General features: G+C 39.0%; 1 protein-coding gene across 3 annotated transcripts; it reads right to left on the bottom strand.

Annotated features, from left to right (window-relative positions):
- Positions 1–20,795: 20,795 nt before the first annotated feature.
- Positions 20,796–119,884, bottom strand: SLC25A12 (solute carrier family 25 member 12). Of its 3 annotated transcripts, none has more exons than XM_012133795.4 (18): positions 119,214–119,884; positions 118,844–118,891; positions 100,022–100,164; positions 86,265–86,380; positions 78,130–78,269; positions 64,757–64,903; positions 62,480–62,618; positions 61,715–61,808; positions 60,070–60,154; positions 47,893–47,974; positions 46,422–46,580; positions 43,285–43,337; positions 42,816–42,896; positions 28,180–28,320; positions 26,008–26,146; positions 23,443–23,601; positions 23,228–23,318; positions 20,796–21,896 (listed from the first exon to the last, which is right to left on the bottom strand). In XM_012133795.4, exons 1-18 carry the CDS (start codon positions 119,277–119,279, stop codon positions 21,698–21,700), a joined length of 2,082 nt encoding a protein of 693 aa, XP_011989185.1. In that variant the 5' UTR covers positions 119,280–119,884; the 3' UTR covers positions 20,796–21,697. The 3 variants fall into 3 exon arrangements, with proteins under 3 accessions (XP_011989185.1, XP_004004646.1, XP_042099658.1); XM_004004597.5 differs by having other exon boundaries at positions 119,843–119,884; XM_042243724.2 differs by lacking the exons at positions 100,022–100,164; positions 118,844–118,891; positions 119,214–119,884 and adding an exon at positions 81,605–81,708 and having other exon boundaries at positions 86,265–86,392.
- Between the last annotated feature and the right edge of the window lie 19,019 nt (positions 119,885–138,903).

Genomic DNA, 138,903 nt, shown 5'->3' with positions numbered 1-138,903 from the left:
GCCTTGGTATCGAAGAAAAAGTTTTTAATTCTAAGAAATCACATCACAGTTTGAATCCTCAGGTGTTTAAGAGTATCAGTGAACTGAGGGAGAAATATTTATTGTCCTTAATGGTACTTTTCCTAGGAGTACTTTCTCTTACTGCATTCTGTGGTAAAATTACAAATTATGCCAGTAGGAAAAAAAGACCCATTCAATTTCTAGTTGATATGTAGCTCTTGCTCTTATGTTAGTTTCAGATGTGGATTACAATATCTGGAGCCTTAGAGGTGGAATGCCTTTTTCAAATCAATGAGAAGACAAAGGTGATCCAGCTACCTCCTAGAGTCAGTCACACCCACAAAAGTCTGGGGAACAGTAGTTACTCAACTGTTACAACTCAGGAAGTACCCATCCCTCCCTAGGGTCAGTCCCCTTGGAAATAACATGGGCTTACTGTGGGAAGATGGTCACTAGAAAGAGAAGCTTCAGTCTTAAAGAACCTGTGTGTAGTTGCCAGGCTTAGAGGAAGCCCTAAAATTAGTCTTGAAGGAAGAGCCTTTATCTGATTCATTAGCAGATCTGTGCTGTCGCATTATATCCAAGTTATGATTTCTAGAAATAAGTCAAAACCTGACTTGATAACAAATTCTTGGTAAAATAACTATGCCCTTCTTGACTGTCCCCACTTCCAATAATGTTTGATACAATCAATGAATTTGTCAGTACACTAAGGGTCATTAGATGGGTTTGGAGGATGCTTCATCTTCCAAAGGCAGAAGAAATGGCCTTAGCCCTTCTGAAACTCAGGAGTTTAAGTAGAATTTAAAAGGACTTGTATATTTTGTGCTGAAAAATCAGATAAAGGAGTACAGTGTGATTCTTCATGGAAGACTATCCCTGGGTTTTCCTGCTCTTTATTTTGGGAGTCTTTCATTTCTCTAGACCATCATCCTCTGTTGCAAAACGGTTGCTGCTGTAATATCAGTGTTATATGAGAATAACTAGAATACATCCACATAGATCAGAAGCCCTAAAAAGCTAATTATGAAAGATACTGTTCTTTAGATTGAATCCAACTGAGAGGAAACTAACTAAATCCTAATGTTTGGTTGGTAAACCCCTTCAAAAATGAGGGTCCTGAGATGTGTGTTTCTAGTTCAGTGTCTTAGACTTAGTGTCAACTTGTGTTGAAACTCAGTTAACCGTGCATTCGAGCAAATGCCTTCATCTAAGTTTATTTCCTCATCTCCCACTTCACAGGGCTGTGTAAAAATGAAGCACTGTACAAATAAGAGGCATGTTATAATGGGAGGTGATAACTTCCAACAGTTTTACTACCTGCTCTTCAGTAGCTCCCACAAGTTTGTAGGTTCTATCTCTTGGCTGTGAGAGGTTAAAAACAAGCTTTTGGAAATTCAGAGATCTCTACCAACACCTCTGCTTTACCACAAAGGGCTTTCTGGCTTGACCAGCTAGGTAGGATTACTGTCTAATCTTATCTTAGCTCCCTTCCCCCTGCTTTTTCTACTGAGAAAGACCACAAAACCTGTATGAAATAAATTTCTAAGAAATAGAATTGGGAAGATCAGTAGTATAAAGATCTTGTACTAACACTTTATATTTAGTGGAAGTACGTGTCTCTGTTTCCAAAGTTTGTTTCCTCTGCTTTGTAAACTCTGGCCTTAGTATATTCTGACCATGTATTAACTGGTAGCATTTATTGAGCATTTGCTATGTGATTCTCTCACACACACACACATTCTCATTTATCTAAGCTCCCTATAAATGTGGGAACTACTGTTATTACTAACTTAAAAAACAGAAACTAATTTGAACAATTTGTGGAGTAAATACTTCCACCGTGGCCAATAGCAAACTACCAATGACATCACTGAACATGGAGCTGGGAAAATAACCATGTAATGGGCTCTCCCTGAGCTGGGGCAGGCCACGTCCAGCACGTTGTCGCTGTGCTTGGGGACATTAACTGCTCACAGTCTAGGAACTAAACCCAAGCATTCTTATTATAGAGTTTGGTACTTAACTGCTATACCACGCTGCCTTTATGATCTTAGTCTACCAACAAACCAGTTTTTTATTCAGATAAGCTTGCGTACAGTGGCACAGGCATAAAAGGACCATGAAGTAACTTTGTAACAGGAATTAGGGTTAGTGTTCTGGCTTTGAGGAACCTATAAAGATATTTTATAACTTTCTATTGTCCTTCTGGTTGACTCAAACTTCAGGAAGAAACAGATTAGATATGGGAATGTAAATGTTCACTGGCTGAAGATGATGGTAGCTCTTAAGTAGTCGACTTACCTACAACTGATCAGGACTCCCTTGTGACATCTCTGGTAAGGAGGACTCTGCCTGAAATCTATTTAGCAATCACTGCCTTTCTCTTTCCTAACTCCTCCCCCTAATATCTGCAGGGCCTGAGGAAACAGGTCAAATATTTGGATGCTATAAAATCAAGCTAACAAGCTATTATGTTCACACAACATGCACATGCAGCTTGGATTTTAGAATTTTCCGATTCTCAGAGTTCCAGAGGTGGTAGCCAGGGGGGAGCCAGCCCACAGCCCATTCCTCTCCTCCTCTTCCGCCATCCAGTCTCTTAATAGGCACTAAGGAACATCTGTGGGTTCTTCAGCCACATGCCCAGGTTTTGTCCCCTTGCAAAGAGCCACCTCTTGACCACCGTTAAATATAAGGCTACATTTTTGGGAAAATGAGCCTGGAAGCTGAGCTGTTTAGGCAGGAAGTTTGAGTCCCAGGTACCTTAAACAGGACCTAGATTGAAATGAAATGGGCTGCAGGTGGTCATACCCTATTGGCCCTGCAGATGGGGATACAGCTACAGAAGAGCCTAAGCATAGAATTAAGAGGTCCTCTCAAATGAGGCAGGTGAGGGTAGTGCTAGGCTTTTTCCTAAAGTCAATAGAGTATCATTTTTAAAATTCTCACTGAGTTATGTAGTAAACTATGTAACATTGTGTAAGTTTAAGGTGTACAAAGGCTTCCCTGGTGGCTCAGACAGTGAAGAAGCCACATGCAGTGCAGGAGGCCAGGGTTCAGTGTACTGATTTGATATGTTTATACATTGCTTTATATAAGTAGGTGTAGTGTGATGGCGGTTTAGCATTAGCTACATGTTGTCACAAATGGCAGGAACTCCTCATTTCTTACGGCTAATACTCCATTGTACGTATGTCTGTATAACTGTGCTATCCATTCATCTGTTGATGGACACTTAGGTCGTTTCCATATATTGGCTATTGTGAATAATGCTGCAGTAAACATAGTGTATCTCTCTCTTTAATATCCTATTTTCATTCCTCTGCATACATACCCAGATGTGGAATTGCTGGGTCCTAAGGTAGTTTTGTTTTTTATTTCTGGAGGAATTGTACTGCTTTCCATAGTGGCTGTACCAATTTACATTCCCACCAACAGGGTACAAGGAAGGGTTCCCTTATCCTTCCATGCTCACAGCTTTTGTCTTCTTGATGACACCCGTTCTAACATATGAGGTTTTGATTTACATTTCCCTGATGATTAGTGATGTTAAGCACCTCGTCATATATCTGGGTGTTGTCTTTGGAAAAATGTTTGGTTCTATACCCATCTTTTAATCAGATTGTTTGGTTTCTATATTTTGGCTATTAATTGCTTGATATGTGCTTTGCAAATACGGTCTCCCATTCCATGTTGCCTTTTTTTTTCCGCTGTGCAGAAGGTTTTTACTCTGTAGCCCTACTTGTTGATTTTTCTTTTGTTGCTTGTACTCTTGGTGTCATATCTAAAATATCACTACACTGATCAGTATCAAGGAGCTTCTTTTTGTTTTCTTCTAGGAGCTTTATGGGATCAAGTCTTATGTTTAAGTCTTTAATCCATTTCAAGTTAATTTTTGTGAGTGATGTAAGATAGAGGTGTCATTTTCCTGCATGTGGTTATCCAGTTTTCCCAGCACCATTTATTGACGAGACTGTCCTTTCCCTGTTGAGTGTTGTTGGCTCCCTTATCAACTATTAGTTGATTATGCGGTGGGTTATTTCTGGGCTCTCTGTTCTATTGATCTATGTGTGTCTGTTATGCTAGTAACATACTACTTTAATTACTAAAGCTTTGTAGTATAGTTTGAAACAAAGAAGTGTAATCCCAGTGGCTTTTTTCTTTCTTGGGGTTTTCGATATTTGGGGTCTTTTGTTTTAAATCTCATATGAATGTTAGGATTATTTTTTCTATTCCTGTGAAAAATGCCATGGGAATTTTGATAGGGATTACACTGACTCTATAGATGACTTTAGGTAATATGGACCTAAAGCAATATTAGCAATATTAATTCTTCCAGTTTGAGAACACAGGATATCTTTCCATTTGTTTTTGACTTCTTCAGTTTCTTTCATCAAAGTCTCAGTTTTCACTGTACAGATCTTTCACTTCCTTGGTTAAATTTATTTCTAAATCTTTTACTGTTTTGATGCCATTGTAAGTGGGGTAATTTTTTTTTCTTTTCAGATATTTTGTTATTGGTATTGTATAACTGGGGCTTCCCAGGTGGCTCAGTGGTAAAGAATCTGCCTGGCAGTGCAGGAGATGCAGGTTTGATTCCTGGGTTGAGAAGATCCCCTGGAGAAGGCAATGGCAACCCACTCCAGTATTCTCACCTGAAAATTCTATGGCTGGAGGAGCCTGGCAGGCTACAATCCATGGGGTCAGAGAGTCGGACATGACTGGGCATGCATGCATGCATGCAGCTGATTCTGTATACTGCTTTCATATTCATACCTTTCACCAGAGTGTTGTATGCTTTCCCATTTTCATGTCACTGACTAGCATCTTTTCATTCCAGCTTCAAAGAACTTTCAGTGTTTCTTGCAAAACAAGTCTAGTGGACTCCCTCAGCTTTTGTTTTTCTGGGGAAGTATTTCTCCTTCATATCTCAGGGGTAAGTTTGTCGGATGAAGTATTCCTGGCTGGCAGTTTTTTTTCTTTCAATGAACACTTTGAATATATTATTCCATTCTCTTCTGACCTGTAGGGTTTCTGACCTGCTGAGAAATTTGCTTATAGCCTAATGGTGGTGACTTTGTAAGTTATATAATCTTTTTTTTCCTGACTGCTTTCAGAATTCTCTGATTTTTTGACAGTTTTATTATAATGTGTCTTAAAGGAGGTCTTTTTGCATTGAGATCGTAGGTTGACCTGTTATCTTCATGAATTTGGATATCCAAATCTCTCCTCAGGTTTCTGTACAGCTGTTACTTCTTTGAATAAATTTTCTGCCCCCTTCTCCCTCTCTGCTTTTTCTGGAACACTGATTATTCATACATTTGTTCTTTAGATGGAATCTCTTAGATAACATTGACTTTCTTTACTCTTCACTCATTTTTCTTTTTTCTGCTCTTATTTCAAAATTCCTGTCTTCCAGGTCATGTATCTTGTCTTTCATTTGCTTCACAGTGCTATAGATGCTCTCTATCACATTTTTTCATTTCTTTCACTGAATTTCTTCAGCTCCAGAATTATTTTTTATAATATCTATTCCTTGGGTAAACATCTCATCTTGTTCATGTATGTTTTTCCCTGATAAAATTGAATTAAGTTTTTTATGTAATTTATTGAATTTCTTCAAAATAGCTGTTTTGAAGAATCAGCTAGATCACAGAACACCATACGTATGAGCTCAGTTACTGGGAAATTATTCTTTTGGTGATGACGTATTTACTTGATTTTCCATGTTCTTTGTAGTCTGGCATTGCTGCTCTCACATCTGAAGTACATGAATTAAATCTTTATTGGTTGGCTTCAGATAGGGTATACTGTTCTTTGGGGCTGTTACATATGGAGATTTCTTTGCCTTTGTATAGGAATACCCACTGCACTCTTTTTGCTCCCTCTTGTGGCAGAATTCTTTAAGCTTTTATGTCTTCTCTGGTTCTTACCATTCGGCTGACTGGCTGCAGGAAATCTCTTGTTTTCCAGAAGATGGCGCTATAGCTCCAGTTTGTGGTTGCTCTCATGCCCACCAATCCTGGTGTATTTTTCTGAGAGTGTTCATTTGCCTTATTCTCACAGGTGCACCCCAAAAGTGCATAAGGACCTGGCCACAGAGTAGAGGAGACAGGAGTTTAGCATTCATTGCTAAAAAGGGAGGGACAAAAAGGAATGTCTTACCCTACCATGATGCTGACCAACTGAGTAGTTTTTAAGATCTATTGTCTCTAATCTTTCAGTGCAAATAAAATAGGTTATTCAGTTCAGTTACTCAGTCGTGTCTGACTCTGCGACCCCATGAATCGCAGCACACCAGGCCTCCCTGTCCATCACCATCTCCCGGAGTTCACTCAGACTCACGTCCATCGAGTCAGTGATGCCATCCAGCCATCTCATCCTCTGTCGTCCCCTTCTCCTCCTGCCCCCAATCCCTCCCAGCATCAGAGTCTTTTCCAATGAGTCAACTCTTCACATGAGGTGGCCAAAGTATTACTGAATACTATTTTGTGACCCCCTAAGAGTATTCACTAGTAGGATTTGCTTTTGAGTATCTGTAGGTTCATCACAAAGTTGTGCATACTAGGAAGCAGAGAAAAGAGCTGGTATTTCAATAATTCCTTGTAAATAATACCTTCTGTGAATGGCTAATAGTACAGCACATTTTGTAACTATAGGACCAGCTCAGGAGCCACTGCAGTACTAGGTCTTTTCAAGAAAATTAACTGGAGCAAAAGGAACAGTACAAAAATGAGTTGTTAAGAAATTAACATGGTAGTAGTGAGCCTGGATGAAGGTGGCAGGTGGAACAGAAGCATCTACTCCCTCAACCCTAAGTTCCATAAGGTGCTAGAGTAGAAGAAAAATAAGCAATGTGCTCTAGCACTGAAAATGAGAGGGCTAGCAATGGAACTGAAATTGTGAAGAATGCCAAAAAGATAGAGCGCAGATGGGATTAAGGCTGTAGGCAAGTAAAAAGAGAAAATCACAACCCTAAACATAGAGGAATGGGCTGGAGCCCAGAATCAATAGACACAAAAAGTAGGAGAGTGCCCATGGATACTTGGCAGGGTGGTTCATTAGGGAGCTGACTGAGAATAGCTAGACCAGTCCCATCCCCCAACCATGGGCCAAGTTGGGTATTGATGGGGTGTTTACACCCAGCCTATACCCTAACAGTGGGTGAAGCCATTGGAACTGGAGACGCAGGCAGTGCCTCATAGGTACTTGCTTACCCTCAAGAGGAATAAAAGCCTATATCCAGAATTCAACTACTGATATATCCTTGCCTGGAAGCACAACCTACGTATCCCATCACTGGCTCTGATAAACAGAACAACATCCACAGAAAGAGTCTCTAATCAGCAACTTAATGAGCAACTAAGCAAATTACAACTATGAATCACCAAAATACTTCAAGAAAGGCCTAAAGAAAAACTTGAAAAAAAATCCACAGAAGAAAGAAGATAACTGATTCCATATCCCAAGGGCAGAGAAGATACCATAGGCATTAAATAAAGACTAAACACCAGAGGGGTACAGCTTAAGAGCAAAGCTGTGAGCAGGAGGACCATAAAGCAAGACTCTCATTACTCAACCTAGAAGTACAGATGGAGAAAATATCAAGGCAAGCTAAAAGATACAGGTTCAAATATCCCAACATATAACTAGACAGGAGATAAACGTATGTAGAAAGAGAGTAGAGTAGATTTAGGCATGGGGGGTGGTCTGAAAAGTCTTAGGATAAAAGGGTTCATCCCTACATAGCACAGAACCAGATGAATTTTTAAAAGGCAAAATTTCAAAATAATCATGATTAACAAGTCCTAAAAGCTGCTAGCTGTCAAAAAACAGGTTATGTGCAAGTTAATACTACTGTTATCTGGCTTCTCTGACAATAATGTATGAGAAAGGAACTTACTTTCAACCAAGAATCCTAGACTTCCAGTTTCCAGTCCTGCATGTAAGCAGCTTATACACTGCTGCTAAGTTGCTTCAGTCGTGTCCGATTCTGTGCGAGCCATTTCCCTCTCCAATGCATGAAAGTGAAAAGTGAAAGTGAAGTCGCTCAGTCGTGTCTGACTCTTCGCAACCCCATGGACTGCAACCCACCAGGCTCCTCTGTCCACGGGATTTTCCAGGCAAGAGCACTGGAGTGGGGTGCCATTGCCTGCTATTGCTGCTCATCATAAAAGGAGGTAAAAAGCTAACTGAAAATAACTCCTCCTAGATCTATAAGGGAAGTAAGGTCACAGGGCAAAGCACTGTCTCCAGAATTAGACTGGCAGGCACATACAGAAAATCACAACATATTGTAGCAGTACACTCTTTAGAAACGAATGCCAGAGTAAGGGAACTGGAACCATAATAGACAAATCACTGGAGGTTCAGTGTGGACAACTCTAAGTTAAAACGCCAGGCGAGCCCAATCATGCAGCGGGTAGGATGGGGACACTTGTGTTTTACCTCTTCAGTGTCTACCAGTTTCTCACAGGGAATGTATGAGAATAATTCCAGTGTGTTTCCGGGAAGAGGAAAGGAACTATTCTGAAATACATGAGAGCATTTTGCTTTACTTAGTAAAGTCTACCCTCGGAGAAGGAAATGGCACCCCACTCCAGTATTCTTGCCTGGAGAATCCCATGGATGGAGGAGCCTGGTAGGCTGCAGTCCATGGGGTTGCAAAGAGTCGGACACGACTGAGCAACTTCACTCCACTTCACCCTCAGAGAAACTATTTAAACAAAGCCAAACTGACCTGGGAGGACAGAAGTATCCAACTCCCACTCTAGCCATCCTGTCCCACCTAAGTGTGGTGGACTGGGGGACTGAGAAACATCTAATTCACAGTCCAGAGGCATCAGACTGTTTGCGACCCCATGTACTGCAGCACGCCAGGCTTCCCTGTCCACTACCAGCTCCTGGAGCTTGGCTCAAACTCATGTCCATCGAGTCAGGGATGCCATCCAACCATCTCATCCTTTGTCGTCCCCTTCTCCTGCCTTCAATCTCTCCCAGCATCAGGGTCTTTTCCAATGAGTCAGTTCTTCACATCAGGTGGCCAAAGTATTGGAGCTTCAGCTTCAGCATCAGTACTTCCAATGAATATTCAGGACTGATTTCCTTTAGGATTGACTGGTTTGATCTCCTTGCTGTCCAAGGGACTCTCAAGAGTCTTCAACACTAGGGGATCTTCCCAACCCAGGGATTGGACCCAGGTCTCCTGCACTGTAGGCAGATTCTTTACCATCTGAGTTACCAGGGAAGCCCATTCAGAGGCATAGGCTCACTGAAAGGCTGAGCTCTAATCACAGGCATATACACGTCTCCCCCCCACACATCACCACATCACCACAGGCCTATTTACATTAATTCCTTTTACTTGGTTCGTCATGCTCATTTGTCAGGAAAAAGTTACAGGCATCCTGAAACTTAAGACACACAGTTGGAAGGGACAGCAAATATCAAAATTATGTAACATGGCACATGTGTCATATGGCAGATGTGGAGGGATGTTGGAATTATCAGGCTGAGATAAAGCTATGAAATGTTAAGGACTCTATTGAGGCAGCATGGAAGAACAAGTGGGCAACTTAGCAGAGACAGGAATTCTAAGAATCAAAAGCAATGCTAGAGATAAAAACACTGCAACAAATGAATAATGCCTTTGATGGACTTATGAGTAGGCTGGACATGGCTGAGAAAAGAATCTCTGACCTTGAGGGTATCTCATTAGAAGTCTCTAAAACTGAAAAACAGAGAAAAAGTACTGTAAACAAACAAAACCCCCAGAATATCTAAGAATTGTAGGACAGCTGCAGAAGATGTAACATATGTGTAACAGAAATACTGGAAGGAGAGGAAGGGGACAAAACAAATATTTGAAACAGTGAGAATTTCCCCAAAATTTATGTCAGACACCAAAACCACAAATCTAGTAAGCTTAGAGATAAATGCTAAACAAAACAAACAAACAAAAAAACCCCTACACTTAGGTACACAGTATTGAAACTACAGATCAAAGATAAAAAAATCCTGAAAGAAGCCAGAGGAAATAAAATTCAATTTATCCTCAGAAACCATGAAAGCAAGAGGAGAGATTAATGAAATATTTAAAGTGTTGACGGAAGAAAAAAGAAAAAAGAACGCACCAACCTAGATTTCTATTGACTGTGAAATGATCCTTCAAAAGGGAAGGGAGAAGGAGTTTCAAAAGGTTGAAATAGAAAGACTCTGAGCTCACCTCCTTTCATGGTTCACACCAAAATTACAACTATTTATAGAACAGCTATCAATGAAAAAGGCCAGAACCTACAAGAAAAGATCTACAACTAAAAAGAAGGAGCTACAAGACAGGAAGAGTAGAGTTGTGGTATACTCAAGACACAGACTCCTGGGCGGCTGACCCAGAAACAAGAGAATAATTACAATTACAGAATTCTCCCTCAGCAAGGGTCTGAGCCCCACATGAAATCCCCCAGCCCAGGGGGACAAAAGCCCACAACATTTGGTTTTGAAGGCAAGAGTGGCTTTACTTTCAGGAGAACCATAAGGCAGTGTAAATACAAACTCAATTCTTAAAGGGCACGCCCATAATCTCACACACATCAGAATACAGGGCAGAAGCAGTCATATGAAAGGAGCCTGGTTCAGACCTACCTGTTGATCTTGGAGAGTCTTGAAGAGGAAGGTGGCAACTGGAGCTTACCCTGGGGACACAGATCAAGGGATCAATCCAAGAAGAATACATAAGAACTATAAATATATATGCAACCAAAATAGGATCACCTAAATACATAAAGGAAACATTCCCTGGTGGCTCAGAGGGTAAAGCATCTGCCTGCAATTCAGGAGACCCAGGTGCGATCCCTGGGTCAGGAAGATCTCCTGGAGAAGGAAATGGCAACCCACTCCAGTATTCTATCCTGGAGAATCCCATGGACATGGACGGAGGAGCCTGGTAGGCTACAGTCCTTGGGGTCGCAAAGAGTTGGAGACGACTGAGTGACTTCACTTTACACTTTACCAGACATAAAGGGAGAAACTGATAGTAACAGAATAATAGTAGGGAATTTAACACTCCACTTATATCAACAGACAGGTAATCCAGACAGAAAATCAATAACAGAAACACTGGCCTTAAATGACATATTAGACTAGATGGACTTAATAGATTATATATGCATAGGAAGAGGGAACATTCCATCCCAAAGCAAGAAACTACATGTTAAAGTGCTCATGGAACATTCTCCAGGATAGACTGATTCCATGCTAGGACATAAAACAAGCCTCAGTAAACTTAAAAAAATTGGAATATTAAGCATCTTTTCCAACCACAATGCTATGAGACTAGAAAACTATGAGAACAAAACACAAACATTTGGAAGCTAAACAATATGTAACTAACCAACCAATGGATCACTAAGGAAATCAAACAAAAAATTTTTTTTAAAAAAATACTTGAAGACAAATGAAAAAGAAACACGATGATCCAAAACTTAAGGGACACAACAAATACAGTTCTAAGAGGAAAGTTTATAGCAATATAAGCTCATCTTAAATAAAAAACCTAACCTTACACTTACAGGAACTAAAAAAAGAACAAGACCCAAAATTACTGGCAGGAAATCATAAAGGTCAGGGCAGATATTAAAGAAATGAGATTTTAAAAATAAAGATTAATGAAAGTAGAGCTGGTTTCTTTGCAAAGATAAAACTGATAAACCTTTAGCCAACCCCTCAAGAAAAAAAAGAAACAGGGGCAAAACCAAAAAAATAAGATATAAAAAAGGAGATGTTACAACCAACACCATATAATACAAAAGATAAGAAATTACTATGAACAATTAAAAGCCAATAAAATGGACAACCTAGAAATGTACTATTTCCCAAGACTGAAGCAAGAAGAAAATATGAAGAGACCAATTACTAGTAATGAATTTGAATCAGTAGTTAAACAACAACAAAAAAAAACCCCAACAAATAGAAGTTGAGGACCAGGGGCTTCCCTGGTGGTCTAGCGGCTGAGACTGCGCTCACAGTGCGGGGAACCCTGGTTTGATTTCTGGTCAGGGAACTATATTCCACATGCCACAACTCAAGATCCCTCGTGTCACAACTAAGACTTGGTGCAGCCAAATAACTAATATTTTTAAAAAGTCAAGGACCAGATTTGCTTCACAGGTAAATAATACCAAATATCCATAGGTGAATAATGCCCAACATTTAGAGGAGTTAACACCTATCCTTCTCAAACTATGCTCAAAAAACTGCTGAGGAAGAACACTTATGAACTCATTCTGAGTCCAGCATCCCTCTAATACCAAAGCCAGACAAAAATACCACACACATACACAAAAAGGAAAATTATAGGCCAATATCACTTACGTACATAGATGCAAAAATCTGCAACAAAATAGCAAACTGAATCCAACAATACTTTAAAAGGATCTGACCCCATGATCAAGGGAGATTTATCCCAGAGATGCAGGGACAGTTCAGAATCTGCAGATCAATCAATATGATACATCACAAGAACAATCATCTCAACAGATGCATAAGTAGATATGATCATCTCTAACAGATGCATAGACATGATCATCTCAACAGATGTATATAAAAAGCTTTTGACAAAATTCAGCATGCATGATCACTAAGTTGTGTCCAACACTTTGTGACCCCATGGATGGTAGTGCACCAGGTTCGTCTGTCCATGGAATTTTCCAAGCAAGAATACTGGAGCAGGTTGCCATTTCCCAGTCCAGGAGATCTTCCCAATCCAGGGATCGAACCCATCCATGTCTCCTGCATTAGCAGGCAAATTCTTTACCACTGCGTCAGCAGGGAAGCCCATAGACTCCTCCATCCAACGGCAACAGAATACACATTCGTCTCAAGCTCACACTGAGCATTCACCAAGATAGACCACATTCTGGGCTATGATGTATAAATAAATTTTAACCAATAGAAATCATGTAGTAGTGCTAGAGAAGACTCTTGAGAGTCCCTTGGATAGCAAGGAGATCAAACCAGTCAATCCTAAAGGAAATAAACCCTGAATATTCATTGGAAAGACTAAAACTAAAGCTCCAATATTCTGGCCACCTGATACGAAAGCTGACTCACTGGAAAAGACCCTGATGCTGGGAAAGACTGAAGGCAAAAAGAGAAGGAGGCGGCAGATGGTTAGATAGCAACACTGACTCAACAGACATGAATTTGAGCAAACTCCAGGAGACACTGGAGGGCAGAGGAGCCAGGTGTGCTGCAACCATAGGGTTGCAAAGAGTGGGACCACGACTGGGCGACTGAACAACGCCTCTTCTAAGACCATGATGTAATTAAACTAGAAATAAGTAACAGAAAGGCAACTGGAAAAACCCATATGTGGAAATTAACATAGTTGAAGTAACATAAAGGCCAAAGAGGAAGTATCAAGAGGAATTTTTAAAATATTTTGAATTAACTTATCAAAATTTGTGGGAGGCAACAAAGCAGTGTTAGAGGGCAATTTATAGCACTGAGTGAACATATTAGAAAGGAAAAAGATCTAAACATAATCATTTACGTTTCTATTTTAGAAAACTAGAAAAAGAGCAAATTAAATCTGAAGCAAGCATCGGCCTTTGACTGCGTGGATCACAATAAGCTTGGAAAATTCTGAAAGAGATGGGAATACCAGACCACCTGACCTGCCTCTTGAGAAACCTGTATGCAGGTCAGGAAGCAATAGTTAGAACTGGACATAGAACAACAGACTGGTTCCAAACAGGAAAACGAGTACATCAAGGCTGTATATTGTCACCCTGCTTATTTAACTTATATGCAGAGTACATCATGAGAAACGCTGGGTTGGAGGAAGCACAAGCTGGAATCAAGATTGCAGAGAGAAATATCCATCACCTCAGATATGCAGATGACACGACCCTTAAGGCAGAAAGTGAAGAGGAACTAAAGAGCCTCTTGAAAGTCAAAGAGGAGAGTGAAAAAGTTGGCTTACAAGTTCAACATTCAGAAAACTAAGATCATGGCATCTTGTCTCATCACTTCATGGCAAATAGATGGGGAAACAGTGGAAATAGTGGCTGACTTCATATTTCTGGGCTCCAGAATCACTACGGATGGTGATTGCAGCCATGAAATTAAAAGACGCTTACTCCTTGGAAGGAAAGTGATGACCAACCTAGACAGCATATTGAAAAGCAGACACATTACTTTGCCAACAAAGGTCCATCTAGTCAAGGCTATGTTTTTTCCAGTGGTCATGTATGGATGTGAGAGTTGGACTATAAAGAAAGCTGAGCACCAAACAATTGATGCTTTTGAACTGTGGTGTTGGAGAAGACTCTTGAGAGTCCCTTGGACTGCAAGGAGATCCAACCAGTCCATCCTAAAGGAGATCAGTCCTGGGTGTTCTTTGGAAGGACTGATACTGAAGCTGAAACTCTAATACTTTTGCCACCTGATGTGAAGAGATGACTCATTTGAAAAGACCCTGATGTGGGAAAGGTTGAGGGCAAGAGGAGAAGGGGACGACAAAGGATGAGATGGCTAGATGGCATCACTGACTCGATGGACGTGAGTCTGAGTGAACTCCGGGAGTTGGTGATGGACAGGGAGACCTGGTGTGCTGCAGTTCATGGGGTCACAAAGAGTCAGACACGACTGAGTGACTGAACTGAACTGAAGCATCAGAAAAGAAATTATAAAAGCTAGAGCAGAATTAATTAAATTAAAAGTGGGACATTAATAGAAAAGATTTAAAAAAAACTTTTTTTTAACTTTCTTTAAAAATGTCAATAAAATTGACAAGTTTCTAGCCAGGCTATGAAAGAAAGAGACTAATTATTAATTACTAATAACAGAGAAGAAAGAAGGAATATCAGTACAGATTTCAAGGACATTAAAAGGACAATAAGCAAAACTGAAAAATTCTGCCCATATACTTAATGGTAACACCTAGATGAAACAGACTAATTTCCAAAAGACACAATTTGCCAAAACTCACAAAAGAAGAAACAGATCATCTGAATAGGATTATATAAAAGAAATTGAATCAATAATAATTAACCCTCAAAAAAAGAAAGCAGCACACCCAGAAGGGTTCACTGGCGAATTCCAACAAACATTTAAGGAAGAAATTTTACTAATTCTCTACAATCTCTTTCAGAGGATACAAGAAGAAGGAATATTTTCTAACTCATTCTATGAGGACAGCATAACCTACTACTAGGCCAGACAAAGCACTACAAGAAAACTATAGACCAGTATCTCTCTTAAGTACAGATGCAAAAATCCTCAATAAAATGTTAGGAAATCAAATTTAATGATCTATAAAAAGAATGATATAACACAACAGACTGGGATTTATCCAAGGCAATACTGGTTCAACATTACATTTGAAAATCAATGTAATCCGCATCCATAGGCTAAAATAGAAAAATCACATGATCACATTGATAAAGAAAAAGCATTAAAAAAAAATCAAACATTCATGATTAAAAACTCTCAGTAAACTAGGAAGAGAGGGGGATTTCCTCACCATGATAGAAAAAAAAAATCTACAAAAAACGTACACTAACATCATACTAAATGGTGAGAAACATGAAGCTTCCTCATTAAGATGGAAGAGGAACAGCTTTCCTAGGTGGAAGAAGGCAAAAAGATACCAGAGAATCTAGAAATGAACCCTTATATGCACAGTCAATTCATTTTGACAAAAGCACCCAAAGCAATTCACTGGGGAAAGGACAGTCTCTCCAGCAAATGATGCTGAGAAAATTAGATAGCCAAATGCAAAAAGATAAATTTAGACCCTTCACACCACACATAAAGATTAGCTCAATATATATCACAGGTCTGAATGTAAGAACTAAATACTCATTGGAAGGACTGATGCTGAAGCTGAAGCTCCAATACTTTGGCCACCTGATGCAACCAGCCGACTCGCTGGTAAAGACCCTGATGCTGGGAAGATTGAAGGCATAAGAAGGCGGCAACAAGAGGATGAGATGGTTGGATGGCATCAGTGATTCAGTGGACATGAACGTGGACAAACTCCAGGAGATAGGGAAAGACAGGGAGGCCTAGAATGCTGCAGTCCGTGGGGTTGCAGAGTTGGACATGCCTTGGCAACTGAACAACAACAAAAGATAAAGTCAAAAACAAAAACACCAAGAGAAAATCTTGATCTTGATTTAGGCAGTTTTTAGATGATACCAAAAACATGATCCATAAAATTTTAAAATTAATAAATTGGACCTAAAATGTAAAACTTGTGTGTTTCAAAAGACTATTAAGAAAACAGACTGGGAGAAAATAATTGCAAATCTTATATAAGACTCATATCCTATAAATATGTATAAAGAACTCTTACAAGTCAGTAATAGAAGGGCAAATCCCATCTTAAAAATAGATTAAAGACTTAAACACAAATATCTACAAGCACGTGAAAAGATGCCCAACATCTTCAGTCCTTGGGGAAATGCAAATGAAAACCAAAATGTAGTATCACTTCACACCCAAAGAGTAATTATAAGATAGAGAATGTTGCTGAGAATGTGTAAAGTAGATATGTTATTTTCCCTGGGGGAGGTGATGGAAACACATTAAAATTGGATTGTGGTGATGGTTACACAGCTCTGTAAAGAATACCTTAGTAGAGCTATTAAAAGAAAATTCCACCACTAAACTAACTTCCTGTTTACACACTGGAACAAGTTAGACAACACCGTGAGGAAAGAATCAGGAATAAAATGTGGGACATTCTATAAGAAACAATTTACAATGTTAAGGACAAACAAGCAGGGGATTATTGCAGAATTAAGACTAAAGGTACACAGCAACCTAGAATAATGCATAAATCTTGATCAGATTCTGCACTGGAAGAACAAAAGACATTTTTGGAGCTGTTGGGGAAGTCTGAATTTTGACTGAATATTAGGTGATATTATGAAATTATTGGTCAATTTTCATGCAGGATAATGGTATTGTTCAGTGGCAGTATGTCTTCTTTCATAGTATACAGATGCTGAACTATTTAGGGATGATATTTAGGGATGAAGTACCATGTCTACAACATACTTTAAAATGGTTCAGCAAAAATAAATGTGCATTTGTAAAGATAAAGCAAATAGGGAAGTGAACCTGGTTGAAAGGCATTAAAAAAGTTCATTTTACCTCTTCAAACTTTTCTGTAGGTTTAAAATTTTTTTAAAATAAAAAGTGGGGAAACCTCATTCAAGCATACTTGGAATGACATTAAGAAATATATATATGTGTGTATATGCCTGTATACATGTGTATATATATATAGCATCTAAATATATGACTTACATAGGAATTAATATATATATTTATGCATACAATGTTCAAGATCTCTTTGGTGATTATAAAATTTTATTGAGACATTTAGAGGACTTAGAATAAGACATATAACATGTTCATGGATTAGAAGGCCCAATATAATGACACGAATTCTCTCCAAATGGCCCACAGAATCATGATCAAATCAGGCCCACCCTGTTTTTTTTTTTTTAGTTTTGGGGAGGAAATTGACAAGCTATTTCTAAAATGGACATGGAAGAACAACAAACCAAGAAGAGCCACAAGCTCTTGAAGAACAGCAGCAAGGTGAAAGGACTTGCTATACCATATATTAAAACTTTTTTCAAAAGATAGGTATTGAAGAGAGTATATACAACACAGGAGAAATCAATAAAACAAAATTAAAAGTCCAGACATAAATCTTTGCATATATCAACCCTTAATATATAACTGAAAAGGCACTTTAAAGCAGTAGGAAAAAGGAAAATTTTTTCAACAAATGGTACTAGGACAACAGATCAGCCACATAAAGATACAAAAAAAAAAACCAAAATTACCACATGTCAAAGACAGTTCCAAGGAGGATGAAACCTCAATGAGAGAGACAAAACTATAAACCATGTAAGTAAATATCAGGCATATTCATAACCTGGAGAGTGAAAAAGGTTTTAAGTGAAACAAAACATGCTACCCGTAAGCAAAAATTAATATATATGAACATATGAAAATGTTAATCAAAATAGTATAAAAAGACAAGCTACAGATGACCCAGAAAGATGTTATGGGGAGGGAGGTGGGAGGGGGGTTCATGTTTGGGAATGCATGTAAGAATTAAAGATTTTAAAATTTAAAAAATTAAAAAAAAAAAAAAAGACAAGCTACAATTTGAGAAAAGATTCTGCAATACCACTCATAAGGAGTAGTATCCAGAATATATAAAGAACCCCCTGTAAACGCTTAAGAAAAACGGACAAAAAACTTGAACACATATTTCACTCACCAAAGATGAAATCCAAATAGTCAATAAACTTAGGGGCATTTTCCCATGCTATCATTCAGAAAGTAAATTAGTAAAGTCTTTTCTGAAGAACAATGTGGTAATATATATGAACAGATGAAAGGTGTTTAGCCTCATCTGATGTAAGGAAAATGCTAATTAAAATCACAAGATAACATTATACACTCAACAGATTAGTAAAAATTAAAGTGTCGCTACATTCTTGATGAAATGAAAATCAGTACGAACATCTCTGGGAAATAGTTGGGCATGATCTAGCTAAGTTGACTGTAATAAACCCTGTATCCCTGGGGCTCTGCTCTTAGGTATATTTCCTTTTAAAAACACATGCAGAAGTTGCTTTTTAGTCATTAAGTCATATCTGACTTTGTGCAACCCCATGGACTATATCCCACCAAGCTCCTCTGTCCATGGGATTTCCCAGGCAAGAATACTGTGGCGGGTTGCCATTTCCTTCTCCACGGGATCTTCCCGACCCAGAGATCCAACCCCGGTCTCCCGCCTGGCAGGCTGATTCTTTACCACTGAGCCAGCTGGGAAACCTTTCAAAATGCATACTCCAAATTTGAAAAAAAAAAATAAAAACTCCAAAACACACATGCAAAATATCCAGAGCACCACCATTTGTAATATCCCCAAATTATAAACAACCCAGATGCAGATGTTCAGAGTAAAACAGCAAAATAAATTATTATATTCAAACAATGGAATAAGCGAACTACAGCTTATATAGCAGATTACAGGGATGAATCTTATAATGTTTAAAAAAGGGAACAAGTCTTGAAAGTATACAGTATAATTTGATTCACAAAAATTTCAAAAATAGGAACTAAAAAGTGTGTTTAAGAATGTATATGTGGGTGGTAAAACTATAAAGAAATGCAAAGAAATGAAGAGCCAGGATGGTGCTAAAGAGGACAACAGGAGTTGTGATGGAAGGATCCTCTGAGGGAACTTCTGAGGTGCCAGAAATATTCTTTCTTGACCTGGGTAGTTAATAGGTGTTTATGACCATCTCCTTAAAAAAATATCTATGTGTATATATCTGTGTATACATACACATAAAGATGTTTTTATAGACTTTCTGCATACGCTACAATAATAACAAGATACACAAATGGTCAGTAAATGCAAAAAGACACTTGACCTCACTAGTAATTAGTAAAATGAAAACTAAAACAGCATTGATTACCTATCACGACTTGCCTAAAATGTAAGATTGACAATATCCATTTTTGCTGAAGCTGCAAAGAAATAAGAGTTCTCTTTATGCTGTCAGAAGGAAAGTAAATCCGTAAAGCCTTTTTGAAGCAATGTGACAATATATATAAAAATGTAAAACCCATACATCTCACAAAGTACCAATTTCAATTTTAAATATCCATCCTAAGGAAATACTAGCACCTGTACAAAACATGTATAGAAAGGTGTTCACTGTTCACTACAGCTTTGCTTGCAATAGTTAAACAAATGAGTAAGTGTCAATAAGGGAATATTTATGAAAAGTATCATAACCCATATACTGGAATACTATGCAGCTATTAAAAATTAAGATAAATCTTTATGAACTGACATGCAAAGATCTCAAAAGTGAACAAGTGAACAAAAGCAAGTCACAGAACATATACACAGCATAATTCTATTTTAAAAATATAATGTATATGAATTTATATATATATATATATGTATGAAAACAGACTAAAATTTTATACTCTAAGTTGTGAGCAGTGATTACCTTTGGGGCAGGGAGGGGAAGGGAGAAGTAGGGTAAAGAGGGTACTTTTACATTTTACGCTATATTTCTGAATTTTTGTTTAAGAACACATCCACAGACTACTTGTTCATTTTTAACAGGTGGTAATAGCAAAACAACTGTGTTGCTATTTATTCCATTCCAATGAGAACAACTGAATACATTTGGAAATAACTTGCTTTCAAAGCTAATTCTTTTGTTCTTGGAAGGCCTCAAGAGAGCCTATCGTGTGTAACAGGGCTGTCAGCCATCAACTGATGAACCATGTATAGGATACTAAGTGACTTGGTTCATCTCCAGGCTCACCCTTTGAAAATATCTGCATACATTCTCCTATCCCAGCTCATTGGCAACAATAATAATGTTTTCCCAAAGCACTTTGCTAAAGTAAATAAATTCTGATGCTACACATCAAATCACAAAGAGCAAAGTGTAGATGTGGCTGTCAAGATGTATGTTTAGATCTAAATTAGCAATCACACCCTTGGTGAGTGACTTTTGGAATAAGCAGTTTGTATTTAGATTCATAAGGAAGAAGCTAGAGCCCACTAAATCTTCTTCTCCACTGACTCCACCATAGCTCTTTCCAAGTCAAATGATTTCCTATAAAAGTGGGAAAGAGGGAAGCCTGATCACTAGTCATTGGCAACTGGTAGTGAATCAAAATCAAAAGCACTATCAGTACATTTATGAAGGAAAATCCAACTCCATGCATACATTTTGGTGTGCATTTTATTTTTGATTGGAATCATATCCATACGAATGAAAACTGCCAAAGTATTCTTTAACTCTTTTGAAAGCTAGGCCCTTGCCTTGCTGTGTCAGAGGAAGGCAAAAACTAAGCCAGTCATGCTGGAGACATCCCTGCTATATGCACACTGACAGGAGAGGCGCTGCCTAGGAAATGCCTTTTGGTTGATGAACAGAGGAGAATCTATACACACATGAAATACACATGGAAACACATCAGCACGCGCAATTCGTCGGCCTGGTCCTCCGGCATCCGCTGGCATGCATCTGTTCCAAAGGGCCTCTTATTCAGTGGTGTCAGCACTTGGTCTCGTTACGCCTCTTATCAGCAAATACCTTTCTACTCCAGAATGGAAAACAAGCGCTGAATTAATTACATCCAATATTGATGCATTATTTCCGTAAGTCACCAATAAAAGAATGAATTTAATTTTAACACATTTATTTTCAGGTGATTCTTAATAAAACACTTTCAAAACATTCTGTACATTTCAAGCCACTCAGAACTGCATTACATTCTATAAATGAGATTTGTTGGGATGAGGTGCCAAGATGTCTCTGTACAAAGATGTACAATATGTACAGTCGCTGTAAGTGCAAGCTGTGCAAAGCAGTCTAAAACACTAATTCATGCCAAGGCTTAGAAAACATTTCAACACGTAAAACTAAAGCTTCAAACGGCATTGTAATTTTTTTTTTCCTGGGCAAATGATTAGTTTATAAACAAATATATGTATATGTCATATAGAAAGAATAATTTGATTCTTCAGCTCAGTCAGCACCATGCAGCTGACTGGATACATTACAAGGCTGCTCTCCTAGGCTTCTTTCTAGGGCGCATTTTGCCACACTGAACGGTTGTCTTATCACTGAGCTGCCGCCGCCACCTTTGGCTGAACCACAGCAACACTAGGAGGTTTAAATTTGGGGAGATAAAGGCCAAACTTGTTCTCAATGCCAGCAAAAGTGGCGGTGGCGAGTCTGTATCCACCGATGTGATCAGGATTGGCAGGAGGGAGGTCTGCGATGCGTGACTTAGGTGTGGGTTCTGAGCCAGAGGGTTTGCTGTGGATAGGAAAAGTCAATGGTCAGTGTGTTCAACATTGATGAACAGCAGACACACGGCACTATGGAGCAACTATACTCCAAAAAAACAAACAAAAAAAAATGAAGAAGATGACACACCACTGAACACTTTCAGTCTGACCCATGTGTCACCAAGAAGAGTGTCCAATGTTTTCCTTGTCAATTATGCTGCACTAGTCATGACTTATAGCTGCAATGATTCACGTATCTGGTTTAGAAGAGAAATGGCCTCCATTTCATACACACAAATAGATCCACAGAAAGAGAGACCAGAGGAAAAACACTCATATATTACCACTCTGGGCAGTAGGACTACGAATGATTTTTCTATTTTCCCAATTTTTTACACTAAGCATAAATTAACTGCAGAAAATTTACATTTTCTTTCATTGTGACATAATTTTAAAAGCTAACTTTTAAAGTAATAAGCTCATGAAGGTTATTACTAAAATTATTTAAAGAGAAGTAAATATAATTCTGACTTTTTCCAGAATGCAAAAGTATTGAAAAGCCTGAAACTTTGAGACTGTCCTTTCTTTCTTTGTATAAGTCCCTCAACTTCTTTGTTCAACAGCTAACTCCCTACCTGGCTTCTGAGCAGGAAAAGAATTCATAGGTTTATGGAGTAAAGACTCAGATACAGAATTTGATCTTCTGCTGAAAAGCTGGTAATTGCTTGCTTTGGGCACAACCTTCCCCTCCCAGCAAATTCAAGTGATTCCTCTTGTCCACGGTGAAAGCTTCAAGTACTAACTGTCAAAAGGCCCAATTTGTGGCCTAAATCTCACCAGTGATTATGACCATGGGCATAACCTTTCTTTGAACCTTTTTTTTTTTTTTTGCAGAGAATTAGTTCTAAGAACTTCTAAACCTTTCTAATAATAAATCATGGTGAATAATGAAATCATAAGGGTGTGAAAGGGCTTGACTGAGTTTTCAAAAGTTTACAAAAGTGTAACTAACACAAATTTATATTACTTCTGGTAAAAAGGCCAAATAAGGACCTAAATCCATGAAGCTCAGTATCTGCTTACATTAAAAAGACAACTATTCATATTACATTTTAATTGGCTTCCTCTCTAAACTTTCCCCAAGCAGTTGCTTAATGCTGTGTATGGGGTCACCCTGTCCAAGTCTTACTCCTCTAACAGTGAAGAGTCTTAGGCCCATGGTTTGTTTTAAACGTATTGCTCCTGCAGGGTCCTCTGTCCTGTCAGTTGCTATCCCAAAAATGCCTTTATAGGCTGAACAAACACCTGTCTGGCGTTTTGGTGCTTTCTTTATAAGGGAGTTTGAAAAGTTGCACTTACAGGCCTCCAAAATCAATGTAAAACCACCGCTGGAGAAGTTCATAGGTGACCAGAGTAACACCAAACTGGGGAGAGGATCGAAACACTCGAGCTAAAGAGGGAGAAAGGGGGAGGGGGACAGTTAACAGCAGGATGGCTACAGCAAAGCCCACAGGTGAGTAATGGGAGCCCGACCCCAATGCCAACCAGCCCTTCCTCACGGCTCCAGCCCCTACCTGCAGTTCCTTTCCAAAATGCTGAGGGCCCTTCTTCCCGGAGTATCTTCCTGAAACAGTCGATGACACCACTGTATGTCGTCTGGCCAGCGCGGGCAGCCACCTGCAGTCTTGTCTTGATGACATCAGCAGGGGTCACCAGAGAAGCAGCAGGCACACCTTCCAGGAGAAAGGCACATTTAATTCATCCCGAATACCTTACAAAGGATAGACAGACTGCTAACAACCAACAGTACAATTAGCAACTTTAACTGCTTTAACTCAATGCTTCTTATATAGCTACCTTGGGCACTAATGGAAAAAGGATATATAATCCCACCAGCTGCTTCAGTGGAGTCAGGGCAAAACTCTCTTATTCGTTCTGAATTAGGAAAATCACTCTATGTTGCATGATCCCAAAGAACAGTGAGAGGAATAAATGGAGCAATATTACTAGGACAATTCCCAGTGTTCCCCTTTGGGTTTCAACTATTTTATTACCTCTTTCCTTTTCTTAAATAAGACAGTATTTTCATGTATAATAAAGAATGAGGATAATGTCAATTTAATGAACTGCTAAATATATCTGATAGCAAACTGTAGTGTGTGGGTTTTTTTTTTGCTGATTCCTGTCACCTTACTGCATGAGGTGACTATCAATACTCATATCCACTCACCCTTTGAGGGGCTAACTTGAGAGTTAACTGTGACTCTTTTCAGACATGCTTACATGACAGAAGTCGTTACAACTGAAGCAGAGGAGGCCAGGCAACCAGTTAGGGAACAGGAGGGGAACTGATCATCAAAAGGCCTTGTCAGCCATTCCCGGTGCCCCAGCCCCCTGGGGCCACGCTCAGACTCATCAGCGGCAGGACACTCAAGAAGGATTTCACAACCACACCTTTCACTTATAAAACAAAACAGGGAACAACGGAGCAAGATGATCTTCCTCAGGGGGAAGAAATTCAATTTGGCCTGAACTTCACTGAATCATCTCTAGGCAGATGGAGCTGGCCACTCGGTAGGTAGCTGGGGCGGGCGGCGGGGAGTGCTCTGTTAGAGACGATGCAAATATCCTCCCGCCAAGCCCTACACCTCATTCACGTGAAACTAGGTAAACTGCCGCCTTTGGAATGTTCTGAATCCTGAATGTTCTTAGTGCCTGCCAGCAAAGCTTTACAGATAAAAATTAGAAAAATTCATTTCTAATTCTGAAAACTGACATCAAATGTCTGTGGGCAAGAAGCTGGTGCTGACAGCTCCATGAAGATGTTTACTTGGTTCCATCAGCCACTGGCAAAATGCCTGTCCATGATTAAAGTGTTCTTTGCTGCTGTCTGGATAGCAGAGAGCAAAGATGAGGAAAGATGTGCTGGCCCTCACTTCAACTAGGGAGGCTTTGGTGTATACCTGAAAGGAGCTGGATGAACACTCAGTGCCAAGACTGAGCAGGTAGCTTTACTGGCTTTTGAATTATAACTGCAAATGACTGCCCCAAATAAGGGCTCAAGGCTCCCTCGGAGAGTTTCTTACTCATCACGAGTCATTCCCTGTCATCATGGATGAGAATAACATGTCCAACCAGCGCCCCTGGAACCCAGGGTTCCTGCTACATACCACACCCCCAGGGGTGCCCAGACTGTCCTGCTTTGCTGAGCCCGCAGACCAGAGGAGAAGGCGTGCCGTGCAGGAGCCTGGGTGGTCAGAGCCACCTGAGCAGCGCTGGGCTTGCGTTCATTCACCTCGCCCGTCTCTCTCCCTAAGCAGCGGTGATGGCAAGTAAACACATGCCCTTTCCTCCTTCTGCCACGTCTGAGGATTGCTGCAGGGAAGGACAACCTGGTCCTGCCCTTCTATCTGGAATCAGCTCCCTCTCAACACAAGACAAAGGCTGGAGCATGGGATTGAGAGGAAGCTTCTCAGCACCTTCCTACATTTGAAACCCCTGCCTTCAAGGGGCTCTGGGCACAGGAGAGAGGGCAGAATTTATGTAAACAACCATTAATAAAACACAGAGCATGTTAAGAGCCAAGAAGAGACGCCCCCACGGGGTGGTGCTGCTGAGGAAGTATGGCTCTGTTTGGTCTGATGAGGATGATGGCAGAAGGAAAATGGACAGTTTCAAACTCAGGTTGGAGCCAAATCATGTTGATTGCACTATACAGAATAAGAAAGTGAGGGGATGCTAGACCTGTGCATCAGGATGAGGTGCAACAAAGCAACTGATGTGGCGAAAAACTTTTCTACGTTAATGCTCAGCTTGACTGCACCCAAGGTTTCAGGGGCAGAGGAGGCTAAGAAACACAGTACTGACGAAAGCCCAATTGAGACGGGCAGAGTTAATTTGGCTGCGAGTTCCTAAGCTGCATTAAGCTGTTTACCCACATTATGCAAATGTAATTAACGCTCATCAGAATTATAGCATACCCCACAAAGGAGAAAAAGCGATCGTATTTAAACTAAGTCAGATACAAACAATAACCTTTCCAGAAGTAAAGAAGAGGAGCACAGAGATTCTGTACTTAGAGAATGGGGGTGGGGAGGGTAGGGACTCTTTTGGCTTAAAAAAAAAAAAAAAATAGTTACCTGCCATGGCTCCAGCTGCAAGGAGATTTATACCTCCCACGTGTCCGTTTTCATCAGCCAGAAGTAGTTTGCAGTGAGCATAAACAGGAAAATAAATTGCAGAGAAGGGAATGTCTCGGAGGAAACACGCTTTGGCACCCTGTCACAGAATGAGGAAAGAGTGCAAAACAGTTGTATAAACAAGGTGTGAATGACCACGAGGGATCCAGGGTGACAAGCCTGAGCTGTCCCTCAGACAGCATTGGGACTGACGTGGAAGAGAAACAGGATAACAAGTCAGGCGCAGGGAAATCGAGACGCGGCTCCAAGTTTGAGAAAGTCTGGTGGATCTGGGAGCCCTAGAGTTAGTTAACGGTGGTATTCTGACAACTACCAATTTCCTGGCATTTCTAGTATGGATTCAGATTTTAAGGTTAATAAAAACTCAATGTTCAGACCTCTAGGCTGCTTGTTCTGGTTCGCCTTGGTGAGTGCCAGGGGATGGGGTGTGGCTGGGAACAGACTTAGAAACCCAGTATTGATAGCTTGATTTCAAAGCAACCAACAAAGGCAGCTCCTCAAACTAACAAATTACCAACTCAATCCACCTCAGCTTAGAGCCCCTGAAGTACCAGGTAAGAAGCTATGGGTAGGAGCCTTGGAAAAGGAAGGGAAGCTTCCTCGGTGGCTCAGGTGGTAAAGAATCTGCCCCCAATGCAGGAAACTTGGGTTTGATCCCTGGGCTGGGAAGATGCCCTGGAGAAGGGAATGGCTACCCACTCCAGTATTCTTGCCTGAAGAATCCCACGGACAGAGGAGCCTGGTGGGCTACAGTTCATGGGGTCCCAAGGAGTCACACACAAGTGAACAACTAACAACACATTCTAGGGAAGGGGAAAAAGAAACCACCAAACTTCCCTCCTTACTTCCTATGTCCTAAATGGCAGAGGACAGGGAGACCCAGACAGAATGTTTTAACAGGAAGTTTCCTTGAGAGTAGAAACAGTCAGACAGCTTGTCTTGGTGACTGATACTGCCCCTTCCTCAGCCCACTGCTCAGGCTTTAGCCGGCCAGGGAAACACTCCACCTTTGGTACTTGTTTTCCGGATGGCTCTGTTTTTAAAAGGCAAACTCAAACATTAAAGAAAAAAAAAATTTCCTGGGACTCTCTGAGAGATGCTACAGAGAGAAATAATTTTAATAAAGTCAGTTTTCAAAGGGAATTCTAAAAAGGATGGCAGTTGGGGGTAGAAAGTAGAGTATGTACAAAACTCTCAGGACAGGCATCATTGGTTTACAGGCATCATTGGTCCTAAGAGACCAGTTTGTAGCTTGTAGCTGTGTGATTCTAATCGAGAGAATTTCTAATTTCCAATTTGCAGCTACAGAAGCCAATTTACACATTTCTACAGTGATGGGTCTATAAATAAATCAGATGCTGTGGAAACACAGTTGTCTATAAAAGCTAAATTTTCGTATCCCTCCCCTTACACCAGGCGAAAGAAGAGAAAGAAATACTCTTCCTTGTTTAAGAAAAATAATAGCTTCTGCTCCATTACATCTGATCTGTAATGATGGGAGTAAGCATACCTGCAGGGAAGGAATCTGTTGACTGGCATTTTGCTAAAGTACAGTACACTCTGGTTTGCTTTTGTTTTGCTTTTTTAAAATGCAATTCATTATTGACAAATCCCACCACTTAACTTCTTAAAGACCTGAATCCTACCAAACTCCACTACTGTTTCACTGTGGTCAAATTATTAAGACAAAGACAAGCTCCTACTGTGAAGATAACAATAGAGATAGATCAGACTCAAAATAAACATATGACTATTTTGAAGTCAGTCCTAAAACAGCCCCAAAAGAACACCAAAGAAACTTTTCCCATATCCACCAGTAAATAAAAGGCTGTGAGCCTGAAGCCAGCGGGTCTGTGGTGCTGGCCTCCCTGCTGGCAGCTTCATAAAAGCCTGAAGATGCCAACAGGACAGCGTGGTTGTGCATCCCACTGCCTCTAATAGAAGTGTCCTGATTTTTTCTTTTTGTTTTGATTTTCTACTATAGGAACTACCCTGCTGGACAAGATTGCTTTTCCATTTATGGGGAAGAAGTCTGGTTTTGACATTTTTTTCACATTTCTATGGAGTACACTACACCCTCTCTATTGAGATAACCCAAGGGAATCTACCCACCTTGTACAGACCAAAGAGTCCCAGGTCCCGGAGCACATTCAAGGCACTGACCCTGGGTCCTGTGGTGATCTCTCCAGCTACCTGTAGGCGAATCTTTACTATCTCCAGAGGGTTAGTGAAGATGACCTGAGAGCCGCCAGCCTGCAGGCAAGGAAGGAGAGACAGAGCAGATTTCCATATCAGAGCCCGACTGACCGGAGTAGAGCCAAAAGAAATCTGGGGACCTCCACACTGCACCTCTTTACCCCTCCCCCTTGGCAGGGAGGGGAATGAGAGTCCGATGCTTTGGCTGATGCTGGAAGGGCTCACAGGGATGGCCCCAAACTCTGTCTCAAATCAACTTATGTCTAGTTTTGCTTCTATTTGAAATGTCAGGAGTGTTTCCCAGACCAGTCTTTCCTGGGTCAACCCAGCCATATCCAAAATGGCAAAACTAATAAACTCATTTGGAAAACAAAAGTGAAGCCAGATGTGGCAGCTGGTGCTCCAGTGAAAGGGAAAGAGATGGTAGGAGATTGCCTGGTATCTTCTACCAAGCTGGAGCTAAAATTCAGATCTACACAGCTTCTTTCCTCTTCTTGAAAGCAAGCAGTCTCCTTAGCTCAACTACATGCTGCCACTTTCTTGGACTGTAGAGCAATTAACACAGAGGTGTTTTTGCCCCACGCTAGTCAAAGGTGGCAAGTCTCCTCTGGTTCAAACTCTAAAATGTATTATCCTGAACAAAACTCTGCAACTACATCCACACAAAAGAAGATAATTTGGAAGGACAATTGCAGTATCATTTCAAGACCAAACTAGACACACTGTTCAAGACAGAGATGGGAAATGGAGCATCTAGTTATCACAAGTACAAGAGAGGGCAAACCAAAGCCACACTCCACACTCACCCATGGTGAGCGACCATAGAGATATTTAAATTTAGATAATGAAAGTGTATGTGCACTGGAAATCTGTTGAGGGGAGGAGAGAGAATGTTTAACAAAACTGCTACCAACTCCTTTTCTGGTTTCCCTAAGGAAAAAAAAAAAACAAACGTGTACGTGTACACATAGGGATACATAAAAATAAATAAAAATTTTAAAACATAAATATATATACATTTCCATTCATGAAGTGAAAAAAATCTCATTTGCACATTGTCATCTTAAGTGTAGCTGTTTACACTATATAATCAGAACCACACTCGTATAATCATAATTACATTACATAATCATAACTTCACTGTAATAGCATGTCACATGTGAAACAGGAGCCTCATTGGGCACTGGAATTCCACAGGTACAGAAGGACTGTAAACACCCATAAAACCCACAGGCCACATTCAATGCCACTTCAATACTTCACCTTCACTCATATTCCTGTTCATTTTTCTAAAACCCACAGCCCTCCACACCCCCTTTCCAAGGGGCAGCAAAAAGTCCCAGACCATTCTCTTAACTGACCAGGGGCTATAAACCAACAAAACACTCCTGTTCTCACCCTGATCCCTCATTCCTATCAACATCCACAACTGCCAACACTGACACAAGATTCCTTTCCTCTTGGTGGGAAGCTGATTGCCCTGGATTCCTCAGGGCCCTAATCCTCTTTTTGTCCACCGAGTACTGGGGCGCAGCAATTTGCTATCTCTCTCTGGATTTCCTGCAACTCCCAAATCTATACAACCCAGACCACTGGTACAAAGGTTCCTGAATGACGACTGATCCAATTTTACATGTTGATTTGCCCCTGCTTCTGAGTCTTAATCTGTTGCACTGCAGGCAGGAGAAAGTATTTCAATGTTTCAATCCAAGGAGACAATACTTTGAAAAGGATTGCTGGGTGAAAAATTATGTTAAAATGATAATCCAAGTAATTGCTCCTGTAGCTAGTATTAAGGACCAAACCAATTATAAAAGTTTACTACTTCCTTGAAATCTCTTGTTTAAATAATGGTTGCAAAGACTATCTCTGGGAAAATGCGCTTTATGTTCTAAACTAAAGCAGATTAAAAAAAAAAGCATAAATTTTTATTATAATCCCCCAAATTCACCACCACCAGATGAGGTCAACCCCTGGGTTCTACTCATTAAATATGGACATTATGTTTAAATAAATACAAAGTTCTTTCATGTTTTTAATCATTAGTAAACTGTAAAATCCTGCAGAGTAGGAATATTCCAAATAGCATTGTGCCCCCAACCACACAGACACAGGTCCCCCCTCCTCTTCTGAAATAACTGTCAGTTTAGTGAAGTTTATATTTAACAACTCTCCAAACTTCTTCCTACATGTACATGTAATAGGCTTTCAATTAAAACAGTACAGCTAAAAGAAGGAAAACACAAACACATTAACCATTACACGCCTTTAAGATCTGTTACCCAGCACCTGTACTACATATACAAAAAGGGCTGTATAGTCAAAGCTATGGTTTTTCCAGTAGTCTTGTACAGATAGATGTGAGAGTCGGACCATAAAAGAAACTTTTCTTTCAGCTTGCTTTCATCAGTTAGAAAGAATTGATAATTTCAAACTGTGGTGCTGAGGAAGATTTGAGAGTCCCTTGGACAGCAAGGAGATCAAACCAGTCAATCCTAAAGGAAACCAACCCTGAATATTCATTGGAAGGACTGATGCTGAAGCTGAAGCTCCAATACTTTGGCCGCCTGATGCGAAGACATGACTCATTGGAAAAGACCCTGATGCTGGAAAAAACTGAAGGCAGGAGGAGAAGGGGGTGACAGAGGATGAGATGGTCAGATGGCATCACCGACTCAAAGAACATGAGTTTGAACAAACTCAGGGAGATAGTGAAGGATGGGGAAGCCTGGCATACTGCACTCCGCGGCGTCACAAAGTTAGACACGACTGAGCAACTGAACAACAGTAACAACATATACTAAGTCCCATCAACTCACTGGACACAATCACAAAACTAAACGTATATATATTTATGTTCCCATATATGTAAAATACATGAAATACGACAAGTGAATGTGGAAACAATGCAATGACACTCTAAGCAAGGCGCACACCTATGTGTTTGTTTCACACTTATGCATGTACTCCACTATGACTGAAGGAGAAAATTTCTACCAATTTCATGATCTATCTCTTCTTTAAAAATGATCATGTTTAAGAACTTTATGACAGACCTAGGAATATATAGACAATATCCAGATGAAACGGAACAAGACCCTGTGGGATCCTTTCTGTCTCCTGTTTCTAGTTTGTAGGAAATAGGCTTCCTTCAGCCTCCCTGACCTTCCCTGAGTTCCAAAGGACAGATTCAAAGAGTTGCTTTTCAGGAAAGGGAGGGAGCAGAAGCCCAGAGACAAAGCAGGAGCAGTCAAGTAACAACAATGCAGCAGGAGGCAGGGTTCTGGTTCCTCCCCAAGAAATAGACATAACAAATTACCTCTGACTTCTATAGGACCGAAGGCCCCCCATGCAGGGGGAGGATGGCGACTTCAGGCTTAGTACAAGACTGCAGGAGCCCTGCCCTATTCTCTCACCACTCACTCTGTACACAGTGGAAGATAATGAAGACTGATCCCCCTCCCCAGATGATTCTCCCTTTAAAAACTTTCACGGTTGAGCAGAATCTTTGAAGTTGGTTTTTGGACACGAGTCTGCCTTCTGCCCAGATTGCTGGCCTCCTGAATTAAGCAACCTTTCCTTTTCTAACCAACACTTACTTCTCAAGTACTGGCTTTCAAGATACAAGCAGCCAAGCCTGAGTTCAATAACACAGAAACACTGAATAATAAAGATTGCTATCTGATTTGTCTAAAACTTTGGGTATAACACTTAAAGGAAAACACACAAGGCAAATATGCACTGTCCTTTTTTAAGCTCTGAGGTTAACCACTCTCATACATATTAAACTGGGAACAGGGAGAAGGGGGAATAAAATCTGCAACTAATTCAATTACTCTGATAAGAAAATCTGGTGACAAAGAACAAGATTATGATGCTATCACATCCTTAACTGTTGCCCTCTAAGAAACAAACACATCAGGAAAATATCATTTCTCCTCTATTTTAAGACTCTACTGATTTTGATATCATGAATTTAATAACAGATATTCACAGGGAAAATAAAATACTACTTACAGTAAATATAATCACTACTACTACTAAGTCGCTTCAGTTGTGTCCGACTCTGTGCGACCCCATAGATGGCAGCCCATCAGGCTCGGCCGTCCCTGGGATTTTCCAGGCAAGAATACTGGAGTGGGTTGCCATTTCCTTCTCCAATGCATGAAAGTGAAAAGTCAAAGTGAAGTCGCTCAGTCGTATCCGACTCTTAGCGACCCCACAGACTGTAGCCCACGAGGCTTCTCCATCCATGGGATTTTCCAGGCAAGAGTACTGGAGTGGGGTGCCATGGCCTTCTCCAAAATATAATTACTAAATATACAGAATTTCAGATGTGTTAAAGTGTGAAATAAAAATATAGTAACTTTTCAATTTAAAAAGTATCTGTATTTTTACAAGTAGGCTGACATTTGCTATTTTTAAAAGCAACAAAATTAAACAAAAAAATTAAAATGACCAATAAGTAAATATTTAAGCACAAATAATTCTATGCTCTTATTCAGTCTATATTAGGTAATAAAATCATGCTAAGTGACATAAACAGAACAAAACATTAGGCACCCATTAATATGTCAAAATTTAGTTAAGTTTATCAAAAGCAGAACAGATTAGAGATGAAAACATTGATTGCACCCCTGGGAGGAGAAGTAAATAGGAGAAAGAATTTGCAAAGCATATGCCATTGTATCTTTTAAATTCTGAATCAAATGAATGTACTAACTACTCAAAAACAAAAAACAACCCCCACCCCTGCCACCAGAAGTAAGAAACAGAACTGGTCTTAGAAACAATGGCTCTTTTTGCAGACCAGGTCCTCTCTCATACATGCTTCCCCACGGTAAACTTGGGAATGCATATACTTTAAATGCATTTGAAAAAACTAGTTAGCCCTAGTTATCTGTGGATCCAAAATTTTTAATAGGCTTATCTACCTATGCATATATGGCCTTCAAAAAAAATCAAACTAAGTAAAGCTGCTGCTACTGCTGCTGCTGCTAAGTCACTTCAGTCGTGTCCGACTCTGTGCGACCCCACAGATGGCAGCCCACTAGGCTCTGCCGTCCCTGGGATTCTCCAGGCAAGAACACTGGAGTGGGTTGCCATTTCCTTCTCCAATGCATGAAAGTGAAAAGTCAAAGTGAAGTCGCTCAGTCACATCTGACTCTTAGCGACCCCATGGACTGCAGCCTGCTAGGCTCTAGGCAAGAGTACTGGAGTGGGTTGTCATTGCCTTCTCCAAAGCTAGTGATCTGAAATAATAGACACTGAGATAAATAAAACTTCAGGTTAAAACATGATGATACACAGCTATGTAGTCTTAAATGAACACTGTGTAATTTGATGTCTTCCTACCTTCCTACCTTGCACTTGTGTTAACTAGCACACCATTTCATACAATAATACCTCTGGTGAATTTTTTCACTCATCAAATCACCAAAATTAATTTCTAACCTCTAACTGCTAAACTTCCCTCTCAAACTTGTTGTTTATTGTTTTAAAGAGATGTAAGCATTAATATTAAAACTGACTTAGATGCTTCCATTTTTCAGTATTAAGTTGTCATTTCTTTGTTCCAGAACTGAATTACAAATGACACAACGAGACAGAACAAATCTCATTTTGAATGAGGCTTACCCACATCCAACAGAAAATAGAAAATGGAAAACCTCCATATCATCTTGTGTTGCATAATTTTTTAATGGGAAAATAAACAAACTAAAGCTGACAGCTTTAGTTATTAAAGCTTTAGTGACTTCCCTGGTGACAGTAAAGAATCTGCCTGTAATACAGGAGACCCAGGTCCGATCCCTGGGTAAGGAAGATCCCCTGGAGAAAGGAATGGCAAGCCACTTCAGTATTCTGGCCTGGAGAATTCCATGGACAGAGGAGCCTGGCAGGCTACAGTCCACGGGGTCGCAAAGAGTTGGACACGACTGAGTGAATAACAGACAAAGCTGACAGCAAAAGTCAGGAGAAAAGGATGTAATACTGAGATGTCACCACTCACCTTTGATGTGCCTGAGACCAAGGGGCTGCACACAGGACTGGGCCTGTTCGACCTGCCCGCATAATCCTACCCAGGGGCAAAGACCACAAAGACGCTGGGGATCCTGCCACCGGCTGCGTGACCCCCACCCCCACCCCTCCACCCCCGAGCACCAAGTCCCCTGTTTACTTCCCTCTTTGATCTGTTGTCTCTTATAGTTTGAAACTATTTCCCTCCAACTGCCAAATGTCCAATCTAAACAATTCATTTTATAAAGTCTTCCCTTACAGAGACAAGTGAAAATCTAACTTCAATTTAAGGCCATATCAGCTCCTTGAACAGATGTACAAAATATATGTATTTAAAACAACCAGAAAAACAAATAAGAGTCATAGAATTAGTTGTCATTTTGACTCAAGCAGGATGAAGAGAGACAGTGGCTCTGGCTCACAATGCCATCCACCAAGCATTATTTTATAAAGCAACGGGAAACACTATGGTTCACTCTAAAATGGCCCAAGACAGTCATAGTTTAAAAGGAGTGATGATAAATGCCAGGGTGTTCAGAGATATGAATAGATTAAATTACACATACTGACATAATATATGTGGACTTTTAATATGTGTGCATATGTGTGTATGTTCATGTAAGTATGCAAGGATAAAGTTGAGACCACACTGGTTCCTGGGGATGGGAGCTGAAGAGACCATTTCCAAACAGCTCTTTATAGAGATCTACAAGCTCAGCTTGCTGAGAAAGACATGGCTTAAGGAGCTAGTGAGCTACCACTTCGGGCTCCCAGGATTAGTAAATGCTCCAACTAACAAGTGGGAGCATGCTACACTCTTGCTACACCTGTATGGGCATGGATATGGTGGTGTGTGAGCCCATGTGTACACAGAGGCCAAAGGGAGAAAAAAGAACACAAAGATCCGGGTTTGGAAAGCTGTCGACCTATATGGTTGTTAGCTTTGTAACCGTAGATGGGTCATAACCTTTTCATTCCTTGGTTTCCTAATATGACAGCAGAGATTCCATCGTCTACCTCATCTACCTCACATAGCTCCTGCGCAGTAACCAAGGTGAGAGCACCACACTGACCGAAAGCAAGGTACAAGGGAACGGATGCGTTCTCCAAGACGTATGTTCATACAGGGCTATGAAAATGCCTGCAGCATACTGGGGCCATCAGTCCTCTGTTGAGCAATATATACATTTTGAATCTTATGACTTATCCTTTTAGAAGTAGGTAAATGTGATCAGTTAGGCAAGTGCTCTGTGCTGTGCTTAGTTGCTCAGCTGTGTCTGACTCTTTGCGACTCCACTGACTGTAGGTCGCCAGGCTCCTCTGTCCATGGGGATTCTCCAGGCAAGAATACTGAAGTGGGTTACCATGCCCTCCTCCAGGAGATCTTCCCAAACCAGTGTTCGAACCCAGATCTCTCGCATTGCAGGCAGATTCTTTACTGTCTGAGCCACCAGGGAAACCCAAGAGTACTGGAGGGGGTAGCCTATCCCTTCTCCAGGGGATCTTCCCGATCCAGGAATCCATCCAGGGTCTCCTGCATTGCAGGCAGATTCTTAATCAGCTGAGCTACCAGGGAAGCTCCTAAGTGCTCTGGCTAGAATTTAACAACATAAAAACAGATACTTAACCAGAGAGATCATTAGAAAATACATATAGGTCAGTCCCTTTAGACTTTTCAAGGGACTTCTCTGTTGACTCAAAGAGACACTAAATTTTTTCCCACTTAGGTTTACGGACATGTCTAAGAAATTCACATAATCCTTTTCTTTCATAAAACCACTACAGAGACCATTAAGATAATTAATAGGTAAGTCACAGACTGGAAAGAATATTCATAACACATATATCTGACAACAGACTATATCCATGATGTATACAGAACTCCTACAAATTAACAGTAACAATGAGTAACCTAATAAAAACAGAAGACTAGAACAGATAATTCACCTAAAAAGATAAACAGCCAATAAACACATGAAAGGATGCTCAATATCTTTAGGCATCAGAGAAATGCAAATTACAACCACAACTAGATATCATTTCAGACCAACCAGAACAACTGAAACAGACTAAAAATATCAAACATTTTGAGGATGGGGAGTAACTGGAATATTTGTACACTGCCGATGAGACTGTAAAATGATACATCCACGTCAAAGAACCAACTGGCAGTTTCTTTTATAATAAACTGAATATACATCTACCCTAGTCTACTCTTAGGTACTAAATAATGTTTATAACAACCTTATTTATAATAGATAAAAACTGAAAACAATCCAAAATGTCCTTCAATAGAAGCATGGAAAGCAAATTGTAGTTAATTCATACCATGGAATAATGCTCAGTAAAATTAAAACAAACAAAAAAAACCCAATCCTGATACCCACACAAGGATGACTCTTGTAAACACTTTATTAAGCAAAAGAGGCCAACCATAAAAGAAAGCATTTTGTATGAGTCTGGAGATATGAAATCCAAGAAGAAACAAAACTGTTGACAGAAATCAGAACAGTGGCTGCTTAGGCGAGGGGAAGCATGACTGATTGGAAAGAGGCATGAATTAATTTCCTGGGGTAAAATGTTCTTCATCTCACTCTTGAGTGCTGATTTCATGGGTGTATACAATTGTTAAAACTCATTAAGCTGACATCTAAGATTTTTTTAATACATTTTATATCTAAATAACATATATATTCAGATATATGTTAAAGTATTATAATATACATCCATATAATATTTTCCAAAAAAGAAAAGCCACTACAAAGTTGAATGGATCCATCTAGATTTATTTTGATAAATGGACAAGGCCTTGATTTGATTTCCTAAGATAGTATTACAGAACAAAAAGAGTTGATCTTAAAATCAAAATACTTGGGAATATATGAAAACTGCAACGTATATTAGCTGTATGATCTGAGGTGAGAGGTGGACTTTCTGAGCTTCTGTTCTTCATCTACCCATTTTATAGGAGATGATAATAGTGTATGTGAAAGTACTTTGAAAAATTTTGAGTTGACATAGTATTATTCTGCACACAACAGATATCATAATTAAACAATTATATTTATGTCTGATATGGACATGTAATATGTGTATATACAAATATGTATATACTTATACATATATAAAGAGAGACTTTCTTATAGAAAAATAAAAACATACAGCCTGATAAAGATGGCTTACCTATGAGAACAATGAGAAAAATTATTTGAAGCTTGTTGTTACATATACATTACTCATATGCACCCATAACAGACATTTACTGAGTAACTGTACCCACATGTATATACTCTTACCCCATCTCCACCTAAAAAAGGGTGGAGAAATTATTACATCTAAAATTCAAGTTATAGAAACAATAACAACAAAAACAAGCAATCATACCTAAATCATAAATTCTGAACTAGTAAGTGTTTCTTGAGAAGACTTTAATATAGATATAAAGTAAGTCTGGATAACATTCATGATGAAGATTTAAATTATGAAAATGCACACTCTGTTTATGATTTTTTTCCCAAAGGTCGCATCTATTTCCAAAGTGAGAAGCTCCACTGTGATTTTCTGCTGCCCTTAAAAGCAGCGAGAGCTGCTTGCATTTCCAATCAGGAAGTCAGAGTTAACAAAACTTGGATCTGGTTTAAAAAATATTGTGCATGGACACGATCACGTATATACAAACATTAAGAGGAAATATAACAAGATAAAAAAATAAAACCTTCATTTGGTAATATCTCTGCTCAAAGCAAAATACTGCAAAATAAGGTTAAAAATTTGTGTGAAAGATCAAAGAGCTAAATGTAAGATCTAAAACTATAAAACCCCTAGGAGAAAACAGAGGTATAAATCTTTATGATCTTGGATTAGGCAATGACTTCTTAGCCATGACATGAAAAGCACAAACAACAAAAAATAAAGGTAAGTTGGACTTCATTGAAATCAAAGTTCAATTCTGCAAAAGGACAGTCAAGAAGGTGAAGAATATCTGGAAATCATGTATCTGCTAAGGTACACTAAATATATAAAGAACTCCTAAATTCAATAATAAGACAAACAACCCAACTATAAATGGCCAAATATTCTGAATAGATTGCTTTCCGAAGATATATAAATGCCAGTACATTCATGAAAAAATGCTCAACAGAGCCAGTCATTAGGTCACAGTAAGATACCACTACATACCCACTAGGATGGCTATACAGGACAGATAGTAAGTATTGGCAAGAATGTGGAAAAATAAGAACCCTCATACATTGCTGGGAGGACTGCAAAATGGTGCAGATACTTTGGAAAATGATCTCACAGGTCCTCAAAATACTAATTAGTTACCATATGACCTACCAATTCTACTCCTAAGTATATACACAAAAGAAATGAAAATATATGTCCACACAACTCTTTACATGAATGTTCATAGCAGCACTTAATCATAAAGCTAAAAGGTGGAAAAACCCCAAATGTTTAACAACTGATGAATGAATAAACAAAATATGGTATTACCTATATATTATTTATAGGTATTACTTATATATATTATATATAGGTATTACCTATATACAATTATGTTGAAATATTATCTAGCAATAAAAAGGCTTGAAATACTGATACATACCACAACATGAATGAACCTTGAAAACACTACTCTGAGTCAAAGGAGCCAGAAAAAAAGGCCACATGTTGTTTGATTCCATGTAAAAGAAATGTCCAGAAATGGTGAATCATTAGAGACAGGGTAGTAGGTTTCCTTGGGGGATAAGAATGTTCTAAAATTAACTATAGTGATCACTGCACAGCTCTATGATTATACTAAAAGCTACTGAACTGTTTACTTCATGTGTGGGGAATTACATGATATAGAAATTCTATCTCAATAAAGCTATTATTTCAAAACTTTTCCTTAAATATAGCAATCATTCAACGAATTAGAGAATGAGTGAAAGACTGAATGAATAGAAACATATACCAGATATGAAAGAATACAGATTTAGAGACAGAAGTGGTTTGAATCTCAATTTTTCCATTTACTAAGTGCTTGATTTCAGAGCTTTTAGTTTCTTCAACTGTATTAATAGCTGGGAATAACAAAGAGATAATGCCTATAAAGTGTTCAGTCTAGTACAAGATGCTCAAGAAATGGTAGCTATTATGAATTATAATCATAAGCATGTATTTTTTTTGGTGACATGTAGAAATGAAGTAAATCATGATAAGAAATTCTACTTTCAAATTACCAAAGTGGAATATGATTAGACTTAAGATGAAGTTTATCTGGTGAGAATGGTCAGAACTACCCTTTTTCTATCAGATATAAACATATCTTAAGTCTGGTTCCTTGCACAGGAGGAAACTCTAAATCTTTCTCAGCCTTGACAGGTTGTTGAATGAGAATGAATAAAAGAAAGAAAGAGAATGAAAACATACCAAATATGTACTAACAGAGATTTGGAGACAAAAGTGGTTTGACTGACAATTTTGTCATTCACTAAGTGCTATATCTTCTCTCTCAGGGTTTATTTTCTTCAACTCCAATTAGAAAGAATAATGAGACCATGCCTATAAAATGTTCAACCCAATAAGAAAAGTCCCTACTGCTCATTAACATTCTAGCAGATCAGTACTAGAGTAAAAACAAAACCCAGCAGCAATGATAATAGCAATATTTAGTCGGAGTGGTAGGTTTATGGATGCTCATTTTATTATAACTTTTAATCTATATAATGCATTCTCTTTTGCAGGTATCTAATGTCATATACTTTAAAAAATAGATCACAAAACAAAAAACAAGAAAATACATAATGCTTAAGGACCAGATAGTTTCATTTCTTGGTTACTGCATGATCGTGTCAGTGTACATCATTTTGCCTAAAGGACAGCACGGTCATTTTCAGAGCAGCAAACTTTCCCTTGCACATGTAGGGAACCTGAGGCCCTGGTCCTAGCTACCCCTTCTGCTAAGAAAAAAACCTATAAAGTCAATACTGACTATTTCTTCTGAATTAACTTGTGTTAGGCTAACACATTAAGTACATCTTTAAAACTGAGTGACCTCACTCCCATTGCCTGGTGGCACTCACAGCATTTAGCCAAATACCCACAGGGCACTCCACATCCTATCACTGCCCATACCCAGGATCCTAAGGTTTTTATGATCAGGCTTCCCTGGTGGCTCAGACTGTCAAGAATCTGCCTGCAATGCAGGAGACCGAGGTTCAATCCCTGGGTTGGGAAGATCGCCTGGAGAAGGGAATGGCTACCCACTTCAGTATTCTGGCCTGGAGAATTCCATGGACAGAGGAGGTTGGTGGGCCACCGTCCACAAAGTTGCAAAGAGCTGGACATGACTAAGCAACACACACACAGGGACAGGGAGCTTGGCTCCTGGCTACAGTCCGTGGAGCTGCAAAGAATCAGACATGACTAAGCAACACAGACACACACAGACACACACAGACACACACAGACACACACAGACACACACAGACACACACAGACACACACACACACAGACACACACAGACACACAGACACACACACACAGACACACAGACACACACACACACACACACACACACACACACACAGACACACACACAGACACACACAGACACACACAGACACACACACAGACACACACACACACACACACACACACACACACACACACACACACACACACACACACACACACACACACACACACACACACACACACACACACACACCCCTACTATCCACCTACCTCTCAGGCAGCCACTCTCCCTAGTGTTCACCTGGTGACTGCTTACCAGATTTCATTCAGCAAAAAGACTATTCCTATATTCCACAATGCCTGATAGTCTATCAACAGAGACCTCTTCTTTGTTTAGGGCTTTATTCTCCATTGAAATAAGTAGACTTTCGGGAGAAGTAGCAGATTGTGCTTCACCAATCACTTACACTGTAGTGTGATCGAATTTATCAGTGGAAACTTGATAATTGTGCATTTCCTTTTATCCCTGAATGAAGAGATTTAGAGGGAAGAGGGAAGCAGAAGTGTTTGTGGTGAAGAATTGTAGACAATGAAATCATTCTGCTTAGAGCCCAACCCAACTATTTTTCATGCTGTCAGTTTCCAGCTAGACAATCCATCTAAGCCTCCAGAAGAGAGTCGTGATTAAGGAAGAAATGTAGAGTGTCAGTACAACCCTCGAGGTACCGCAGACTTCAACAGAAATCCCCAAAGTTCAAACCTAGAAACAGTGTCTTTACCTAGGAAGAACAAAGGAACCAAATACCTGATCATAATGTAACTACAAGTCAGTTTCATGGGCAAAAACCTCTGGATATTATAAATGGAAAAAAAAATTATCTATATGGAGCAAGAGAACATGACTTGAGAGATTCCTGACAAATGTATAACATGTGTTGTGACAAAGCTGAGTTAGGAAATTTCTTAACCAAATTAAAACTAAAACCACTGAGAAAAAGAATATGATTTGCAATGGGTCTTTAATTTGAAGAGAAACAGTTGTAGCATCTAATTGGAATAAAGATGAAGAGAAACTATAGTAAGAGCTAGCAAAGGTCTTAGTCTATGCTTATTATTTGTCTTTCATGAAAAAAAGAGAGATAGCCAAAGACATGAGTCTTCTTTCTGAGAATGCACTTGGGCATACGTGAAGGTGCAGAAGCTAACACACATAAACACACAAGGGAGTGCACCAAGCTACCCTTCCCTAAGAGCTTTGGCTGCAGAAAGGTAAGGACCTAGGTATGTGCCAGGCTGACAAATATGAAGGAGGAGAATCCAGAGCGACCTCTCTCTGACCCTCAGGGCATCTTCTCTGAATTAAAAGCTGCAAAGGTTACAGACCTCATCACCTCAGTTCCACAAACAACTGAAGAGGACTGAGCCAAGACTGTCAGCCAAGTCAAATGTTAAGTCATTAAAGGCTTCAGGGACAAAATGGATTAAACAAATTAGGTACCACTAAATGTGAAAGGGACACCACAAATTAGCTGAGCTGCAAACTTAGATTTGAGAATTAGACAAAATCCAATGTCATGCTCACACTTTAAAGATAAAGTCTCTGTGTTGAGAATTGTCAACAGCTTCAACATATTTATGGTTGCTTGCTCTGGTCCCTAAAAGAAGGGAAATTGTAATGATACTACAATGATTTACTCACTCCTACACCTAAAATAAAAGGGCCCAATTAATCAGTCACCTCACACTTATTCCAGTCAATAAAAATAAATGGTAACTCTACCCACTATTCTGTTTTCTGTGATATTTAAACAAGAAACAGAATTAGAACTTCAAAAAGTGTGAAAGGTAATGTTTCAGGAGCTTCTAACAGACTGAGCTAACAAAAATACTCTTTTCTGCCTCAAAACCAGTTAGATTATGCAATAAAATATTTTAAAAAATCATACAATCTGAGAAAACTGCTTAGAATTCCTTGAGCTCGAGGGGATGTCACTCAGGTATTATATCTGGTGTGCAAAAAGGCTAAAGGAACATAGTTGTCATGAGAAATCACAGTATTAATACTTACACAACCTCCAGCGAGGATTTCTGCTAAAAGTGGAATGGAGCCATCTCTCCTGGTAAATTTGTCCCGGACAAAATCATTAACCTAATTAGAAAGACAACATTAATTAACCAGAACTCCCAATCATTGCCTTTAGTGGTACATTATTAGTTTTCCAAGTCAGCAAAACAGTCTCATATAAAATTTAAAATTAGCAGATGTCTACATATAAATTCAAAATTTTACAAATGCCTCGACAGTGTGCTAGTCTTAGCAGCATCAGTTTGGGTTTGTTTGGTTTTTTAAATTGTTTTGCCATGCCGCACAGCATGAGGGATCTTAGTTCCCTAACCAGGGACTGAACCTGTGGGCCCTGCAATGAAAGTGTGGGGCTTAGCCACTGGACAACCAGGGAAGTCCCAGCAGCAGTTTTAATTTTTGGCTTAGTGATAATCTAAACAAATGACATAAATTCAATGAGTTAGCCACTTACAGTCAGTTTAATGGCCTTCTCTGGAGCAACCCCTATAAGTTGCGGTATCAGACCTAGGAAAACAGAGAGAATTGTTAGCAACATAGATGTACTAGACACGAACGTACAAGCCCAATAAGGCATTTTCCCCCAGATTATTTACCCATCAAACATCTTAGGATTTTCATAAAAATGGGAAAAAATGGATTATCCTGAAAACTATGCATATGTATATAATAATTATTTATGTCAAATACAATGTTATACTGTCTGTTGCTATAAATCCTTTTCTTAAGCATGCTTCCTTTAAAGCCTAGTTATATAACACCTCTCAAAAAGTCCAAGGAAGAAATGGAGCCGTGGATCTTCTCTACTTCCATAACACTACCAATAACAACAGAACCACAATTCCCTCTCTTTACAACCGACAACATACTAACGTACACAGACATTTTAGAGCAGCCAATGATGAATGCCTGGGAAAGCTCTGGAAAGCATCCTGTTAAGCAGACCCAGGTTTTGCCACAAATGATGCTACCTGTGTAACAGCACACAGTGGCTTGGCCCTTACAGAAAATCAGCTCCCATAATTTTCTCTTTAGAGAAATGCAGAACTTAGTGCTCATTTAAAAGAAAGCCAAAACTATAAAGAAAAATGCAGCTTAAAGTATCAATTAATGGGTATGCTCTACAAGCAAAACACAGCCCACTGTTAGCCTATGTACTAATATATGTCAAACATAAGTCATTTCAAAAGAAGTCTCCTAAAATAAAGGAAACCATTATTCTTAGAAAGTTAAAATTTCCAGGCTAGCTGAAAAAGAAAAAAATATATAAACAATTCAACATCTGTAGCTATTCACAGGGCTCAACTTTCTAAAGCACATAGATTATCCAAATCGTTAAAATACATTTTTGCATGCAGTTTTTAAAGATGCTAACAATAAACATATTATAGCCTTTAAATTATCCAGGCAAGGGGAAATTATGTATGTGTTTGCATGCTCACTGTTGATCTTAAGCCTACTTTGAGGATATTGCTGAGTGATTTTCTACGAGTTGAGAGCCAGCAAGTAATCGTATATACAGGCTACTGTCAGTCAAACTGAATTATCAATGACAAACACAAATCTGCACACACCTTTAATGGGTAGCAGCTGATTTAAAAGAATAAATCAGCAGATGGCAGTCTTAACTTTCTTTCATGATTATCAGGCCTTATTACTTTTAATCTGAGCCCCAAACAACCATGTCAGCATGAGTATTTGTTTTACAACTTGCCTTAGTAAGGCTCATAGAATTTTAATATAGTACTGATAGTTTATGTCATTTTATCATTGCTTCCTATAAAGAAATTTAGGCTAATCTGTCAACAGTTTTGTCAATCATCTGACAAAATAATGGACCAGCTCTAAGCAATATATGATAATCTCAACACAGGGTTCATATACAGGACTCCTACAATCTTCCCCCCAATATGAGAGTTTCTCATTTAAAGGACTGATTTTATCAGCTCACATCTTAAATAAAGCGAATAATTTCTTCACTCCCTACCCCCAACTTGCTATACTGGACCCAAATAATATGACACCTCTCTCAAATAAAATCTTCTCTAAGCATCCATCTATTGAGAAGGTAAACTGTGCAGTGTGTATGTCTAGATTCCTTCTCTTTTAAGGTATACCCAACAGGGAGAAAGAGTCTTATTCAACAAAGAAAGATTGGAGATGTCAAAGGAAAAAACCACTTAGCACCACTTAACCCTCAGGTTTCATATAAACAGAATTCAGATATGCAGTGATTAATAAAGTCTCAAACAAGACTGACATCCACAGATCTGCATTCTAGATCATGTACACCTCTGCACACGTTGTACAGCTAGAATTTTGTTGTACGGCTAGAATTTAAGACAGGCTAGAGTTCTGAATATCTCAAGAAAATTCATCACATTCCTTCTCAAGGGCAGGGTATTGGAGCCTAATTTGATTCCAGAACCACTCTCTTCTCTTGTCCTAAATAAAATGCCAAAAACGAACATCCTTGTGACCCTCTCCTTCAAGTACATCAGAGCTACATTTTCACTTGAGTATCTGCACCTATTACCAATCAGAGGTGTTTCTCCTCCTGTCCACGAGCATAAAGCTTTGTTCAGGCCCAGTCTTTGTTCAGGCTCAGAATTAGCTCAGGATTAATGAGACTATGTGCAAACAAACAAGTACAGTAAATTACATACATGCCCTGGACCCAAGCATGTAGAGAGTTTTTCAAAGAATTCCAAGTGGCGCCCAAAGGCATTAAAAAATTAATCTCCCTCCCAAAGGAAACTCTAAATTCTAATGTGAAAACACGTACATGAAAGTCTCCCTCTCCCAAGAGAACAAGTTCCTACAAAGCCGACGGTGGTGGGGAGAATCCTGCATGGGCTGCTGCCTCTGACGCCGACAGCACTGTGCTCAGCTTACAGCTGGTGATCACATTCCCTGCAAAAGACAGTCTGCTTCCGCTCAGCGCCTCTAAGCTAAGAGGAGGAAGGGAGCAAGAATGAGACGTGGAGCAAGAATGAGACGTGGAGCAGGAATGAGACGTGGAGCAAAAAGCTTTCCTTTTCTGTTTTTTTTTTAAACTTCAGATGCCTCACTGGCAAAGACTTATGAATGGTCTCCTTGGAAGAGACAAAAAAATTCGCTACTTCTTTCAGCTGAAACAATTGAATAGAGAGTAAACTCACCTCCAAGGGGCAGCTTGGCTTCTCTTTCACAGAGAAGAGGTGTTATTTCTCCTTTATAATTCACTGAGAAAAGCAGGTCTCTATTTCTTACCTGTCATCCTTGTATTCCACCTGCAGACCTGTGCTTCAGTTGGTAGAGTACAGTGACTACAAACCCTGCATTTGTTGAGACAAATGCAGGCTTTGGATGGCAGAAATAAGAAATAAAGACCTTGTTTGCAGACTAATACAGCTAGTTACCAGCAAGAATGTAAAAAGGGGAAACGAACAAGGAGACAATAAAAAGAACAACAGCCCTGGTCTGACTGAACAGGCTACGCACTGATTTTCTTTTTCTTTTTTTTCGCACTGATTTTCATAATGAGTGAGGCCAAGTCTGCTGTGGTGAGACAAACTCACTCACTTCAGCAGCTGAGATTCCCTTACTCACCCCGGTAGAGTCCAAAGAAGCCCTCATAACGCAAGACTTTCTTAAAACAGTCAAAGCTGTTTTTGTACATCAGCTCTCCTACAACAGAGCCGGTGCCACGCTGGTTTTGCATGCGAGTCTTCACCAGGTCTATAGGATATACTGCGGTGGCTCCCACAGCTACAAATGAAACAAACAATTTTTAGGCTTAAAAGAGAGCACAATTAAACGGAGAATAAGGACAACAAATCTCATCTCAGAGGACTAGGAAATAGAACACAGTATCTATTCTCACAAAAGAGACTTTCTGTGGTTTTTCTTTCTTTCATACACAGCTGAAGGATCAGAGGCTAGCAACCACTGGGACCCATAAATACAGCTGCTACAGAGAACAACTGTAGCGAATTTTCAAGTTGTCACCAACATTAGATAGTCAACACACAATTTTCTTTAACGTTAAACTATTATATATAACATATTTCTTTGTATGTTCCAATAAGTGTCCATATATTATACCAGTTACCCCTTAACATAACTATATATGTATACAGAAGTGGCTATAAATTTACAATGTAGTTTACTATAGCACTTTGGTAAATTGACCTTAGTTACAGCTATAATATTGGAACCAAATCTCAACATGACCCTCCCGCTACTTACAGAACCCAGTTTTGTTCTGTTTTTTAAAAAAAGGCCAGGCTTCAGAAAATCTCAGGCACTAAAAAATTTATAACATGAATTAGAGTATTAAAATTTTCAACTGTTGAAAACCAAAACATGCTTTGCAACTTCTAAAACTGAGACTGAAAAGAAAAAATAATAGTTTCATCAGTTCAGGCTTGTTTTGAAAAAGCGTTAAGTATTTTAATCACATCTACTAGGTTCTTCTCAACAAAGCAACTTCAGGTTTTACACATATTCTATGGAGAGATGTAAGCCAGAAAAAAAAAAAAAAAGCCTCTTAAATTTTGCCCAAGAGCGGAGAAGGGAGGTTCATTTTAGCAAATCACTAACAAGTCTAGATATTCTTCAACCAACAAAAGATGAAAGGGGGAAAAAAGGCAAGACACCAAACACAAGCAGAAAAGCAAATGTGAATCACTTTAAGAGGTTCTTTTATTTTGTAAGCATCTGGGATTTGTACCCCAAATCTTGATTTCCCACCTTCCCTCACTCCTAACACCAAAAAACAGTCTGAGTCTCCATTTCTTCATACTGGCTTTAACCATAATAACTAGCGGAATGCAGCACGCATCCAAGACGTTCACGTGATTCCAGAGGTTTTTGTCCTGAAGACAGACTGGAGCCAGAGGGGCCATGGCTGTGCTATGACAAGTCCTCTGATCACAGGTAAAAATAAAGAACACTTCAGAAAGCCCTGAACTCGTGACCCTTGCGAACAATGAACTGCACCTTTGCTGATCTGTCCCAGTCTAGTGAGATAATATTACATGAACACAAGCTTGAAACAGCACACAGACATGTCACTCACCTCCAGCAACTGAGCCCAGAGTGAATCTGTAAGCAGACTCGGCAATCTGGAGCCAGATAGGCCTGCCTAAACCATGAGATTGCTGTGGGGGAGGAGAAAATACTTTTTTAAAAAATGGAAAAGCATACAGCAAATGAAAAAAAGCTATAATTTGGCTATGTTACTTTAAGATTCTGAAATAGATACTTCTACTATCCACATTTAAAAACCGTATCTGGCCAAATAGATACAGTAGCTTTCCCCCCTCATTTTCACAAGCCTGTTAATGCCTCATTTATCCGCTACTATTGGGGAACATACTATCATTCTACAGAAGTGAATCTTTCAGGGAAATAAATATTTTAGGTATAAAATCTTTAGGCCTTCTTTGCTTTAATCAACTTAAAATTGAAAAATCTTTCCAAAACGTATAAAAACTATCTTGTTTCCTCAATCAGAGAATACCGATCATAATCTACCATCTCTGGTAGATTAGATGAAGGTCAACATTAGACAGAAGGTCAACATATTCATACGACTATCATACGACCATTCATACGACCAGGATCCAAGGCAGCTGCTTGCGCTAGCTTCCCATGCTTGACAGCTGCAACTTCCTTCACCAACAGCCTCCTAGTTTGATTTTGATGCTTCCCTCCCATCTATCAAGGCTGGAGAAATCACATAACTAGAACTATCACGATGAGACATAAGCAAGGTCAAAGATGTCTTTTTGGGCTAACGTGAAAAACTTTAATAGCTGCTATATTTCAAGAGTTCAGAGCCTTTGCCCCCTTACTTCTGGCTCTGAAGCTTAACCACTAGATAATTATAGTACTTCTCACCTATGCTACTGAGCATCTGCTCTCCTACACCTATGTATTCCTCAATTCTGCCTATGCAAAGAGAACACCTGAAAGACTTAAAGATACCCTTAAAGATATCCTGAGGCCTGGGGCTTGTAAATTTTTAAAAGGCTTCAAATCATCCTGCTGTATAGTTAGGTTGAGAGCCACTGTCCTAGCCACATTTGTAGTTCTAATACAAAATCTGTTTTGAAAAAAAAAGCAAATGGGAAAATTCTATTATGATTCAGAATGGTATTTCATTGGTATCTCACAGCATTAACGACCTGAAATAATTTGTCTATAGTAATTGTCAGTCTTCTTTAATATTTTGATTGTGAACAATAGCAGCTACAAATGATAACAGTCTGAATGAAATACTGTTTTATCATAAGAAAACTTGAAAAATATCAACTTGAACGAGCTTTTAAAACACTAGCATAATAAAAAGTTTAGATACTCTCACTAGAATAATTTAATGGAAAGGGACTCCATGCCTAAAATCTAAAGGAAAGAAAAAAGCTAATCTACTTTGATTTGCTTTCATTTATACAATCTCTTCAAAGTTCAATGAAGCAAGCTAAAAATGACAAAACCAGATATTTATTAACAATTTGAGAAGCAGCCTATAGAAAGGTTTTGTGTTCTTGTTTTGTAAATTGTGCACCACAGTAAACATTTCTTTTAACAAAAGCATCTGATATCTAAATACTAATATTTACTACCTGAATGTGATCTCTGTAGGCAGAGATCTTTAAAACCTCATTATGCTTGTCACAGTGTTATGGTTCAATAAATTCTATAGTAAGAAGGAAAATCAGTAATGTTTGATGAAAAGTCAATATGAAACCCTTGGAAAATCTGGCAATTAGTCAAATATCATTACTTCAAATAAAATCACTATTGTATAAATGTCAACTGTCCCAGTATACCAAAGTTGTGTGCTTAGTCGCTCAGTCGTGTCTGACTCTTTGTGACCCCATGGGGTGTAGCTCACCAGGCTTCTCTGTCCATGGGGATTCTCCAGACAAGAATACTGGAATGGGTTGCCATGGCCTCCTCCAGAGGCTCTTCCCAATCCAGGAATCGAACCCAGGTCTCCCGCATTGCAAGTCGATTCTTTACCATCTGAGCCTCCAGGGAAACCCATACAATTAGCTGAAAGTATACATCCATTACCCACTCCAGTGTTCTCGCCTGGAGAATCCCAGGGGTGGAACCTGGTAGGCTGCCATCTATGAGGTCGCAGAGTCGGACACGACTGAAGTGACTTAGCAGCAGCAGCAGCATACATCCATTACATCTAAAACGGAATTTAATATATGGAAGAAACCATTATTTAAAAGGTGAGGGCTTTTCTGGTGCTCTAGGGGTTAAGAATCTGCCTGCTAATGCAGGGGACATGGTTCGATACCTGATGGGGAGGATCCCACATGCCACAGGGCAGCTAAGTTCTTGAGCCACAACTACTGAGCCCACACACATGCCTAGATTCTGTGCTCTGCAACTAGAGAAAGCCCAACAAAAAGCTCCCTTCTCTCTACAACTGGAGAAAGCCCCAGCATAGCCAAAAATAAATCAATAAATGAATCTTAAATAGAATAAAAAGACGAAAAATTGCACATAGGACATAATTATGATTTTGTAGGGGATACATTTTTTCCTAGTAAGTTAGCCCAAGCAACTACATAGCCATCCATTATGTTTGATTTATATGCTGCAATAAAAGTGAGCAATTAATCATTTAATACTGATATTTTATTAGAAATTTAAAAAGGGAAAGAGAACATTTTAACAAAACCTTGTGTATAGTCTAATTTTTATTCATTCAGAGAACAGTAAAAAAATATATGCCACCCAAAAGCATAATTACTTTTTGTTCCATTTATTACTATAATAATGCTACTAATTTTATTTAGAGATTTGCTGTCCTCCAAAAGATGAAAGCACTTTACGAAGCACTCAGGATTGGAGACCAAATGTAGCCCTCAAGGGGTCCAATGTTTTTCTTTCTTTCTTGTTTTTGACGGGAATAAAATTGCTTTACAATGTTGTGGTAGTTTCGGGGGGGGCCAATGTTTTTCAATCTTCTGGAAATAAATTCCCCGGTGAGACCATCAGAAGGGTGCTTGCGCTCAGCAATTTCTACCCACAGTTGAGACCACCCTGTGCTAATTTGTCAGTCAGTCCACTGTACACACACAGGTCAGATGGCCACACTGTGGACAGGACAGGTGACCTGCCAAAGGTCTTACTGTAAAATGGGGAGCGAGCAGAGCGGTGGCCTGTGTCACCCCACCGTCTTCTCCATCATTCTTTAAGTCAACAGACTTCAACAGCTGTTTCTGACTGAACACTCCTGCCAGGTACTGTATGATTTCATTTATAAGTTATATGCACATTTCACTGTATTGATTATATGCATAAAAATCTAAACAATACATTATTAAATTAGATACAATATATATTCTAAACATACAAAAATAGAAATTATACAAGAATGAGATGAAATTATACAAGAATGAGAGTGAAAAAGTTGGCTTAAAGTTCAACATTCAGAAAACGAAGATCATGGCATCTGGTCCCATCACTTCATGGCAAATAGATGGGGAAACACTGGAAACAGTGTCAGACTTTATTTTGGGGGGCTCCAAGATCACTGCAGATGGTGACTGCAGCCATGAAATTAAAAGACACTTACTCCTTGGAAGGAAAGTTATGACCAACCTAGACAGCATATTAAAAAGCAGAGACATTACTTTGCCAACAAAGGTCTATCTAGTCAAGGCTATGGTTTTCCCAGTAGTCATGTATGGATGTGAGAGCTGGACTATAAAGAAAGTCGAGCACCAAAGAATTGATGCTTTTGAACTGTGGTGTTGGAGAAGACTCTTTGAGAGTCCCTTGGACTGCAAGGAGATCCAACCAGTTCATCCTAAGGGAGATCATTTCTGGGTGTTCATTGGAAGGACTGATGTTGAAGCTGAAACTCCAATACTTTGGCCACGTGATGCGAAGAGCTGACTCATTTGAAAAGACCCTGATGCTAAGAAAGATTGAGGGCAGGAGGAGAAGAGGACGACAGAGGATGAGATGGTTGGATGGTATCGCCGACTCAATGCACATGGGCTTGTGTAGGCTCCAGGAGTTGGTGATGGACAGGGAGGCTAGCGTGCTGTGGTTCATGGGGTCGCAAAGAGTCAGACATGACTGAGCAACTGAACTGAAACAAAATAATTTAAATTTTATTTTACATTTATTAATGCAAAATCCTTCTTGGTGTCACTTTAAAGTATTATATTAACTGAAAATGCTTCAGTCAGTTTTTCAAATATTGATTGAATACAATGAGGCTAACCAGTTAATTCTGATATGCTGTTTCAAGGACAATTCATTTGAAAACAAACATAATCTGTAACTTTGAGGCAAAAGTGATTTTCAACATCAAATATTTTAAAGAAATTCAAGTTATGGCATTTTGGCTTAGATTTTAAAATCTTTCATAACCACTATAACTGTTATACTACCTCTACAACACATATGCTTTTAATCTCTAATCATGCACACATGAGACTTTTCTGAAACTGGAGTTTCTCAATCACAAAACTGGGTGAAAATAAATCTCATTCTCAGAATATGAATTATTTCCAATCATGACTCCTTCCAAAAGAATCAGTTAGTTCAGTTCAGTCGCTCAGTTGTGTCCGACTCTTTGCAACCCCATGAATCGCAGCACGCCAGGCCTGCCGGTCCATCACCAACTCCCGGAGTTCACTCAGACTCACGTCCATTGAGTCAGTGATGCCATCCAGCCATCTCATCCTCGGTCGTCCCCTTCTCCTCCTGCCCCCAATCCCTCCCAGCATCAGGGTCTTTTCCAATGAGTCAACTCTTTGCATGAGGTGGCCAAAGTACTGGAGTTTCAGCTTTAGCATCATTCCTTCCAAAGAAATCCCAGGGCTAATCTCCTTCAGAATGGACTGGTTGGATCTCCTTGCAGTCCAAGGGACTTTCAGGAGTCTTCTCCAACACCACAATTCAAAAGCATCAATTCTTCGGCGCTCAGCCTTCTTCACAGTCCAACTCTCACATCCATACATGACCACAGGAAAAACCACAGCCTTGACTAGACAGACCTTTGTTGGCAAAGTAATGTCTCTGCTTTTGAATATGCTGTCTAGGTTGGTCATAACTTTTCTTCCAAGGAGTAAGCGTCTTTTAATTTCATGGCTGCAGTCACCATCTGCAGTGATTTATGTTGAATTTAAAACTCACTGACTAAATCAGCTATGACCCCAAATAAGAATTAAGTATTGGGGAGGGACAAGATAGGGGTGTGGGCCAAATGGTATCCTGATAAGCGGAACCTAAAATATGACAAAAAGGAACTATCTATGAAACAGACACACAGATATAGAGAACAGAACTGTGGTTGCCAGGTGGGCAGGGGAGGGAAGGATTGGGAGTTTCGGATTAGCAGATGAAAACCATTACATATAGGATGGATAAACAAGAAAGTCTTACAGTATAGCAGAGGGAATTATATTCAGTATCTTGAAGCATAACAGAAAAGCCTATGAAAAACAGTGAATGTATATGTGTATAACTGAGTCACTTTGCTGTACAGTAGAAATTAAACCCAACATTATAAATCAACTATACAATAAAATTTTTTTAAAAACTAAAACTAAAGGGGGAGTATGTGATTAAGAGACAAACTACTATGTATAAAATAAAGAAGCAAAAAGGATATATCATACAGGGAAATACAGTCATTATTTTGTAATAACTTTAAATGGAGTATAATTTATAAAAATACTGAACCACTGTTACATACCTGAAATTCATGTAATATTGTAAGTCAACGATACCCCAATTAAAGAAAGAATCAAGTAACCACTAATTCCCTTATTCATATAAAAGGTTTCTCCTGTGTTCAATCATATATTTTCTTTATATGCTCGTCCTTTAAAGAACGTTTTTAAGCCCTACAAAATCCTATGAACACTGTAGGATTATACTGTGATTTAATCCTTAACTAAAAACATCTTTAACTCTAAATACCCAAATGCCTTTTGAAAGAAATGTCATCTCCACCCTTATTAAATAGCATTTATTTTTTAAAAGCATACAATATACGGCTACTAAGGGTTTTTTTGTTTCTTTTTTTTAGGCTTAGCTATCACTTATGGTTCACTTATATTCAGGTATGTAAATTAATGTAATTAATACTATGGATTTCACTTCATGAATATTCATAAGTACAATGCTACTGTAGCTGTCATCTCTATTAATGACTGTATACTGAATTTTTTAGCATTTAGGCTGAAAGAAAATCTCAGCACTAAGAAGATCACCCACAGTGAACAAATGGGCCAAAGGAAAGAGGCACTCTTTTCCTTAAGGTTATGATTATGATCATGAAGGTGATATTTAACAAGATTAATTAAGTGTTTTTCAAAGCACAATAAGAGCTGAGAACCTTAAACGATTTTTAACCTGCTCTCTAAGCTATGTGGATGAAAGGAAATGAGGAAATGGTTCAAGATCTCATTTGCAGAAGAGAAAGTTCTTTTACTCTGTTGTTAACCATAACTCATCCTATAAATGAGAATTAGATAAGGCAAGATCATGTCAGTTAACAAGTCAAGCACCCTGCCCAAACCAAGCTACTTCATGTAGTATGCCACCCCAGTAAAAATAAGTGCCTCTTCCACTGTTGATGAACAGAAAAAAAAAAGAAGGAAAGGCTGAGGTTTTTTATACTGAGCATGGGTTGGGGAGGGAGGGGAAGACTAGGCTTTATACCAACTAAAATGCATGACTGTAACAGCAAAATGTGCTGTGCTAAATCACTTCAGTCCTTTCTCTTTGCGATCCCATGGACTATATTATGCCTGCCAGGCTCCTCTGTCCATGGGATTCTCCAGGCAAGGATACTGGCATGGGTTGCCACGCCCTCCTCCAGGGGATCTTTCCAACCCAGGGATCAAACCCACATTTCTTATGTCTCTTGCACTGGCAGGAGGGTTCTTTACCACTAGGGCAACCTGGGAAGCCCTCTAAAAGGTTAGGGAAAATTAAACAAAATTCTTTTGTCTGCAAATCACATCTACAAATTTAACACACCTGAATTTGAGCTCAAAAACAAGATTATAATCCAAAGCTGTGACACTCTATGAGATGGAAGAAAAAAAAATTATATATATACATACATACGCACACACACATATATACATGTGGTGGTATAATCACTAAGTCATGTCTGACTCTTGCAATCCCATGGACTGTAACCTGCCAGACTCCTCTGTCCATGGGATTTCCCAGGCAAGAATACTAGAATGGGTTGCCATTTCCTTCTCTCAGAGATCTTTCCCACTCAGGGATTGAACCACTGTCTCCAACCCACGTCTCTTGCATTGTAGGCAGATTTTTCACTACTGAGCCAGCAGGGAAGCCCATATTTGCATATATATTTCTCTCAAGTGCTAAACAATATATATTTCTTTCTGACTAAGAAGTGAGGTTAAGTTGTGTTAAAAACTGTAAATAAGTCTTTAATTCTAACACTTTAAATGAGGTAAATGGTTAATAAATAGACAAATCTAGTATAGAAATTCAATCTCTTCTGAGAACAGACTTCAATTTATGGTAAAATTATCACAGATGACAGGTATTAAAAATTCAAAAACAAAAAAAAAAGAGGAATCAGTAACTGGATTATAATGCTTCTATCTACTTTACTCAGCAGCTATCCAAAGTTTTAAAGGTCTATTAGAATGAAAAATACATAGGCAAATTCCTATGTCTAAGAAATGCTATACATGAAACAGAGGGAAAAATCATTCTAATAATGTTCTGACAGAACCTAAGCCATCTTATATTTCAAAAGTTTCTTGCACGAGTGGGCTGCAGCTTAAATATAATTTCCCATAGAAACAAAACTTTTAAAAAGTATGTATATTCCCAAGCAGGTCCATCATAGATAAAATTTACCCCATATAGTTGAAAAAGTAATTATGTGATATATAGTAAAGAAAAAATAAAGAAATTTTCTACCTATTCTCATATTGGACTAGAATTGATCTTTAATCTCCAAAGCACTTCATGGTCCAAAAATGTCACATTCTTTTCGCTCTGCAACCCACCTTCTTTAACTCATTTTAATCAAATGAACATTTCCATTTTTCTCATTGGTTATCTCTATTCCTCCACCTCCTAAACAACACTTGCCATTGTCAGATGTAATTCTGGCCAATCTGGATAGTATAAAATGGCATCTAATTGTAGTTTTAATATGTATTTTTTTTTGTTTACTAATTATACAGAATTTTCTTTCCTGCTTTCCTTCTTCCCTCCCTCCTTCCTTCCCTCATTTGGATATCTTCTTTCTCTTCTATGCAGCCTGTCTTCTCACCCTTTCGGTGATATGTTTTAATGAACAAAGGTTCTTAAATTTAATGAAGTTCACTTTTTTTTTTTAATGACAAGTATTTTATGCCCTGTTTGTAAAAATCTCTGTTTATCTTTTGATTATGAATATAATCTCCTATGTTATCCTCTCTAAAGTTTAGAACACCCCAGGTAGAACAGATTTTGGGGTATGGTGTGGGGTGTAAATCTTTTTCATGTATGATATCCATCAATCACAATTAAAAAAAAATACAATATAGAATATCAGCCAGCACAAAAATTTAAAAAGTGAAACATTTCAGGCAATAAAGGAGAAGACACAAGATATAATTCTTCCTCACTTGCCATTCTTCTAAGGAAAGTAGACGAAGGTGAATGAAGGAGTTGTGTCATATCTATATTTAAGTTCAACTTGGAGTTTGCTCAGATAGCCTTCTCATATTTAACAACTACCACCACAATGACAATAACAGTTAACATGTATTGCACACTTAGTAGGTATAAGTGCATGATCTCATGTAATTCTCACAATCCTGTGAGATGGATACTACGCTCTCTACTTAATAAATGATGAAACTGAGACAGGAAAGATGTTACCTAATCAGCTCCCAAGTTCTTAAACACTGCCTCTCTCATAACTTTTATTTCTGAGCTCGGAGATCCTCCATCACGCGCATGCGTTTTCATAACTTTCACAGGTTGAGATAACACAACACGCCATTCTTCCTATTTTTTTGTCTAGGTTTCAAGAAAATTCCTACAGGGGAATACTCTACATACAAAATGTAAATAATTATGTACTCCTAGTTTGATAACATAGGAAAAATTACAAGAGAATCAAAAGTGTCTTCTGGAAGTAACATGGACATAGTTATAGTTAGCACTACTGTGATTCTGTGGTCTAGAGAAGTTTTAAAAACAAGTCACTAAAATTACAGTCTATGTGGCTACCTTAGAATGCCTCATATTAATAAGTTTAAAATAATTTAACTAAGAAAAGCTTTTTCTAGACTGAAAACTGCAGAAAGTTTACTACTTTTTTGCTGCAAGAACTCAGACATATTTTTATATTATTCTACTTAGGTATTAGCCTATATTCCTTATAAAGATTTTAATGTTACAAGGAAAATGGAGATATATTAAATTTTTTGAAAAAGAAAAAAACCCATTGCTTCACATAATTTTTACAGGATTCAGGAACTTGAAGGATTCTTAGAAAGATCTGCAGGTACTCATTTTACTAAAGGAGAAACAGAGGTCCATAGAAACTTATACCAGATCCCAGAGACAGTAAAGGTCAGATTTTACAATGGCTGTAAATCCCTCTTAAAATAATATTCGTTATCTGTTTCCATGAAATTCTAAAAATTATTCATGACTTTTGAGTTTTATTTTTTCCATGTGTTGTTTTTATAATGATTTACAGGAAAAAAAACAGAGTTTAAATCTTCATTTTTATTTCTTTATTCCAAACTCTCAGCAATGTGTGTTTGTGTTCAGTCGTTCAGTCATGTCCAGCTCTGTGCAAGCCCACGGACTGTAGCCTTCTAGCTCCTTTGTCCATGGACTTTTCCAGGCGAGAACACTGGAGTGGGGTACCATTTCTTCCTCCAGGGGATCTTTCCGACCCAAGGACCAAACTCGCATCTCTTAACGTCTCCTGCATTGGCAAGTGGATTCCTCACCTGTGCCACCTGGGAAGCCCAACTCCTCAGCAATAAGACTACCCTATCTAAGTGATATGTGAAAGGAAAAATAAACAATACGGGCTCTGTCTGAGCTTCCTCCTTTGGGACCAATATACGTACACCCAGGATGTCTACCCGTTCTCTGGAGACTGCAGGTCCCCATGCCATTCTACCAGTTAGGGAAAAGGAAGAGAGCAAGAGATAATGGTGGTTTCTAACACTGCCCATTTTCTAAGTAATTGACAAAAGCTTTGAGCATCAGTGCTGCCCCTGAAGGCAGGCAAATCTTCAAATCTGTCTTCAAGAAAATTTCCAACAGTGGCAGAATTACAACACCTTCCTAAGGAATCAGAACTATGAGCGATGCAGACTTAGGGCGCCAAAGATTACAAAAGCCAACCTTCATTGATGGCCTCCAGCAAAATAGCTAGGGGCGAGAAAGGCCAGTAAAATAAGAAGAGCACCAGAAAGGTTGAAAAAGGAGGAAATGAGTTGGGTTTTTTAATTCATTACATTGTTTTTAATAAGCTAAATGAGATATTCCCCAGTTAACAATTATTAAGGACACCCACAAGGAAAGCTTTACTCATAGACATGTAACACTAAAAAAGAAAAACTTCCTTTTGCAATGAAATTTTTCAAACTTCAAGAAGAAAATGCTTGTTTATAAAATATGTACTATAAAATATAAAATTATACTCAGTAAGAGCTCTTTAAATATTTTAACACATCTCCAAATGTTAAATAATTTTATTAAATTTTACTATAAATCAATGAATTGGAATAAATCCACCTATTTTTTTTTAAGGATCTGAGAACTTATAACAAAAATAAACTTTGAAGGCAGCAAATAAGAGCTTTTTACTACTAAAGAGGCTAAATCTCAGTGGGTTACTGATATATTTTAATTTACAGGAAGCTTTACTACACCCCAAGCAAACAAAGTATTAACATAAAATGTAGATATAAAAGCAATTAGTTTCCATTTTCAATTTACTTACCTGACTATAGCACTATTATAAAAACTTTTAACTGAAATCCTATTTTGTAAATTTCTTAGCAACCTTTAAATAAGATCTTATAATACCTATGAAGTTCTTGATTATTACACAGAGTAAAACTGAAAATTCTAATTTGTTTCAGAGGCAGAATCATCATTCCATGGAGCTCAAACAGAAGAAAGTTTTGCTACTGAAACTTCCCACAGTGCACCACACTCAGATAGCACATCTGGCTACTCATCAATGTGGTAGCAGCAGAACAGACAGGGGCCTTTCCATGGTATGCCAATGTAGCTTCCCTCTCTCTCTCTCTCTCTCCTTCCCCACCTCTCTCGTCTCCTGTCTTCTTCCCCCCCACCTGCCCCCGTCTCCCCTCACCTTCCCCACGTCTCCTAGCCTCATAGTGTATCACAGTCTTCTAAAGAATCGTGAGGGACACAGGTCTCATGTCTGTTAGACAAGGACTAGCCCTCCTATAACCTTCATTCCCACCCCCAAAACCATGTGACCACCACTGCAACGGAGGCTTCTTCCAGATACCTCAGAAATAGGGTTTCAGTTTAAAACAAAATTTTTTAAAAATCTGCTCAATTCCACTCTTCAAAGTAATATCATGGAGTTTATTTTCCTACCAAGAGAGTATTTTTGAAACCAGAAATAAGGCTGCATTAACTTTATAGGACTCAGAAGTTACTGTTTTTACCATTCTTAATATAAACAAAAAACAAATATTATAAAAAATGTAATAATCATCAAGGTTTTCTTTCTGGTTCATTATTTACATAGTTTTCCTGTGTTATTGTTGTAATCTGTAAGACACTATAGTGAAAGATTCTCAGTCAAAGATTCGTTTCAGTAGAGGAATGTCTTGTATTTTAAAAACCCTGTAAGTAACAGTTTGATAATACAAAGTGAACTTCACACTAATCTTTAAATGTCACTAGACAAATGAAAGGAAAAGACTGCTACTCTGAGTGAGGGAGGCCAAGCCCATATATGTCTATACTCTTATTTACCTTATCTTAAAAAAGCTAAAAGAAAAACAAACAAACAAACAAACATAAATCCAGCTGCCCCATAAGAATACTCTATAAGGGTGGGGCTAACAGTTTTATAAAGGTAATCTTTGTGCTAAGGGAAGTCTTTCTGTAAATCATGTTTTCATTGCCATAGATTCAGAAGGTTCAGGCTGTCATTTCCATACTACTTGAGCATTTTTGAAGATGATTCTGTTTATGATATGCCTCCTACCTGTCTCTGAAGTTCTGCCAGGTTGTAAGGTAAGGCTCCTTCAGCCAGTGGGGCTATTCTCTCAATATCTGCCAAAGTCAAGCGCCTTCAGGCAAAAATATGGGAAAGAAAGAAAACTGTTAAGACATCGACAGACACCTCATACTAAGATCACCTTTCTTCAGAAAGAAAAGGGTAAAAAAGAACTATGGTTTAAAAGTAGTATTTCCCTATTCACACAGATAATTTTAGTAAGAGGGAAAAAAAAACTTCAGACCTTGCTTGCCACACAAAAAGCAAACGACTCTAAAGAAATAATAGACAGTATATAAATTTAATGACTTTAAAGATCGATTACAAAAACTAAAGAAATAATTCTTCTCAGAAGCAAAGTATAAACACCGACTGTTCAGTTCATACACATTGAATGTATTTCTTTAGTATACATCTTTAATGCTTAAGTGCAAAGTATCTTGAGAAGGATAAACACAAAAGTGACAGATACTGGTTGCCTTTAAAGGTACAAGGGAGAAGGGGTGGATGGGAGACATTTTTACAGCAGGCTCTTTAAAACTCTTTGAGTTTTGAACCGAGTGAATGAACTACTGTTTTAAAATAAGTGTATTCCATGATCCAGGTAGTAGGTCACTTCAGATCCCGTTTTGAGAAGCACTTTTTGCAAGCTTTTATTATCATGAAGGATGTTCAATACCTTTACCTCAAACGTAAATTCTAGATGGATGAGGTATGGCCTGATATTTCATGTCAATCATCAAAGACTGGCTGGTTTATCCAGTATCAACTCCAGCTTGACAATTTATTATGTAACATGAAGGCAATAAATTATCTATGTACACTCAACTTCTACTAGTCTTCAGTTCTAGGGTTAAAACCTATTTTTCAGATATGCCTACACTTACATAACTGTTAAAATCTGATCACTTAGTAGATCATGAGTCCCCTATCCCAAGGTCCTACTGGATGCCCACAGACAAAGCTTTTTCATCTGGATTTATGTAAGACTTCACAAATTAAATACTGTCTATGCGCTCTGGTTTTTTTCAATCTATAAAAGAGACATAAAACATCTAAGCTTAAATTATGATAATAAGCATGATAATAATGTCACAGGCATATTTCAAGAAAATGATACCCTCCAACACAAAATGGTATATACTGTTTAGGAAAATGCCCACTCATAATGAATCAAAAAAAGGTTACAAGATTCCTGAACATGTACTTCAATTTATTTTATAAATTTAGGCAAATATCCACAAATGTCTAAAACTTTCTAACCACGTCTACAGAGTCCAGATTAAATCAATTTTTCTGTCCCTCACTTCCTTCTCATTTCCCTCTTCCCTCCTCTACCATTCTTCCTCCCCCATTTCCCTCTCTCACACTCTTCAACGACCCTTCCTCCCTTCTTCGCCTCTCTCTCTCCATTTCTTCCCTTCCTTTCTCTTCCCCTCCCCTTCTTGCTTTCCCTTCCCTTCCTCCATTTCGCCCTACTTCACCTGTCTCATCCTCCTCCCCTGTTTCTCGTATCTGCTTGTGTCTTTTTCTTGAAATTTATAGACTGAGCAAATTATTGTATAAATGAACTAAAAGAACACCACTGCTTCACATTAAAGTAAGTATCATGAGGAATTACTGGAATAGTTACCCGGTAGCATTATATAAGTCTGAAAGCTGGTACAGGATGTCAATTTCTAGTGGGGTGACTTGTCCATAGCGTATGGCACTCTGGGCAAATTCCTCTGGAAGAAAAAGAAAATACTTTAAAATCTTCAAAGACTCTTAACATGTAACAAGTTTCTACCTTAACTATTATCTGAAAGCTAAAAGCATTTTAGTATTATTTAAAAAATTTAAAACTGAATTTCAATATCTAAGTTCAGCTACATAGAAATAACTACAAAAATATGAAAACTGGCAAAAGATAAAATGTTAAGATGATGAAACAGTAGAAGCAGGTAAAGTAATTTCAGAGGTAAAACAATCTCTTTAGGTTCCTCTAACCTCATCTTGTTTATTTGCTTTGGTCTCCAGAGCTAAAAGATGAAAGAACTGGCTCTCCTCTAGTCACTTAAAACATCCCACCTCAATTCAGCAAAAGGAGTAGCCCTGCCCATCTTTCTGTGGCCACTCCTTCCTCATACAAAGAAGCCATTGCCACTGACCTGTTTGACAGACTGGGCCACGGTTCTTTTTAAAACTGTCAAAGCCACTTTTCCACTCCTAACCTCAGCATCCCATTAAATCCAACTGGATTTTTGGAGACCATGATGGTCCAAGTGAAACAGACACACATGGTAACATACTTTCTAGATGTGGCTTCACAGTAGTAAACCTAGATCAACCTCTCACCCTAGATAAAGAAAAGGGAAAATGCTGAGTTTCGAATCAATATGTATTTTAAAAATCTTACCCTTTGTGACTTCAACATCTTTCCTTGTGCCAGCTAGAGTGCTATATATCTTACGAACAAGCTCCATGTTATTCAGTAAGGAGTTAAATGCATTGAAGTATGAGAAGCTAACCTGGTGTGAGATACTTCCTCCGGCTGCCTAGGAAATGAGAACACAGAAAGTTAAACAAACAAAAACAAAAGCACATTTAGGGACACAAAGGAGTCTTCATTACTAAAATGATAAACAACCAGTCCATAAACACAAGGAAGGTATCATGCTGAAACACTGTCCGTGCATTTCAAGCCCTCAGGAAAATCTATGTAATTTAGGTGTTAAGGAAGAAAGCAACATCTGGAAGTTGGACTTCATGGTTCATCTACCTATAAGGTCAAAAACAACAAATATAATTATCACAGATCAAAACCAATGATTATTTAAACAGGATTTTCAAGACCTTCAACCTTGAAACTCCTGCTATTTCTGGATAATCCAAACCTCAACATACAATATAAGAAACATTTTTTAAACTTGCTTTTTTTTTCTACACCCATATACAAAAACCAGTGGTAACTTTAAATTTTAAGACAATTTCGCTTTATCAACTTTACTAATCTTTTCTTTTTTAAGCTCCTTGTTATAATTAACATATAGAATGGTCTGTGCTGAGCTCTGAATCTTTGTGACAAAATGTAAAACTACCAAAAAACACTCCAAAAAGATGTAGAGAAAATCTAGGGAGGATTTACTTGCTATAAATATGTCTTTAGTGGAATAGTGCTAAAGAGGCTCTCTCATGCCTGGGGAAGAAGGGGGACAATACAGGCTACCCTACTCTGCAGGGTAGGAGGTAACTTCTCCCTCTACCCAACAGTTGGACATAAACTCAAAAGAGAATGCTTTTCGTAGCTTGCAAACATTTAACTTCTAAGCCAAGAGTCAGAGGAATCCAGATGATTAAAAACATTCTCTATTAAAAACTCAAATACTTATGGAAATGACAGTGTGACAACCTTAATCATAAAGATCTATATTAAGGACAGTATAGGTAATGATGGGCATATGTTCCCACCCCCATCCCTCACACACAAGCCTTAACCCAAATATATGTCATATTTGTATTAGCCTAAATTCAGATACCAGTGACCCAAAAAGCCAGGTCCAAATTATTTAACACATTCCTCCAGAAATTGAGATGGCATGTGGTAAACTGAGGCTATAACAGCTCTATCTAACCAACTGGAAGAGATTAAACAGGTTCCCTCACCCCAAGGTACTGAGTCCTTCTCTCTAGGATTTTCTTTTCTTCTCTCCTCCCTCTCTCCCTTACTTTCTTTTCTTCCTTCTTTCATTTTTTTGGCTAGGGTATGAGGTGAGGGTAGGGGAGTGGCAGATGGGTGTCAAGGAGGTGAAATGTATAGGAGAAAGTGACATGCTCCATGTTCAAATTCACTGAAGAAAAAGAACAGAAGTTGATCTTTCTACCCTGGTCTAAATCAGGGATAATGATCTTCAGCTGAGACAACACAAGCACTCATTGGCTTCCCTCCATTTAAAACAAGCAGCAATCAAAAACGTACACATAAGTACAATACAGGAACAAGAAAAGCGGTAAGTGAGGACAGTTTCACCATTCTTTGTGAGGAAGTGGATGACATCAGTTTGCTGTTGGCCCAGATGCTTACTTTACAGAGTTTAGCAGTTTCAAGAACAAAAAACTGTCTGGTCCATGCAGACTGAATGCACAGGTGAAGGGGCAGAGAGAGGAGTGAGCCACAGGGGCTGACGCCCACATACTTCCTCCATACCTTCTGCCACAGCCATGGCTACTAAAACAGTGTAGAGGCCAGTGATGATCCCTCTAGCAAACAGCACCCTGCAGGCAACAAAGGAAGGAGCCATCCTTATAGCAAGGCTTTGGGAGCCTGGTGGGATGGAAAGAGGCCAAAGGTGAAGGCAGTAGTGTCTGGGAGAAGTACTGCCCTTGGGAAAAAGGAACCGCACACCCTTGTCTACATACTCCCCTGTTTTCTTTAGGTGGACTCTGTAAATGGAAATAAACAATTTGGAAATATATGAGAGCAAGATTGTGGTGCTGATCTGGGGGAAAACTATTCACTATCCCCGCCCCCCACCAACACACACACCCCCCTCCCTTACACACATCTGATTACCTCCTACCAACTAAGAGTAAAGTGACAACACATGAGAGGCAGACATACAGAGGGATGCAATCCAGGACAATGGCTTCAAAGGTCTGAGGGAACAGAAAGTTGAAGGCACTGCTTTTTACTTACTGAGACTAAGTTCTCCTCCACGAAGGGAGTAAGCATGTGAGACCGGATGGTAACCATGATGTCACTGAAATCCAGACCAGAAATCAGGCCACTTTTGCTTTTGTCTTTGAGAGCAAAGGCTTGCCTTGCATGTTCCAATTGTAGTTCCTGGAGGAAGAAGTCAGAAACAGGGCCTCAGGCTGATGGAAGCATACCCCAAAATGTGTGTTTTAGAAAAGCAGAGACATCCTTCCTCTACATATTTACTTTAAAAATGAATGATACACATCTCTGAATGTACAGCAAAACTCTTCATGTCTTTTCAAAAAGCACATTTTCCTGAAAATATATTTACTGTATGTTATTTCTCAGAAAGAAAAGTGAGTCACAGAATGTCAATAAAAAGGGAGGGAGAAAAAAAAAAAAAAACCTTTGTTTACTTGAAAAGTTTCCATTACCGAAAACAGAGTATTTTTTCAGTGCTTTAAGTTTTTGATTTTAAAATATGTAGTAACTCTCCTGCTTGAAGAAGTTCTTGTCATCCCAGAGCACTTTTTAGATTACAGGTGGCTCTCCCTATCCGAGGGTTTCATGTCCTTAGATTCAACCAACCACAGCTCAAATTCTAATATGAAAGTTATGAATAACAAACTGCATAAACACTGTTCATCTATCACTCTATGTGGCCTTGAGTGATACCCACAAACTGTAAAACAATCCAGAAGATCGCAGAACTTTTCAGCTACTGGGCAGCCAAACTTTGCAGTAGGTGATATCAATTAAAATTTAAAAAAAAAAAGTGGGCTTCCCTGCTGGTCCAGTGATTACCAATCCACCTGCCAAAATCAGGGTATGCAGGTTTGATACCTGATCCAGGAAGATCCCACATGCTGTGGGGGAACTAAGCCCGAGTGCCATAACTACTGAGCCCACGCACCCTAGATACCATGCTCTCCAACAAGAGAAGCCCCTGCTCATTGCAACTAGAGAAAGTCCCTGCACAGCCAAAAATTAATTAATTAAATTTTTAAAGTGCAAGTAATACCCTAGTTTAGTTCAGTCACTCAGTCATGTCTGACTCTTTGCGACCCCATGAACCATAGCATGCCAGTCCATCACCAACTCCCAGAGTTCACTTAGACTCACGTCCATCGAGTCTGTGATGCCATCCAGCCATCTCATCCTCTGTCGTCACCTTTTCCTCCTGCCCCCAGTCCCTCCCAGCATCAGAGTCTTTTCCAATGAGTCAACTCTTCGCATGAGATGGCCAAAGTACTGGAGTTTCAGCTTTAGCATCATTCCTTCCAAAGAAATCCCAGGGCTGATCTCCTTCAGAATGGACCAGTTGGATCTCCTTGCAGTTCAAGGGACTCTCAAGAGTCCTCTCCAACACCACAGTTCAAAAGCATCAATTCTTCGGCGCTCAGCTTTCTTCACAGTACAACTCTCACATCCATACATGACTACTGGAAAAACCATAGCCTTGACTAGACGGACCTTAGTCGGCAAAGTAATGTCTCTGCTTTTTAATATGCTATCCAGGTTGGTCATAACTTTCCTTCCAAGCAGTGAGCATTTTTTAATTTCATGGCTGCAGTCACCATCTGCAGTGATTTTGGAGCCCCAAAAAATAAAGTCTGACACTGTTTCCACTGTTTCCCCATCTATTTCCCAGGAAGCGATGGGACCAGATGCCATGATCTTCGTTTTCTGAATGTTGAGCTTTAAGCCAACTTTTTCACTCTCTTCTTTCATTTTCATTAAGAGGCTTTTTAGTTCCTCTTCACTTTCTGCCATAAGGGTGGTGTCATCTGCATATCTGAGGTCATTGCTATTTCTCCCGGCAATCTTGATTCCAGCTTGTACTTTTTCCAGCCCAGCGTTTCTCATGATGTACTCTGCGTATAAGTTAAATAAGCAGGGTGGCAATATACAGCCTTGACATATTCCTTTTCCTATTTGGAACCAATCTGTTGTTCCAGGTCCAGTTCTAACTGTTGCTTCCTGACCTGCATATAGGTTTCTCAAGAGGCAGGTCAGGTGGTCTGGTATTCTGATCTCCTAAGGACTATTTAAAAGCCAAATTAGAGCATTTCTTTCCTAGGACATATGACATAATCCAAATAAATCTGTTATCACAACATCATAATACTGCTATTGGATGCATTTTCACACTATTTGCAACTCTGGAAATAATGAAAGTGAGTCGTTCAACTGGGTCCGACTCCGTGACCCCATGGACTGTAGTGCTCCAGGTCCTTTGTCCATGGAATTCTCCAGGCAAGAATACTAGAGTGGGTTGCCAGTTCCTTTTCCAGGGTATCTTCCCTATGGATTTCAGTCTGAGCCACCAGGGAAGCCCTTGGAAACAATATTCCTATCTAAATATATAAATACTATTCACCGAAGATATATTAAACATTGCAATTAGCATTATCATTCTTTTATAAAAGCCTACAAATCAATGTTGCTTTACCCTTTTCTGATATTTAAAATAGCTTTTGATAGAAGTTTCACCGTTTTACTAATTATATTTTTCTGTATCTCAACAGTGGTTGAAAGACATTAAAACTGGTTTTACTCATAATTCATAAAACTATACATTTGTTTTATATGTGTATAGAATATACATATAAATATGTCCATAGTTGTATGATATTTGACAATAAAACAAGTTTTTAAGTATTTTCTTAGCAGGTTGACAAGCTAGAGACAAGTTTATCCAATCTACTAAATCTTCAATAATCTTAACTTTTAAAAAATTTAATAATATCATCACACATATTTGGATTTTCTTGCAAAGACCAACAGAAGCAGAGAAACTAAAAATCAACTGGTAAAAATATATGAAAGATAGAGTACAAAATAAACAACCAGCATGATTTAACAAGGATTTCCAGGTGGCCCTAGTGGTAAAAAAATCCACCAGCCAACCCTGAAGACTCAAGAGATGCGGGTTCGACCCCTGGGTCAGGACGATCCCCTGAAGCAGGAAATGGCAACCCTCTACAGCGTTCTTGCCTGGAAAATTCCATGGACAGAGGCGCCTGGCAGGTTACAGTCCATGGGGCCACAGACAGTCGGATACAACTGAGCAACTAAGCACACACACGATTTGACAAAGTAGTTTTCTTTTCCACCCCTTCTACTTTTTAAATTCCAACTTATTAAAGTATATAAGCATCTGAATGCAGAGTTCCAAAGAATAGCAAGGAGAGATAAGAAAGCCTTCTTCAGTGATCAATGCAAAGAAACAGAGGAAAACAACAGAATGGGAAAGACTAGAGATCTCTTCAAGAAAATCAGAGACACCAAGGGAACATTTCATGCAAAGATGGGCTCGATAAAGGACAGAAATGGTATGGACCTAACAGAAGCAGAAGATACTAAGAAGAGGTGGCAAGAATACACAGAAGAACTATACAAAAAAGATCTTCATGACCCAGATAATCACAATGGTGTGATCACTCATCTAGAGCCAGACCTCCTGGAATGTGAAGTCAAGTGGGGCTTAGAAAGCATCATTACGAACAAAGCTAGTGGAAGTGATGGAATTTCAAATCCTGAAAGATGATGCTGTGAAAGTGCTGCACTCAATATGCCAGCAAATTTGGAAAAGTCAGCAGCGGCCACAGGACTGGAAAAGGTCAGTTTTCATTCCAATCCCAAAGAAAGGCAATGCAAAAGAATGCTCAAACTACCACACAATTGCACTCATCTCACACGCTAGTAAAATAATGCTCAAAATTCTCCAAGCCAGGCTTCAGCAATACGTGAACCGTGAACTCCCTGATTCAAGCTGGTTTTAGAAAAGGCAGAGGAACCAGAGATCAAATTGTCAACATCCACTGGATCATCGAAAAAACAAGAGAGTTCCAGAAAAACATCTATTTCTGCTTGATTGACTATGCCAAAGCCTTTGACTGTGTGGATCACAAGAAACTGTGGAAAATTCTTCAACAGATGGGCATACCAGACCACCTAACCTGCTTCTTGAGAAATCTGTATGCAGGTCAGGAAGCAACAATTAGAACTGGACATGGAACAACAGACTGGTTCCAAATAGCAAAAGGAGTACGTCAAGGCTGTATATTGTCACCCTGCTTATTTAACTTATACACAGAGTACATCATGAGAAACGCTGGGCTGGAAGAAGCACAAGCTGGAATCAAAACTGCCGGGAAAAATATCAACAACCTCAGATATGCAGATGACACCACCCTTATGGCAGAAAGTGAAGAGGAACTAAAAAGCCTCTTAACGAAAGTGAAAGTGGAGAGTAAAAAGTTGGCTTAAAGCTCAACATTCAGAAACGAAGATTATGGCATCCAGTCCCTTCACTTCATGGGAAATAGATGGGGAAACAGTGGAAACAGTGTCAGACTTTATTTTGGGGGGCTCCAAAATCACTGCAGATGGTGACTGCAGCCATGAAATTAAAAGACGCTTACTCCTTGGAAGGAAAGTTATGACCAACCTGGATAGCATATTAAAAAGCAGAGACATTACTTTGCCGACTAAGGTCCGTCTAGTCAAGGCTATGGTTTTTCCAGTAGTCATGTATGGATGTGGGAGTTGGACTGTGAAGAAGGCTGAGCACCGAAGAATTGATGCTTTTGAACTGTGGTGTTGGAGAAGACTCTTGAGAGTCCCTTGGACTGCAAGGAGATCCAACTGGTCCATTCTGAAGGAGATCAGCCCTGGGATTTCTTTGGAAGGAATGATGCTAAAGCTGAAACTCCAGTACTTTGGCCCCCTCATGCGAAGAGTTGACTCATTGGAAAAGACTCTGATGCTGGGAGGGATTGGGGGCAGGAGGAGAAGGGGACGACCAAGGATGACATGGCTGGATGGCATCACAGACTCGATGGACGTGAGTCTAAGTGAACTCAGGGAGTTGGTGATGCACAGGGAGGCCTGGTGTGCTGCGATTCATGGGGTTGCAAAGAGTCAGACACAACTGAGCGACTGAACTGAACTGAAAGTATAACTGACAAAATTGTAGGATATTTAAAAATGTATACAATGTTATGATTTGACATATGTATACACTGCGTGAGGACTCCCACCATTGAGTTAACTAACACAACCATCACTTCACATACTTTTTTTTTTTGATGAGAACACTTAAGTTCTACTCTTGGCAAATTTCAATTATACAATACAGTATTTTCATCACCTTGTTATACATTAGATCTTCAGATTTTATTCCTCTCATAATAAAATTTATGCCCTTTTCCAGCCTCTTCCTATTTCTCCTACCCCCTCCAATCATAGTCATTATTCTACTCTGTTTCTACGTGTACAATGTTTTATTTTTTAAGTGATACCAGGAAGTATTTGTCTTTCTGTGACTGGCTTATGACACTTAGTAGAATGCCCTCCAAGTTCAGCCATGCAGTTGCAAATGACAGGATTTCCTTTCCTGTTGTTGTTGAATAGTATTCCATTGCATAAATGTGGAATGAGATGTGCGTGTGTGTGTGTGTGTGTGTGTGTACACACACACGACACATTTTCTTTAACCATTCTTTTGTCAATGGACACTTGTTTCTATACCTTGGCTACTAAGATAATGCTGCAATAAACAAGAATACAGATAGTCTCTTTGAGATGATGACTTTGTTTCCTTTGGATACACACTCAGAACTAGGATTGCTGGATTACAGAGGCTCTTTTAACTCCTTGAGGAATTCCCGTATTGTTTTCCATGGTGGCTGTACCAGTTTACTTTCCCACCAAAAGTGTACACAGGTTCCCTTTCCTCCACATCCTTGACGATATCTGTTGTGTCTGGTCTTTTCACTAACAGACAACGCAGTAAGTGTGAGGTGATACTTCATTGTGGTTATGATTCACATTTTCCTGATTAGCAATGCTGAGCAAGTTTTCATCTATTTGTTGGCAATCTGTATGTCTTCTTTGGAAAAATGTTTTATTCTGGTCCCTTGTCCATTTTGTAATTGCATTTGAGGGTGTTTGCTTTGTTCTGCTACTGAGCTGAATGAGTTCCTTGCATTTTTTGGATATGAATCCTTTATCAGATATAGAGTTTGAAAACATTTTCTCCCATTCCATAGCTTTTCATTCTGTTGTTGGTTTTCTTTGCTGTGTGGCTTTTCAGTTTGATATAGTCCTACATGTTTATTTTTCCTTTTGGTGCCTTTGCTTGTGGTGTCAAATTCAAAAAAATCATTGCCAAGATGGACGTCAAGGAGCTTACTCTCCATGTTTTACCCCAGGGGTTTAAAGTTTCATGTCTTACATTTAAGTTTTCAATCCATTTTGAGCTGGCTTTTGTGTATGGTTTAAGATAGGAGTCCCGTTTCCCCAACACCATTTATTAAAGAGACTGATGCTGAAGCTGAAACTCCAATACTTTGGCCACCTGATGCGAAGAGCTGACTCATTTGCAAAGACCGTGATGCTAAGAAAGATTGAGGGCAGGAGGAGAAGGGGACGACAGAGGATGAGATGGTTGGATGGCATCACCAACACAATGGACATGGGTTTGGGTGGACTCTGGGAGTTGGTGATGAACAAGGAAGCCTGGCGTGCTGCAGTTCATGGGGTTGCAAAGAGTCGGACACGACTGAGTGACTGAACTGAATTGAACCCTTTCTCCATATACACATGGCTTTATTTCTGGGCTCTTTGTTCTGCTCCATTGATCTATAGGTCTGTTTTATGACAATATCATACTGTTTTGAATGCTATACCTTCACAACATAGTTTGAATTCAGGAAATGTCATCCCTGCAGCTTTGTTCTTTCTCAAGATAGATTTGGCAATTTGGATTTTGTTTTTCTGTGTGTGTGGTTCCATACAAATTTGAGGATTGTTTTTTTTCCATTTCTGTGAAAAACGCTGCTGGAATTTTGACAGGGATTGCACTGAATCCATAAATTGTTTTGAGTATTATGGATATTTTAACAATATTAATTTCTCAATCTATGAACACAAAATCTTTTCATTTATGTCTTTAATTTCTTTCATCAACATCTTATAGTTTACAGATCTTTCACTTAAATTTACTCTGGTTTCCTTCTTTTTCATATTATTATGAAATAATCTTCTTAATTTACCTTTCCAATAGTTTGTTGCTGGTGTACAGAAATGCTACTCAGTTTTGTATACTAATTTTATACCTGTCAATTTTCCTGAAATTATTTTTAGTTCTAACAGTATTTTCAGTTCAGTTCAGTCACTCAGTCGTGTCCAACTCTTTGCGACCCCATGAATCGCAGCACAGTATTTTGTGTAAGCATAAAATCTTTAGGGTAGTCTACATATATCATGTCCTCTGCAAGCAAGGACAACTTTAATTTTTCCTTTCCAACTTGGATGCCTTTTACTTCTTTTCCAATTGCTCTGGTTAGGACTTCCATTCCCTTGTTTTTAATCTAAATTTTTTTAAAATTTATTTTTGGCTACACTGGGTCTTCATTGCCTTGCACGGGCTTTCTCTAGTTGCAGGGAGTGGGGGCTAATCCTCTAGTTGTGTCTCAGGGCTTCTCATTATGGTGCCTTCTCTTGTCATGGAGTATGGCTCTAGGGCATGTCGGTTTCAGTAGTTGTGGGCTTAGCTGCCTGGTGGCATGTGGAATCTTCCTGGACCAAGGATCAAAACCATGTCCCCTGCATTGGTAGGCAGATTCTTTACCACTGGATCACCAGCAAAGTCCTTCGATTACCTTCTGAATAACAGTGATAATAGTGGACATCCTTGACTTGTTCCTGATCTTAGAGGAGATCTTAGAGGAAAAGCTTTCAGCTTTTGAGTGTGACGTTAGCTGTAGACTTGTCATCTACAGCCTTTATTATATTAGTATATTCCATCTACATCTAATTTGAGGTTTTATCATGAAAGGATCTTGAATTTTGTCAAATGCTTTTTCTGCATCCATATTGAAATGATCATGATTTTTAATCCTTCATTTTGTTAATGCGGTCTATCGTATTTAATGATTAGCATATGTTGAATCATCTGTACATCTCAGGAGTACGTTCCACTTCATTATGATCCTTTTAGTCTACTATTGAATTCAGTTTGCTAATATTTTGTTGAGAATATGTCCATCTATCTTTATCAGGGATACTGACCTGTTCTTTTCTTTTCTTATAGTGCCCTTGTCTGGCTTTGGTATCAGGATAATACTGATCTCGTACAATGAATTTGGAAGAAGTACACTCTCTTCTGTTTTTCAGAAGAGTTTGAGAAGGATTGGTATTAATTCTTCTTAAAATGCTTGGCAATATTCATCAGTGAAGCCAAAATCACTGCAGATTGTGACTGCAGCCATGGAATTAAGACGATTGCTCCTTGGAAGAAAAGCTATGACAAACCTAGACAGTATATTAAAAAGCAGAGACAATACTTTGCCAACAAAGGGCCCTATAGTCAAAGCTATGGTTTTTTCAGTAGGCATGTACAAATATGAGAGTTGGGCCATAAGGAAGGCTAAGCACCAAAGAATGAATGATTTCCTCCAGTGGTACTAGAGGAGACTCTTGAGGGTCCTTTGGACAGTGAGGCGATCAAACCAGTCAACCTTAAAGGAAATCAACCCTGAACATTCACTGAAAGGACTGATGCTAAAGCTGAAGCTCCAATATTTTGGTCACCTGATGTGAAGGGCCAACTCACTGGAAAAGACCATGATTCTGGCAAAGACTGAGGGCAGGAGGAGAAGGTGGCAACAGAGGATGAGATGGTTGGATGGCATCATCAACTCAATGGACATGAATTTGAGCAAACTCTGGGAGATGGTGAAGGACAGAGAAGCCTGGTGTGCTGCAGTCCATGGGGTCACAAGGAGTCGAACACAACTGAGCAACTGAACAACAGTGAAGCCATCTGGTCCTGGACTTCTCTCTATTAAGAGGTTTTTATTTACTAATTCAATCTCTTTGCTGGTAACTGGTCTGTTTAGATATTCCATTTCTTCATGAAATAGAAGTAGGTTGTATGTTTCTGGGAATTTATCCATTTCTTCTAGGTCATCTCATTTGTTGGTATATAGCTGAATCAATTTGAGTCTTCTTTTTTCCTTAGTGTAGCTAAATGTCAATTTTACTTTTTAAAAAAACCCATTCTTGGTTTCATTGATCTTTCCTATTGTCTTTCTAGTCTCTATTTCATTTATTTCTGCTTTGATCTTTGTTAATTCCTTCTGACTTTGAGCTTATTCTCTTTCTAGTTCCTTGAAGTACAAAGGTAGACTGAGATTTTTTTTTGTAATGTAGGTGTTTATCATTATAACCTTCCCTCTTAGAACTGCTTTTACTAAGCACCAAAGAATGAATGCTTTGGTATGCTGTTTCCATTTTCATTTGTCTCAAGATATTTTTTTACTTTCCTTTTGATTCTGTCTATGAACCATTATTTAGGAGCATGTTGTTCAATCTCCAATTTATAAATATTTTTCCTCTCCTACTTTAGTCCTTCTCCCTAACCCACTTCATATTTTTATCACCTCAGTTCCGACCACATCATCCTTCAAATGAAGCAGGCACTTTAAATCTCTATTTCAGCCTTAAAATATGGTTGAAAGCATTCCCCAAGGAGAGGATATTCCTGAGCTGCATCAGAAGCAGGCACACATCTACTCCATCTTATACAGGCTTTCTCTTCCTCACTCCTGCTTATTTTCCTCCCGATTTATGCCTTTGTTATATCTTTGTCTTCTCCATGCATGCATCTTAACCTCTCAGAAATATCCAGTGGCAACCATGGGCATGATTAAGCCTTATTAATGACAGTACTGAAGGAAATGTGCACCTTCATGTTAAAGACAAAGCAGAATCCTCATTGCAAGACTAATGTCCAAAGAATAGATTTCCTATTTTCTATCAGGTCAACAGTTGAAGGACTCTTGTATCTTTTAAAGATATATATATTTGAAGTATCACATATGCAGCTATAGAATAAATGGAATTGGCTTCCAAATTCTCAAGTAGGGAACAGAGTGGAAAGTATAAGTAAAAAAATAAATAAATAACTGGTCAATATATAACTGCTGAAGCTGGTTGATGGGTACATGGGTTTTTTTTTTTTAATATAGACATCTTTCAAAATAAAAAGTTAAAAAATTAAAATTAAGGCCTTCAAAAAGAAGCAACTAAAGGAAAAAAGTTCTGCACATAAGCTCTCCATTTATGTAGTATAATTGAAACATCTGGGTAGAATAGATAACGTGATCACCCTAATGAAAAAAAATAATACTCCAAACTTAGATAAAATATATTCTAAAGAGATAAAAATATTCTAATAAATAAAAGAAAATAAATCTGCTTCTAGATTGAAAGGGCAGGAAAAGGAACTGAGGGAAAGGGTAAATAAAGGAAGTTATACTAAAGCTAAAGATCTTGTGTTCTTAGAAAGGCATCTCATCTAACTATGAGATAAAAATAGCAGAGCTTCAGAAATACTGTGGCTTTGAATGAGACTGAACTCATACATTTAGCTCTGTCTTTCAAAACTCTATTACTCACCAAAAATCACAATAAAGAATGAAAAACAAAACAGAAGCTCAAAGACAAAGAGAACAAAAAAAGAAGGCAGCAACTACATTTTTAAGTTTAGAGTGCAAAGAGGCAAACGATAACTGGTTTAGAAGGCCCAAGAAAATTAGAAAAGCAAAAAAAAGCAATCCAATGTACGTAACAGAATCTGCCAAAGACTCATGCATTGGCTGTACCAGTACCCCTAGAGTGATGGCAAAGGTGGCACTGAGAACAGGAAGCTTAGATGGAAGTTCGAACCCCATGAATGAACTGAAGTACTCAAAGATTTAGAGTTGGGTTTTTGTGTGTTTGTGTTTACTCCCCCAGAGCCAGGCTTCTGGCCCTCTTCCAACCCTGGCACACAACAAGGTGAGTTTTAACAGAGGGTCTCTGGACTAAGAGAGACAAGGCACAGGTGAAGGGAGGAAAATAAACGAAAGCCCACTTCCACTGGAGGAGGAAAGAAAGGGCAACCCACTCCAGTATTCTTATCTGGAAAAATTCATGAACAGAGGAGTTTGGCAGGCTACAGTCCATAAGGCTGCAAAAAGTCGGACATGACTCCACACTGAATACTGAGACCTGTAACCCTCTTGTCTTACTCAGCAACCAGAATATCAAAAGCCAGGTCTAATACTTCAGATGGGAAGCCAAACGATTATTCTGATTCCCCTGTCCAAAATAAAAGATCTGAACTAGAGGGTCCCCAGTAAGACTACCCACCCAGAGAACTTTACAGTAAGGTACATGAACCCAAAGCTCCCAATAAGCCTCAATCCTAATTTTAATATGAGCAGAAGACGACTTGGAAGAAGAGCTGCTAACATGAAAAACAGAGATCCGAACAAAAAGAAATAAAGTCACTTGAAGGAAAAAGGCAGATTGCAAGAAGAAGAAAATTTAAAAACAAAACACCTGTCTATAATATTTTTGGAGAAGTGAGAGAAAATAGTACATTCATGAAAGAAGAACAGTATAGTTTTTTAAAAATATTAGGAAACCAAAAAGAACTCCTGAAAATTAGAAATATAATAAAAACAACTTAATAGAAGATTCAGGAGAGAAAAGAGAACTAAAGGATCATACAGTTATTATATTTACTAGTTCAAGACAAGAAAAAAAATAGAAGAATATTTTCAAGAACTGAAGTACACAGCTTTCAAATTAAAAGAGCCCCTGAATGTCCAACAAAATGAATAAAAATAAACTCACATCAAGGTACATCATCATGAAATTTCAAAACACTGAAAATAAAAAAAAATCTTAAAACCTCTAGAATGGGGGGAAAAAAACTATCAAAAGAGACCAAAAATGAGAATGGTAATTAACTGCTCAGTGGCAACACTGGATGTTAGAAAAAAAAAAAAAAAAGAGATTTATTTTCAAATTAGGTGGGAAATAAATTCCTATTAAAATTCTATACCTGGCCAAACTAAATGTAATGATAGAGCAGAGGTTTTCAGATATAAAAAGTCTCACAAAAGAATTATTTTACTTTCCTTAGGAAGCCCTTGCAGTAAGTATTCTACCAAAAAGAGGGGGAAAAATCATAGCAAATGAAGAGATGAAATCCAGCAAATGGAAGGTTCAACATAACAGGAGGGCAAATGGACTCCCCAGCATGAAGGTGAAGGGAGATCACAAGCTGATAGCTATGTAATAAGTACAAAGTTGGGTATCAGAAAGTTCCAGAAAAGTGGTGCAGGGGCTGTGGAAAACTGTCTGGTAGTTCCTCAAAAAGTTAAAATTATCATATGCTCCAACAATCCCACATCTTAGAAATATACTCAAAAGATTCGAAAACAGGTATTCAAACAAATACACGCACACCAATGTTCACAGCAGCACTATTCGGAACAGCCGAAAGGCGAGAACCCAAGTAAGCGCCCATGAACTAACGAACAGACAGACAAAGATACGATATACCCATACAATGGAATATTATTCAGCCACAAAAAGAACGAATTACTAATATCCACTACACATAGGTAATCCTTGAAAACACTATGCTAAGATGAAGCCAGACACAAGAATTCGCATTGTGTAATTCCACTTATACGAAATATCCAGAATAAGTAACTCTATTGAGACAGAAAGCAAACTGGCGGCTTCGCGAGCTGAGGAGAGGCAAGGATGGAGTGTGACTGCTTCTTCGGTACAGGGTTTTCTTTTGGGGTAACGAGAAGGTTTTGGAATTAGAGCTGGGGAATGTCCTAAGTGCCACTGAACTGTGCACTTTCACATGGCTAATTTAATGTTAAGCGAATTTTACCTCAAAATTTTTTTAAAAAAAGAAAGCTCCTGGATTGCTCCAAAAGAACAAAACTGATCAGACACTTACTCTGTTTTAAATATATTAAAAATGAGAGTTTAATAACTGAGGCAGAGTCTGAGAATGAATTAGCATTAACACCCACAAAATGAACCTATGAAAATTAGAGTCTCTAAGAAAAGTAATCATTTTAGTCATGCACAATGTTTATAAAATTGTGGTGATTCAAATATGATCATCTAAGCAGAATCATGACATAATTCTACGGAGGGTGGGGACCGAAAATGTCTGAGAGGAAAAGGTGAAAGAGCTAGTTGCCAATCTTCAATTGTTCAAATTAAATTTAAAAACTATCTAAGAGGGAAAAATTAAAAATTAAAGTATCAGCAGTTCAAAACATTTAAATAATGTTTATTATTTAAAGCTATGAAAGTAAACACTGAAGGAAAGAAACAATTATAAGAATTTAAATAAGTTGCCTCAGGGAGTGGGAAATGAAAAATGAGGTTAAAATTCCGCAGAGAATTGCCATTTTTTGGTAATAAACCTAATAAAAGTAAAAGGGAAGGAGACAGAATGTTATATACTTGCACGGGTTATGAAAAACTAAGCTCACCTGAAGAAACTGTGTGAATTCTGTGTAGTTTAGGTGCTTCTTCCGATTATGCCCAAAATGTAGCCGGATAAATTCACAGTCCCAATTAAAAGGGATATGATGATGAATAGTAGTCTGTCCAAAAATTTCTTTGACATTTTCTTGAAAAGGAAAATAAAAATAAAAAAATTATCTCTGCAATAAGTAGTTTAGTCCACTGCAATGTTCCTACAGAAAGAAATTAAGAGAAATTTTAAAAGTCAATATTATCTGCTTCTATTAAGATTAGCTGCAAAATTTTTTGTGCCCAGAAACCCATGCACAGGAACACAATTGATACAAAATATAATTTTACAGTTAAGATTGTGTACCATTACATATAAGGCCATGAGATTCTTAATTTCTCTTGATTTAATTTTAATTAGTTAGTGATTTATATCTTGCACTATAAATGGCTGCTACTTTGCATTCCAGTATAAAATCAATAGTGTTTTCCCGGTTCCTCAAGGAGTCGAATTAAGCCCTTTATCAGAAGCATGAATACCTAAATTACGGTATAATGCAATATTTGTCATACTAAGTATGGCTTGATTGAGGCTTGATTATTACATTCACACTAGCCTGAATATATCTATTGAAGATAGGTATAAGAAATACTACCCAAAGCATATCATTAGCTCAGCAGCAAGCACCTTATTAAAAGCTTCTGATATTGTCAAAAATATGGTCTTGACACAAAGCTTCAAAATCCCCATAAAAACCATGATTATTAGTCTCAGCTATTAAAATATTTTAAGATAAGTGAAATTAGTGATTCACTTTTAAATAAAGAAGGACTAAACACAGTATACTAACTTTTAGATAGGAACCAGTCACACCATGTAATATACAACCAAAACCCTCTGACAGCTTGTCTTCATGCACTGACAATGGCATTCATTTTCTTACAGAGTTCTACACTTACTAGAAAAGTCAATTCACAAATGACTGGTACTTTAACAAGCATAGACTGGATAGACTAATTTAGAAGCTCATGCCAAAAAAAAAAAAAATCATTAACAAAGTTAAGAAAGCAGGAAGCCTCTTTTACTGATGTCTTAAGAACAAAATTATTTTCAAATTTAAGCCAATTATATTAGTGAAAGGGTTTTATTATCTATAGCTATCAATTATATTAAGAATTAGTAAATATAAGCTTAATGTTTTATAATCTCCAACTATGCTATTTTATCTAATTTCTGAAAATTCTCTAAACAGATATAAATCTCACATTGTAAATGGTTTAATGGATTCCCTTTAGCTTTAATATTCTTTTTTTTGATAAAAGCATTGCTATGGTGGGGCTGTAGGGGAAGTGTAAGAATCCTGAACTGGAAATCCTACCAGTCTGGACTCAACACGACAGCTCTGAATAGGTCACAGCGATCGGTCAGTTGGAAGGCGGCATTGGATGTCACTGGGGAGATGGGATTCTCATCTTTTCTTTCAAATGGAATGTAGCATCTATTTCTGGCCTAAATAGCAACAGTATTTCAGAGTTTTCAAATCATGTCAATTATTTTCATCTTCCATAACACAAATCAAAGATATGAGCTTTAGTTTCTGAAAGCAAAGAATTAATGCAGTAGCAAGTTACGGGATTCTAAACAACACAGAGGATTACCCTCAACTCTATGTGAGACTTCAACAAGTTGTAAAATATATTAAAGTTTACAAAATTATTAAAACAACAAGGATGGCAGAAAACTCTTTTGAGCTAAAAATACTATGGCAGTTTAGCAAAGATTTTTTTTTTTTAGGATCCTACCTGCTTCTCTTTCCAAACTAATTTGGTTTCTTATTTTCAGTATTAAACTAAGGGAATATGAAGAAATTGACGGAAAGTATATTAGGATAACTTAATTACATTAAGAGAAATTATTAAAGGGAATAAGTTATTTTATAACCTTTATTTAAAGGTTAAAACTCTCAAAACTCAAGTGCTTGATAAGAAATATACTGTTATTGTATAAAACTTACTTAGCAGCAGTAACAGAATACAACTGAATTCCCTTTGTATGTCTGGAAAATACCAGAATCTCATGTGAAACTATATCAAATAAAACCAGACTCAAAATCTTTCAAACTTATGAAAAGTTAATGAACCATAAAAATTGCTTTTTCTATCACAAAAAGGACATTTATAAACCAAAATTACAATGTGTAACTTACATTCAGAAAAAAATGGCACTATAATAAAAACTTTTAACAAAAATTCTACTTAGTAAACTTCTTAGCAACCTTTAAATAAGATCTTACAATACCCTTGAAACAATTAAACTGATGGCTTAAATTACTCATATTAATTTCTCCAAATATAGAAGTGTCATTTTCCATGAATATTTGTTTAAACATTTCCCACTTCTCCCAAAGTGGTCAGCTGACAGTTTTGTACATGGTTTTATTATGACCATTATTATGTGCTATGGTTTATTAACTACCCCCAGACACTTTTAATTATTTTAGCCATGTCACAGGTTGCAAACTTTCAAACCTACTCTGGCATCTCTTGATATATCCCACTTCCTTTCTGTTATTGTTTCTACTACCAACTCCCTAAGGCTAAATCAGGAAGCTTGGAGAAATAATTAGTACAACTACTGTTTTAAAGTCAAATTCATAATTACCACTTTACTTTTACCAGGATATGCTTATCCAAAAAAAAAAAAAGTTGTACAAAAGCTCCAGAACTGGAGAGCTTAATACTGAGGCATTAGCCCAAAGCACTAATGATCTCCTCTTATCCAGTTTTATCAGGCTCTGTATGACATGAAAGGGGGCACCAATAATCTCAAAAACACCCAATGTATCCAACTGAAACTACATAGTAAGTTTCTCCCCAGAGAGAATCCCGTCTTTCCAGTGGCAAACAAAGGTCTTTAGCTCTCTAAGCAGTGCTATTTCAGTTGCCACAGTCCTGGCTTGGATGAAAGTGATAGGAGAGTCACATCTTATTGGCAACAGGATCATGATCGAGTGTTTTATATCAGGTTGGCATTGCTAAGGGAAATAGGAATCCATTTGTTTTCTGACATACAGAAAACAAAAGACCACTTTTTCACTTCCTGCGGAGCATGGGCTTATAAAAGAGATGGTTTATAATTCCTTTGAAAGGGGAAACGGGGTCAGATACAAAAGTAGCCTGTCATGTTCTTTGCTTAAAGGAGAAGAGCACAATGATTTGTCAGGAGGGCAGGTAAATGGTGACAACTGTGATTAAGTAAAAATGTTCACAGACCTATAACATTAGTCAATTTAGCTGTATCAGTCACTTATGATGATTGGACTAAATGAAATACACGGAAGCATATATATTAGGTAAATATGTCTTAACAGAGGTTTTAATTTCCCCAGCAGCCCACACTGCGTCTCCCCATCTTATCCACCCTCATCCCTCCCCTGGTCCTTATGGGAGCTTCCTACTGGTCTTGTTCACCTTTCTGCAGTACAAAATTACCTCTGACCGGGGCTGGCACTCTTCTCCAAGACTGCCACCATGCCTGTTCCATGAATGAGCCTGGAAGGAGCTGCTGTACCAACGGTGTGGCCAGAGAACTCCTCCTGTAGGTATACAAGCCATCAGCCCTGTGACACAGCCCACCTACCATCAGCCCAATGACATCCTGATTCCAAGGATTCCAGCCCAGCAGGAGCCACTGCTTCCAGCTTATAGGCTTGAGAGCAAACATTTTTATTGTCAGAGGGGAAAAAAAAAGAGAGTCCTCAACAGCTGTTTCACCTGCACAGTTCTTAAAGTGAAGTCAGAGAGGCTTTTAAAAGGACTCCCACCATGAACAATGAATATCCTTGTGTATAACTGAACAAAAACAATGGCAAGACTTGTGGAAGAGTTTCTCAGAGAAAGAAAACTTGAGGGGAAAGAAGAGGAACAACCAAGAGACTGAAAAAGAAAACAAAGGAAAACAAACAAGAACAATAAAAAAGATCAACAACAGGAGCTTGTAGAAGTCCCAGCCAACACAGCATGTCAAGCCAGACTTCTAAGTCCTACTTCAGGTGGCTTGTTAATTTCTGGGGTGACCTTCTCTGTTTTACTGAGGGAAAAGTACTTCTATTAACCTCTTTACCTACCTCCAAAAGGGACTACTGTACAATCAGTCCACACAGTAGTCCTGCTGCCAAATATACGTAAAGGTCCATTTCTCAGGAAAAATGAGTTTACATTTAAAGAGCATCTATTACTATAGAAGGTAGATGCTTCAACAATCTATCACCAAATGGCATAAAAACAACTGATACCATGTCCTATTTTTACCTCAAACTCTAAGCATTTTTGAGTATTAATGTGACCTTCTCTGTAATATCTGAGTCTCAAAAATTCTAATTCGAACACCCAAGTGAAGCTCTCATTCTTACCAAGTTAAACTAGGTATTTATTACCATCAGGATTTCATATTATACTATGTCTATATCTTTGTTTCCACTGACAGAGGATATGACATTTTCCATATCTAGATTTCCATCTCCTAAACCTTTTAACCATAGCAGCAGTCATGCCTAAGACACTCCAATCTGATTATTATGCCCTTTATGGAAAAGGAGTATTTTAAAGGCACAAATGGAACATGTATTTATTTGCCATACACATTGGTGGTCAAACAGCATAAAATTAAAAGGAATCCCTACTTTTTGAGGGTTATACAGTCATACTGATGGTCAAACAGCATAAAATCAAAAGGAAAACCTACTTCTTGAGAGTTCTACAGTCAAGGGATAAAGATATGCCCCTGGAAAAGTTTCCTTGTAACAGTTCCCATTCCTAGGCAAACACTTTTAGAACACAATATTGATGAGATTTTTAATAGGAAATTTAGAATACATTACATGTTTTATATTCATTTATTAGTTAATAGGTGAGAGTATTGTTGGGTTTTTTAGAATCCTTGTTAAAGCAATAGGTTTCTGTTTTTTTTTTTTTTTTTTTTTAACTTAGGACAAAAGTATGGCAACTACTGACAATACAGTGTAGAAGCGCTGGTTATCTTGGTTACCTCAATCCAATTCTATTGAGCACCCAATACACTAGTGGATGATAGTGAAAGCAAGGCAAGTTACACTGTATCTAGCACACACCAGTCATGCAATGGCCCGTAGAAGGCTCATGCCACCAGGCAGAAACAGATATACAAGCCATTAAGAAATCATCCACAGCATGCATTAGAAGTTTCACTAAAAGAACACCAAAGAAGAAACAACTAACAATGTTATTCATTCTTTTAAAAACTTCAGAACCCTCTCCTGAGCTTGTACATTCTGAAATGGATTATCAACATCTTGATCTAAGTCCTCTCCCCTAGAGCAAAGGCATCTTTAAAAAAAAAAACTTGTCCAGCATTCAAGTAAATGTTATTCAATACTGCTATATATATAAATACTTGCAAAGATATACACAATTTAAGTACACAATTTGATGTGTATAAAAGCCATATCTAAAAAAACAAAAGCATAGATGAGAACAATCTATATAGACATACACATAAATCATAAGAGTCCAAGAGAGAGATAATACTAATGGCATAATAGTTTTTCCCTAATCCATGACATTTTGCATCCAATATTCTCTCCTGCCTTTCTCTCCTGATGTGCACAAGAAAAAACTATACTTTAAATAAGCTCCAAACTAGAAAATATAAGTCCATCAGGTGAAAAGGACTGAGTTAGAATGGATCTAAATTTCTTTCTACCTAAACATACATCTGTAAAGATATAAGCATAATTCTTTTTATTGAGTGAGTACAAACATGAAAACTGACCTTTATCACAGATCCAAAATTCTATTAAAATTAACTCCAGGTTAATTATTTCCTTATGCTAAAATTCTGTAGTCAAATACAGCCTGAAATGAGTGGCCTTAGAAATCTTGTTAAATAGCATTTGTAACAGTTTCAGTGCTTTTTTCTCTCCTTCATTATGATTCTTTTCATTATAGTTAAGAAGGTTCGTCTAAAAATGAATCCTCAACGTTAGGGAAGGGAATGGTCCAGGTCCCCAGGATTTAGGTGAACACCATCAAGAGAACCATCCAGTTGGCCAGGGATCACAAGAAAAACTTCAAAAGAGAGTTCAAATTCATCTTACTCTGTAAGAATTTTCCCAACTCTAATATGGAGCAGTAGAATGAAGGATTCTGGAGGAATTACATGTTCTGTTTACACCAGGTGCTATAAACACTAAAACTGATTTGTTTTGCTTTTAATTCTATTTGCATTTTCTTAACTCATAAATCAGTATGAGGGGAAAAACAAAAGATCTGTAAAATGCTAAAGCTGGAGTCTAATAACTATAAGCTTTCATTTGCATGAAATAATATGGTGTGTATAAACCATTTAGCTACTTCCTACACATTTTAATCCACTAATCAACAATGGCATGAGTCTCTATTGTTAGTCTGTTGAATAAACTGACTTGAGTGACTTATTTTTTAAAATAGAAATTGGAAAAGGTAATCAAAGAATCATAATACCAAGGTAAAAGGGACAAAGTAAGTTAGAATTTGGCTTTGGGAAATCTAATTTTTAAGCAAGCACAGAGGATAGAAGTATGGGCATACTGTCACTAATACAGATATTTATATCAAGTTATTTCCCAAGCATCTGTGCACCATATTTAGAAGTAAGGCATACGAACACATGTGATAACTATTGAAAACAGAAAATTCAGCATTCTTAGAAGTACAAAGTTAATGCTGAATGATGAGATGATAAAGCCTTTATGTTTTAAACTATAAAATCTAGGCTTTTCTGAGGAAAGTCAACATTCTTTAGGAGGCAGAAAAGGCCAGGGCTTGCTCCAAAGAGAGAATGCCAAGATAAACGCAGAAACCTAAAGAGCTCTGAGTAGGTATTTATTTGGGAAAATGTTCTTACGCAGAAGACAGCTGGGTCAGTGGGCAGAAGAAATCAGTTAATGCCGTGCTAGAACATATGCCCAGGAAAATGACAGCAAAGCTGCACCAGTCCTTTCCAATGCCTGCACTTTCTCACCATTCTCACCACAGCAGTGATTTCTCCCTTTGGGTTTAATAAGAGGATATTTGTTTTCTAACAAACACTACAGTGAATAAATATTTAGCACTGCGGCTCAGGGGAAGCTGGATTTTCAGGAGTCTAACACAAACTGATGCTAATTCACAGTGCACACCGCTAAAAGGGCTCAAGTTTCAGTTTTACAAGATGAAAAAGTTATCGAGATGTGTTTCATGACAATGTGAATATACTCAACACTACTGAACTGTACGCTTACAAATGGTTATGATGCTAAGGTTAGTGTTAGGTACTGTTTACCACAATGAAAAAAAATTCAAATATTAAAAAAAGGGAGGAGTGCTCTAGGTCCTTGAAAACACTACTTTTTAATTGAAAAGCCTATTGCAGGAAAAATTAGCTGATACATTTACTAAAACATACTAATTTCTGGAAGTAAGCCTCTTTTTAAAAAACTAATATATAGCTATATATAGAAATCCTAGTTTGTACACTTTTGAGACATCCACAGTGTGCTCAATGATGTGCCTACCAAATGCTTTAATCGATTTCTACACCCAATTCAGAAGGCAACTTTAATATTCTAGCCTTCTTTTCTAAAATCAAAAATTTTAAATGGGGCTTCAGAGAATGCTAACTCTTCCTGCCTTAACCCCTTCCTTCAGTTCCATTCTTGGGTGTTAAAATGACACAGTAGCAATTTTCCAAAGAGGCTCCAGAGAAGCTTTGAATTCTCTACCCTGAAACCCCTTAAAGAATGAGATGATTACTCCATGTTGTTCAGTCTGTTTCATAAAAAATCTATCCCAGGCTGGCCCAGAACAAGGTAATTGTATACCACCAACTTTAGGAATGTGAAAGTGTCAGAGAGGCAATGAGTTGAAGCAACAACATTCCTACATTCCTTAATTTTTTTTGCAATAGTTTAATGCTTTAAAGAAAATAAAACCATTTTAATTTTATCTACATAAATTCTTTTAGGAAATTAAAATTTCATTTTCTGACTAGCTCTTAAATAAGCAGCAATCTATATGCAGTTACTAAATTTAGCAATTAAAGATTGAACCAGCCTCACTAACTTCACTTAACTATATAATCTTTTTTTTTCCTTACCAAATGTCACCTCTCCATTTCCACTCTTGTCAAACAATTGGAAAGCCACTATGAACATGGAATCTGGAGCACATAATACAGATTCAAATGCCAAAAACTCTTGATAGGAGATCAACCTGGAATAAAATATACAATGTCATCAGCTGGTAACCTGCCTTTACAATATGAACTATTGCTCAGGGTAACCAGATAACTGATGAAGGGAAGTTTCTCTATAGTGATATTCCAGATAATAAAGAAAGAAAGAATGATAGAATATTGGTTGGTGGTGGTATAGTTGCTAAGCTCTGTCCAACTCCTGTGACTCAATGGATTGCAGCCCACCAGGCTCCTCTGTCCATAGAATTTTTCAGGGAAGCATACTGGAGTGGGTTGCCATTTCCTTTTCCAGGGAATCTTGTTGACTCAGGGACCGAATCGGCGTCTCCTGCACTGCCAGGTGGATTCTTTACCACTGAACCATCAGGGAAGCCCATGATAGAATATTACCCTTTTGTAAACTCTTAACACATTAATGGATCTAAATAATAATCAATAGTCCTAAATATCGCAGAAAGAAAGAGACTGGATGAAAAATAATTGAAACTGAATCTGACCAAGTCTCTACCAGATCAGAGTTTCTAAACCTCTGCACTCAACAGTGACATTTGAAGCTGGATAACTCTGCTGTGGGGGCCTCCTATGCACTGCATCATGCTGAGCAACATCACTGACCTCTACCCACTAGACGCCAACAACACCCAGCACATTGAGAACCAATGTTTTAGATGTAATCAACAATTTGCAGAAAAAATATAAAGGACAAAGAAACATGTTAAATTAAACATTATGACAGAAACACAATCAGCAAAAATGTAGACTGTGGGAAATTAGAAGTAAACAATCTGGAGCTGGGAAAAAAAATTTTAAAGAAGATATGGAAGAGAACCAAATTAAAGACCTAAAAGATACAGCAATTAATTACAAAGATACATATCTTATTTGGATTCTGATTTAAACAAAGTAAAAAAATATTTTTTAGTTTATAAGAAAATCAGGAAATGAAAATACTGATATAACACAAATGCTTGATAATACTGAGACATCATCTTTGAGGTTTGTTTTGGTAATTTTTCTTATCTTTTAGAAATATACATTGAGATATTTACAGATGAAATACATCATCTGGAATTTGCTTCAAAATAATCCAGGGGGTGGAGGAATGGGTGGAGATATAAGTGAAACAAATTTAGTAACTATCTTCACAATTATTAAAAGTAGGTGTATTTAAAAAAGAAGGTGTAAGAGACACATGTACCCCAATGTTCATCGCAGCACTGTTTATAATAGCCAGGACATGGAAACAACCTAGATAGATGTCCATCAGCAGATGAATGGATAAGAAAGCTGTGGTACATATACACAATGGAGTATTACTCAGCCATTAGAAAGAATACATTTGAATCAGTTCTAATGAGGTGGATGAAACTGGAGCCTATTATACAGAGTGAAGTAAGCCAGAAAGAAAAACACCAATACAGTATACTAACACATATATATGGAATTTAGAAAGATGGTAATGATAACCCTGTATGGGAGACAGCAAAAGAGACACAGATATATAGAACGGACTTTTGGACTCTGAGGGAGAGGGAGAGGGTGGGATGATTTGGGAGAATGGCACTGAAACATGTATACTATCATGTAAGAAACGAATCACCAGTCTATGTTCAATACAGGATACAGGATGCTTGGGGCTGGTGCATGGGGATGATCCAGAGAGATGATATGGGGTGGGAGATGGGAGGGGGGTTCAGGATTGGGAATTCATGTACACCCATGGCAGATTCATGTCAATGTATGGCAAAACCACTACAGTATTGTTAAGTAAAATAAAGTAAAAATAAAAATTAAAAAATAAATAAAAAATAAAAAAAGGTGTAGTCACACTTTATTAAAGTGAACTCTAACATGAACTGGGGTGATTACATGCATCAGCGCAGTTCATCCTTGGTTTAAAAAAAAAGTCTTAAAAAAGAATTAATACTCAAGGGGGATAATTTTGACAAAGTTTTGTTTCACTTTTACATATATATATTATATGTGATGTGTGCTTGTGCACTGTGATGTAAAATCTACTTTTTAGATCAAAAGAGTTTGTAGTCCACTGTAGTTAAACTATACTGGCAAATAAAAGCACAAATTAACCTCCAAAAATAGTGGGTGATGTGTATATTGAATTCATTACACTACTCTTTGTTTTATATATTTGAAATGTCACTAATAAAAACTTTAAAGGAAAATTCAAAACAAAAAGGAAAACCAAAGCTTATTCATCCTATAATACTAAAGGCTGTGAAACTAGCCAGTAGCCAAAACTACACTGAAATAGCCATCAATGATTTTTGTTCTAATTTATTTTTTTATTGAAGGATAATTGCTTTACAGAATTTTGCTGTTTTCGTTCAAACCTCAACATGAGTCAGCCACAGGTATACATATATCCCCTCCCTGTTGAACCTCCCTCCTATCTCCCGCCCCATCCCACTCCTCTAGGTTGATACAGAGCCCTTGTTTGAGTTTTCTGAGCCACTGAGCAAATTCCTGTTGGCTATCTATTTTATATATGGTGGTGTAAGTTTCCAGGTTACTCTTTCCATACATCTCACCCTCTCCTCCCCTCTCCCCATGTCCATAAGTCTATTCTCTATGTCTGTTTCTCCATTGCTGCCCTGTAAATATACTCTTCAGCACCATTTTTCTAGATTGTGTATATATGTGTTAGAATGTGATATTTACCTTTCTCTTTCTGACTCACTTCACTCTGTATAATAGGTTCTAGGTTCATCCACCTCATCAGAACTGACTCAAATGCATTCCTTTTTATGGCTCAATAATATTCCATTGTGTATATATACCACAATTTCTTTATCCATTCATCTGTCAGTGGACATCTAGGTTGCTTCCATGTTCTAGCTTTGCAAATAGTGCTGCAATAAACAATGGGAAACGTGTCTTTTTCAGTTTTGGTTTCCTGAGGGTATAATGCCTAGGAGTGGAATTGCTGGGTCATATGGTGGTTTTATTCCTAGTGTTTTTAAGGAATCTCCATACTGTCTTCCATAGTGGCTGTCTCAATTTATATTTCCACCAACAGTGCAAGAGCATTCTTTTCTCCACACCCTCTCTAGCATTTCTTGTTTGTAGACTTTTTGATGATGGCCGTTATGACTGGCGTGAGGTGGTATCTCATCGTAGTTTTGATTTGCATTTCTCTAATAATGAGCAATGTTCGAGCATCTTTTCATGTGTTTGTTACCCATCCGTATGTCTTCTTTGGAGAAATGTCTGTTTAAGTCTTTTTCCCACTTTTTGACTGGCTGGGAAAATGACTATACTACCAAATGCAATCTACAGATTCAATTCAATCCCTATCAAACTACCAATGGCATTTTTCACAGAACTAGAACAAAAAATTTCACAATTCATATGGAAACACAAAAGACCCCGAATAGCCACAGCAGTCCTGAGAAAGAAGAATGGAGCTGGAGGAATCAACCTTCCTGACTTCAGATTATACTACAAAGCTACAGTCATCAAGACAGTATGGTACTGGCACAAAAACAGAAATATAGACCAATGGAACAAGATAGAAAGCCCAGAAATAAACCCATGCACCTATGGGTACCTTATTTTTGACAAAGGAGGCAAGAATATATAATGGGGCAAAGACAGCCTCTTTAATAAATGGTGCTAGGAAAATTGGACAGCTACATGTAAAAGAATGAAATTAGAACACTTCCTAACACCATACACAAAGATAAACTCAAAATGGATTAAAGACCTAAATGTAAGACCAGAAACTATAAAATTCTTAGAGGAAAATATAGGCAGAATACTCACATAAATCTAAGCAAGATCCTCTATGACCCCCCTCCTATAGTAATAGAAATAAAAACAAAAGTAAATAAGCGGGGCCTGATTAAACTTAAAGCTTTTGCACAGCAAAGGAAACTATAAGCAAGGTGAAAAAACAACCCTGAGCATGGGAGAAAATAACAGCAATGAAACAACTGACAAAGGATTAATTTCCAAAATATATAAGCAGTTCATACAACTCAATGCCAGAAAAACAACCCAATCAAAAAGTGGGAAACAGCCTTCAATGATTTTACGGAGCATTTGGGCTTCCCTTGTGGCTTAGTGAAAAAAAAAAAAAAAAAAATCCACCTGCTAATGCAGGTTCAATCCCTGGGTCGGGAAGATCCCCTGGAGAAGGAAATGGCAACCCACTGCAGTATTTTTGCCTCGGAAATCCCATGGACAGAGGAGCTTGGTGGGCTACAGTCCTTGGGATTGCAAAAAGTCAGCTAAGCACACACACAATCTTTACATAGCTCATTCCAAATATCATTTCCTCAAGAGAATCATCTTAGACTTCACATCCTTACAGCATTTGTTCTGTGCCCCTCACAAAATTCCTGTTAAAGTAATTACATAATTCATTATTTCAAATCTAATTCCCTGTCAGAAAGTAGGCTTGTCAGAGCGCAGGCTTGATCCAGGGCAGGAACTCAAATATTCTTGAAGACACTCAATTAAGGATATATGACTTTTTAGAGACATGTTTTCCAACACATTTTTAAGAAAATGACTACATTTCACATTTCATTTTATGCCCTCACTCACCTAAGTCATGTTACACATTCAAAGTTACATTTTTATTACTTAAAACATTTCAAAGTATGTTTAAATAACACAAATTACATTATATCCAAAAGCAATGCTGCTGCTATTTAGTTGCTAAGTTATGTCCAACTCTTTTGTGACCACGTGGACTGTAGCCTGCCAGGCTCCCCTGACAATGGGATACTCTAGGCAAGAATACAGGAGTGGGTTGCCACTTCCTCCTCCAGGGGAACTTCCCAATGCAGGGGTCGAATCTGAGTCTCCTGCTTGACAGGCAGATTTATCACTGAACCACCTGGGAAGCCCAATATACTCTATGCCTTTGCCCTTTATTGAGGGAAAAGAATGGCTTTGTGGTGGTAGTATTCAGGGCACTGGATCCAAAGGATGTTTGCAATTTGATCTCTGGTTCCTCTGCCTTTTGTAAACCCAGCTTGTACATCTGGAAGTTCATGGTCCACGTACTGTTGAAGCCTGGCTTGGAAAATTTTGAGCATTACTTTACTAGCGTGTGAGATAAGTGCAACTGTGCAATAGTTTGAACATTCTTTGGCATCGCCTCTCTTTGGGACTGGAGTGAAAAACTGACCTTTTCCAGTCCTGTGGCCACTGCTCAGTTTTCCAAATTTGCTGGCAATATTGAGTGCAACACTTTCACAGCATCATCTTTTAGGAGTTGAAATAGCTCAACTGGAATTCCATCACCTCCACTAGCTTTGTTTGTAGTGATGCTTCCTAAGGCCCACTTGACTTCACATTCCAGGATGTCTGGCTCTAGATGAGCGATGACACCATCGTGATTATCTGGGTCATGAAGATCTATTTTGTACAGTTCTTCTGTGTATTCTTGCCACCTCTTAATACCTTCTGCTTCTGTTAGGTCCATACCATCTATGTCCTTTATTGTGCCCATCTTTGCATGAAATGTTCCCTTGGTATCTCTAATTTTCTTAAAGAGATCTCTAGAATTTTCCCATTCTACTGTTTTCCTCTATTTCTTTCCACTGATGGCTGAGGAAGGCTTTCTTATCTCTCCTTGCTATTCTTTGGAACTACATTCAAATGGGTGTATCTTTCCTTTTCTCCTTTGCCTTTTGCATTTTTTCTTTTTTCAGCTATTTCTAAGGGCTCCTCAGACAACCATTTTGCCTTTTTGCATTTCTTTTTCTTGGGTATGGTCTTGATCCCTGTCTCCTGTACAATGTCATGAACCTCTATCTGTAGTTCTTCAGGCACTCTATCAGATCTAATCCCTTGAAACTATTTCTCACTTCCACTGTATAATCGTAAGGGATTTAATAAAGGTCATACCTGAATAGTCTAGTGGTTTTCCCTATTTTCTTCAGTTTAAGTCTGAATTTGGCAATAAGGAGTTCATGATCTGAGTCACAGTCAGCTCCCAGTCTTGTTTTTGCTAACTGTATAGAGCTTCTCCATCTTTGGCTGCAAAGAAGATAATCAATCTGATTTCAGTGTTAACCATCTGGTGAGGTCCATGTGTAGAGAGTCTTCTCTTGTGTTTGCTATGACCACTGCGTTCTCTTCGCAGAACTCTATTAGCCTTTGCCCTGCTTCATTCTGTACTCTAAGGCCAAATCTGCCTGTTACTCCAGGTATCTCTCAACTTCCTATTTTTGCATTCCAGTCCCCTATAATGAAAAGGACATCTTTTCTGGGTGTTAGTTCTAGAAGGTCTTGTAGGTCTTCATAGAACCGTTCAACTTCAGCTTCACCAGCACTACTGGTTGGGGCATAGACTTGGATTACTATGACATTGAATGGTTTGCCTTGGAAATGAACAGAGATTATTCTATCGTTTTTGATCTGCATCTAAGTACTGCATTTCGGACTCTTGTTGACTATTAGGGCTACTCCATTTCTTCTAAGGGATTGTTGCCCGCAATAGTAGATATAATAGTCATCTGAGTTAAATTCACCTGTTCCACTCCATTTTAGTTCACTGATTCCTAGAATGTCGATGTTCACTCTTGCCATCTCCTGTTTGACCACTTCCAATTTACCTTGATTCATGGACCTAACATTCCAGGTTCCCATGCAATACTGCTCTTTACAGCATCGGACTTTACTTCCATCACCAGTCACTTCCACAACAGTGTGTTGTTTTTGCTTTGACTCCATCTCTTCATTTTTTTTGGAGTTATTTCTCCACTGATCTCCAGTAGCATATTGGGCACCTACTGACCTGGGGAGTTCATCTTTCAGTGTCCTATCTTTTGCCTTTTCATACTGTTCATGGGGTTCTCAAGGCAAAAATACTGAAGTGGTTTGCCATTCCCTTCTCCAATGGACCATGGTTTGTCAGAACTCTCCACCATGACCTTGGGGGGCCCTATACCACATGGTTCATGGTTCCATTGAATTAGACAAGGCTCTAGTCCATGTGATCAACCTAGATAGCATATTCAAAAGCAGAGACATTACTTTGCCAACAAAGGTCTGTCTAGTCAAAGCTATGATTTTTCCAGTAGTCATGTATGGATATGAGAGTTGGGACTATAGAGAAAACTGAGCACTGAAGAACTGATGCTTTTGAACTGTGGTGTTGGAGAAGACTCTTGAGAGTCCCTTGGACAACAAGGAGATCCAACCAGTCAATCCTAAAGGAAATCAGTCCTGAATATTCATTGGAAAGACTGATACTGAAGCTCCAATACTTTGGCTACCTGATGCAAAGAACTGACTCATTGGAAAAGACCCTGATTCTGGGAAAGATTGTAGGCGGGAGGAGAAGGAGACAACAGTGGATGAGATGATCCATCACCAACTCGATGGACATGAGTTTGAGTAAGCTCCGGGAGTTGGTGATGGACAGGGAGGCTTGCTATGCTGCACTCCATGGGGCTGCAAAGTCAGACCCGACTGAGCAACTGAACTGTAACTGAATCTGTAATGAAGATAATGGCGATCTCCTTCAAAAGGGCCCATGCATGCACGGCTGCACTCAGTGGCCCCGACCCTGCACCAGGCCACCATCAATCCACGGAGACTCCTGGACACTCATGGCAAGTCTGGTTCAGTCTCTTGTGGGGTCACTGCTCCTTTCTCCTGGGTCCTGGTGCACACAAGCTTCTGTTTGTGCCCTCCAAGAGTTTATTTCCCCAGTCCTGTGTAAGTTCTGGCAGCTCTATGGTGGGGTTAATGGTGACCTCCTCCAAGAGGGCTTATGCAATACCCAGGTCTGCTGCACAGAGCCCCTGCAGCAGGCCACTGCTGACCTGTCCCTCCATAGGAGACACTCAAACACTCAAAGGCAGGTCTGGTTCACTTTCTGTGGAGTCTCCTGGTATGCACAGGTTTTGTTTGAGCCCTCTGAGCATCTCTGGCAGGTATGGGGTTTGATTCTAAACATGATTTCGCCCGTCCTACTGACTTTCTGGGGCTTCTCCTTTGCCCTTGGATGTGGGGTACATTTTTTTGGTGGGATCCCACATTCTCCTGTCGACAGTTGTTCAGCAGCAAGTTTTAATTTTGGAGTTCTCACAGGCTGCACACTTCAAATGCATATACATGTATCCATTCCTTCTGTTTTGTAAGTTCATTTCTTTTTAGATTCCACATATAACTGATGTCATACAATATTTCTCCTCCTCTGTCTGACTTACTTGACTCAGCATGACAATTTCTAGGTTCAGCCATGGTGCTGCAATAGCATTCATTCTCTTTAATGGCTGAGTAATATTCTACTGCATTAATGTACATTTTCTTTATCCATTCCTCTGTTGATAGACATTTTGGAAAACTCAGCAGTGGCCACAGGACTGGAAAAGGTCAGTTTTCATTCCAATCCCAAAGAAAGGCAATGCCAAAGAATGCTCAAACTACTGCACAATTGCACTCATCTTACACGCTAGTAAAATAATGCTCAAAACCCTCCAAGCCAGGCTTCAGCAATACGTGAACCATGAAATCCCTGATCTTCAAGCTAGTTTTAAAAAAGGCAGAGGAACCAGAGATCAAATTGCCAATATCTGCTGGATCATCGAAAAGCAAGAGAATTTCAGAAAAACATCTATTTCTGCTTGATTGACTATGCCAAAGTCTTTGACTGTGTGGATCACAATAAACTGTGGAAAATTTTTAAAGGGATGGGAATACCAGACCACCTGACTTGCCTCTTCACAAATCTGTATGCAGGTCAGGAAGCAACAATTAGAACTGGACATGGAACAACAGATTGGTTCCAAATAGGAAAAGGAGTAGGTCAAGGCTGTATATTGTCACCCTGCTTATTTAACTTCTATGCAGAGTACATCATGTGAAATGTTGGGCTGGATGAAGCACAAGCTGGAATCAAGATTGCCAGGAGAGATATCAATAACATCAGATATGCAGATAATACCACCCTTATGGCAGAAAGTGAAGAAAAACTAAAGAACCTCTTGGTGAAAGTGAAAGAGGAAAGTGAAAAAGTTGGCTTAAATCTCAACATTCAGAAAACTAAGATCATGGCATCTGGTCCCATCACTTCAAGGCAAATAGATGGGGAAACAGTGGAAACAGTGACAGACTTTATTTTTGGGGGCTCCAAAATCACTGCAAATGGTGATTGCAGCCATGAAATTAAAAGATGCTTACTCCTTGGAAGGAAAGTTATGACCAACCTAGATAGCATATTCAAAAGCAGAGACATCACTTTGTCAACAAAGGTCCATCTAGTCAAGGCTATGGTTTTTCCAGTAGTCATGTATGGATGTAAGAGTTGGACTACAAAGAAAGCTGAGTGCCGAAGAATTGATGCTTTTGAACTATGGTGTTGGAGAAGACTCTTGAGAGTCCTTTGGACTGCAAGGAGATCCAACCAGTCCATTCTGAAGGAGATCAGCTCTGGGTGTTCATTGCAAGGACTGATGTTGAAGCTGAAACTCCAATTCTTTAGCCACCTCATGCAAAGAGCTGATTCATTTGAAAAGACCCTGATGCTGGGAAAGATTGAGGGCATGAAGATAGGGGACGACAGAGGATGAGATGGTTGGATGGCATCACTGACTCAGCGGAGATGAGTTTGAGTAAACTCTGGGACTGGTGATGGACAGAGAGACCTGGCGTGCTGTGGTCCATGGGGTCAGGAAGCATCAGACACGAGTGAGCAACTGAACTGAACTGAATGGCTTTTACTTTTAGACAAACTATCGTGCTATTTATACAATGTTGTTTCTCCATGGCTCTCCAGGGACTTCCCTGGCAGTTCAGTGGTTAAGACTCCGAGCTTCCAACGCGAGGGGCCTGGGTTTGATCCCTGTTCAGAGAACTAAGATCTCATATGCCATGTGGCACAGCCAAACAAAATATTTAGAAAACAAAAAACAATTTTAAAAAAATACATGGCTGTCCATAGCAAGCACCTGTATCAAAACACTCTTGCTTACTTTACTATTAGAGAAAAGGGAGCCAGGAGAAGAGAAAGGAAGCAGTTAACATGCTAAGAAAATGAGGGAGGGCAGGCAAGGATAGAACACCAAAGGGACACAGTATTAACCACCCCTAAACCTGCTTTGATGCTTTTGAACTGTGGTGTTGGAAAAGACTCTTGAGAGTCCCTTGGACTGCAAGGAAATCCAACCAGTCCATTCTGAAGGAGATCAGTCCTGGGTGTTCTTTGGAAGGACTGATGATAAAGCTGAAACTCCAATACTTTGGCCACCTCATGCGAAGAGTTGACTCATTGGAAAAGACCCTGATGCTGGGAGGGATTGGGGGCAGGAGGAGAAGGGGATGACAGAGAATGAGATGGCTGGATGGCATCACCAACTCAATGGACATGAGTTTGGGTGAACTCCGGGAGTTGTTGATGGACAGGGACGCCTGGTGTGCTGAAATTCATGGGGTCGCAAAGAGTCGGACACAACTGAGCGACTGAACTGAACGCTGCTTTTCTCATACACTTACCTAAATCACTCAAACTTGTTTATACTAGTTCTATTAATTCAGATTTGGTCTGGAGTAATTATCAACTGTATTACGTGATTCTTGTCAAGTTACATACCTATAGGCCATGCTGGGCTCGTTCATGTCCGACTCTTTGCAACACCATGGACTGTAGTCCACTGTCCACAGAATTTTCCAGGCAGGAATTCTGGAGTGGGTTGCCATTTCCTACTCCAGGGGATCTTTCTAACCCAGGGATCTAATCCATGTCTCTTGCGTCTCCTGCATTGGCAGGCAGATTCTTTACCACTGCGCCGCCTAGGTAGCCCATATACCTACAGGACTTGTCCTCAAAAAACTATGACAGAATCAAGGAATACCTCTTGGAGTTGGAAAAAAAGATAAACCAACTAAACTATCCTAACTTTCATCACTGCCCTGCTTAAAGGAGTAGGAAACGGAACAATAGAGAAAAGAGAGCTTTTTAAAATGATTACAAGAAGCTGAGCTAAAAATTAAATAAGAGAATTAATCGTGTGTTATTGGACAAGTCAGTCAATCTCTCTGGAGTTCATTTTCCTTAAATGTGAAATGACGAAGGGCTGGCTACTTGGAATAAATTTAAACATCATCAATTCCTTTGATTTTCTTAAATTAAAAGTATTTTTTTAAAAACTTTAACAATGATATTTAACCCTTCTGAAATCATAGACCCTTTGAAAAACCTGTAATTTCTCCCCAGAAAAATGAAAATACAAAATCATTCATTTTTGCATTACATTTCAGTAAGTTCAGGAAATTATGACAACCATCCATGAATGAGAGGTTTCTAGAAAATTCCACCTTTCTCTGCTTTTAGAAATAATCTATATGTTTATAATTTTTATGACCTAACTCTATGAATCAAGTTTCCTACCCAATCTCAATCTGACTTATTCTAAGGAGGGAGGGGGAAAAAAGGAAGTTTAAGCAGTTTTTAAAATTTTAAATAGAACAGAGATACCTTTTTCAAAAGAGAAATAGCTTGCTTTTTTAAGTAAACAGTATTCAACATTATTAGACTCTTTACTAGCCAAAACCCATTTTTAATAGATTCTATTCTGGCAACTTAAACACTCAATTCCACTTGACCACACTTTAACAACACGACTGCTTCTGACAGAACAACATGAAGCTTCAAGTAAGATACACCCGTGGAATGGATCAGAACGTATGGTCACAAAAGGAAGTGCCTGAAAGGATACGGAGGAAGCGCCTGAAAAAATACGGAGGAAGTGCCTGAGAGGAAGCGCCTGAAAGGATAGGGAGGAAGCGCCTGGAAAGATTCGGAGGAAGCGCCTGGAAAGATACGGAGGAAGCGCCTGGAAAGATACGGAGGAAGCGCCTGGAAAGATACGGAGGAAGCGCCTGGAAAGATACGGAGGAAGCGCCTGAAAGGATACGGAGGAAGCGCCTGAAAGGATACAGAGGAAGCGCCTGGAAAGATTCGGAGGAAGCGCCTGAAAGGATACGGAGGAAGCATCTGAAAAGATATGTCTGGCAAGTCTCAGACCAACTTAATGACAGTTAAAATTTCTAGATTTGAAGGAATTCTGATTAAATACGATTAATTTTTATATGCCTCACTGTCTAACCGCTATTGAGAGACCTAATGACTGAATTGTCCACAGTAACCTAGCAGCCAATTTGACTTTTTCTAGAGACTGGGCACAAAATGTATACAAGTTCCTCAATATCTGTCAGTGATGAATCATATAAAATCTTTCCAACATATAAAATACTCATAGTAAATTTCATGCACTGTGCTAAACTCTGTGAGAAAATACAAATGAATACAATAACCCTGGATTCAAAAAACTTAGAAACCAACACTTCCACTGTATTATGACAGCCTTCTAAACATTTTAAACAGTTAAAACTAATTTTGCCTAGTTTTTCACACGCCCCTCTATAGGCAAGAAGAAGAAACCAGGCCCTTGGAGTCCTGGGGCTCTAGCTTGGAACTCACAAAGCAAAGAATACAAATATTCCACTCCCTCCAGAATACAGTCCTGCTAGATTTTAATAGAAAAATGCCCCTCCCCCTTGATTTGAGTAAACTGACACTCAAGTAAGATGCACTTTGTAATTACTGTGACTGCACACATGCCTACAATGCCAGGCTAAAAATACCTCCACGTCTGAGAGTCACAGGCCTATAGGATACTGTCAGAGCTGAGCATACAAGGTCCCCAGCTGTGCCCCGACCATTACTCAGACAACCTGCCCACTGTGGAGGCAACACAGACATGCAGGTGCCCCTTGATGGGTTTTGTGGGGGGAGGTGAAGTAGAAAAGAATAGCTTTATTGCTTTGCTAGGCAAAGGGGACACAGCAGGCTAATGCCCTCAAAACTGCATGTCCCTGCCCCTTGATGTTTCCTGCCAGTTGTTCTCTTTCCTGGAATGCTCCCTCTTTGTCCAGAAAACTCTTTTTGTCTTGCCAGATTCACTCAGGTATCACTTCTTCTAGAATGCTCTCCTGAACACCCAAAACAGAGTTAATTATGCTGTCGTAGGTGTCCTTTGTATATTTCATATGGTTCTATCATAGCACCTTATTCCCAAAGTATTACTTTTTCTCTTTGTTTACTCATCCTTTCTCACTAAGCCATGAGTTTCTTCTCAAGGTCATGAACCTCATTTTGTTTATATTCCTAATGTTCAACAGTGCCTGGCAAATGATGGCTGTCTCATAAATACCTGACAGATAAATGAATAAGTATCACTCTAAATGCTTCCCTATTATTCCTTATAGCAGTTATAACCACCTAACGCTATAGTTTATTTTTAAATTTTGTTTATTGTTTTTCTGTGGTTTATTCACTGATGGAATCCTAGTACACAGAACGTGCCTAAAACATAGTAAGTACTCAATATTTACTGAATGAGTGAATAAAAGATAACTTAGCTATCTGAAAACTATTCTGCTCAGATTATTCAACATAAAATACAGCTTTGCATGTATTTTTTTCAAAAAAAAAGAAAGAAATGCAAGTATACTTGATAATGGCAGTAAATAACAATTTTTTTAAACTTCTAAGAAAAGATACAGTTTATTAATATTAAGATTCTAAATGATCATGGGTAAGTTTACAGTTTTCCCATTTTTTTAGTATGATATTGAAAAACATTAGCTTTTAAGAACAGCATACAAGTTCTTACCCATCCTTGGTTTGATCGGCTACTCCTGCCAAGAGCTGCACAATCTTCGGATTGCTATTTGGATCATTATACAGTCCAAGATAGCGCTGGACAAAGTCTTCCGGGGTCATGTAATGTTCTCCATCAACCTCAGTACTGGCATACTAAAAAGTAAATAATGTATACTTAATATTAAAATTGTTCAGTATCTTTTTGTACCCAACAAAAGTTTTCTGAAAAAGTAAATTAAACGCCAGTATCATAATCAAGGTAACAATAAATGCAGAAGTTTTCTCTGGATAGTCCAAAAACAGACACCCAGAGCCTGAGTTCAGAACATTAGCAAAGTATCGATACACACTACAATATGGATGAACCTTGAAAACACTTTAACTTAAAGAAACCACACAAAAGACCACATACCACATGACCTCATTTATATGAACTGTCCATAGCAGGCAAATTCATAGCATCAGAAAAATACAGGAGTAGTTGCCAGGAACCGGAAGGAGAGGGGAATGGAGTTAACCATTTTACATAGGGGGAGTTTCTTTGGGGGTGATAAAAATGCTCTGGAATTAGACAGTGGTGATAGTCACACAACACTGTAAATAAACAAAAAAAAAAACAACACACCGACTTGGACACTTTAAAATGGTGAATTTTATGGCGTATATGTGTGTGTATATACGTATATATATACATGAAGAAATATGAGAAAGGTAAAGAAAGGTGAAAGGGCAACCAAGGTAAAAAGCCTCAAAGCCTCTGGAGGCTTCCTGATGGCAAGAGATGGGGGTGGAGACACACCTGCCAAACCGTAAAAGGGAAATGAACAACAGCATAATAAACAAGACCTTCCAACACAGGTATTCCTTCTAAGTACCAGGAGCTGGAAAAAAGAAACAAAAAAATTCTGCCTTTTATGTCAATAATTTTAGAGAATAAAATAATAATAATACCTGCTTATTAAATAAACACCTCAATATATAGTAAGGGTTTTATGTACTGTGGTAAAGAAAGCTCAGCACCAAAGAATTGACGCTTTTGAACTGTGGTGTTGGAGAAGACTCTTGAGAGTCCCTTGGACTGCAAGGAGATCCAACCAGTCCATCCTAAAGGAGATCAGTCCTGAGTGTTCATTGCAAGGACTGATGTTAAAGCTGAAACTCCAATACTTAGGCCACCTGCTGCGAAGAGCTGACTCACTGGAAAAGACCCTGATGCTAGGAAAGACTGAAGGCAGGAGGAGAAGGGGACGACAGAGGATGAGGTGGTTGGATGGCATCACCAACTTGACAGACATGAGTTTGAGTAAGCTCCAGGAGGTGGTGATGGACAGGGAAGTCTGGCGTGCTGCAGTCCACGGGGCTGCCAAGAGTCAGACATGACTGAACTGAACTGACTGAACTGATGACCAAACATGAACAACCAAAGCCTTCCTCTATGGGTTGCAGTTGATTAACTTAGCTACTTCAGTCAACTATCAAAGTAGTAACATCAGAACATTTCCCAGAATTGAGAAATACAAGGGGCCACTAAGTGCCAAGTACAGTCGATTAAAACAAAACAAAAACCCACACCAGGGCTTGACTCATCATCATAAAATTATAGAACATCAGAATAAAGAGAAAATCTTAATTGTTTTCAGAGGGAAAAAATAGGTCATGTATAAACAATTATGAATCATGGGCCTCAATGTTTTCCAACAGAAACTTTGAAAGCTTGAAGACAATGCAGTAAGGCACTGAAAATTCAAAGAGAAATGATTTCTAACCAAGAATTCTAAACTGAGCCAAACTTTCAATCAACCATAAGGGTGGGTTAAAAGTACTTTGGAATATCCGTATTCTCAATATGCTTTTCCTCCCTCCTATGTACCCTTTCTCAGGATATGGGATAATTTGCCCCATCAAAAAGACAGCATGAACCAAGTAACAGAAAGATGGAGGATCCAGGAAACCGGATGATCCAACCCAGTGAAGTGGCCAAGGGAAACCCCGGGACAACATTCGTGCTGCATGTATCTGGACTGCCGGTCCTGGCTGGCAGAGAGAGGGCTCCAAGACAGCAAGCCGCTAGGGAAACTGCAATGTCAGATTATTCGAGGCATTTGGCTTTGTGGAAAATAACCCTGGGAGGAGCCTAAATCTTTACACAAATGTCATCTTCTCAATGAGACTTACCCTTTATCACCCTATTTAGCATTGCCGCCCAGACTTGTATTTATATTCCCAATTCCCCTCTGGTGTTGTGCTTTCCCCCTTGGCACCTACCACACTATGTATTTTACTTATTACGTTTGTTGTCTATCTCGCAAGTGGCATGTAAATATCACAAAAGAAGGAATTTTTGCCTAGTATGTTCACTGATGTATCCCAAGCACCAAGAATAATAGCTGATACACGGCAGGCACTCAGTAAATATTTGTTAAGGGATCAGTAACAGGTACACAGATCACTAAATAAACAAAAAGTTAAGCAATTTTTAACTCTATAAAAAAGTAAATTATGAACAAGTATTTTTGTCATATAAAAATAGAAAACATTACATGATCTGGCAGAAAATAAACAATTTAGAGTTATAATAATGTAGATACCAAGTATTAATTTAATGACTATTATAAATATACTGATAAGCATGGAGGGAGAAGAATGGGAGAGGAAGTAAAATACCTCAGCTGCTATAAGAGAAAGTCAGTAGGGTCTAGAAACAGCAGTACAAAGATATGAAGTATTTCTATACTTTATGAAAAGTAAAGTATAGAAATACTTCTATTCATGAAAAATGAATAGCTAGAAAAGTTACAAGAGGTTGCTTCTAGGAAAGACAAGGATCAAAAGATCAAAGGACTGTTAGTTTGCTTTTGGTTAAGCATTTCAAATGTTCTCATTTGGGAATCTGACTAAACCAAGCCACTAGCTCCTTCAATAAGGATAAAATTAAATTTTAAATTGTTTCCTTTGTGGTATTCTGAAAAATATCATTGAGGTTATCACAGCAAATGCTCTATCAGCCAACATAAGAATGTCCAAAGGTGGACACATTCTTACTAGCTGGTACTACCAAAAGCACCTAACTAGTATAACCCCAAAATAAAGTCATGTTCTCTCTACATGCTATAAAAGTCATACCTGAAAGGTTCCTGTGTTTACACCCTGGCTCTAAACTTATTCACTGTGAGTCCTTCAACAATGCCATTCTCCTCCCAGGCCTCTAGATATATATCACATATCTATAAAATGAAAACTAAATAATCTTTGACATTTCAAAACAGGCATGCAAACAGGATAAAGAAAAATTAAACTATATGATGTTGAGTGGATTCTACTAATTCTAATCAATTGCTTCTTCTCCTCAAAATTCTTCCATGTATAACATAATCTGACACATTTACCAAGATATGAAAACCACCAGGGTAAAAGACAGGCAGGAGTGGAGAAAGGCACCATGTTGGCAAGACTACTGGGGCTGGAAAGAGGGATCAATACAAGGAAGTCTAAAAATAGAATGTAAGCAACTGATAAGTGAGCAATTAAGTAGAATGAGTGCCAAAGGTATGAGACACATACGATGGAAACCAAAAATAAATGATTCATTTTGAGGATAGATGGCAAGGAGTTGGAGAGAGGAAAAAGAAAATAATGTTCAGAACAGGCCTTGAAAGCAAAATTCAGTTTTAACTGCAAATCGAGAGAAAGGGTATTTCAGGCTTTTAAAAAAAACAAAACAGAAATTTAAAAAATGAATTTCTTTCTTTTTGGGGGGAGGGGGGTGTTGTCTGGAGAAAGATAACAAAGAGAGGGTATATAAAGATCTGTAGAAGTGATACTGAAAAGTCAATTTGAGAGCAGATAGTAGAAGACTTGGAATGCTAAAACAAAGAGTTGGAACTTTATCCTATGGGCCGTGGGATGCCATTGGAAATTCTGGGAAGTGAGAGACATGATCTGACATGTGCTTTCCCCAGCAGCAATGTGAAAGATGGGCAGGAGAAAAGACAAGCTGACTGGGGGCAGGGAGACCAAGCAGTGGCCACTGCAAAGATCCAGGGGAGAGAGACTGAGGCCTGCGCCCAAGTGGGAGTGAAAATGAAAAAGCAGTGGGGATTCTCACCCATTGCTGGAGGCTTTTTGTTTTATTTGTGGTTTTAATACTGTCAATTCACAGCATTCAAAATAAGAATATACAATGAAAAAAGTCTTCCTCTCACCTCTTCCCATTCACTCAATTCCTCACTCCAGAGGCAATCAATTTCTCACACATGCTTCCAGAGATTTTTTTGTGCATAAGTCAATTTTACATATAGGAGATATATACATAGACACCAATATTCATGCATGCACGCTAAGTTGCTTCAGTTGGTCCAACTCTTCGCAACCCTATGGACTGTAGCCCATCAGGCTTCTCTGCCCATGGCGATTCTCCAGGCAAGAATACTGGAGTGGGTTGTCACGCCCTTCTCTAGGAGATCTTCCCAAACCACGGAATGAACCCACATTTTTTATGTCTCTTATATCTCCACCAGCACCACCTAAGAAGCCCTATATATGCCAATATATACATACAAATATGTATGATTATTCTTATCCTTGTCTTTTTAACACAAGTGATAACATACTATTCACACGGTTCTATCCATCTTGCTTTTTCACATTCAGTCCTTTAAAAAGGTGATTCAGCTATACAGCAAATACCAACACAATACTGTAAAGTAATTATCCTCCAATTAAAAAAATTTAAAAAGTAATTTAGCAATATATAAATATACATATATATATATATAAATATAACTATCAGTCAGTTCAGTTGCTCAGTCGTGTCTGACTCTGCAACCCTATGGACTGTAGCACACCAGGATTCCCTGTCCATCACCAACTCCAGGAGCTTACTCAAACTCATGTCCATCAAATTGGTGATGCCATCCAACCATCTCATCCTCTGTCATTCCCTTCTCCTCCTGCCTTCAATCTTTCCCAGGATCAGGGTCTTTTCCAATGAGTCAGTTCTTCTCATCAGGTGGCCAAAGCATTGAGAGTTTCAGCTTTAGCATCAGTCCTTCCAATGAACATTCAGGACTGATTTCCTTTAGGATTTACTGGCTGGATCTCCTTGTAGTCCAAGGGACTCTCAAGAGTCTTCTCCATCAACACAGTTCAAAAGCATCAATTTGCGACCCCATGGATTATACACTCTATGGAATTCTCCAGGCCAGAATACTGGAGTGGGTAGCCTTTCCCTTCTCCAGGGGATCTTCCCAACCCAGGGACTGAACCCAGGTCACCTGCATTGCAGGCAGATTCTTTACCATCTGAGCCACAAGGGAAGCCCATAAAGAACCATAAAAATGCTCATATTCATTAACAAAGACTCCTGGGCCAATTTCTATGAGAAATTTTAAATAATTAAGAACTAAAACAAGTAAATATAAGAGATGGGTTATGGTGATATTTGTTCTCTCACTTCCCAATTGAGTTGCTTTCTTTAATTAGCAGATATTAATTTTCAAAAGGAACAATATGAAAACATTTCAGTTAGTATTGACAAAATAAAGCAAGTAAGTGTCCATTTGATATTTTTGAACTATGGTATTAGAGAAGACTCTTGAGAGTCCCTTGGACTGCAAGGAGATCCAACCAGTCCATCCTCAAGGAAATCAGTCCTGGGTGTTCACTGGAAGGACTGATGCTGAAGCTGAAACTCCAATACTTTGGCCACGTGATGTGAAGAGCTGACTCATTTGAAAAGACCCTGAAGCTGGGAAAGATTGGAGGCAGGAGGAAAAGGGGATGACAGGATGAGATGGTTGGATGGCATCATTGACTCAATGGACATGAGTTTGAGTAAACTCCAGGAGATGGTGATGGACAGGGAGGCTTAGCATGCTACAGTCCATGGGGTCACAAAGAGTCAGATACAACTGACTGACTGAACTGAACTGACTGAAGTGAAGTGTCCATTTCTTTTTGTCACAAAGTTGTCTGATATCTAATACCTGAATCTTATTCCCAACTATCACCACTATATACACAGATTACATACACACAGAAATACCAACATTCTTAACTTTAAAACTATCAGGAAATGGAGCAGCCTTAGCACAAACCACCAAGGACACAGTAGCCAGCAAGGAAATCAATTGCTTTTGTTGACATGTACTTGGAACAGGCTTTGCCAATAACTGGGGTTATAAATGATGCCAGAGAATCACTTACCCTGAGGTATTTTGCTAGAGTTTTTCCCAACTCTCCTAGTCTATTTTAACTGAAAGATAAAGTGCATAGCTCAGAGGAAAAAAAACACAAGTCTTCTCAGCAACAAGGAGTCAGTACTTGACTTCTGCAGGAGACAGTTAACTAATTAACTCATTAAATTAGAGACAATTACTTGGCAATGTCACTGAGCCTGCTGCCTGAACAGACAAAACAGAAGAGGGAATTTAGATCTGAAACTAGAATCTACCCACAGTCAGCCAAAAGGCTAGAACATTTCCTTAACAAAGAAAAGCAGGTACCTCAAAAATGGGTGATACATTTAAACTAAAAATATTTTTTTAAATAAGAATGACCTATTTATTTTAAATAACTTCATTACTTTTAATGCTGATTTTAACTGACTGGATAATATTAACGCTTACTGCTGCTGCTGCTGCTGCTGCTGCTAAGTCGCTTCAGTCGTGTCCAAAGCTTAAACAAACAAAAAAAGGAAACATGGCCTAGAGTAACACAGCTAGAAACAAGAAAAGGTTAAGTGGGCTTACTAAGACTTTTTCTGCTAACCAAAATGACTTGCATGTTTACACAAAAAATGAAAAAAAGCAATTTAAGACAAACTTTTGGATCTCCTAGGCTTACACTTATGCTAAAAAATTAATATATTAATTTAGTTGCACAATATTGTTTCTATTTTGTTCCTATCATTTCAAAGACTGAACTAAAATGACTTGAAATGAAATTAGCCGAATATTATATCCATATTCCAAATAACTTTAGAGTTAATCATTTGCCATTTCAAAGATGTTTCTTAAGCAGTCATAAATCCTTCTTGGGCAAGAAGTCAAGGACTCATAAAAGACATAGACAAGAAGTAGCTGACAGTATCAGGAAAAAAATAGGTGGTCTATTTTCTCAATTAAACTTTTTAAAACCTAACTGAAGTGTTTCAATGTAAAAGTGCCCATAGTTTTGGCATTTCCAGAAATACTTTGAGTACAGTTCATGTGTTTGAAAAAGCCTTGACATTCTGAAGCATGAGAAAGAAAATGGATGTTAATGAAAGATTAGAATCTTTATATATTCAATCAAAATCATTGCTGATAAAAGACAGTATGGTTTCGTACACAGATTTATGTTATACTTTCACTGAACTACCTCGAGCTTCAAAAGAGACGATCATATTACCCAGAAATGTTCTATCAAACCAACAGATCAACACATCAAGACCTCACGTGACTGTAGTGAACTGGATACTAATAACTCCTTTGCAATTTTACCAAATATAACCTTAAGTAACCTTTAGAATGTATGCAACCAACATCACAGGTTAATTACAAAGCAGACTTTACAAAGAGTTTACACACTACATTTCCACTGAATAAGGGAAGAAAAAAAAAGGTTAACTTAAAATTCAAGAACATGAATGAGTAAATAGGCCCAAATAGTTTTAACAAGAACATGAATGAGTAAATAGGCCCAAATAGTTCTAATGATATAAATTAGCTGTTTAAATGGTGTAAGTTTAAAAACAGACGTTTTTGATTTTTATATTTCTAAAAGATTTTCTAGAAATTATAAAGGAAAGTTCTGATAGGCTGTGACTAGAAAGTTGGTTACTTTTTAAAAATTATACACTGTGTCAAGATCAAGGATTTTCTTTTTCAGTACGGCCACCAAAACCAAGGTAATATATCTAGAAGGACTTCTTATTAAGCCAAAAATCTGCTTAAATCTTTAAGGTTATTTTGCATTCATTTTAAAACATTTACCAAGTACCAACTTTGTGCTGGGCACTAGGCCTAGCACTAGGGATGCAGAACCAAGAAAACATAGTTCCTGCCCTCAAGTCACTCAGAGACCATGGCATGATGGACACTGAAATTAAGGTCAGAAAAGAGGTTCTAATCTCCTGCGTTGTTAAATAGTAGAGATTTCTGGAGCAAACACACACTTCTCAGAGTCTCTTTAATGAGAACTTACAGAAAGGTAGATCTTTTTTAAGGGAAAAAAGTGAGATCTTGAACATCAAAGTACTTGAAAATTGTAAAGCTAATGCAGATTGACATAGTTATTCTAAAATGCTTAGAAACACAAAAAAGCAGCAGATTCCAGTTTCCTCCTTGCATACTGAATTTTTCTGCTTCTGCTCAAACATGAATGAGTTACTAACTCTTCACCCTTATTCTAACCAACGTTTCCTTGGGGTTGGCTCCTACTATTCTTGGGTTTATCAGAAAATCAGTCCTGACTGGTCTAGGCAGCTTCATCTCTGCTTATCCAACATGTGGCTGTAACATGAGTCAAAACAAACTGTTCCTCCCTGACTTTGTTCCAATTGAGATAAACTGACATTTTCAGATTGCAACATCCTTGCAATTTCTAACTCTCAAAGGACAATGTCACAAAATTTGGTAACTACAAATATCACACAGAGCATTTCCTACACAGAAAAAAGAAATTACATGAGAAAAGGAAGAGAAAGACTTCTACCATGGCAAGAGCTGAGCACACGAAGCTAATCTTGTTGTCCTTCACTATTACTGCTCTTACTCCTAATGCAAGCCAAATTTAGTCCGGAATGCATGCCCTTTCACTACTCAAGCACTCGATGTAACAAGCAAAGACCACAACAGATCCAACAACACAAATTCGGTTACAATAGTGCAATGCGGAATTCAATAGCAGAAATAATATTTTAATGAGAAAAAGTGATTAATACATATAGCCTCATTGATTTTAGCAACACTATGAAGCCACATCAATTTTTTAAAAGATTTTAATGAGTGACACAAAATTTTTCTGGTATTTACTATAATCTACACATGCATTTGAGGAGCCTGGTGGGCTACAGTCCATGGGGTCGCAAAAAGTCGGACACGACTGAGCGACTTCACTTCCACTTTTCACTTTCACGCATTGGAGAAGGAAATGGCAACCCACTCCAGCGTTCTTGCCTGGAGAATCCCAGGGACGGTGGAGCCTGGTGGGCTGCCATCTATGGGGTCGCACAGAGTCGGATACAACTGATGTGACTTAGCAGCAGCAGCAGCAGCAGCAGCAGCACACATGCATTTTTTAGGAAAAGGCAGTTTTATACATCTAATTAGCATTTTCAGTTGCATATTTCACTTACACTGGAAACAAAATCTATTTAATATTCCAAAAAGAATTCTCCAGAAACCTGCCTTCCTCAGACTGTTTCATGAAATACTATCTTCTTTTTGTGTTAATATGTGTATTTTTACATCAAGGCCTACTGTCAGCTACCATGCAATGTCTAACACAGTGAGGAGGTGCAAGACTCCAGTTAATCACTGAAATTAACAGAAGTTACCATAATAAGCTAAGTCTTTTAAAACAATTTAACCCCTAAAAATGGCCAAAAACCTTGGAAATAACGACCCCAGAGAATTCAATAACTAGAACTAGAATGTTTCATAGCAGATTAAGTTGAATAATTTGCATTGTTCTTAAAAACACTTCAATTTCTTGGTCTAAGTAACCATGGGAACATTCAAGGGGCATATATATTTACAAGCCTGGACAAATCATGTGTTTGATAATCAAGGTGTAGCTCCTAGGTGTATCAAATGCTTTACTGTCGGTAAGCCTTGATTACATAGCAAGATTTTTGCCATAAGGAAAAAAGGCCTTTTATCCTGGCAGGGAGCAGTGACGACAGATTAGCAATGTAGGAACCTGGCTTGGATCCTGATTATAATAAAATAGCTTAAAAAAAAAAAAAAGAAACAAGCATGGAAACTGCAACTCTGAATTGAAATTCATTTGTTAAGGAAAAATTTTAGGTACAAGAAAGTATTGTGGTTGGTTTGGTTTGTTTTTCAGAGTCATCATCTTTTAGAGATAGACACTGAAGTATTTATGGATGCAGTGATAAGATGTCTGAGAACTGCTTCAAAATAATCCCCTGCAGCTGCAATATAAATGAAGCAAAATTAACCATGACAGTCGAAGATTAGTGATGGTAGATGGCAATTCATTATGCTATTTTCTTTAAATTCATATGTTTGAAATTTTTCATAATAAAAAAAGCTACCCCAAAAATGAAATGATTCTATATGTACTACCATACCTGCACTGCCATACAATGTTAAGTAAATAAGGCAAGTTGTATTAACACACATAAAGCAAGTCTCCTCCATTTACTATATTACCTTGAGCAGGTTGCTTAACCGTTCTAGGGCTCAGTTTTCTCATCTATAAAATGGGAATATTAATGGCACCTACCTTATAGAGCTGTCATGAGGATTACATACAGTGATTTGTATAAAAAGCTTAAAATAGTCCCTACAACCTAACAGTTAACAAACAATAGTACAGTTCTAGAAGCCATGGCTCTGGTTTCAATGAGCCATGTTTCAGAAATTTCAGCAGTGCTAAGAGAGAGAGAGCTGAACAGAACAGGGAGATGAGTTTTCACAAACCACAAACAAAGAATGAATTATAATCTCTCTTTCAGGTCTGCGTCTTGGTGTTCCTTGGTTGGACTACTATTCCTTCTCTGGTTAAGACAGAGCAACAGAAGGTTTAAATGAAAACTCTGCACATACTTCCACAGTCTCCCAGTTTTTAATCATGGCTCTACCCCTTCTCGGGATCTATACGCTTGAGAGAGAAATTATCTTTTGTGGAGATATTTCTGAATATGGGGATTTGTGAAGATCTTCAGATGTATATCTCAAGAATGTAATTAATAACTGATTACATGTACATAATCATAAATACGTATTAGCATCCTTAGTCACTTTCCAGGTCCAGCATAGTGACCTGGGGAACACAAGAGACTGAGATCCTTTTCAGGAAAGAAAAGTCCTCAGCTCAGAAGAATAGGAAAGCGACAAAGAACTAAGTTTTACCAGGTTGTCTGAGTGCCAGGCACTACTTACACATTATCTTATCTTTGTAATATTCCTATATGCTAGATGCAGTTATCCTTTCTTAGACAGATGAGAAGACAGACTCCCACAGAAATGTAAACACCTAAGGTCACTCAGCAAAAGGGATCAAAGGGGATTCAGATTCTGGTTAGATTACAAAGCCCATGTAGGGTTCTGGCTACATTCTGTTGCCTCCTGGATGAAAAGGAGTCAACCAAGGCCCAGATCAAGATATCCTAAGAATGCTATGGACAGGAGGAAATTAAATCAGAACAATCACAGTCTACTCAAGGTAGAGTAGAAAATCCATGAGAAAGCACGGAAATATATGCGAAAGCTTACATTTCAATATGATCTATCTTTAAGTACAATCGATTTAACATATAAACTGAATCATTCAACTTTCAAGGTGAAAGACCTCCGACAGGTTCCACAATATTTTTTTAGAAAAGAATCCAAACTCTTCTTCATGGCCTATAAACAAGGTCCTGCTTGGTGTGGTTCCTTCAGCCTCATCTCTTACTGGCCATTCACCCCCGCACTCACTGAGGCTTCAGGAGCACTGGCCTCATTTTTGTTTGTTGCACATACCAAATCCTATCCACATCCAGGCCTTTGCACATGTGGAATTCTCTCTACTTACCTTTCAGTTCTCAGCCCTGATATCACTTCCTTAGGGGCCTGGCCACCATCTTGAAAAACGATCACCTTTTCCATCATTCTACTTACTGGAATTGTCACAATCCTGTGGTTAATATTTGTTTTTTAACGTGTGGTCTTTGTTATTGTCTGTGTCACCCCTACCCAGAATGTGAGGTCATACCCATACCTTCATTAAACAGCTCTGTCGTGCCTACAAACCTCGCACAGTGCCTAGCCTATTAGGCAATTAAAAATGTATTGACTGGTAGTAGGACAATACTGGAATGGGTTGCCATTTCCTTCTCCAGGTAGTAGGACATAGATAGCATTTAGTAACTCTAGTGTTTTAATCTTAATTATTCTTTCATCTGTCTAGTTGATTCAAGGATAAAGTCTTCACTGTATTGCTCAGTTCAGTTCAGTCGCTCAGTCATGTCCGACTCTTTGCAACCCCATGAGTCGCAGCACGCCAGGCCACTATGTTGCTAGCATGCCCTTAATGCCTAATACTTTTTAAAAAATAAGAACTCTATATAGTTTATGGCAAATACTTTATAAACCAAAGATAAAGGCTATTATCTGCAATTCCTATAGCCTGAAAAACTGGTGAAAACCTTTAATCAAGATGGCTAAGAAAACTATAGATCACTTTCTGTGTGTCTCTTACTGGTTTCTTCAACTCAATTCATGCTGGGAAGTCTCTTTGAACTTCATGTTCTGATGGCTCAGACGATAAAGTGTCTGCATACAATGCGGGAGACCTGGATTCAATCCCTGGGTTGGGAAGATTTCCTGGAGAAGGAAATGGCAACCCACTCCCGTATTCTTGCCTGGAAAATCCCATGGACAGAGAAGCCTGGTAGGCTACAGTCCACGGGGTCGCAAAGAGTTGGACACGACTGAGCAACTTCACTTCTGAATTACTACGGAGAAGGCAATGGCAACCCACTCCAGTATTCTTGCCTGGAAAAGCCCATGGGTGGAGGAGCCTGGTAGGCTGCAGTCCATGGGGTCGCTAAGAGTCGGACACGACTGAGCAACTTCACTTTCACTTTTCACTTTCATGCACTGGAGAAGGAAATGGCAACCCACTCCAGCGTTTTTGCCTGGAGAATCCCAGAGATGGGGAAGCCTGGTGGGCTGCCATCTATGAGGTCGCACAGAGTCGGACACAACTGAAGCGACTTGGCAGCAGCAGCTGAATTACTAAGTTCTTACTTTTAAATTATGCACTTACTCAAAATTTAACACATATACATTGAGATTTTGTTTTTATTTTCCCTGAATTCTTACCTCAACCAAGTTAACATTATCTATCCTTCCATATACACACGTGTCTTTCCTTATTTATAAAGAAAAAAAAAACTGTTAGTCACTCAGTTGTGTCCTACCCTTTGTGACCCCATGAAGTACAGCATGACAGGTTCCTCTGTCCTTGGAATTCTCTAGGCAAGAATACTGAAGTGGGTAACCATTCTCTTCTCCAGGGGATCATCCTGATTGAACCTGGGTCTTCTGACTGCAGGCAGATTCTTTACCATCTGAGCCACCAGGCAAGTCCCAAGAATACTGGAGTGGGTAGCCATTCCCTTCTCCAGGAGATCTTCCTGATCCAGGGGTCAAACCTGTGTCTCCCACACTGCAGGCAGACTCATTTATAGTACATTTGAAATCCCTCTAAATCAGCTGGAGTAAGTCTAACTCATTCTTTTTAGTATCTGCTTAATTTTCCATGGTTGTCGTTTCATAATTTTTCTACCACTGCCCTTTGATAGCATTTATTTTGTGCCCCCAACTTTTTTTTTTTGTTTTTGAGGAACTGAGTGCTGCCACTAACCATCTTGTACATATACATTCTTATAAGTATTTTTATTTCTCTGGGATAAATATCCCCAAAATAGGATTGTTTCTTTAAATGGTTATCTTTTTATTTTAAACCATTGCCAATTGCTTTGCAAAGAGTCTTTGTTTCCACAAATGTACTATGAGAGCACCATTTTTCTCCACATTTGGCCTCAGTAGATGTTATCAGCTTTCAATGCCTGATTCTCTTATTATAACTATAATATTGTGATACACTTCCTACACTTTGGAAAACATAGCCCTAACTCATATTTCAACAAAATAGAAGAGTCTCCTGCTAAAAGCTAACTCCCTTTTCAGCTGCAGGTTATTGCCAAAAGTAAGTAAGTATATAATATGTCAAAAAAAATATTTATTGAATAAAGGACATTTCTTTCAATTAAAAATTTATGTTATCATAAAAACCCTAAAGAAGAATCACTGTTTTCTTTACATTAGCAGCAGCATCTTCTACTTATTTTCTAATGTAAAATAAACACAAAAAAATGGATTTTCATAATTTGATATGGGATACGATCTTCTAGTTACACTGGTGATAAGGAAAAAGGATAAAAATAGTATTTGATTTCTACATTGCCACACATTTTGGGTCTAGCATATATTATGCTACAGTCTCAACATGTATTGCCTTTATCATAGAATACATTGGTAAATGAGCAACAGAAAAATCTACCAATTTAAAAAGAAAAAAAAGAGATCTTCAAAAATCTTAAAACAGTTTTTTTGGTTTTAGGCAGCACTGTACGGCCTGCAGGATCTTAACTCCCCCAACCAGGGAATGAACACAGGGCCACAGAAGTGAAAGAGCCAAGTCCTAATAACACCAGGGAAGTCCCTTAAAACTGCTTTTTGATCAACCTACTTTGCCACAAAACACAGACCAAACCAGATTAACTCTTCATTTTTAAATTTGCCAGGTGTATAACAAACAGCCTATGACATCCCTGTTGTCCTTACCTCACCTTCCTCTTCACTGCCTCCAGTGTCTCCTTTTGCTACTCTATACCTCTGATGGAGCAGATTTGGGTCAATGATAGTGTATGGCTGAGAGAGGTAAAAGAAGACATAAATCCAGAATTGACAATTTCAAGGGTACTAACAGTAAAATATTAGCTTGACAGCTGGTTGTAAAATTACAGCAGTCTAATACATAAGAATTCATTTGCTGTGCTCCAATTTTATGTACTTGGGGGAGGGGGCAGGAAAAAGAATCCTAGTGAGTACTATTGTTCTCTTCTTTTAATTAATAGAAAACATGGCTTATCAAAATTTGAGAAATGATGAACATAAAAAAAACCCTATTTCTCTATACTCAGAATCAAAACGCTTACTTACTCATCAACTTGCATCTAAATAGACTTGCACATAAAATGGAGTGTCATTAAACAGGTATAATATCACTTTCAAACAGGAGTATTTTGCTGTTTACAAATGACTGTGAGCCACATCAGCTAGCTGTGAATTTAGACAGTCAATGCCACAGATCTAAATTTTCCAGAACTTTTCAGTTGCATTCTAAAATTCAAAATTATATCTTCTCTGTGGTCTTTAATTAGCTCAAACGACCCTGAATTCAAGACCCCTCAAATCCTACCAAAACAAAGTTATATTAATAACAGAAAAACCTAGATTTCACTCTCTGACTAGACCCTTTTCTGTGACACTCTAAACTCCCATGAGGCCATTCTCCTTCACTTCCACTCCTCCTCCTTCCATTTCAATTGATAATATCACTTATAAATCAGTCCTTTATTCCCTGTCTTGTTTATTTTATAATTAATCCTCCTAATCCAAGGTTTCATCTACCACCTATACAAAACTTGTATTTGACTTCAACTTACTGGGACACATTTATTTAGCAACCAAACTTTAACAATGCCCTCACCCAACTCCTAAAATAGATGCCTTATGAATTAACATTTATCATAAAAATGCTAGATTCACTACTCTTTCCTTTCCTTTCCTTTCATATTTAATACCACATGCAATTGATTTCATCCCTTCCAAAGTCCCTGGTATCGTCCTTCCATTCCATTTCCCCAGCCATCAGCCACTGCAGGTCATTATCTCCCACATGAATTATTTCAATGGCCTCTTAACAGATCTCTCTACCTACTTTCAACCTCTCCACACTTTATCCAACATACACAAAGAGCTGCCAGAATTTACCCACTTCAATTTGCCCACTGAGAAACCCAGAGTGCCTTCCTACTGTTTCAAATCCGAAGGCCTTGGCCAAATGTTCTAGATAGTCACAGTGGAAAGGTATTATATTTCATCACCTAACAAACCAGTTTTTTTTTTTTGCTTTAATTTCTTAACAAACACAATTGTGGTTAGACTTTTACATGCCTCTAGCTTTTAGCAGCAGCAGCAGCTTTCAAAACTCATTCCAGTTCAAGAACCCACAAGTGGTATCATGTAAGGGTTAAGAATATGGATTCTAGAGTTTGATTAGAATCCAGGGTCCACCATTTATGAGCTAAGTGACATTAACCAACTCATTCAACTTCATCTATTTAACAGGAGGGGTTTCCCAGGTGGCTCAGTGGTAAAGAATCTGTCTGGCAATGCAGGAGAATCAAGAGTTACAGGTATGATGGCAACCCACTCCAGTATTCCTGCCTAGAAAAATCTCATGGACAGAGGAGCTTGGTGGGCTACAGTCAATGGGGTCATAGAGTCAGACACAACTTAGCGACTGAGCATGATTTAACAGGGACAATAATGCTATCTCCTAAGGTTGTTAAAGAATCCGCCTGCAATGCTGGAGACCCAGGTTCAACCCCTGGATTAGGAAAATCCCTTGGAGAAGGAAATGGCAACCCACTGCAGTATTCTTGCCTGGAGAATCCAATGGACAAAGGAGCCTGGTGGGCTACAGTCCATGGGGTCACAAAGAGTCAGACATGACTGAGTGACTACGCATGCAGAAAAGTTGTTATGAAAATTAATAAGATATCCTTACCTGAAATATTGTAAATTAACTATACGTCAGTTTAAAAAGAAAAAAAATTAATATAATACCCCAAAAGACTAGGCCAATGTTCAGCATACTTCAGAATGATCAGTAAATAATAGCCATTGTCATTATTATTACATGACCACAAGAATCTAGACAAATCAATTTGACTATCATACCAGAGGTCACATATTTCCCTTCATTGTTCTTGACTCCCTCAACCACAAGTTGTGGTATATGGGACAGGTCTCAAAGAGGGACTAGTCATGTTTACCTGTCCATTCAAGTCTTGGCTCAATTCTCCCCTTTAATTATTCAACATGTTACTGTCTACTAAACTAAAGACAAGTACATACATGACACACAGTAAATAATTGCCAGTGACTATTTCGATAAATATGTTAAGTTGCTAAAGAAATGCATAGTATGTATTTTTGCCTGCTATTGTTTCTAAAATATTAAAAAACCATATGCATCTAAAACAAAACTGTTTCTAAATAATGCCCTATAGCTTCAAGTAACTATAGTTTGAAGTATTTAAGATATAAATTTGAAATCTATGTTACTTGCTAATAGCCCTCAAACTGATTCAACTAACTATATTCTATATCAAGCTGTTTCAGTTACCAGAAGGTAGTATCTATGTTCTGACCCTTATCAATAACTCTTGGGTCAATGCTTTACCATTACTGCTAAACATGTAGTTAACGAATTCCACAAATTTTCAGTATAAAAAGTAAGGGTATCATCAAAATAACGTGTAAAAAGATAAAATTTGAAAGTTTTCAAAAAGCTAGGCATCGTCCCAGCCCTCTCCTCTCCAAAATCAAATCCATACAGAATCACAGATTTTTTTTTCCACAAGATTTTTAAAGCTGAAAGGACTTCAATTCCCATTTCCTTATAGCCCATTGAGAACTACATGAGAAGAGGAAAGCCAGATAATTAGCTCACAGGTAAAACCACAGGATAGGGGCAGGACTGGCAATTGAACCCAGTGTTGCCAACACCTGGTCAGTATTCTGTTTATTAGTTCATGAAGCATTTCCACTCATTTTTCCTATGCCTACTTCATTTAGAAAACAAAATTAACTATATCACATGAATTCCTCATGAAACAATTGAGCACATGGTGTAGTTAACACTGACATATTTTTGGTTATTTTCAACAACACTTGTGAGAAATCAAGGTTTCAAACCACAAACAGAACATTTCTATTACAATTACTTTTGTTCTGGAAATGATGCTTCCCTTTACCAGAGTTTATAAAATTTAAGATTCTCATTTTCACTAATTGGTCATCTATGCAGCCTCCTCCCCAACAATAGCTTAAGCAATCTACATTTCTCAGATAAAAATGTCATCTGCACCAGGCTGATTCGCATGTTAGAATCTGTTCCTAATATAGAATCAAAGACTTTTGGAGTTGGAAGGAGCCTTGGAAGATCACCTCTCATTTTACAACACCCAGCAGGGACCTGCCCAAGGTCAAAGTTTCTATACAAGAACGGGTCCAGAATAGACCCGTTCTCAAAAATTCTCAAAAGAATTCAGAAAAATACAGTATTTGGTAGGTCACCTAAGCTTGTCTCCCTTTATATATACTTAGACACAATTTCCTGCATGCAGAACTTCTGAAATTAAGAAATAAAGCAAAACAAAAAACTAAGCCAATTTTTTAAAAGTCTACAGACAAGTCACTGATCATAAAAATTTAGCAGAACTGAAGGTGGATTCTTGCAAGAATCACAGATAGTAACATTTTGTAACACAACCCCCAAAGCCCATGGATATAATAAAAATAAATGGAGGCAGAAAAGACACACACAAATTAAGAATAACTATATTATTCTTATCTCTGTAACAAATTGCAGAGAGTAGCTTAGAAGCAGGAAAACTTTATAAACATAATTTTCAAAGAACAAAGAATTTTAATCATACCTATCAATTGCACAAGTGTGTCAATATGTTTTGAAATTTTATTTTGGTCACAATGCTTAAGGGAAGGTGCAATTTTTCTCCTTAGTGATTTTTTTTTAATGTCTTAAGTCATTTAAAAGAAAACAATAATTTGAGGGAAATCTTTTTATCAAATCTTAATAAAATTAGACTTATAATCTATATTATTTATTCTCATGTTCTGAAGGAAACATGAAAATACTGATAAAACATTCCTGAAAGCTAAGGCCTAAAAAGTACTAGACTTACACCTTCCCCCCACCCCAGCTCTACCAAGAAGCAGCACAGTACAGAAGCCATTACCTGTAGGAATATGTTTCTTAACTCCTGAGGATCACCTCGCTTGGTTGTCTGTAAGGAAAAAAAAAAAAAAGCCAGTTAATGCTTCACTAGAGATCACATAATCTCTGCAGATTAGAGTTCACAGATGCTAACAATCAATGCTCTTATCTTTTACAAGTGCATTTAGTTGAAAACAAATTAAAAGCACTAATACTGATAACAACTGTCAAATTGGAGTTGTGCGATCACACGGTGGAAAGACAGGTGTGAAGAGCCTAAGAAACAGCAAATCTATCAGATAGATTTCCCCTGGGCTGGAAAGGAAAGGCCATGAGGATCAAGCCCTTACTTTACTCCACATCCACCCGCGACACAGTGAGCATCCACCCACCTTCAAACCAAGAGTCCAGCAAGAGTAGAAACAACAGCAAAGTTGGAACACCCAAATTAATCGCATGGCCTACTGGCCTTTCTTCCCGTGGAAAGCAATGCAGAATATAATTATCTCCACGCCTCTTTCCTTCTCCACCCAACCTAAAATAGTGAAAGCAGCTACAACGTTTCTAAATACTTTAGACATCCTGTCACCTGCAGCTCAAATGCCAACCGCTGCCCCTGGCTCCAGAGGCCCCCAAATACTCAATTACTCATCCCCTCCCCCACCACAATACACGGATGCCTTGGGTATCCCCGGCTTTCCATGCCACTTCCTCCCACTCCCTTTCTGATGCCCTCCAACTGCTGGCTCACAATCCCATGTACCTAGGGCAGGATACTCCTCCTCCTTCACCGACCAGTGGTCCTTACAAGCCCCTCCAACTCACAATCCCTCCTCCTTCCCCTCCCCCCGCCGGGCATCCTCTCCCTCCGGTCCAAGCCCCGCACAGTTCTCCCTGGAGCCCCAGGACACGCCATCTAACAATCAGGCCAAAGAGTCAATGGGAAGAGGTGAGGGGCTGCAGGCAGGGTCCCTGGAATGTCTCTTATGAAATAAAGGCAGCAGCAGAGAGTTAGAGTCACCTTGACCGCCATGCTGTGCTCGGAAGCCGGGGACGAGCGAGTGAGCGAGCAGGGCCGAGCTGTCAGGGCGCGCGCGCGCCGCCTCCCCGGCCGCGCCCGCCCTCCCGCTCGCCGGCGCCGCGCGCGTCCCTATGCAAATGAGCCCGGGGCGGGCGGGGCGGTTTGAAGGGCAGCGTCCCGGCCAGAAGCGGCTGGTCCGCGGCGCGGAGGAAGGGGACCGGCCTCCCACGGGGACGACCTCGGTGCCAAGCCATGGGATTCCGACGCGCCGCGTGGTTGCCAGCAGCTGAGTAGCTGCCAGGAAAGCCCCAGGTCTCTTAAGGCCTCTTGGAGGGTGTGGCTTTGGGCGCCGACTTCAGCCAAAGTCGTTTTCCCTTGAGACTTACAGGAACACTTGAGGCCTAGATTGAGCAGGATTTCGAAGGATCAAAGAACGTGTCTCAGTAATAACAACAATAATAATTGAATTGTTGACGAGAGGGAAATACTGACAATAAAACAGACTAGGACTCATTCATTCTGGGGCAAACCTAGTAAACGTAACTTGAGAAATATGCCCTTAAATTGGCATGGGATGAATACACTTAATAGAGTGCCTCCTGAACTGTTACAAAGCTTTATTAGTAGACTCCACCTTCCTAATCACCCAGATCCCTTTCTGGTTGAGGTGGGACACAAATGTTTAGGGGAAAAAAATCCATCTGCCAGGGCTGGCACTGAATCCTGGCCCAACTTCCCTCTACAAAAACATTTCCAGCCCCATCCAAAAATAAGTAGCTCTAATTTGACCCAAAATAATGTCTCAAACTGAGTCTTGCCATTACCACTATATTGAGCTGAATATTGAGTCACTCAACAATTGTTTGCTGGGCATCTGTTATATGCCAGATACAGTCCTGCTTATAAAGAATACAAAGATTAATAACATACAGTCCCTACTTCTAGTTTACAGGTGGGCAGTGCATCCTGCAATCCCAGCTCTGTGTATTTTGTTTGTTTGTATCTTTAAAGGAAGCATAAAAGTGAAGTGTTAGTCTCTCAGTCTTGTCCAGCTCTTTGCAACATCATGGACTGTGGCCCACCAGGCTCTTCTGTTCATAGAGTTCTCCAGACAAGAATATGGGAGTAGGTAGTCATTCTGGTTTGTTAGGGAATCTTCCAACCCAGGGATGGAACCCGGGTCTACTGCACTGCAGTCAGATTCTTTACCATCTGAGCCACCAGAGAAGTCTAAAGAAAGCATACTCCCTATTAAAAAAAAAAAAAAAAAAAGTCTAACACTCCAAGCTTTATCTTATCTCATTTAGTGCAATAATCCCTCCTCCACCCTCTTTCATGTTTCCAGTGTTGAATCTCACAAGAGGTTTCCCTTTTCTAAAGTCTCATTAATGGTTTTATTTCTGTTAAGTATCCAAGTTAATGGGCTTTCCAGGGGGCACTAGTGGTGAAGAATCTGCCTGCCAAAGCTGGAGACACAGTAGGTTGGGTCAGGAAGATCCCTCTGAAGGAGGAAATGGCAACCCACTCCAGGAAAGTTTCCTTGCCTGGAAATTTCCATAGACAGAGAAGCCTGGAAGGGTACAGTCCATCAGGCTGCAAAGAGTCAGATATGACTGAGCACCCTGAACACAAATCCAGAGAAATGAGGAAAGTGCAGCGGCAGATGGAAATTGCAGATAAGGAACAATATATGACAGGTACTCCTAAAGTGAGCTTTCCTTCTGCAGTAGATTTGACTGTCTGCCACCATCACATCTCTTTCTTCAGTCTGTTCAAACCTCTTTTAACAATGTAATTGGATATATGTACTAAGTCACTTCAGTCATGTCCTACTGTTTGTGACCCTATGGACCAAGATTTACAAATTTATAATTTGTTTTACTAGCACCTTATGTCCCTGACACTCTGCTCTCTTATTTTATGAAGTTTCTCTAAGTAGGAATCTCAAGATGTTTATTGTATGTTACGTTTCAAGGGAAGGATGTCTGTTTGTAGCCCAAAGTCCCTCAGTTCAAATAAAAGTACTTTTAAGGGAAAGGAAGGCATTTATTTAAATGAAGGGATTTTTTGCTAATGGAACATATTGTTGTTTGCCAAATCCATACTGTTGGAGTGAAATTTAGGGTCAGACTGGCCACTTGGAGAGAAGAAGACAACACTATATTTAGACAGAACTCACCACAATAATTCATAGGAATAAACACTGGGCCATAGTAACAATTTTCCTGGATAAAAATAGATGATTTTTAAGCAAGTTTAAGAGTTTCACTGGTGCCAATCTAGTCACAATGGAGATAATATTAACAACTCAAAACTAAGGCTGCCAGCTACCCTAAATAATGCAAAGTTAGAAAAACTCAGCTACCCTAAATAAAGGTGAATTTTGCTGGATTTTTCATCTATCCAAATATAACAATAAAGTGAATAAAGGTATTAAAAGTAGGTACCATGAGATGAACTAAGTATTAAAAGGAATACAAAAGCAAGTGAATTGGAGCTTCTGCCCTCAAAAATTTTGCAGTCTGTCGTTCTATTATGATGATTGGCTAACAGTATTATTAGATATTAAAACTTATTTTTTCTCAATTGTAGATGATCAGGGTTAAGGGTAGACTTATGAGTTAATGGGATAGCAAAAGACAAACCTGTCAAATAAGATTCACAGTATATTTGGGAAAAGGAGGTAGAAATAATTCAAAACTTTTTACAATTTTTAAAAATAAAAATCCTGATTAGTAATTTATAACTCTTTCTTTAGATTGCAAAGTGATATTTATAAACAATAAGTAATTTTAAAACTGTGGCACAACAACTATAAGTTGAAAACTTGAAGATTGAGTCGAAAAGAATAACATTGCAGAAAGCAAAATTGGAAGTTACAGGCTAAGAGACTAGCTGCAAAAGTATTCTCATCAATAGTCACTTTTTAGTGTTGGTTTCATAATATTTAATATGTAGCTTGACTTAGCTGGGAATTTAAATCTGCCTGTAAAGTCCTTGCCCAAAAAATATTACCCCTAGATGCAAAAGCAAAGTATGAGCTTACTAGACCAACCCACAGAAACATGTCTCCAACTCCCAGGCAGCTTACACTGTGTTAACTTTGTAGGTGAAAGTTAGAATTATGCTAATACCTAGTGCTTTAATAAACCAAAATGTAATTATTAAAACAAGAGGCAATTTCCAATGAGCCTGTTCTGCCACAACTCTCGGCCCTCCTTTTATCTTTAATAACATATTCTTTCGGTTTATTTTCTAGCTTCCTCTCATTATTTTGAGAGGTGAGAGATCCTGCATAGGCCGTCAGTGTGTATGTGCTCAGCTGTGTCTGACTCTTTGTGACCCCATGGACTGTAGCCAGCCAGGCTCTTCTGTCCATAGGATTCTTCAGGCAAGAAGACTGGAGTGGGTTGCCGCTTCCTACTTCAGGGCATCTTCCAGATCCAGGGATCCAACCCACGTTTCCTGCACTGGCAGGCAGATTCTCTACCACTAGCGCCACCTGGGAGGCCCTACTGGCCAGAATACATTCTGCTCCTGTTTCCATATCCCACACAGGTATGATGGATGTCATCTTTCAAGAACTAAATCTACAAACACTAGTAGAGCATTAGGATGTCAGTGACTAATTAAACAGGAGTGGGGCTCCTCCTAGACTGAAGGTACTTATGTCATCACTATGACACTATGATGAGGAAGAAGCTGGATTGTATCCCTCCCCCACATCAAGATGCTCACTTAGAATATTTAGAATAGGGGCTTTCCTGGTGGTCCAGTGATTAAGAATCCCACAAAGGACATAGTTGGATCCCTGGTCTGAGACATTCCCACACGCTGCAAAGCAACTGAGCATGCATGTTACAACTGCTGAGCACATGCTTTAGAGCCCATGAACCACAACTACTGAGCCCATGAGCTTCAGCTGCTGAAGCCTGTTCACCTGTAGCTTGTGCTCCACAAGGGAGAAGCCCACCGCAATGAGAACCCCATGCATCACAACAGAGTATCCCCCACTCACAGCAACTAGACTCTTGCTAAGAGTCTATATGCCACTCATAGTTAGATACTAGATAAATGACACATTTTAGGACTTCTCTATACTATACAAGTATTATATCCCCTGTAGAAACATTTGCTCTAATTGAAATAAATTCTCATTTTGGTGGAGAGGGAAGAGTGGCATATCAGAATCAGATGAAATAGCTGTACTCTTACAATTGCATATGCCTAAGCTGCTCTTCCTCACAGTCTGACTCTAAGTTCTATAAATTATGCAGTGGGAATAACAGTGATCTTAGTTTGGGACCACAGTCTTCTTTATTCCCTTATGGAAGCAGTAACAGTCAGGTTTTCGCTTTGTTTTGTTTTTCCCAATGGATTTTGAAAGGAATTCATGGAATGAACTGTTGTAGATGCTTAAGGCTGTGAGTCCCCTGTTACTATATAAGTCAGTACACGCTGGTATTTAGTGGGAAACCTTATGATCAGATGGAGGATTGAACTAGGTGAGCTTTAATGCTTCTTTTAACACTCTGATATTATGACTTGTAATAACACAAATTTTAGTTAACAAAATTTATTAAGTGCCTTGTGTTGGTACTAAACTAGCTCTTGCAGCTACAGGAAATATGAAAAGAATAGATAGCATGATTCTGAAAGTGTGGAGAATGTTTTACTGCAGCAACTACTATCATTAATTTTTTCAGTGAATATAGCTGAAAGAATGAAACCAAAACTTTTGCATATGCCAAAGGTCAAGGCAGCTTTAGGTAATAATGTGGTAAAAACTCTGTGCTTTGTCACATATTCCCATTCCAATCAAAAGTGTATAACTGGGCGAACAAACATCCTGCCTGGTCCCTCAACCACCCACCCCTAACCCCACCCCTGGAGATTTACTTGGATCTGGTTTTTGCCTCCCTCCTACTTAGAGGTCAGTAAGGAAGCAAGCTTTGGATCTGATCCAAAGTAAAGAAAAAAAATGCACTTTAAAAACTGCTGAGAGAGAGATGATATGGGGTGGGAGGTGGGAGGGGGTTCAGGATTGGGAACTCATGTACACCGGTGGCTGATTCACGTCAATATATGGCAAAACCAATACAGTATTATAAAGCAAAATAAAGTAAAAATTAAAAATTTAAAAAAAAAAACTGCTGAGAGAAAAGCAAAGGCCTCAGAATATCCAAAGCAAACTTGAAAAAGAACAAAGTTAAAGGACTTACACTTCCTGGCTTCAGGATCTAGTACAAAGCTAAAGAAATCAATTCAGTATGGTACTGGCTGGCAAAAGGATTGATAAATAGATCAATGGAACTGAATAGAGAGCCCAGATATAGTTACAAAATTATAAAGTTATTTGATTTCTAACAAAAGTATTATACTAATGCAATCCAGTGGGGGCAAGGAAACTTTTCAACAAATGACACTTGACTAGATACATATCTATGTGGGAATATAGAGAAACTTCAACCTCTACCTCTAAACATATACTAAAATAAATTTGAGATAAATCATAGAGCTAAATGCAAAAGCTAAAACCATAAAGCTTTTAGTAGAAAACATTAAGGAATATCTTCATGACTCAGAGGTAAGTAAAGTTTTTTAGTCAGAACAGAAAAATCAATAACCATAAATTAATAAACTGCTAAATCAGATTTCACTGAACTCAAAAATGTCTACTTGTCAAAAGACAGCATTAAAATAATTCATAGGATTACTTCTCTCGTGGCACAGTGGATAAGAATGTGCCTGCCAGTGCAGGGACATGGGTTCAATCCCTGGTCCAAGAAGTTTCCACATGTCTTGAAGCAACTAAGACCATGTTCTACAACTTTTGAGTCTGAGCTCTAGAGCCCATGAGCCACAACTAATGAGCCCCTATGCTGCAACTACTGAAGTCCACTCACCCAAGAGCCAGCAAGCTGCAGCTACTGAAGCCTAGGGCCTATACTCTGCAACAAGAGAAGCCACCATAATGAGAAGCCTGTGCATCACAACTAGACAGTAGCCCCCATTTTCCACAAGTGGAGAAAGTCCAAGTGCAACAACGAAGACCCAGCGCAGCCAAAAACAAATAAATACACATAGCTGTGTATACATGTCAAAATTTTTTTTTCTAAATAAAACAAAGGTGGGGGGGAGGAAATTAATAGGAAAAAATAAACCAAAAATGGAAAGAAATAGGCAAGTCATATCTGGGAGAAAAATTGGCAAATATATATACAGCAAAGGACTGATAGCCAGGATATAAAGAACTTCTAGAACTCAGTGATAAATAAACAGCCTAGTTTGAAAATGGGCAAAAGAGGTGACCATTTCACAAAAGATGATATACTAGTAGCCAATATGCATATGAAAAACCGTACATCATTAGTCATCAGGGAATGCAAATTAAGTCACAGTAAAAAGCACTACACACCCACTAGGATGGCTTAAATTAAACAGACTGAACACACCAGATTCTGGCAAGGATGTGGAGCAATCAGAGCTCTCATGCACTGTAGTGGAAGTGTAAATGGTATAATTACTTTGGGAAAAGATCAAGCAGATTCTTATAAAACTAAACAGATAGTACACGATGACTCAGCAATTCTACTTATCAGGATTTAACCAAGAGAAATGAAAATATGGTCAACATTCTTGACCAAGTCTTAAGAAGACTTGGTCACCAGAGAGATGTTGTGGGGAGGGAGGTGGGAGGGGGGTTCATGGTTGGGAACGCATGTAAGAATTAAAGATTTTAAAATTTAAAAAATAAAGAACTAAAAAAAAAATAAAAATAAATAAAAAATAAAAATAAAAATAAAAAAGAAGACTTGGTCAAGAGTGTTCACAACTACTTTATTTATAAAAGGCAAAGCTGGAAACAGCCCAGTGATTCATCAATAGGAGAATGGATAAACAAACTATGCTATATTCACAGAACATCGGGAAGTTCACAGTTCACGTATTGCTGAAGCCTGGCTTGGAGAATTTTGAGCATTACTTTACTAGCGTGTGCTGCTGCTGCTAAGTCGCTTTACTTGTGTCCGACTCTGTGCGACCCCATAGATGGCAGCCCACCAGGCTCCCCCATCCCTGGGATTCTCCAGGCAAGAACACTGGAGTGGGTTGCCATTTCCTTCTCCAATGCACGAAAGTGAAAAGTGAAAGTGAAGTTGCTCAGTGAGATGAGTACAATCGTGTAGTAGTTTGAGCATTCTTTGGCATTGCCTTTCTTTGGGATTGGAATGAAAACTGACCTTTTCCAGTCCTGTGGCCACTGCTCAGTTTTCCAAATTTGCTGGCATATTGAGTGCAGCATTTTCACAGCATCATCTTTTAGGAGTTGAAATAGCTCAACTGGAATTCCATCACCTCCACTAGCTTTGTTTGTAGTGATGCTTCCTAAGGCCCACTTGACTTCACATTCCAGGATGTCTGGCTCTAGGTGAGTGATAACACCATCAAGATTATCTGGGTCATGAAGATCTTTTTTGTACAGTTCTTCTGTGTGTCCTTGCCACTTCTTCTTAATATCTTCTGCTTCTGTTAGGTCCCTACCATTTCTGTCCTTTATTGAGCCCATCTTTACATGAAATGTTCCCTTGGTATCTCTAATTTTCTTGAAGAGATCTCTAGACTTTCAAATTCATTGTTTTCCTCTGTTTCTTTGCATTGATCTCTGAGGAAGGCTTTCTTTCTCTCCTTGCTATTCTCTGGAACTCTGCATTCAAATGGGTATATCTTTCCTTTTCTCCTTTGCTTTTCACTTCTCTTCTTTTCACAGCTATTTGTAAGGCCTCTTCAGACAGCCATTTTGCTTTTTTGCATTTCTTTTTCTTGGGGATGGTCTTGATCATTGCCTCCTAGACAGTGTCATGACCTCTGTCCATAGTTAATCAGGCATTTTGTCTATCAGATCTAGTCCCTTAAATCTATTTCTCACTTCCTCTGTATAGTCATAAGGGATTTCATTTAGGCCATACCTGAATGGTCTAGTGGGTTTCCCTACTTTCTTCAATTTAAGTCTGAATTTGGCAATAAGGAGTTCATGATCTGAGCCACAGTCAGCTCCCGGTCTTGTTTTTGCTGACTGTATAGAGCTTCTTCATCTTTGGCTGCAAAGAATATAATCAGTCTGATTTTGGTGTTGATCATCTGGTCATGTCCATGTGTAGACTCTTCTCTTGTGTTGTTGGAAGAGGGTGTTTGCTGTGACCAGTGCATCCTCTTGGCACTATTAGCACTATTAGCCTTTGCACTGCTTCATTCCATATTCCAAGGCCAAATTTGCCTGTTACTCCAGATGTTTCTTGACTTTCTACTTTTGCATTCCAATCCCCTATAATGAAAAACATCATTTTGAGGTGTTAGTTCTAGAAAGTCTTGTAGGTCTTCATAGAACCATTCAACTTCAGCTTCTTCAGCGTTACTGGTCAGGGCATAGACTTGTATTACTGTGGTATTGAATGATTTGCCTTGGAAACAAACAGAGATCATACTGTTGTTTTTGAGACTGCATCCAAGTACTGCATTTCGGACTCTTTTGTTGACTGCGAAGGCTACTCCATTTCTTCTAAGAGATTCCTGCCCATAGTAGTAAATATAATGGTCATCTGAGTTAAATTCACCCATTCTAGTCCATCTTAGTTCACTGATTCCTAGAATGTTGATGTTCACTCTCGCCATCTCCTGTTTGACACTTCCAATATACCTTGATTCATGGACCTAACATTCCAGGTTCCTATGCAATATTGCTGTTTATAGTATCGGACCTTGCTTCTATCAGCAGTCCCATCCACAACTAGGTGTTGTTTGTGCTTTGGCTCCATCCCTTCATTCTTTCTGGAGTTATTTCTCCACTGATCTCCAGTAGCATATTGGGCACCTGGTTTTAGAAAAGGCAGAGGAACCAGAGATCAAATCCCCAACATCCGCTGGATCATGCAAAAAGCAAGAGAGTTCCAGAAAAACATCTGTTTCTGCTTTACTGACTATGCCAAAGCCTTTGACTGTGTGGATCACAATAAACTGTGGAAAATTCTGAGAGAGATGGGCCTACCAGACCATCTGACCTGACTCTTCAGAAACCTGTATGCAGGTCAGGAGCAACAGTTAGAACTGGACATGGAACAAGAGACTGTTTCCAAATAGGAAAAGGTGTACGTCAAGGCTGTATATTGTCACCCTGCTTATTTAACTATATGCAGAGTACGTCATGAAAATGCTGGACTCGATGAAGCACAAGCTGGAATCAAGATTGCCAGGAGAAATATCCATAACCTCAGATATGCAGATGACAACACCCTTACGGCAGAAAGTGAAGAACTAAAGGGTTTCCTGATGAAAGTGAAAGAGAGTGAAAAAGTTGGCTTAAAGCTCAACATTCAGAAAACTAAGACCGTGGCATCTGGTCCCATCACTTCATGGCAAATAGATGGGGAAACAGCGGAAACAGTGTCAGACTTTATTTTTCTGGGCTCCAAAATCACTGCAGATGGTGATTGCAGCCATGAAATTAAAAGACAGTTACTCCTTGGAAGGAAAGTTATGACCAACCTAGTTCAGTTCAGTTCAGTTCAGTCACTCAGTCATATCTGACTCTTTGCGACCCCATGAATTGCAGCACGCCAGGCCTCCCTGTCCATCACCAACTCCCGGAGTTCACCCAGACTCACATCCATCAAGTCAGTGATGCCATCCAGCCATCTTATCCTGTCATCCCCTTCTCCTCCTGCCCCCAATCCCTCCCAGCATCAGAGTCTTTTCCAATGAGTCAACTCTTCGTATGAGGTAGCCAAAGTATTGGAGTTTCAGCTTTAGCATCATTCCCTCCAAAGAAATCCCAGGACTGATCTCCTTCAGAATGGACAGGTTGGATCTCCTTGCAGTCCAAGGGACTCTCAAGAGTATTCTCCAACACCACAGTTCAAAAGCATCAATTCTTCAGCACTCAGCTTTCTTCACAGTCCAACTCTCACATCCATACATGACCACTGGAAAAACCATAGCCTTGACTAGATGGACCTTTGTTTCCAAAGTAATGTCTGTGCTTTTCAATATGCTATCTAGGTTGGTCATAACTTTTCTTCCAAGGAGTAAGCGTCTTTTAATTTCATGGCAGCAGTCACCATCTACAGTGATTTTGGAGTCCGAAAAATAAAGTCTGACACTGTTTCCACTGTTTCCCCATCTATTTCCCATGAAGTGATGGGATCAGATGCCATGATCTTCATTTTCTGAATGTTGAACTTTAAGCCAACTTTTCACTCTCCACTTTCACTTTCATCAAGAGGCTCTTTAGTTCTTCTTCACTTTCTGCCATAAGGGTGGTGTCATCTGCATATCTGAGGTTATTGATATTTCTCCCAGCAATCTTGATTCCAGCTTGTGCTTCTTCCAACCCAGCGTTTCTCATGATGTACTCTGCATAGAAGTTAAATAAGCAGGGTGACAATATACAGCCTTGACGTACTCCTTTTGCTATTTGGAACCAGTCTGTTGTTCCATGTCCAGTTCTAACTGTTGTTTCTGACCTAGACAGCATATTAAAAAGCAGAGACATTATTTTGTCAACAAATGTCCGTCTGCTGCTGCTGCTGCTAAGTCACTTCAGTCGTGTCCAACTCTGTGCGACCCCATAGACGGCAGCCCACCAGGCTCCCCTTCCCTGGGATTCTCCAGGCAAGAACACTGGAGTGGATTGCCATTTCCTTCTCCAGTTCGTGAAAGTGAAAAGTGAAAGTGAAGTCGCTCAGTCGTGTCCGACTCTTAGCCACCGCATGGACTGCAGCCTACCATGCTCCTCTGTCCATGGGATTTTCCAGGCAGGAGTACTGGAGTGGGTTACCATTGCCATCTCCAAAGGTCCATCTAGTTAAGGCTAATGTTTTTCCAGTGGTCATGTATGGATGGAAGAGTTGGACTATAAAGAAAGCTGAATGCTAAAGAATTGATGCTTTTGAACTGTGGTGTTGATGAAGACTCTTGAGATTCCCTTGTACTGCAAGGAGATCCAACCAGTCCATCCTAAAGGAAGTCAGTCCTGGGTGTTCATTGGAAGGACTGATGTTGAAGCTAAAAGTCCAATACCTTGGCCACCTGATACAAAGAGCTGACTCATTTGAAAAGACCCTGATGCTGGGAAAGATTGAGGGCAGAAGAAGGGGATTACAGAAGATAAGATGGTTGGATGGCATCACTGACTCATGGACATGGGTTTGGGTGGACTCGGGGAATTGGTGATGGACAGGGAGGCCTGGTGTGCCCCCGGTGTGCCCCCTCGTTCATGGGGTCGCAATGAGTCGGACAGGACTGAGCGACTGAAGTGAACTGAACTGATATTCACAAAATGGAATACTATCCATTAAGAAAAGAGAGCAAACTACTGATAAACACAACAACATGGATGAGTCTTAAAAGTATCATACTATGCATAAAGTAGAGAGCTGGTGGGAAGTGGCTGTATAACACAAGGAGCTCAGCCTGGGACTCTGTGACAACCTAAAGGAGTGGGATGGGGTATGGAGTGGGTGGGAGGCTCATGAGGGAGGGGATATATGTATACTTATGACTGATTCACATTGTTGTACAGCAGAAACCAACACAACATTGCAAAGCAATTATCTTACAACTTAAAAAAAATATATCATGCTAAATGAAAGAAGCTTTCCATAGCAGAAAAGAGCATATACTATATGATCACATTTATGTAATGTTCTAGAACAAAGAAAACAAACCAATGGTAGAAAAAATCAGAACCGTGGCTGTTTAGGGAGAGGAATTGACTGGAAAGAGGTATGAGGGAATCTGGAGCGATAGTCTATGTCTTGCTAGGTGTTTAGGTCACACATGTATGTATTTTCCAAAATTTAAGGAATGTACTCATAAAGTTTATAAATTTCATTGTGTGTAAATTTTTCCTCAAAAGAAAAAAAAAAAAAAAACCTGGGGACTTCCCTGGAAGTCCAGGTCAAAAAAAAAAAAAAAATCTGTAAATAAATATTGAACTCTAAGTGATGACATGAAGTATTTAAAGAGAAGAGTACATATATATTAAATTTACTTTGAAATCCATAAAAGAAATAAGAGAATGAATGGGTAGATACAGAGATAATGTGATACCCAACTGGGGCACGTGTTAGTGTAGTCTCTTTGCAACTCCATGGACTGTATGGAGCCCACCAGGCTCCTCTGTCCATGGAATTCTTCAGGCAAGAGTAGTGGAGTGGGTAGCCCCACCACCCCACCTCAGTTTTCAGATACTATAAAAATTCAGTTGTTACTGAGGAAACTGAGGCACACTGGGGTGGGGGGTGGTATTTGGGAATTCACTGCAAAATTTCTCTCAACTTTTGTATACTTTTGAAATTTTTCATAATCAAATGCTGGGGGAAATTGTGCTGGGTCTTTTGAAGCTGAAAATGTTACCCAGTTATGTAATTCTGTTATTTGGCTGGAAATTGTAATGGAACTTGTCACTTAAACACTGACATGCCTCTGTGCATCGTTGGAGAGTAGGGAAAAGGAACTGAAACTGATTGACAAATAGTATGTCTCTAGTATGGGCAGCAAAATCTGTGAAAGATATATTGCACTGAGAAAAAGATATTTTCTTTATCATGGATTTAGACAGTAATCATATGTCCTTGGGAGTTGTGTGCTTGTGTCCATGTGTCTGTTTGGTCTAATAGTTACCCACAGGAAAGCTAGAGGAAGAATGTCGAGGTATATTTGCATACCATATTGACAGAAATGTTGGAAAGTACCAGACTTGGAAACTGAAGTCTGCCCTGGGACTCCCTTGCTGAAAGGCCCCTAGAGTGTAAATCTAGGCTAAGAAACTCAAGACTTTGATGGGAAATATCCTGCAATGGGTCATTGTGTCCTTGGATTGCTGTGTGGGGAAAGGAGAACTCATCCTAGTTTGAAACCAACCCCAGAGAGTAGAGAGTTTCCAAAAAAGCCAAGGGCAGATTTGTAGCGAGAGACCTAAAGGACTCATTAAAGAAAGAGAGGGCCACAAATCTCAAGAGAAGGAAGCTAGGAACCCGGGTATGCCCGGGAAGAAACTCCTTCTGAAGAATCACTATAAAGGAATAATGTAATATTGATCAGCATAAAATTGTAGTGACCATAAACATAAGCTGAAAGTTCAAGATGGAAAGCTAGGGAGAAACGTCATGAATGGGGTAGACCTAGAGGAGAGTTAGACCTGTGGAAAGACACAAATCAAGGAGGAAAAGTGGGCAGAATTGTGGAATGACGGGCTTTCTTCTGATTGGAAGAGGTCAGAAGCTGAGAACACACAAGGAACTTGACTAAGAACTGTTAAAAAGTCTCAAAGTAGTATTCTGCTTTTTCCATTCCCATGGCCCTGACAACAGAATATATCCCACCTTAAGACAGTGACTTCCCTGGTGGCTCAGGTGGTAAATAATCTGCCTGCAAGGCAAACAGGCCCATGTCCAACCCCTGGATTGGGAAGATCCCCTGAATAAGGGAATGGCAGCCCACTCCAATATTCTTGCCTGGAGAATTCCATGGACAGAGGAGCCTGACGGGCTACAGTCCATGGGGTCTCAAAGAGTCGGACACGACTGAGTGACTAACATTTCAGTTTACTTCAAAGTAATGATAATATAATAAAAACGTGACATTGAAATAGGAAGCCTTCACTGTGGTGTAAGGTCTCTGTACTTCAAAAGATGTCACAATGGATAAGAATAAATTTATGCATAAAAAGGGTTAACTAGGGAATTCCCTGATGGCCTAGTGGTTAGGATTCGGCACTTTGTGGAGGGCAGGGTTTGATCCCTGGTCTAGGAATCATCCTGCAGGTTTTGTGATGCAGCAAAAATACCAAAAAAAAAAAAAAAAAGAGAGAGAGAGAGAGAGAGAGTTAACTATATTCCGCAGTTTTGAGGAAGCTTCTGGGTTACTCTAACCTGCAGCTTCTTCATTGACTCTGGTCAGCATGGGAAAAAATCAGAGTTACAGATCTACATGGTCTTGCCTGTATTATCTCTCATTTTTACAGCTTGGTAAGAAGCCCCAGAAAATAGTCATTGTTTGCTCATCCTGCTCTTCCCTCAGCCTGGAGGGATGAATGGGATGGGCTTACCTGGACAGTACAGGATGAGGATGGGGAATAAGACAGTCAGCAGTTATACTTTCCTTAATCATCCCCAAACTTTCAGTGAAGCATTTTATGTGAACTAGTTTTGTATTGATGGTATGGAAGAAAAATTAAGGTTCAGTAATGCCAAATGTAGCCTTCCTCATATCACTCCTTCACTGAGATCCATGTGGCAGCAGCAATATCATTTCATCAAAGACAGTAGGTTCAGAGTTCTAGGTAGGGAAGAGCAGCCAAGTGAGTGAAACCCAAGGCATGGTAAAGAGGGGACATGGATCACAGAGAAGAAACTGCTCAGTAGTAGCTGAGACAAACCCCACTTTGTTCAAACATACTAGAGAACCATAGAAAGATGATAGAGCATTTCATCATATGGAATTCTAAATGGCCATGAAGTTCTACTCCATCTCTTAGACACAGTATCCATAATAAGTCAGAAAATATAAATGGAATATAATTATTCCTCTCTATAAAGATCTCAGCCTTATGGCAGAAAGTGAAGAACTAAAGAGCCTCTTGATGAAAGTGAAAGAGCAGAGTGAAAAAAGTTGGCTTAAAGCTCAACATTCAGAAAACAAAGATCATGGCATCTGGTCCCATTACTTCAAGGCAAATAGATGGAGAAACAGTGGAAACAGTGGCTGACTTTATTTTGGGGGGCTTCAAAATCACTGCAGATGGTGACTGCAGCCATGAAATTAAAACACGTGTACTCCTTGAGAGAAAAGTTATGACCAACCTAGACAGCATATTAAAAAGCAGAGACGTTACTTTGCCAACAAAGGTACAAAGTCAAGGCTATGGTTTTTCCAGTAGTCATGTATAGATGTGAGAGTTGGACTACAAAGAAAGCTGAGCGCCGAAGAATTGATGCTTTTGAACTGTGGTGTTGGAGAAGACTCTTGAGAGTCCCTTGGACTGCAAGGAGATCCAACCAGTCCATTCTGAAGGAGATCAGCCCTGAATATTCATTGGAAGGACTGATGTTGAAGCTGAAACTCCAATACTTTGGCCACCTGATGCAAAGAGCTAACTCATTTGAAAAGACCTTCATGCTGGGAGGGATTGGAGGCGGGAAGAGAAGGGGACGACAGAGGATGAGACGGTTGGATGGCATCACCAACTCAGTGGACATGAGTCTGAGTGAACTCCGGGAGTTGGTGGTGGACAGGGAGGCCCAGCGTGCTGCAGACCATGGGGTCGCAAAGAGTTGGACACGATTGAGTGACTGAACTGAACTGATAAGATCTCATAATGTATTAAGAAGAAAAAACCCAGGTAATACCCAACAATGCAGGGGACTCCCCTGGTGGTCCAGTGGCAAAGACTCTGTGCTCCCAGTGTAGCGGGCCTGGGTTCAACCCCTGGTTAGGGAACATGCTGCAACTAAGAGTTTGAATGTTGCAACTAAAGATTCCACATGCCACAACCAAGACCTGGTACAGCCAGAGTGTGAAAGTGTTAGTCACTCAGTCATGTCCAACTCTTTGTGACCCCGTGGACTGTAGCCCACCAGGCTCCTGTGTCCATAGAATTCTCCATGCAAGAATACTGGAATGGGTTGCCATTTCCTTCTCCAAGGGATCTTCCCAACCCAGAGGTTGAACCCAGGTCTCCTGCATTGTAGGCAGACTCTTTACTGAGCCACCAGAGAAGATGTGCAGCCAAATAATAAAATAGGTATTAAAAAATAATGCATATACCTAACTGTGGTAAATATGCAATATATTTCAGAAAAAGAAAAAATCAGTTCAAGCTGAGTGGTATTTAGAAGGTTTCACGGAAACCATGATTTGCCACGTTTTGAATTCATGATTCCTGTTTCTTCAAGGACGTATCTTATTATCCTATCCTTCCTTCTTGGCCCTAACACTTATGTCAATACTTGACATTAAATACATAGGTGCCACTTAAGTGTTTAGTGATTATTCTTACCTGGTCAAGACCAGAAGCTACTAGTCCTGTTATCAATATTTCCTAAGTAAAGACCATTACCACTGCTTCTGCTTCAAGACGGCAGAGTAGAAGGACCTGTGCTCATCTCCTCCTGCGAGAGCACCAAAACTGCAACTAGCGGTTGAACAACCATTGTCCGACTCTTCGAGACCCCACGGACTGCAGCCTACCAGGCTCCTTGAGAGGAGAACACTGGAACCCACCAAAAAACAAAACAAAAAACCCCTCACATTCAAAGACAAAGAAGAAGCCACAGCAAGACAGTAGGAGGGGCACAATCACAATAAAATAAAACCCCATACCCGCTGTGCGGGTGACCCAAAAACCGGAGAACAATAATACCAAAGAAGTTCTCCTACTGTTAGGAAGATTCTGAACCCCATGTCGGGCTTCCCAGTTTGGCCATCTGACAAAGGGACTGGGAATCCCCAGGGAATCTGATCTTGAAGGCCAGTGGGATATGATTATAGGACTTCCATAGGACTGGGGGAAACAGAGACTCCAGTGTTGGAGGGCACAACAACAGTTTGCACGCACCAAGACCCAGAGGAGAGGAGCAGCGACCCCACAGGAGACTGAACCCAAACTACCTGCTTGTGTTGGAGGGCCTCCTGTGGGAGGTGGGGGGTGGTGGATCGACACGGGCTCACCACAGGGACAAGGGCACTGGCAGCAGCAGTCTGGAAAGGTCCCTCTTGGTGGCAACCCTCTTGCTGCTGCTGCTGCTGCTAAGTCGCTTCAGTTGTGTCCGACTCTGGGCGACCCCATAGACGGCAGCCCACCAGGCTCCGCCATCCCTAGGATTCTCCAGGCAAGAACACTGGAGTGGGTTGCCATTTCCTTCTCCAATGCATGAAAGAGAAAAGTGAAAGGGAAGTCGCTCAGTCGTGCCGACTCTTCGAGACCCCACGGACTGCAGCCTACCAGGCTCCTTGTCCATGGGATTTTCCAGGCAAGAGTACTGGAGTGCAGGCCCTATGGGGGCGTTAATGAAGACCTCTAAGAGGGTGGCCATTAATACCACCATAGGGCCTGAGGCCACCTAGGGTGTGCAGGCCCTACGGTGGTGTTAATGACAATCCTCTTAGAGGTCTTCATTAACACCACCATAGGGCCTGCACACCCTAGGTGGCCTCAGACCAAACAACTACCAGGAAGGGAGTATAACCTCACCCATCAGCAGATTCCCTTGTAGCTCAGTTGGTAAAGAATCTGCCTGCAATGCAGAAGACCTGTGTTAGATCTCTGGGTTGGGAAGATCCCCTGGAAAAGGAAATGTCAACCCACTCCAGTATTCTTGCCTGGAAAATCCTATGGACAGAGAATCCTGGCAGGCTACAGTCCATGGGGTCGCAAGAGTCAGACACAACTTGGTGACTAAAACACCATAATATCAGCAGATAATTGGATTAAAGCTTTACTGAACAAGGCCCTGCCCACCAGAACAAGACTCAGTTTTTCCCATTGCCAGACCCTCCCATCAGGAAGCTTACACAAGCCTCTTAGCCTCCTCCATCAGAGGGCACACAGAAGCAAGAAGAACCACAGTCCCACAGCAGCCAAAACAAAAGCCATATTACAGAAAGTTAATCAGGATGAAAAAGCAGAAGGTTATGTCCCACAGGAAGGGACAAGATAAAACCCCAGAAAAACAACGAAATTAAGTGGAGATAGGCAATCTTCCAGAAAAAGACCATTACCATTGCCTTAATGGCTCAAGCCAGAAAGCTGGGTATCAGACTCTTCTTTACGCCACACATCCAAACAGCTGCCCAGTCCTGTGTTTTCCATCTCCTTCAGTCTTTTTAAGATCTCTTCTCTTGATTAAAATGGCCTTTATTGTGCCTCCTAATTGCTCTCCATGCCTCCAGTTCTCCACTTTCTGCCTCCTGTCACTATCCTCAAATCCATTCTTCACAGTGCTAGCAAATGTTCAATACAAAACAGATACTAAATTTTGTCATTTCCCCATCCTCTAATAGCTCTCTAGAGATGTCAATATAAAATCCAAGCTCCTCAAATGATGAAGCGTAGAAGCTCCCTGATCTGGCCCCCTCCTCTTACTTATATGTTACTGTTACACTTGTTCCTTTAGTTACAAGGATTTTTGAGCTTTTATGCTATTTTATTTACTGGAAATATATTACTCCACATTTATTATAATTTGTCTAGCCTTTAAAATACAGATCAAGAATCCCTCCTCCAGAATACAATCCTTAACTCCCCTTTTCACCATAATATTTATCACATTGTGTTGCAAATACCTCTGTTTATTGGCTTTTCCATTGGTGGCTTTCCAACTTTATTGACCCAGACTTAAGTAGTAAAAAATATGTTTTTTTAATCATAACCCCAGGACATACTGAAATAAAAATTCCATGAAGTAATATTGAACCTTATTACATGCAATGTACTCTGGTATTTACTATTCTATACTATTCTATTTCTTTTTTTTAACTCAAGTTTCAACATACTGAATTGATTTCATGACCCATACTTTAAAAATACTGTCATAGATTGTGAACTTACATAGATTCTCAAGCATAGTAGATGCTCAAAGTAATTAAGAAGATGATATAAAAAAAAAATTCTGTCCTTAGCAATTAGCAGAGGGCTTCCCTGGTGGCTCAGACGGTAAAGAGTCTGCCTACAATGCAGGAGACCCGGGTTCGATCCCTGGGTCGGGAAGATCCCCTGGAGAAGGAAATGGCAACCCACTCCAGTACTCTTGCCTGGAAAATCCCATGGACGGAGGAGCCTGGAGTCCATGGGGTCGCAAAAAGTCGGACATGACTGAGCGACTTCACTTCACTTCAGCAATTAGCAGAGGTTAAACACAAAGCAGTGTTAAATAAAGATGCCTGATAAAAGGATAAATGCACTCTCCTGGAGCAGACCATTCTCATGAATCATCATTTTCCCTCCATCATTTCCCTTTTTAAGAATAAGAGTTTGCGACAACACATGTAATTTTACATACAAAATA

Source organism: Ovis aries, chromosome 2, assembly GCF_016772045.2.
Source record: "Ovis aries strain OAR_USU_Benz2616 breed Rambouillet chromosome 2, ARS-UI_Ramb_v3.0, whole genome shotgun sequence".
Classification (NCBI taxonomy): Eukaryota; Metazoa; Chordata; class Mammalia; order Artiodactyla; family Bovidae; genus Ovis; species Ovis aries.
This window is presented reverse-complemented; position numbering and strand designations above follow the sequence as displayed.

What these genes read in the sequence shown, in the direction of transcription:
- SLC25A12 (XM_012133795.4), bottom strand. Translation starts at nt 119,279, where the DNA reads ATGCGATTAATTTGGGTGTTCCAACTTTGCTGTTGTTTCTACTCTTGC. An exon ending in TGGAGGAGAACTTAGTCTCA is followed by an intron (nt 62,619 to 64,756) that starts GTAAGTAAAAAG and finishes CTCATTTCCTAG; the next exon opens with GCAGCCGGAGGAAGTATCTC. An exon ending in AAATCCTCGCTGGAGGTTGT is followed by an intron (nt 28,321 to 42,815) that starts GTAAGTATTAAT and finishes CCTTGCCTGCAG; the next exon opens with GCTGGCGGCTCTCAGGTCAT.